This window comes from Empidonax traillii, unplaced genomic scaffold (assembly GCF_003031625.1).
Source record: "Empidonax traillii isolate 1590-97213 ecotype Southwest subspecies unplaced genomic scaffold, ASM303162v1 scaffold8:size5222938, whole genome shotgun sequence".
In the NCBI taxonomy this organism is placed as follows: Eukaryota; Metazoa; Chordata; class Aves; order Passeriformes; family Tyrannidae; genus Empidonax; species Empidonax traillii.
Window position 1 is genome coordinate 1364997 of NW_020955201.1, and position 144179 is coordinate 1509175.

Genomic DNA, 144179 nt, shown 5'->3' on the forward strand with positions numbered 1-144179 from the left:
TCCTCTCTTCTGCCTGAACTTATTTTTTTGGTGTTTTTTTTTAGAGGACCATCTGTTCTGCATATCAAATCATAAGAGAAAAATGTTTTCAGTTTTAGAATTCTAAATCACTTTATCTCCCTCTTCTGTTTTCTTAGTATTCTTATTTGTTCTAATTTTAAAGACATATTTTATATTAAAAGTCAGAGAGTTTGTTGGAAAGAGGAGTTATGCGGCCAGCTAGGGAGACTAGATACACTTTAACATTTGAGGATACACCTTTGGACCTGAGTCCTTTGATGCTCAGTCAGCTTTGATTTACTGCAGCCATTGCAGAGGCAGTGTGATGGAAGGGGTTTGCAAAACCGCACATAGAGGTCTCCTGAGGCCCACCATCTCCAGTCCTGGTGGAAGGCAGGGACATGTGGGTAGCCACAGGAGAAGACAACTAAGAAGCAGCAACTGATTGCATAAGGTTTTACTGGGGCTAAATGTTCAGATCAGGCTGTACAGATATGAATCCACAATCTTTTTACGATGGCTCAACTTCTGTCAATGTAGACCCTGGCCTGGATTTTCAGAGTCATTTAATGACAAGTGGCATAAGAGAAAAATCAAATAACTCAGACCTGCCCTGGTCGTGGCTACCACTGCCTGGAAGGGAGGAAGGGGAGAAAAGAAAAACAGGATTAGGCTGTGTAGAAGGGAAAGGACAGCATCAAACAGCCTAAATTATCTTTTTATTATAATAATACTACTAATAAAAGTAATAATTATTATTATTGATAATGACTATTATAACACATGCAGTATTGGAGCATTAAAGAGTAGATTGTCAGATGGCCTATCCCAAGCCTCAGGAAGATGTGCTGTGCTTCACACCAAGATCTCCAGCCCTGAGGAATGGCAGAGTAATTGCAAGGTCACACCTCTCTCATTTTCCAGCAAAGGAGTGATTTTTCTTTCCAAAGAGATGATCAAGACTGATTCAGACTGCCTGGTATTTTCAGTGATACTGGGAAGCTGGACTTTGTAGAAACTAACAATTTTACTCATTAACAGACTGAAAGTATTTTTCTCTACAGTTCCTGGCATGCATTCAGATACATTACCATACACTCATATACTTAAATAGTACAATTTACTCAGAGTGGACTTTCAGATGACAGCAGCTAGACTCACTTAACAGATGCAAGTCCAGATCCCCAGTTCACAATTACTGTCCTCAGAAAAAAAGTGAGACTAGCAAGGTCTCCTCTGTATATTTTTCCTTCTGGTACTTACCACAGTGACTCTTCTCGTGCATCACATACTGCATGCTTTTCAGGACAGGTAATGATCACTGCAGTCATCTGTCAGAGAAACTAATTGTGAAGTAATCATGCAAGCGCACGTCACTGTGACACACACAGGACCACACTACCACTTTTGCATCGCAAAAAATTGATCAGCCATGCCTAGCACAGGCAGGCTCCCTGGGCGCTGCATGCAGAAGGGTGCCACTGGCAGTGCCACTCCCAAACTGTGGCACAGGTAAAGGAAATAGGATATGACTGTAACACAATTTTTTGCCTAATCCCAACTGTTGGGTATTGATAGCTTCTGCTTTTTTTATTTTATGTGAAGGATCAGGCTGGTCCAAGAATAGCAAAGTCACATACAACTTGGAAAATCATCTTTCCCTATCCCAGTTCTATGTGGAACACTGCTTAAAAAGCATAAAGATGGATGAACTGCCAGTGAACTGATCTGAAGTTCCCTTTTAATACCACTGAGAGGATATTCCTCCTGTAAACTCTTTTCTGACAAAATTCTTTTTCTAAAATTGCATAGCTTCAGCTGACAATGTACTTTACTTTACATAAAATGTATCTTGCTACAGCATAACAAAAGGGAGAAAAAAAATTCCCTTTTTTCTTACAAACATTTTTTCTCTCTAAGCAAAAGAGAAATACAGCACAACTGTTGCAATTCAAGGTCATAAGTGTGTGAAATAAAATGAGCTTCTCAACAGCCATCCGACATAACACTTTTTGAAAAGAGTAACACCAGAGGGTTGAGATGCTTAAAATTCCTTCTTAGATGTAGTAAAGCAAAGACAATCCAGTGGCAAAGATACATCTAATCTTGAGTCCTGACAAAACTTCCTTTGTAGCTCAGTTCTTCTTGTCACATGTTGCCCCCTTATGGAAAATAGGTGACCAGAAAATAAAATGATTCTTGAAAAAGATATATTGCTTATAAAATTTTTTAGTTGTAAAATACATGCTTCTTATTTCCAAAATATGCAGATGAAAAAAGGATTACTGCAAGGAGCAGGAAGTGGAGGCCAGTGGTGGCTATTCCAGAGTGACTTCAGTAATTTGTATGCTGTTACAGGAACCTATAACAGAGCCTGAGGACAGTCACAGTGGGGCAAGGGTGTTGGAAGACAGAAGCAGAGCCCAAAATACTCCTACCCTACCTGAAGAACAAGAAAAAACCTCTTAGATAAGAATATGTAGTTAAACATGCATAGAGTGGTGACAGTGATGGGTCATGACAGTAATTCAGGAATGAGTCTATAGGTTTCCCTGGATCATAAATAAGCTGAACAGCATAGTGCTATTGGGCAATACACATATATTTTATGGGAATACATAAACAAAAGTAGACTTAAGGAAAATACTTTTTTGGATTTAGTACTAAATGGTCTCTATTTCTTATATTGTTGTATAGATGTCAGGAAAAAACCAAACCAAACAAACCTACAAAAAGAGCATAGCAGTTGGGAAACATCCAGAAAATGAAGTTTCTTTTCAGAGGTGTGGAAAATATAAGATATGAGAAAAAAGATTATAAATTGGATTTATGCATAGAAAATATTGCACAGAGACACAATGATGTAAATAATTATCTGCAAAATGGAAAGAAAGAGATCTTTCTGCATGTCACTTGTGAGGAACATCACAGCTTATAACATAGCATGGAACATTTACCTTCGGCACAAGTAAAAGATTCTGGAGCCACAGGTTGCTTTTCAGAGAGCTTATAGAATTCAAAATTTGATTGGAAAAGAGAACTTCACTGAGCAAAATGATGGTGAAATCTGCACACCAGCCTTCAAGACTGTGGTCCTACAAGTAGATCCAAAATGTTGCCACAGAAACCATATAAGATGCTGGTTAAGACTGTAATAAATTTATATTTATATCTAATAAATTTACATTTAAATTATATCTATAAATTTAATATTTATAGAAGGAATTCCAAGACAACTTCTTACTATTTACAAAAATGACCAAAAAGGAGGCACAGCAATGTAAATCCATATCAGAATGAACTTATTAAAGGACAAGGAAAATGACAGAAAAACTGAGAAGCACAAGTTACCTAGGATGTTACCAAAATTTAGAGTTAGCTTTCAACATAGAGAACATTGAAACCCAGATGAGAAGAACATATTTTCCCTTTTGTTTCCTCTTTGTATACAGTGTGTTGTTTTCACAACTGGGAAGGATGCAGTAAGAAGGAAAGGGAAAGAGCACATATTCTTTGTCCTGCAGAAAAGGTTCAGAGTATCAATCGGAATCCAGCTTCAGGCAGTGTCATCAACCCAGGATAAGCATCTCTCTTCCAGTGGTCCTGCAGCTGCAGCATATTCTGAATGGACTGTGTGAGACAGGGCTGCACCAGACATCTCTGGATGTTCCCATTACTCACTGGAAAATAACTGTTTGTCCTGGTTGGGCTCAGCAATTTCTTTTTTCCTTCATCTGTACTTTGCAAAGTCAGTTCTAGAGCTCTAGAAGATCAGTAGACACTGCACCTTATGGAGCAGGTCTCCTGTGGTAATTTTATAGGTGAAGGGACAGATCCTCACAATGACAAGCAACTATTGAGCCTCAGCTGGCCTGAGCTCCCTGCTAGGTGCATGGCCAGTGTTTCTCAAGGGTAGGCTAATGCTACTCGGGCTGAGAAAAAAATAGTAAACTTCAAACAGACTTTCAGAAGTCTAGGTTCAGACAGCAGGACTCTGCTTGCAGACCTATAACCCATGATCTGGAGGAAAGAAGTGAATGTTCTTCATGTCCTCAGAGCATTGGGGAAGTCTGCAAGGTAGTGGTTGGCTCTGAGCTGTGCTTGGTTCGGATGGCAACACAGATCATAGGGTGAAAGTGCAAAGCCATTGGTATATTCTTGGAGATGAATGGGCTGAGAGCCACTCACTTTACAGTTTCAGCACTCCTCCTCCTTTCTGTATGGAAGTCACAGCAACCAGCTCCCAGGTTGCAAAGGATTTGCTTTCTCCTGAAGAAGCTTTTGGTTGCTAAGCAGTAACTATGTGGGCATCAGACCTCCACAAAATCTTGGGGATCTGCCTCACCAAAATGTCATGGTGAAGCTCAAACATCCCACTGAGATGTGATTACATGCAAAATTTCCATTATATAGTGCTAATTTTACTGCAGCAGCTTAAAATAATTTTTTGAAGGATTTACAAAGGAGAGCCTGGGCAGATGGATTCAGCATGGTGATCAATGATCAACATCTTTATTAATGAATTGGATGATGAGGCAGAGTGTACCTTTAGTAAGTTTGTCAATGACACACAACTGAGAGGAGTGACCAATACAGTAGAGGTAAGGCTGCTGGCCAGAGGGTCCTTGACAGTCTGGAGAAATGGAGTGAAAGAAACATCATCAAGTGCAACAAGGGAATTACAAAGTCCTGCCCTTGGGGAGGAACAGTAGGCACAGCCAACCCAGCGGAGGAACCTGAGAGCTGCTATGACCTGCTGGTGGGTGAGATGTTGCTTGATTTTACAGAATTTGAATAAAGATGCAGAAGCTTTTGCATAGCATCCATTTCAAGAACAAAGCACAAGTTACTGCAGGGAAGGCTTTTCAGTCTTCTCCCCTCCCAACCAGGACAAAGTTTTCTAAGTCTAGCATCTGCTAGTCTATCTGTCCTGAAGACCTGCCTGGCAGTTTCCCACAGACAGAGGCCATGCTGAAATCCCTAGCCATGCTGGAACCTCCTGCTGGTGCCTTTGCACCCAAACAGCCCTTGTCCTCTTCTAATCATAGCCCTCTAAACCTTTCCCTGACACTTCCCTAAAACAGCAACCCAGCTATTGCAGCACCAAACACTGTGGGTGGGAGACAGGAAGCATCAGTTAACACTCTTTTACATTGAGGATGACAGAGCATTAATATGTGTTGCTCAGCGAGTTGATGGAGTATCCACCCTCGGAAATCTTCAGAAGCCAGCTGGACATTATGCTGTGCAGCCAGCTATAGGTGGCCCTGCTTGTCAGGGAGGTTGGACAAGATGACCTACAAAGGCCCCTTACAATCTCAAACATTCCATGATTCTGTGATGCAGGAGCTGGCGCTTTTAGACTGGTAGATCTTTGGGATTCAAGAGGAAATAGAACTGTATTCCAAAGCAGAATATGTAATGAAAGATACAGACCCATCTTGTTCAAGTTACTGAATTACTCAGAATTATGTAGCTTAGGAACATTATCCTGTCTTCTACTGCTTTCCCTGAAAGTTCAACACAGCATATTAAAAAAAAAAAAAAAAAAGAAAAAAAAAGTTCTTGTTCTTTCCTCATTCTCAGTTACAATAACTAATGTGCTGGCATAAAACTGCCCAAATACTCATCAGTTGCACCAGGATCATTAAAGGAGTGCAATCAGAGGAAACTGTTTTAAGAATTTGTCAGTCCTTCTTGTGAAGTCATACTTGCATGATGTACTCCCACACTTGCATACTTTGACTGTAGACTAAAGTAGGAGAAAGTGAGAGTACTTCTCACACTTCTGCAGTCAGTGAATGAGACACTTGCAGAAACAGAGCTGTCACTACAGGATGCAGAAGAAATGTGAGAGAAAATCTGACACTTGCTATGGTTGTTAGTTTGCTTACTTGTAGGTGTTATATCTACTGGTTGTAGGTAAGATCATGGAATTATAGAATCATTAAGGTTGGAAAATACCTTTAAATTCAAACATCAGCCCAGCACCACCGTGTTCACCAATAACCATTGTTCCAAGTGCCACATCCAAACTCTTTTTGAATACTTTCAGGGATGATGGTTCCACCACTTCCCTGGACAGCCTTTTCCAATGATTTACAATGCCTTCTAAGAAGTTTTTTCCCTAATATTCAATCTAAACCTCCCCTGGTGCAACTTGAGGCCATTTCATCTCATCCTGTCACTTGTTACCTGGGAGAAGAGAACAACCACCACTTGTCTACAACATCCTTTCAGATAGTTACAGAGAGAGATAAGATTCCTTTTGAGCCTCCTTTTCTCCAGACTAAATACCCACAGCTCACTCACCACTCCTCACAGGACTTGTGCTCCAGACCCTTCACCAGCTCCATTGCCCTTTTCCAGGCTCACTCCAGCATGTCAATGTTCTTCCTTGTCTTGAAGGGCCCAAAACTGAACCCAGAATTCACAGTGTGACCAGTGCCAAGTACAGAAAGACGGTCAGCGTCCTTGTCCTGCTGGACACACTATTTGTGATCCAGGCCAGGAAGCCAGTGGCCTCCTTGGCTACCTGGGCACACTGCTGGTGATGTCCAAACAATAGCCCCAGGTCCTTTTATCCTAACATCTTTCCATCCACTCTGCCCCCATCCTGTAGCACTGCATGGGATTGTTGTGACCCAAGGGCAGGACATGGCACTTCACCTTATTAAACTTCATACCATTGGCTTCAGCCCATGGATCCAGCCTGTCCAGGTACCCCTGCAGGGCCTTCCTGCCCTCTAGCAAATCAACACTCCCACCCAATTTGATGTCACCTTCAAAGTGACTGAGGGTGCACTCAATCCCCTAGTTCACATCATTGCTGAAGATACTAAACAAGACCAGCCCTATACTGAGCCCTGGGGAACACCACTGGTGACCAGCCATCATCTGAATGTAATTCCATTTACCATCAATCTCTGGCCTGTCCATCCAGCCAGTTATTTACCCAGTGAACAGAGTACCTGTCCAAGGCATGAGCAGCTGGTTTCCCCAGGAGAATACTGTGGGACAGTGTCAAAAGCTTTACTGAAGTCCAGGAAGACAACATCCACAACCTTTCCCTAATCTACTAGGTAGGTTATTCTGTAATAGAATGAGATCACATTGGTCAAGTAGAACCTGACTTTCAACAATCCACTGATTGAATGAATGGCATTCCACGGCAGAAGGGTTGGAAAGAGATGATCTTTAAGGTCACTTTCAACTCAAACCACTTCATGATTCTATGTTTCTATGATCCTATGATTATCTGTAGATGTGCTGTTGGGACTTCATCGCTGCCTACCTGGAAAATCAGCAGCAGGTAATAACCAGTGGGTTGCACCAGGCTGGGAAGCTTTTTGGTGATGTGGCCCAAGGAGACAACATACTTCCCTATGGGTTGGATTCAGTCAGCATACTGAGCCCTCTGCTCTTCTCAGATGGGTGTCACCAATGACAAGTACGCTTCTTTTTTTTTTTAATGATTGAAGTGGTCATGATACCCTGCCCTAGACAACCCTTCCAACCTGGATGAACCTTCCTCCACATTCTCATTTCCCTGGTCCTTGTGTTCCAGAACCTCATACTTATTGCATAAGGGCATCTGGGGAGGTGAGGTATACCAAGAAAGACTTGCCTGCCTCTCCAAGCAGGAAACTGTTTTAATCCCCCTCCATGTCTAATGTCCCCTCCTACTGCCTGGTGGTGAGAGGGCAGGGGTTCGTTTGCTTCTTGTACTGTGGATGGCAGGTATGTTTGTCTAAGAGGTAGTAGATACAGGTCTACCACTCAATCTCCTCCTCAGAGTCCCCAGTACTTCTCAGGCTTTCTCCTTCCTCCCTCAGCTCTATTACCAGGCTGAGCAGAGAGTTCTCATGATCACATCTCACAAAAATGTTTTCTCTGCTGCCTTCTGAGAACAGTGCCAGGTTCTGGCACTCCCTGTACCCTGAGACCTGGACAGCTCCATGATTCTGTGGGAGCTCCATCTGGGTCACCACATCCTTTTTGGTGCACAAAGAGAGTGAGACTTTTGGCTGAGTGGAAACCATGCAGGATGACCACCAGCTGAGCCAACTGTTTGACCTGGCAGTGCCTCAGCACCCACTCTGAGCACCCTTCCTTTTGAACTGCTGCACACACTGCAGTGGCATGCTCTTGGTTACTTGTGCTTCCTGGGAGTGGCTTTTGTATGTGTGGGGGACCGCTATCACTCTTAGTGTTGCCAACACTGAGTCAGAGCTGCCTCTGAGTCAGGGCTCCACTGCTTTGCACTCGGGGCAGAGAGGACTGACACACCTTCTTCTGCTCTGGTTTTGAGGCCTTGCTAGTTAAGAAAGCTCCTCTTGCTTCTGTGGCACAATCCTTGACTTCAGAGCACATCTGTCCGTGCAATTCACCTTGGAGTCTTCCAAGACGTTACTTTAGAACAAGGACACCGCAAGCAGAGTATAAGCACTTTAAAAGCAAAATTCAAGCATTTACAGGCAAATACATGAAAGGTAGGCAGGACTGAATAAGCTATTGGTTGACTTACCACACCAGTGAGCCAACCAAACAGGACTTGACTCTTTGCTAGCCTAGCAGGCACAATTCAGGGGAGATGATTTACTCTGTATTATGGTGCCATAGCAGAGCTGGCCTGGATTCATGATAAAAGCACTTTCCCCACCTGGGAGAGAACAGGGAAGCTCAGAGAACGGATTACAAACTGCTCATTGCACAGCAAGTCAAGAATTTCCTTATGAAGTCTCCTTTTTTTTTAATTAAAAAAAAAAGCCTATTTGTCAAAACAGTAGTGTGCAAATTTCTGTGAGACATAAAAACAATAATTGCACTATTTCAGAATTACAGCAAGAGACATATGGATCTGAAATTGTCGTAATTCAAGTACACATCGCACTTAGCTACCGTTTTCAGCTGAGGTTAGGAGCTGTTTCACGTGCCAGCACATTTTGTAATCTTTCTGCTGCCTGATTTAGAACTTACCATTCTGTCATTCCTGGTTTTCTGTTTCCGTTAGTGTAGAATCAAGGGGCTGAGAGGGGTGAGAAGGGCTAAGCAGGTGCAGCTGTACGCCAGCATCATGATCCTTTTCAATGGTTCCTTTGGTGGCAGTCCCGAGGAAGCTGCCCCTGCTGGCAGTGTCTGCCTTTCTTCTCACTGTTAACATTATTTCTGCAGTTCTATTCTCTTTTGTCTATAAACCAGACTGGAAGCCTCAGCTGAGGCAGACAGTGAACCAATGATGGCTGTTTCATAGTTCTCAGCTGGAGGGCAGTATCCAAGGAACTTGACTATGTCAAGTTGCAGTGTGGGAACTGTAGCTCTGGATGAATTTCAGTACCAAAAGTCTGACAAAATGTTTGTTTTTCCAATGCATGTGTATATGATCCATTGGGTTCATATACAGTCTAACTGACTGTACATTAAAAACAGGAGTTCGTTCACAGAATAACAGAATCACTTAGGTTGGAAAAGACCTCCAAGATCATCAACTCCAATCTTTGACTGATCACCACCTTGTCAACTAGAACATGGCACTAAGTGTCACATACAGATGTTAATGTGCTGTTACACATCTGTTAAATAAAACTCTGGTCCTAACATTCACCGTATCTCTCTTTCCTATGTACTCCTTTGTGCAGTAAAACTCAGCATTCACATCTTCCTTGAGTAATATCAGTAATATCTACAAGCTTTTGCCATATGATCACATCCTGCTGTTTACACATAGGTGGTGCCAGTCATGGGCTTGTTGCATTTCGTATTCTCTTGAGCATTTCAGCCTTTAGTCCATTACTTCATAGTCTTTAATGTTCTCCATAACCACTGCACTACAGGAAATAGAGCTGCCTTGCATTTACCAAATGGAATATGAAGAGAGCATGTGTACCACCTTAAAACACAGACACTGATCTGTAAAAGGCAGATATCAATTTTAAGCTTTGAAAACTAAAGCTAGCCTACTTAATTCAAGAACAAAATTATACTAGTTTCACTGTTTCATTGTTGTGAAGATCTTAAATTATTTCTAGTCTTGTTTGAAACACAACAGTATAAAAATTATAACAAAGACAGAGCTCTGTGTGACTTGGGATTTCTTATAACATTTTGCTGTTAGCAGAGATCCTGCTTTTTAAAAAATGAAGCATACACTACAAAGCAGTTGGAAAGATAGCATTCAGTACCAGAATATCAAATGCCTCCTTACATTGGGCCACAACCCCGTAATACCTGGATGGAGTAAATGGTGAAGAGGATTTTGAAGTGGTTTGGGGTTTCTTCCAGGTAAATTGAGTGTCACTTAACGCTGGGAAGGAGAGTGATAGAGCTGCTGGGTGTGCACCTGGTGTCCAGCCAAGGTCAACCCCCCCCATCACATTTGTCCTGTTAACTGAAGCAGAAGATAAACTTTGGGCACGATTTGGTTTTTGGGCACAAAAGGTTTCTGCAGCAGAAATACTGTTTTGGTGGATATTAATTGCTTTTCTCCTTTTGTTCCAGGGTCCAGAGGTGTGGAAGAATACCTGGAAGAAAAGCTGATGGCATTTTTTTCACCATGGATTTACAGGTGTCCTAGAAAGCTCACACTTTGAGGAACTATCTGATTTATTGTTCTGTAATTGCCCAAATGAATGGCATGTGATCAGCATGCTCAGCCTATTCATACTCCACTGAAGTTGCTGAACGTGTGCAAAAATAACTGCAGTACCATGCAGCAAGACTGAGCCTTCTGCATTGCAATCACAGAATGCAGCACCAGTTTCTGGTGGAGAAGCACATTAAAGCAATATATGCATGGCCCTGAGTTTGAAAATGGCAGTTTTTAACTTGGGGCTCAGTAACAAAATATGATTTTTTTTTTTTAATCCCCTAAAAAATGACCCAGTTTGACTTACAAAATCTGCTCTTAAAATGTAGGCAGTAATGTTCTTTCTGTACTTGGGCAGGCTATTAGCATGTGTTCCTGTGTTGCTCTGGCTACAAACTGCAGAAAGCTCTTTATTTATCTCAACACACATTCTTTTCTTTGAAAGAAAAGCCCTCACTTGATACATTAAATAGAGACACAGATTACTTCTTAAGCACTAGCAGTCATTTAATAGTTATTTACACTGCTAGTTGAACATCTCACTCAAAATACTTTTATTGATATTTATTTCAGAAAAAAATCCTTCATGGAAGGGAATGATCCTAGTAGCCAGTTTGGGACACCAACACCAGTGGATTCTGTTGGAANTTTTCTTTTCTTTTCTTTTCTTTTCTTTTCTTTTCTTTTCTTTTCTTTTCTTTTCTTTTCTTTTCTTTTCTTTTCTTTTCTTTTCTTTTCTTTTCTTTTCTTTTCTTTTTTTCTTTTTTGAAGACAGCAGGGACCAGACAAACACATATCTAACACATAGTAAAGAATATGTAAAATAATTTTACTTCAGGATGTAATTCTCTTCATGGTGAATATGAAAATAAGAGTTGTGGGAATACATATGCACTGTGCCTTCTGAGCAGGGCTCATGAAAGAACAGGAAGCAGGTTTTTACAACCTCAGAAGGCTTGGCTGTGAGGTGATGTTCAGACAAAGGTCTCCTTTTGCCAGCCCCCATATTAAAAGTCACACTGGCTTCTTGCTTATTCAGCAGAAGCCAGTTGTCTCCTGTACCCATTGTGGCCAGGGTCCAGGTCCCTATCCCTCACTCATTAGTGGCGTGGTAACAGTCTGGCAGGGTGAAATTCAGCTAACCACTGCATTAACAGTGCTATAAGTGACTTACTTCTCTGCTTGCAGCACTGCTTCTTCAAGGTTGAGAAGAGCATGAATTAGAAATACAATGTGTGTAATACAAGTCCTGAAAAAAGTAAGAACTTCTGCTGATGGCATGCTTGCTACCAACACCAAGCTGTGTGGTGCATTTGACACTCATGAGGAAGAGCATGCAAATCAGAAGGGACTTCAAAAAGCTTCAGAACCTAGTGTGTGGGAACCTCATGAAGCTCAACAAGGTTCAGGGCAAGGTTCTGCACCTGGGTTGGGGCAATTCCAAGCACAGGTACAGGCTGAGTGGAGAATGGATTAAGAACAGCCCTGAAGAGAAGGACTTGGGGCTGTTGGTGGACAAGAAGCTCAACAAGGTCTGATGATGTGTTTCCAAAAGACCAGCTGCATCCTGGATTGCCTCAAAAAACCTTGGGCAGCAGGTCAAGGGAGGGGACTCTGTCCCCGAGGTCTCATGAGACTGCAGCTGGAGTAATGCATCCAGTTCTGGGGCCCCTTCTTATGAAGGACATAGACTTGTCAGAACAAGTCCAGAGGAGGGTCACAGAGATGATCAGAGAGCTGGAGCGCGTCGCCTCTGAGGAAAAGCTGAGGAAGTTGAGATTGTCCAGCCTGGAGAAGAGAAGGCTCTGAGGAGATCTTAACACTTTGCAGTACCTAAAGGGGGCCTGCAAGAGAACTAAAGAGGGACTTTTCACAAGGACATGTAGTGATAGGACAAGGGGAATGACTTCAGATGGAAAGAGGGCAAGTTTAGATTAGATATTAGGAAAAATACTTTACTGTGAGGGTGAAGCACTGGAACAGGTTGCACAGAGATGTTGTGGACGCCTCATCTCTGGAAGTGTTCCAAGCCAAGCTGGATGGGGCCTTGAGCAATGTGGTTTTGTGAAAGGTGTCCCCGCCCATGGCAGGGGGATTGGAATGAGATGATCCTTAAGGTCCAAGGTAGGCATTTGTTTCATTTCCTTCCAGACTGTCCTCCTGGAGGAACTGTGCTGACCACACTGCAGAGTGGTCTCTGGTCAGCGATGCTACTTTGCATTGTGGCATAAAATTGGACAAGCTCAACACGAAAAACATGAAAAAATGTTTCACTGAACTAGTGAAGTACCTACTAGTTCCAGCATGTTGCTGGAAGCAGAAGAGTTGCTATCACTTTCTTAGTGATTCTGTGACTGTCTGAGCATACTGGAATTCCCTGTAGCTAGTAAATCTATCAGCAAAATGGCAGCAATGCAATTGTGATTACACCACAGAATGTGATTTTTCAAAATCAAAATTAAACCTCAACATGCCAAGGGCTCTACTTGTTAGTCTGAAATTAGGATAATTTGAAAGATCCTAATTACTTTCACATTACTCTTAAATCCATCTTTAAATACCTACTCAAGCCCCTGAAATGCTAACAGAAATACTATTTCACATGTATACCACAGACAATATAACAGCACTGTTGATTTAGCAAAAAATTACTGGTACTGTGCCTTATTGAGTCTCTATCTTCTAACAGACATGGTGATAACATGCACACAGTTTTCAACAATGGTGGTGTTGGGGGTGGTTAATGTACCTGTTTCTAAAATAAGGTGTCACTTGGCTGTTTTCAGTACAAATGGTACTAAAAGAACAGCTAGATCAAGAGCAGAGTTCTTCCTGCATGCACACACATCACATATGCTGCAATTTGCAGCTGCATTACCAAATTCCCCTGCCTGATGTTGTACGGAAGCATTAAACTTGCTCTTGAGCAGAGTGATCTAAGCAAGGTTTGTAGATCAATGCCACTGATACTAGCAATATTTCAGTTCAGCACTATTTTTACAGTAGAAATTAATGCTTCCCTTTTTACAGTCAAGCCTATATTCTCATTTGAGTGCATGGGGGTTTACAAACCTAATCTAAAAGCTGCTGAAGTGAGAGGAAATTATTCCTTTCAAGGCAATGTGTTTCAGATCCATCTGATTATCTATTAACAATACTTACATTGTTAGGCATAAGCCTTTTTACTTTCAGAATGAAATAAACACCAGATTACTGGTGAACTCTTACAGAGCTTTGTGTAACTTTTAAAATGTTGCTCCAAGCATGGAATGATGACTAGACTGTGTACATGTACCACACAACCATGAAGTCTTAGTTCCTATCAGCCAAGTTAAGTGACATCCTTTGCTGGTTTTGAGGTATTTCTAAATGCTAAACTAATCAAGCACAACAAAAACACAGTGATTGGGAGTTTTTTGTCTTTTTTTTTTCTATTATATAGTTAAAAGCTACAATGGTCAGAAAAAAAATGGATGCAGCAAACCTCAAAATCTCAGTTCATCTGAATGCAAAGTTATATGGACCGCACCATACATTCAAGTGTCTGAAGAGAGTCGCTTTCTGGAAAGTGAGTTCCTGAATGTCATGCCCATCAGGCAAGTAAAAGATGTCCCTCTAAGCTTTCCAGAGGCAAGAGAGTTTGCACTATTTACTGTAAGTCCAAGAAGCTCAGCTGCCACTTTCAGGGTCTGCTTTCTTCACTAATATGAAATTTCTCCTTATACCGAATCTTAACTTGTATGTGGTTTCTGTTTGGTGTGCATTTTGTTCCATCTCTCTGAACAGGGTATTCTTTCTAGGCATTTCTTCATCTGGCATAGTTTAATGCAGACCAGATTTAGACATTCAAATTAGTACTGTTTAAGCTCTTTGAGTGACATTTCCAATTAAAAATAACTTATTTCTTTTTCACAAAAACAGTAACACAGTTTCTGATACTGCCCAATCTAAAACTGAACCTTATATAAAATTGGAAAGAAAACAGAGTCAGGCCATTTTTTGAAATTTAACCAAATATTAGTAAGAATAAGGTGTCTCCAATAAAAACATTTTGTCAAGCTCAAATGTTGGGGTAGTACCTGAGTAGCAATGTGTGGCAATGGACAAAGCTTTCATTTTTTGTTTTAAATCTACTAATTACTAATACACAGTTGCCTTTGACAAAGCATTTTCTTTTTGCCTTCAATGAAAAAAAATCCAAATGATTTAATGTAATTTTGTTCTCCTTTTATCATTGTCTCTCCCCCTCTCAGTATATCATGCTGGTATCTGTGAAGTAATTCTTCTTTTGAGATAGCATTGACGAGGATGAGGAGTACACAGGTAAAAATCATCCCAGTAGTGGAATATTTCAGGCTTATTTCCAAGTACCATGTTAAGCTCTGGAGGTAGCCAAACCTTCAGTGAGCTCACTGCCTGCAGAAACCTGAGGAACACACCCTGCTGACACCACTGATCTGTCTCTTAGTTTATCACCATCTGCTCTGTGTGAGTTTCCAGCCTACCTTCTGTTGCCTCCTCCTCCTCAGCCTTCCTAGTAATGCTACACCAAACACCCTTTCTGTATTTCTTTCTCAATTAATCCTGAACCTTTTCTCACCATCCTCCACACCTCTACAAAACCCTCACTTGAGCCAGCAGGGCACAATCCTGCTTTTTCACTCCCCACTCTCCCGGGCAGGGACTCAGAACTGGCACCCTTTAATTGAAATGCCAGCAAGAGCTCTGGCTTAAAATAAATGACAACAGGATCTTCTTCGTGTTGACTTAAACAGGGTCAGGCTTGCCTGAGCCTGCTATGACAGTGTGGACTGTGGCTCCCCTGGGACACCAATCATACAGCAGGCTGGAACAGCAAGCATATGCCTTGATGGTGTTAAATCATACATAAACCAGCAGCAGCAGGCACCTTCTCTGACAATAAAAACCAGAAGCTTCATTGTAACTCATTTAGCTTCTCTTTTCAGACTCAAACTCTCTCTATTAGACTCCTGAAATCTGTTTTACTTCAGGGAGTTCAGCTGAGCTCAGAAATGCGTCTGGCAGCACAGCCCCTTGAGGCAGAGATCTCCAAAGAAGGCACAGCACAAGAAGCATTGCCTGCCTGTTTAAGATTAATTTACCCTCAACACTCACTGGAGTTCAGCACCCCTGGCATTCGTGCCTTCAGCCCTTGGGACAGGCGGAAAGACAGCCATACTACTGATGTGTGAAGTGCTTGGAAAAATGCTTTGAAAAAGCCAACAGTCAAAATCAGCATCCTATTCCTTTGCTAATATCAACCAATTTTAGCCTGCCTGTTTTGATGGCCCTGAAACGCTGCACGTCACTGTCATGATGCTGGTGCTAGTGCAGGCAACAAGAGAGCAGGGCAGATGTAGGAAAATATACACAACCCTGAAATTAGGAGCATCATTTTTGTAAGACCAGAGGTAAAAAGCAGTGATGGAAAAATGGTGATCCACAAGGTCCTGAGCAGAAACATTCCTTTCACCATTAAAACCACTTAACCAACAAACTGAGGATGAAAAACATAAGGGAAGACTTTTATCACTACTATCAAGTTTCCTTACACATGTGTTTCATGAGTAGCTATTCACAGGAACAGATATTTACTGACACAGTCAGGTAGATGTTAGTCTGCTGTGAGCACCTTAGGTGGGTGTGCTATACTCAAACTTTACACAGCTGATACAAAAACTAGTTTGGGACGCACTCTTTTTGCAAACATGCAGGTTTTTAAGTCTCCAAGTTTTCTTAATTGATGCATTTAAAGAGTTGGCAGACACTAACACAAGATACATTAACCTGCAGAATGTTTCAGTTGTTGAAATTTTTACACATTTTCTAAGTCAGTCGTCTTGGATTCAGGCTCTGACTGCTATGGCAAACGATGAAATGATGACTTTCACATATTGCAGTGAGAAATGCATTTATTTCATACACAGGTTCATAATTAACTTTAAAAAGACAGCTAGCACTATCATACCTAACAAAACTTCTTTATCCCCTTAGAAGTATTGCTGTGTGTATCACTGAGTGCATTGCATCTCCATCTGAAGAAGTTGATTTTCTTTCCAGGCTCCAGGTGATTACGTGTCTGAGCACTAGCTACAATTACTGATGATGTGAGGAAGAGCCGTGCACATAGCGTTCATCAGTGAAGACTAGACATCCCTTCCTGGCACCCCTCTTCTCCTCTCTATCCCCTGATACTATAATTGTCAATTTTACGGAAAGTGTGAAGAAGGATATCAGCATTGCTTCACGAACTCGGGCAGCTCCATTCCTGTGCACAGGGTAAGCACTCCTGCCTTCTCCAGGGCAAAGGCTGGGTGAGCAGCATCAGTGAATTTGTGCCTCATGGCAAACAGCACTAGTCCTTTCTCTGCATTGAAGAACAACAGTCTCCCACTACTGTAATCCAACAGGATGCCAATCTTGGCCAGGTGTTCTGTCACATGGACATCACTCATCACACCAGTGTGAAGAAATCTGTAAAGAAAGCTGTGGGAAAATGGAAACCAGAACACAGTGAGCCTCCTCATGATAATTTACCAGAAATAACCTGCGGCTTAATTCCAATCTATTAACAGGTGGCTGCATACATCAGCTTACCACATGGCAACAGCATTTTGCTCAGTATGTAGGCAAAGCAAATGTGGCATCACTTCAAAGCCCTGCCTGGCATGCTGATGAGCCTTTTCACTTGGCATCTCTGGACTCTCAGAATAAAAGCATATTGGATGTTTCATTTAGCTAGTTGTGTTCATACATCTATATGATTTCACACTGAAAAAAGCACACTTGTTTAGATCAAGATCACCTTTACACCATTAGCAGGGTGACACCTTACAAACCTCCAAGCAGCCTGATATTGGCGTGCTACCACACACTCTTCCAGCACACTGCAGTCCTGCCACAGTGGCAGGTGAGTGTCTATCACGGTGAAGGAAAAGGTAGGAGAAAGCATTCTCTGTTGAGGCTTGACATCTCTTGCAAAAGGAAGTAGATTATAAAAAGACTGCACTTATGGAAATACACTTGCTGGGGTTTAGTGAAGCAGTTCAGGATATGAACCTGGAATGACAAAGCAGGAGCAAACTAATTCTTTAAGTTTTATTCACTGGCTAAGTGAATAAAGGGTGATAAACCCTCTGTTTGAGATTAATTTCATTTTTTAAGGTATTTTTCCATGGAGGTGTTTTTAAGGTATTTGTCAAGGAGGTCTGAAGACCTTTGGTAGTTGTTCTTTTCTTATTATTCAAATTTTCATAAAGAAAGCAGAAGAATCTTTTCTGCTTTTATGATTCTTGAAGCTGTCTGGCTTTATTTTCATGAATGACAAGTAGCTTCCCAAGCAGCTAGACTGACTTTTCTTCACCTGGTTTGTGTAGGACAGCACCGCATGCACCAGGAGGTATCACTCAGCCCCAGGACACTGCTCTGTGTTATTGTCTCATAGCAAATCCCAATCCTGTAGCTTCTGCAGGCAGAGACAATAATTTCCCAGTAATGATATCCTTGAGCAGGCAGCAGTTCACCCAGGACTGAAGGAAACCTGTTTGTGAAAGAAGCATGCAGTAAAGTAAGTGTGGTGGTAGACAAACCATATTGTGATATTTCTTTAAGTCACATGATGAAGCATCACCTAAAATTACTAATGAATTGCACTCTGTTGTTCCAACTGCAGGGTTTTAACAAAGATTTAAACGTTGTCACTGAGAGCCTTTTCATCTTTGCACTGAGATGGTCTCACCTAAAAGATGTCAAATTTTGAAGGCTTATTCAAACTAGAAAGCGTAGTTGTTTGAGTAGTCATAGTGATAAATATCTTGTGTACATTCAGTTGTAACAGTAAAAAAGGTGCTTAAACCACTAAATCCTCATCACCTTTAAGAAGCTATATCACTATGTCACAATTGTTACAAGTGGACCTGTGTTTATGATAGGATTGATGTCAATATGTCAAAAAATCCCCCAGGTTCACAAAGTATATAGCCAGCTTAGTACAACCATGCTAAACATATCCCAAGAGCACTTCCTAGTTCTCTGAAGCCACAAATACTTTGGAAAACATTACCAATAATGCCCTCAGGAGAGGAGCAAAGTACGGAAGATGGATTGCTTCTATCCACAATATATTAAAAAATAAGCCCACAAATCTGACCTTTTCAAGGCAGCAAAAAATTGCTTTGAGACTGAAATGCTCTGACAGATTAAGCAGTGACCATGGGCTGAAGCAAATCGAGCAGTCCCAGAGATACCACTGCCTTTGACTTCCTGGCCATTCTAGAGTGTAGCACTGAACTTTTCCTAGCACCTACGTCAATGCTACCACTGTCTTTATTGAGATGTTGCAATGCTTGAAAGGGGGGGAAGGGTAAATCGCACAAAGTCCAGGGGCTGCATGACAATGATTCAGTTCTTCTTCACAAATGGTATCATGCGAAAGCTGTCCATAAGCAAAAATACAAGTGAAGGATCTATCCTAAACCCCCTTGAGTAGTTATGCTCATCATGCTTCTACTCACCCAGTGAGTTTAGTTTTCTCAGGAAGGTGGATCACCGTTGCATTGGAGGAGATTTTCAAAGCTGGATGGGCTGTGTCACTCAGCAGGCGAAATCGAGTTCCTGGTACAATTGATGACAAGGAAAGACCAAAATCTGAGAACCTAGCTACTTTAACATGAGACAAATCATAAAATGTCAAGAAACAATAACTACTATCTTAGCTGGACACAGTTGTGTCTACTGGCAGGTAGGAGTGACAGAAAATTGGGTACAAATGCAAGGGGGTTTCCAAGCTGTGCCAAACTGGGACATAGTCTAATATTCAGAAATGCAGGTGGGTGATAAAGAGGTCTTCAATATTTAAAAAGGCTGAATAATTTTCAATAATTTGTTTTTTGAAAACAGCAAATTTGAATTTTGAGGCTGATTTGGAAGAACCATACATTATTTATCTGGGAATCTTAGAGTTTAAATCATCCATTACATTTTAAGACGCTTGCTTTGCATACTTCCTCACCATTGAAACTCAAAGTCCATCAGGCTTTTATTTGAATGTGTTCTGCCAGATTCATGACAATGAGGTTGCCTGAAAAACATTTAATCACTCCATATCTGACAGAATTCAGTGTTTTTGTTTCTGAGGTCACAGCAGTTTTACATTGAGATAAATATACAAACTTCAAGCAAAGTAGTCCTGATTATGCTAATTTTAAGCAGAAAAAAAAAAGATATAAATTTGAGTTATTGAGATAAAAATTTCAATAACTTGTTTACTCCCCAATTGGGAACTTCAGATATGATTTTCAAAGAAAAATGTTTGGCTGCTTTGGCCCTCCATCCCATTGTTTTGACATCAAGAAATTATGATCTACCTTTAGTTGAGATGAGAGCTGCTTCACTTTGTTCACTTGTTCCGAACGGGTTGACAGCCCTCAAATAGAAGAAATAGTTCACATTGGGCTCCAGGGATACTTTCAGTTCAGGTTTCTTTATGCCAGCAAAAGATCTGCAAATTTTAAACACACATGGAAATTTATGCACTTACCCAAACTAGGAAAGACTAATTTAAGAAAACAGCTAAGCTGCCTAACATTATTACTGACTACTGAAACATTAAGCACCACACAGAAATTCCAAATCAGAAAGGTGACTACTGTTTTTGCAAACAACTGGGTTATGTAGGAGCTTCACTGTGGAACTTGAGGGATTGTCCTCACTTTGTCTGACAAATTTTCAGGCCCTTGTTACTGTACTACCTTTTCACTCAGTGCGATAAATTGGATTAATGATCACTTTGTTTGGCATTATAATCACCACATAAATTTCAAGCAGCACAGAGGCAAATCCTCATCTGCCTCTTGTGAAAAGTCTGCTTTACAAAACGAAGAAGTTTCTGAAGAAAAAACCCACCCTTTAAATAATTCAGTTGCATGACAGTGAATGCACATGTGTTTTTACTGTTTGGACACATGCTGCAAGTCCAAAAGAATGGCTACCCTTATCTGAGGCCACAGAGAAATCACATACTTCGTTATAGAATTATCATAAAATATTGATTCACTTTCTTATTATGAACTCCTTGCTCACAAATCCTTCAACAGCTAAGTCTGAGCCCTGTCTCCCTCATGCTGCTGTGCATTCAACAGGGCAGTTTTACAGGAGGCAGCAGCAGAGGAGCTGCCTTCATACAGTGCCCGGCTTTGACTAAGTCTCCCCATTGTGGTGCTTCAAAAGCTCCAGACCTCATATCCTAAACCACTGGTGTCTTTTTGCTGGAAAGCGAAGGTCAGCACCTACTCAATCTGCTTCACAGGTGCTTTGAAGTACCAGTGAAAAGATTTTAGATGGCTAGAAAGATGCCAATTTTATTTTCTGTTTTGCCAGAAATATGAAAGATTGGCTTAACAAATTCTCATGCACTGGATCTTGATTTTCCTTGTATTTGCCTCATATGGTAACATCAAAGACAAACAGGATATATGTACTGCATTGTATGCCTGCAGGTAAAGACCGTTTATAAAGTAGCTAATTTCCTCCAAAAATGCTTTCAGGAATTTTCAAGGCAAGTATTTAAATTCACAAACAGGAGACCTGCCTTTGGAGAGTGTGCAAGGCCCTTTCCCTTCCAAGTTAGCTTTTAGAGTGGAACCCACGATGCTCTGCCCCCCGCAGACAATGCCTCTGTCAGAAGCTGGACTAAACAAATTACCTTTCTCAGCACAAATTTACGTGACCCCGGAGGAGATAAGGCAGGCGAGTCAGCAGTCGGACCCCCAGACTGCTGCTATTCATTTCGAATGACTGTTTTTCCCCCTATATCCCACCAGAGGGCAGTACAAACTGAAGTATGATCAATGATCATCCATAGTGATTTTTCATATGTCTGCCTCTGTTGCATTTATCACGTCAAGGTAACATCTCTCGGCTCTTAACACACCAAATTCCTGCTAACACCACAGAGATCTCTTTCTAGGAGGATCCCATCTTGGGAAAAGTCTGATGCATCATCCTTATTGGTCTATAATATGTATTTTACACTAACAATTCAATCACTAAAAGTGATTGAAAGCATCTAGAAAAGCACTGGGTGTTCCTGTGATCTGTTCTTTCAAATTAAAAGAATTACAGGGTGTTCAGGGCTCCTGTGTAATCAGCACAGGACTATGCTACCTTTGGGGACAGCATTACATTAACGCTGGAACAGATGCAGTAGAGAGAAGTGGTAGAAATTGCATGCTTTGCTTCACCCTCATGACTCTCTGAAGCCCCGACCACAGGAGCACTTCAGCAAGGCACTGGGAGTCCAGCAGACTGGTCAGTTCTTACTAGAAGGTTTAGGGAAGAGATGTAATCTGATAAATTGCCTGATAAGAAACCTGAGCTCTTTAGACTTGAGAGAAGAAAAAGACTCATCTGAGTATAGAAAACAAGAGGAAAAGGGAAGATAAGATGAACAACAAGATGGGAACTGAGAAGAGACGCAAATACAAAATAAGTGAGAGAAAAGAAAAAGAGGATAGACACAGAAGTAGGGGAAAAGAAGTAGGCACCTAGGCTTTGAAGTTTGCTCACGCTTCCTAGGCAAGATTCACCCAATCCTTAAAAGGACCATAGTGACATCTTGGATGTAAATCTGAGAGGCAGACCACTAGAAAGGAGTTTTTGAGCAAATACTTACAAGTGAGATGAATTAATAACGCACTAAGTTATTCCTCAAAAGCTGTTTGTGGCAACATGTAATGGCCAGTCTTCGCAACGAAGAACCGGGGAAGGTCTTTACACCTTCCAGCCTGCGCATTGGATTTTTTAGGTGAGACACAGTGTGCGCGGAACTGAGCCCACCCTTTAATCCTGAGGTTCATCTGCCGGGGCCAAGCACGCTTGGACGGTGGCAGCGAGGTCCTCAGGACGTAGATGGATTGCCTTACAGGGCTAGCGAGCTCCATCTGCTCGGGGAGTGGCCCCGACCGGGAATCGAACCCGGGTCTCTGCAGTGACAGTGCAGTGTCATTTCCCCTAGACCACCGGGGGCTCCGTGGCAACATGTAGTACAGCACAGTAATGCCCTGTATATGGCTCCTTCTTCTGTCTTCTAAAAAAATGACATACAAGTCAGTATCCTTCCAAAGAAATTAGATCTTTTTCACTACTTGCTATTTATCTGAGGGTTAACTAACAAAACACAAAATTCTAAATTCAACTAGACAGTTACATTCTGGTGTAATGAATAGACATGGGGTATTCATATTCTGGAACTGGATCCCAGAGACTGGGTATTTAGAGAACATTTTGGATCCAGCCACTTGCAGAATAGGGTCAGCCATCAAAGTTCAGACTAGGGTCTCTTACAAACATGAAATTATTCAAAGAGGAATTTGGATGCATGTTTACATCAGAGACCAATAGAATGCCTATTTTCTGTTGTAATAATCAGTGAGACAGACAAATTATGACTTTAAGTAGATCTGGTCTGTAAACCGGTGATCAGACTTTCGCATAGCGTTCTCTGCTTGGTAATCTATTTCAGCCAGCTTTAAGCTGCCTAAGAATTAGAGCCCATCAATTTTTGCTATGATTAAGGCTTAAAAATAGTCCTGTTCCTGCCAACTAATGAAAGAGAATATGCTGACAAAAAGGAATTTCATTTGCTACATTCTGAGCCGGGTCCAAGCTCAAAACAAGTTGTGTGCAAAGAAGAAACAGGTCTTGCTATCTATTGCCTTGTTAGAGGGTAGGGTGAAGTGGGAGAGTGAATACTGAGGACTGTAGTTTCTCATCCTTCAGGTTAACCCTGAAAAAGCGAGGATGAGAAGAAGGTATGATTAGTGGTTAGCTTACAGCATCCAGGTTATGTGTAGGAGAAAGTGAAGGAAAATGCATCCTGACAGTGTTGGTGGAAGCCTGTTTAATTTCTGAATTCTTGTAACAAGCACTGCAGCTAGATCTTACTCAAGCTCACCTTAAGTACTGAACTGTAATTTTGAAAGAAAAAGAAATCCACCTACAACATTTCTAATGTCAGCTATTTTCTACTTTATCTACACCTGCCCACTTTGTAGATGATTAGAAATGCAATGATTCAATCAAACCATGAGGCATCCTGGCCTTTAGATTATATGTTATCTTATTTGCACTGTCCTCTCAATTTCTTGGTATCATGACACAAAAAATAGCGCAGAGAAATTTAAGAAACATTGGAAGTCAAATATTTTAAATACCTCCTCTCAATCCCTCTCATTACAAGAGGAATCTTTAAGTCTGAAAATACTATCTCCAAATTTCAGGTATGTGCTATTCAGAGGAGAACAAAAATTGCATATTTCTTCACCTTTAAATTGTCAAGGAATATTTTAGTAGCAGTTGTCTGTTAAATCTGCGATTTCACTGATTTTAAGGAAATCTGATGCTGTGTTTTGATGCACATTTCTCTCATCAGCATCCTCATTTATTGAAAGGAAACAACATCTAGGGGATTTTTTTTGCATGAACACAGCAAACGATATCCCTTGCAGTGATTCACAACACCCTCTGTGCTATAATTGTCATTTCCACCACCAAGATCCCACTGAAACAATACCTCCAGAGCTGTGCTGGTACCACTGATGTGAAATCAGAGCTGAAAGTACGCAAGCTTCTCAAGATACATGTAGAAGCAAAAAAAAACTGTGCACCATGAGTGGAAAAAAAGCTCTTGAAGGTAAAAATGATGAGCTGAGTTGGCTCCCAGCTCTGCCACATGCTTCCTCTTGTCTCCTCTGTTCCAGGACCACCTGCAACAGTACTTGCTGCTACCTGTGATGGCAGAACCAGAAGAAAGAAAGATTCTGTATTTCCCATACCCTGTTTTCTGAGCTAGCAGGACAATCATGGGGGCAATGCAAGAGGAGAGAGGCTTGCTCGTCTTGTTCCGACATTAGACCTGCTCCATGAGAAGCCTGAAATTTTCAGCTGCTAGAAATGCCGGTCTTGCATTGTTGGAGAGGAAGACAGGCACGGCACTTCCACTTCTACAAGCCCACCACATACTGCACTAATTCCTGCCTCCTTGAGTCTTACAGATTTCTCATGATGTGATACAAGCTTTCCATCTGAACAGCCCACACACCTAATCCCTGGACTATATTTCTCACAGCTTTCCATCTTCCACCCACAACTCCATTGACTTCTCAATACAAAGAGGATGAACGATAAGAAAATAGCAGAGCTGTGGAAACTGAAAGAAAGATTTCAAAGCCTCACTCATAAAGATTCTGAAAAAAGATTCGACCTGGGAAGGAGTTTTAAAACCACAGCATCAGGCCATTGTTGCCAAAGACTTAAGATGATTCTATATGAAAGCATGGCCCTCAGGTGGGAAGCTAGCAAGGAGAGAGAATGGAGAAGGGAAAACATAGATTTGGGTGAGGTTTTGGTTTTTTGGTGTGGGAGGGTTGTTTGGTTGGTTTGGTTTGCTTTGGGTTTTTGTTTTTGTTGGTTAGTGTTTGTGTGTGTGTGTTTCGGGGGGGGGGGGGTGTACTTTTTTTTTTACAATATTTGAAAGGAAACTTTAGTGAGGTTTCCTTTCCAGATGTGCATCAAATTCTCTCCCTGGGGAGCTGGGACTGCTCCAAGGACCTCTTTTGAGATGTTCAAAAGCCTCCTGGACAACTGGCTCTGGGTGGCCCTGCTTAGTTAGGGATGTTGCTCCAGGTGATCTCCAAAGGTCCCTTTCAACCTCAAGCATCCTGTGATTCTGTGACATACAGAAGGTTACAGGGAGCCAGCTCAGATCAGGGACTCCACACGTGTCTCCAGCTGTTCAGTGGGGACATTTTTTCCTGCCTACTCCCTTGGCAGTGTCCTTTACCTTGGGTGAGCTCCCAGAAAGATACCTGTGAAAGCAGCACTGTGAGATGGGGCTATGCTGCTTTCTTCAGGACCTTTCTTGGGTGTTCTTCCTTGACCTCTGCTTTCAAGCTCTGCTTCCAGCAGCAGCTGTATGAACCTTCCAGAGCTGCTGAGAAATGTGTTTGAACTTCCACCCAGGGACTAGGAAATTGCTTAGCTACAGGGTTGTCTCAAGCAAAAAAGCCACAGGCTGTCTGTGAAAGGGCACCACATTTGTCTAATCCCCAAAATGAACATTACTCAGGAAACCTGTGAAGGACTATCTCCAAGATTTCAAGGAAAGAAGACAAGAAACGGCAGCATTTAAGGCCAAAATTCTGGATGTGCATAGAGACTGAATTATTTCACCTGATATTGGCCTCTAGCCAAGCTGATTGACTTCTAGACCTTAATTTCACATTGGGGCCCTTGGATAGGAGCGTTGTGTGCTCCATCCACCAGTGTGCTCTATCCACCAGTAAGCTCTTTTTCCCTCAGCTTTATACAAAATCTTAAACAGAAATCTTTAAAAAAATTTCTCCATCACTGACACAAGCTGTGACATTACAGAAAATTTCCAGGTTATTCTCAGGGGATTCATTTTGGAAAAGGAGAGAGGAATATTTTTCAGGAAAAATAAGTGGCAAAACATTAGCTTTGACATGCAAAAAGAGGTCAGAGGCCTTATGCAAACAGAGAATTTTAAACTACAGCAATTCTGAGAAAATTTGTGATTTTGTCCTGTGGGAAGTTTTCACACTTGTCACAGTAAAAGGCCAGCTTCTGCCCACAGGGAGGCCAAAAAGTCAAATGTGACTCAGTATAATTATAACCATGTTAGATTTTGCATAAGGTGACTTAAGAAATGAATGGGTCAGTCCTGGAAGCTTTTTGCCACAGTTATCAGCACACAAACTGCTTGGTGTTATCAACACCTTTCTCATGGATTACAGGAATGAGCACACACCCTGATTCTTTGAGAAAAAGAGTCAGTTTCAGTTAACAGCACAGAAACTTGAGGGCAAAAATACAGCAGAGTTTTTGAGAGCTGTTACATTTTCTTACTCCCTGTTCTCTTCAACATCTCCATAAGTGGCTTGGACACAGGACTGGAAGAGACACTAAGCAAGTTTTCAGATGACACAAAACTGGGAGGAGCTGTTGACTCCCTCAAATGCAGGGAGGCCCTGCAGAGAGACCTCGACAAATCAGGGGACTGGGCAATCACCAACCCTACGAAGTTCAACCAGCAAAAGTACTGGATTCTGTACACATAATGGGGCAACCCTGGATATACAGAGAGAATGGAGAATGAGATGTTGGAAAGCAGTGCCATGGAAAGGGACCTGGGGTTCTTGGTCAATAGCAAGTTGAATCTGAGTCAGCAGTGCCCTGGCAGCCAGGGGGCCAACCGTGTCCTGGGGGCATCAGGCAAAGCATCGCCAGCCGGTTGAGGGAGGGGATTGTCCTGCTCTGCTCTGCACTGAGGCAGCTTCACCTTGAATATTGTGTGCAGTTTTGGGCACCACAATGTAAGAAAGATATTAAGCCATCGAAGAGTGTCCAAAGGAGGCCAACAAAGATGGTGCAGGGCCTTGAGGGAAAACTGTGTGAGCAGCAGCTGAGGTCACTTGATGTGTTCAGCCTGGAGAAGAGGAGACTGAGGGGAGAACTCATGGTAGTCTACAACTTCCTCATGAGGGGAACAGGAGGGGCAGGCACTGATCTCTTCTCTGTGGTGACCAGTGACAGAAACCAAGGGAATGATCTAAAGTTTTGTCAGGAGAGGTTTAGGTTAGACATTAGAAAAAGATTCTTCACCCAGAGAGTGACCGGGCACTGGAACAGGCTCCCCAGGGCAGTGGTCACAGCACCACGCCTCACAGAGTTCAAGAAGTGTTTGGATGATACTGTCAGGCGCATGTTGTGACTCTTAGGGATGGTTCTGTGCAGAATCTGGAGTTGGACTTGATGATCCTTGTGGGTCCCTTCCAACTCAGCATGTTCTGTGATTCTGTGATCCCTGACCAACAGCAACTTTAGCAGGCTGACAGGGGCCTGATGGTCCCATGAAATATGTACGAAACAAAGCAGGTCACAGCTGTCCTCTGAGAGGCAGGAGAGCTGGACAAGACTTCTTCTTGGTTGCATTAATACAGCACACTGGTACTGCATGAAAAGAAGTCGTCCACTCACAGAGAAATTTTATTTCAGTTTTCAGCCTACTTTTGTAAGGAGCAAAGCATTACAATTTCACTGTTGTACTGGTCTACTACAAACCTGTAAACCCTTCAGTCCAGTTAAGTAATTTTGACTGCAGGGAGAGGGGCTCTTCCCTCTCTGCCACAGCTCCATAATGGCCACGTGAACTAGCCCCTAGGTGAAGACCTTATCAGGCTCCTCAGGAAGTGAAGACAAGAAGTGAAGTGAAGAGCCTCACTGAACTGAAGCTCTTCCACAGGGTCCTGTAGTCAGTCACCCCTCTCCACTCCCCAAAATTTCTCAGACCTTTGCAGCTGTAATCTCCTGGAATATTGTCACTGTTTTTAAAAAGCAAACTAACAAAAAACCCCAGGCCCCAGGGACATACAGACCACAACATATTTCCCTGCCCACAGCAGCAGGATTGGAACTTCATGATCTTTAAGGTCCCTTCCGCGACCCAGGTTATCCTAGGATTCTATGATTCTAAGATAATTTTCTCTGCATTTCAACAGTGTGCTGTTTCATGGCTCAGTGGTGCCTAAATTCCTCCTCGCCCTCTCCTCTATGCAGCACAGGCTTAGTATAGGGGAAACCAGAGAGGGTTTGGCATAAACAGACACCGCCTCAAATTTCAAAGCTACTCTCAGACCCCTGTGGCACGCCTGCACAGCCTGGCAGCACTGAGCTCATCTGTGCTTTGAGGGGGCATCTGCATGCACATCCAGACACCACAGATGGGTCACCAGCATTACTGGGACACCCTTGCTAAGCCCGGAGCTGACTCCACAAAGCAGATAGCAAACTGGTCCAGGTACCCCATCACATGACTCTCCATGGAGCTGAGCTGCCCTCCCTTGCCCTGCCCCGGGGCCACGGCAGCTGCGGGTCAGCGATTGCTTCCCCGGCCAACATAGCCCTGAAACTTCTGGTTGATTGCAGACAGCACAACATCTCCAGGGTTTTGGCTCCAAATGAAAAGGATTGTCCGGTTAAGCGGAATAAAAGGGAAGTACTTTTGTGTCTCAGCCTAATCTCATGGACTAGTGTCTGTCCCTTAAATTCCTCAGCACACAGAAGCAGATTTCTTCCTCGCGTGGCTGAAGGCAGAATAATCTCTTGCGTAACGAACCACGGCCTGGGGGACGGTCATTAGCGGCTGCCTAATCTGACCAAGGGGCTTTTATGACCGCGGCACTGACCTGAGACCTTCTCCTTCCGGCGAGTGCTGTCGGCAGTACTCCAGGATGAAGGACTCCGCTGACACAGAGCCGGCACGCCAGCGGACAGTGGCCGTGTTCCAACACACTGTGCAGTCCTCGGCCTTGATGGTGGGGACAGCGGGTGCTGGGGGACACAAGGACACGTTAGCTTTACTCCGAAGACGGTCCCAGCAGCTGGAGGGGAATGTTTCAAGGGAAAGCAAGAGTCACCTCCTTGAAAATCCGTGGGATAGTTACTTTCCCCCCCTCCAGAAGTGATCTTTCGCTTTTGCTTCAATAGCAAAGGGGCACATTACAGGTAAAAAATAAAAACATGCTGGGAAGGTAACTGTGAAGATCTGTGCATTTCTACACATCGTTAGAATGGCAGTGTAAATTTTTATGCCTTTCCTCAAGAATATTTTCCTCATTTCTGCCAATCTTCAAGAAGCAGAACACAGAGGTAGCACTGCCTACGGCTCCCCCTGCATCACCTCAATCCTGTCCTCAGCAGTGACTGCATGAATTGCATCAGAAAAAAAATGTGGTGCTGCAGGGAGATGCTGACTTTCTGTTTAATTATGTCCTGGTTATTTTTGCAACGCTAAAATTTGGTTCTGTAATGTCTCCTTTTAAGAGACTCAGTTTAAGAACTACAGGGCCAACTGCAAGACAGAAAATGGAATGTAAAATAATGCACTAGATGCAAGTAATCAAAAGCTATTGTGTGAAACTGCACATTCACCATTGTAAGTTGAGAATGGATCAGTTGTATTTTCTTGCTTTCTCCCTTTCTGGGAAATAGCAACTTAAAACACCTTATGGCCTGTTGTGAAACTCACATAAATTGTCTTAATACCAATTCTAAAAGAAAGGTTACTATTTAAAAAAAAAAAAACAAAACAAACCCAAACAACATAAAAAATCATTTAACTTCTGAAGACAGAAAGTTGCAAATAGGAGGCTTAAGTCAAAAGGCGAGATGAGACGATTTTATGACAAGATAATCTAATAGAACTGCAACAAACATTCTACATGCATTCTGTCTTTTAAGAAAAATAATTCGTTGTTAGTAGAAAAGGAAAGAAAACCATCCAGAAATATGTAACAATTTCCTGGATAGTGAAAATCTGGCGGGTAGTAGTTCAGATTAAGATTTACTTGATGTTTTACTACAGGAACATCTAACGTAGGTATTCCCCAGAACAATGAATTTGTGGGATAGAGTCTCATCTGCTAATACCTCTTTGTAGCTCCCTTAGCAATAATTCCTTTACTCTCCTCACATATATTTGATTATTATCTGTTTCTAAATGCATCTGTTCCTAAAGAACAAAAAATTATTAACTGAATCCCCTAACACCTGCATTCAGCAACTCACACACATACCTACATCTGTGTATGTGTAAGCAGCTTATTACAAGACATGAAGCTTTTTTTTTAATTTTAATTTGAAAATATCCACCTAAAGAATAACTGGAATGAACATACCAGAAAAAGCTGTTACTGTGCTTCTGAGATTTTTTTCTAACAAATTAACTGCAGCTGGAGTACATATCTAATTTAATCATAATCTTTCAGAATTTATTTAAGTGTTTTTATAACAGGCAAAGAGCCAAATAGGGTGAGAATCACATGAGTTTTGAGCAACAGCATAAGGTGGGTTCACTTCTATGTCCTTAGGATTGCAAAGAGCCTTCATGAGGAGAGAAGTTGTAGGGAAGGGGTTGGAGGGTTGACAGATTCTCCCTGCCTTTAGCATCATTCCCTCACAGAAAATACTCCTTGGAAACAGCATGTTTCTCTGTGTGGGGAAAGACAAGCTGTGAGGAGCACAAGTCAGGAGGTGCTGGGGGAGTGCCTCAGCAACTCCCCCTGCATTGTCCACAACTTCCCAAGCCCACTGTCGCCTCCACGGGTACAATACCAACAGAGAAACTTTGTGAGGATTCCCAACACCTGGATGAGTCACAGCTTCTTCAAGCATTGGTGTGTGTTTTCACATACCTGCATATACCAGCAAATTATTTTCTTCTATGTGCTAAGTTTTAACCTGAACTACTAAAAATAAACTCTAAATTCTTGCTTCTGAGTTCATTGGGCTACTTGAAGAATTGAAATATTTTTTCTTTATATCAAAACAGCTGGACTCCTTTTGAAGAACTCTTTTCTATTACTGGTGCTTATCTTTCTGGATTTGGTGTTGAGGAGATGCAGCAATTTTGTACCAGTTAGTGCTCCGCAGTGCCCCACAGGTCCATCTGGTTTCACTCCAGAAGTAGTTCAACTCAGCTTTGAGAAAAACTGTTTAACAAGACCATATTTATTTAATTTATTTGTTTTCTTAAAGAAGTCGGCCAAAGGAAGTAATTAGAGACTCACGGAAATTAACTTCTTTTTAGAAGGCTTCCATTTTGAGGAAAAGTGTGGTGATCTTGATGCCAAAAGACAAAGTGATTTCTTAAGAATAATAGCGTTAGAGGGGTGGAAACCTTTTTTTTTAAATTATAATTTATTAGCTAATAATAACAACTCATCATTATTTAGGCAGAAAGTCTGCACCATGTTCACAATTGCATTTTTGAGGCCATAAAATATGAATTTCCACTTTGAATTATCCAAAAATTAATCTCTCTTAAAATACAAATCCCAAATTAAGTAATTAAGAGAATTATCAACACATTTGAAGTCTATTAAATTAGGCAAAAGGTTTGAAGCTGTCGGTGCTGTCAAATGATTTCAACAATACTCTCAGAATTTTTTCGTTATAAAATTTTTAAATATCCTTCCCTGTATTCTTGCCTGCAGGAATAGAATAATTGCTTTTATCCTGTAGCACTGAAAAAATTGTCTGGCAGGAGGGCCTCAGACACAAGGACGCTTCACCTTGTGTGTAATTTAAGAAGCAATAGTTTTGTCAATACAAATTATTAAAGAAATTAATACTCAGAAAAGTGAATCAGTCAGATGAAGCTCATAAGAAATGCTCATCTAATTACTCATCTTAATTTATATACTGCTTAAACAACAGCAGAGCCTCTCAGCCACACCTGAGATTTGTGTCCCACTGAGCAAGACACAGCATGTAAACTTGGTAAAGCAGGCCTTCCTTTAAAAAATTAATAACTTAATGCAATGTAGGTGTATTCAGGAGGATGGCAGAGAGGTAAAACACACAGCTGTCTTCTCCGCTGTGTGCAGGAAAAGAAGCAGCAGCAGGGAGCAGGCAGGTGGCTTTCCCAGAGCTTCCCTGGGGCACTGCAACACACTCGGAAGAGAAATACATAATGTGCTGCCCCAGTGCCCCAGCCATTTGGCCTGAAACTGGAAATGTCTTCAAAACTGAATGCCTTCAACTTTCCTCTCAGGAGCAATTACGCCTCTATCTCCTAGCAAATGGGGAAATGACTCTGAGCTGTGTGCTATCTGCCAGATGGGCTGAATGAAGCAGTTTCTTCTGTTTCAATAACACTTTGGACTAGAATTTGTTTTTGAACCTGAGGCTTGTAATAATCAAATGCCAAAATGAATACATACCTGTTTTAAAAATGGCTTTTTCACTGGGTAAGCTACAGCCTGTGCCATTCACAGCCATGACCCACACACTGTAGCAGTGATCTGGCTCCAGGTCCTCCAAAATGCAATGGCTCTCTTTCACCGTCACTCTGTACTCTTCCACTAGGGCTAAGAGAAACATACACAAGCTTGGAACATCACACTTGTGTTGCACTGTTAGGGCTTACAGTTCAGTCTCTCGACTAACATATTAAAAAATTCAATTTAAAAAATTCAGAAAACATTAGTAGCCCAGATTGTCATATCTTACACCGACTCGGTTCTGACAGAAAGTTTTTGATGTGCCCTTGAACTGAATGTACACAAATGCCATTGATGCAAGGGGAGATTATGGCCCCCAGTCCTACTGAGGACTAGACTGCAAGCTCGGGATGCACAATCAGCAGTTACCAACACGGGCTCTCTAACATTATATATATAATATAACAGGCTCTATAACATAATAATTTCTCATAATAAACTGTATAGGACTTAGCTATAAATTACCTAAAAAGCCCTTAGCATCCTTTAGCCTGCACACACATGCACACATGGATTTGTGCAGAGCCTGGTTGCTAAAGGTGACTTTATGATCAGTCTGAGCTTTTTAATGAATGAACATTTCAATTCCTTTTATTCAATTTCACGTTTAACATATGACATTTTTTTTTAAACCTCCATCTACATGTGGAAATACTGATTACCTTTTCCTGCTGCTTTTCTAGTGGATACATATTTCAGAAGCACTTGCAGCACTCTAAAGCTTAATGAAGGCTGTCCTTTTGGGAGATCTATCTGCAGTCCCCATGAGTACCCAGGAGCAGCATGGACACATCCTCTCTGGAGGTCAAGCCACTTAGTAAAAGGGCAACTCAGCAGGTGAAAACAACTGTCCTTCATTTTACAGACTATGACATTTATCTTGCATTTTGGAGGACAAAGGGGAGGAGAAGAAACATCATTGCCCATCCTCAGTCCTATATGTGATGTCTTCACAGCCACTTTTCTTTCTGTGTCCTTGTCACTCCCCTGCAACTCGTATCCCCCTCTGTTTACCCCCTCTGTTTAGGGCAGAAGGAACTCCTGCAATTGAGAAGGCGAGATGTTACACACCCCCTGCATCTTTGGTGGTTTGCAGCTCCTCCATACAATAGACCTGGAAGAAGTCGATGGCATCCCCGTCATTCACAGACCAGTAGACAGCAATGGAGGTGCTGGTGGCTGAGTTTGGCTCCTGGGGTACCACAGTTGGTGCCTGTGGGACTGAGAGGAAAGTCTTCCATTGTTATATGTGCTCCTGCATTTTCAGGCACATTACCTACAGGTTTGTGAGGCAACCCAGTTGCTTATTTTCATTCAGATTGCTTATTTCCCCAAAGCAAGTACAGCAGGAAAGACAAAATACTGGCACAGTTTTAGAGCATCAGGTCCTCCTAAATTAGGAGCAGAAAAAGGTGTCTGCTCAGCACTGAAAGCTGTCCATTTCCCTCATAATCTGGACAAAACAAGATCTAGTCCTAGTACTGGGACCACCCAAACCCAGTATAAAGTGTGTGCCCACACCCTCATCCAGAGACAGATGTATGAACTGATCCCAGCAATGTGGGCACGGGAAAGGACCTGTCACACCAGGAAGGGATTTCTCCAGTGTGTTGATTCTACAGATATTGACAGCAGCAGGAATGTGCTTTAGGCAGAGGAAGGCTCTAACAGCACTGGGGAGCAGAAGGCTCCCTGAAGCCTTGGATCTGAGGTGGACTCCCACAGCACATGCACAACTCATAACTCCTTCCTGGCATGGTCATTTTTCCACAGATCCAAGGGACTGAGAATCCTTGGTGTGCAGGTGAACCTGAACTCTGCCAAAGTACCTGAACCCCACAGTACAACCAGTATCATTCCTCACAAAGAATGCTTCGAAGACTTTCAAGGCTCCCCAGATTTAACATAAACTTTGTTTCCTGATTGACACAGATCCACCCCAGATGAGATATTGTTCTCCTCTGTGATTATGTCTTAAAAGAGAGAGAGGGGAAAGAAAGAGGCAAAAAGCCCCAAAAGATGTTAATTGTTAAAATGATTGCAGGGAACGAAAATACATGGTTCTATTTCTTCACCCAGTAAATTTCCATACTGCATGAATTCTCTTAAAATCTCAGCAGAAAGCTTTTGCTTTCTTTCCAGTTATCTCCACAGTAATGATGATGATCCCCTGTGGCATGAACAAGGCAAATGCAGATGCTGGCTGTTTTCTTATGACTTACACAGAGAGCTACCAGTACAGTAGGATTACATCTGCTGCCCATTGAAAAAAAAAATAAATTATCCTTTTCATTGCTAAAAACAATCCTCATTTTGTCTTTTGACTGTAACTAGAGTTGGCAATTAAAAAATCTAATATCTTTAGGAAAATACTTCCTTTCAATGGACATAGTAGGGAAACCATTTTTCTTCCCCATGAAGTTGCCTAGAAACTACTATTTATGGTCACAGTTGCAAGATTTATTATTATGCCAAATCTGAACAGAAGCCAGTTTATTGAATGAAAGTTCTGAGGGGAAAAAAAAAAGGAAAAAGAGTGATAAATCAAAAGCAACACTGAAAAATATTTGATTTCTAATTTCCTTTTGCATAATATTAAACAATTTGAAAGGAGGTAATTTCAAAGCAAGAAGTTAAACTGTTCTCCTCAGAAACAGAACATTTATGGGTTGTCAAAGTACTGGTCCCTTTTTAAGTGTATTTTATTTAATAAAATGAGATATTTGCAACATGAGTTTGAATAAATGATATTTTTCAACAGAAAAGCGGGAAATGTTCTCATCAGTTCACTTTTCATTGAAGTGCTGTGGTGTAAGGAAGTTTTCCTTCTCACTACCTAACCCCCACTGCCCCTGGAAGAGAAATAATAATCCAAAATATTTTCCAATGTAATGAGAAAAACACTCCCTTGGTTTTGTGGACTTGAAAAACGAGAACAGTTACATTCCTCTGTGACTCTATTGGAAGACTTTTACAATCAGTAAAGGGCCTTGCCTTACCAGATGGCTTTGGAAATAAAAATTTTTAAATTTTTAATTTTTTAAATTTTTAATTGTTTTAAATTTAATTTTCAAATAATAATTTTTAAATTATTCTGCCACTCTTCTCGTGGCAGAACCTGAGTTCCAATATGCTCGACAGGATGCTGCTACAGTTTTTTTATGCTAATGCACTTGTGAATGGGGATAGCTCACATGAAAAGAGGAAGAATTTGAGGGAAAACAGCTTTACATTAGTGAATATGGAAAAATCAGGTTCTATGAAATTGTTCAGTAAACCACCACAAAGGTCTGACAAAGGTCTTCAATATGTGACAAATGAGGTATTCAAACTATTCAATTCCAAATCAAGTTTCTTGTAAGCATATAACTCCATTGTCCTTCAAGAAGAGAGTAACTTTGAAAAACAAACAATCAAATGAAGATAAAACACCCAAATTTTTTTGTCTTCTGCTAGTCAAAGTAAAAATCACAATAGCAATTTAAGTACTTGGTCGTGGAAGTGAAGAATAAAAACCAGCTGCCCAGTAAATATAAAGGATGAGGAACTTCAAAGATCTCTTGCTAATGGACAGTCGTTCATTTGCACTTTGTCAAAGTAAACTGGTCTGGAGTCAGCAAACACAATAGCTAATGCAAACCAACCCAAAAAGCACATTTCAGCAGTTTAGGGAAATACATGTTGGAGTGGCTTGTGGGAAAAAGAAACATAGCATGACAAAATGGATCTGTCCTCCTGTACGACCTTGCTAGTAGGTAGCAGCCTAGGAGGAATGAATGGTTGCACCCATGGGATTTCAGGAGGAAGTTTAGGAACTAGCCAAGACGCATAGGCCATTTTCACCAGCAAGTTGACAGAGTGGGTTACAAAAAAGGTCTTTTTATCTCACTTCCAAAAAAATGACATTGAGATAACAATGCATTCACTAGTGCCTGTCCAACTTCACCTGAGAAGCTTCCAATGCCATAGGCAAATTCATATAAATCTGATGAGGATTTTAAGGTCTCGGACATATTCAAGTTCCTCTAGGTCTAAGTAGTGGTGTGAAGAAGAGAGACAGTCTTTCCATAGGAACACTTCTAAGTGCACTCAACACTTTTTAGACACCGGAGTGTCTGCAAAAGGTGGCATTTCTCCAATGTCCCATTAGTCACCTGAAAATTCACCCAGGAATCAAAGCACCTTAGGGAATTTGATACTCTAGTTTCAGTGCTCAGGAACCAAACATATGAGAAAGAGGCTTCACTTCCAAAGCCAGGGAGTGACTATGATGGCAGTGGTGCATATGGATGGTAAATGGGAGGCCACAAAACACGACAGTGAGATGCAAGGCTCTAAACCAATGTTCTCTTGAAAAAAGAAATTGAGTGAGTTCCATTATGAAGAAAATTAATTCACAAATTGGCACTGACAAGATCTTCACTGACAGCTGTCCAGATCTAGATAATATACACTTATATGTGCAGGCAGAGCAGAAAGCCTGAAAGCAGAAAGGCTTTTTACAGGACATGAAATACCACGCGCAGTTTTCACTACTACCCTGACAAACCATGGCTGTTTCCAGCTATAGTTAACCACTTTCTCTTCACATCCCTTGGGGATTTCAGGTGCCTCCATTCCTTTGGCACAAGTTCAGAGACCTCAGCCATCAACCAGCCCCATACTCTCTTCCCCATACCAGGCATACTGGGGCTGCCACCCTTAGAGGAAGAGAGCTCAGGAGAACCATTAGGTTGCTTCTTCTGTCCCTGCCTGCAAGGAAAACCAACTTCTTTAGCCCTGGGAGATTTACAGATCAAGACTTTCAGATAGTCTGAGGTACAGATGTCTGAAATGATGCAAGAATTCCCCAATTTAGCACTTCTGTCTCTGTTGCTCATCCTACTGTCCCTACTACAAGCCAAACACTTGTGCACAATTAAACTTCATTTTACATTCCACTCTGATTGCTAATTACATGGTTTTCAACTTTATACTTCTCAATAAGATTCTGTTTTTAGATTCCTAAAATGTCCAAAGCATTGCCAAACTGTTAGCTTTTGTAAAAATTATATTTAGAGATTCTTACCAGCCACGTGTTGTGAGGACTGCTGGTTGCTTTGTCCTGGACTGTCTGCAAAGTGCTCAAATAGTGAAAAAGCACTGGGCACCTTCTCTAAAGGGAGGGTGGTATCCATTGCAGAAAGTAACCTATTAGGAAGAAAACACATCTAAATAATTTGGGTTACTGCATAGTTTTGCAAAGGCCAGACGCAAAGACTATATGACATATCTTCTGTAAATATTTCCCATGAACTTGAGGATGACGTGCATGGAGAATCTGTTTCCCTGCTTTTGAATTTTAGACCACACTGCAATTTTAGATAAGGAGCACAGTGAGAGACCACATGGTCTGTGTACACTTAACCCATAAGAACATGAAGATCTGAAGTTCACAGAAAGAGTCCCAAGAGCACGGGGGTTTGGGTTGCTAATGCAGTGCCTTTAAATGTTACCTTGGAGCTAACTTCAGCAGCTGACTCCAAAGATGTAACATAAAGCAGCTGCTTGTGGCAAGCCAAAAAGACATGACAGGGAAGATAGATTCCACTTAACTAGCCTGTATTTGCTGAGTTCATTATAGAAAAAAACACCAACATATTTTTAATTCTGTGACAGAAGCAGCTTCAAGAAAATGATTTCTTTTTAATTCAATTGAATTTTATCTTTCTCCCCTTCATTTTTTTCTAATCACTGAAGTAGTAGTTAATTATGCATAATTTTAACAAAGCACAATAAATATAAAATATACTTTCTTTAGAAAAGCATGCATTGTTAAATAGACTTGTTCTTAACCTTTTTTAGGTAGTCAGGTACTATCAAAATATAGTAATAGCCAGTCCATGCACAAAACAGAATTTTAAAGTTTATTGTGTAAGTAAACAAGTGGAGAGAAAACTAGGAAAATTGTTTTGTCTCATTTTACCTGCAATAAAGTAAATGCAGATAAGTGGCCAAAAAGTTTGACTTGCAAGAAGTGAGTCCAAATTTACAGTCCTAGTTCTGAAGATGATTGGAAACCCTGAAGGGGTGTTTGGCACATTGTTTTGAAACCACTCTCCTGTGGTTGTAATTTGACTGGACAGTGAAAACCTCGTGTCACTGTTATATTCCAGTCTGTGTCAGCACACATACCACTGCGATGGCAGAGGAAGTCCTGACAAGGGTATGTTTGATGTGCACTGCACAATGCCCAGGTCCCTTGGGAAAATCGGCAGGGGGGTGGGCAATGCAGTTTTGGGGACTTGCTTAGGAGAAGCCTGCAAGCCAACCACTCTGAATCTTTTTAGTTCACCCTGGAAAATTTATTTGGGGAATATGGGCTTACAGTTGAACACTTCTCTCATAAAGGATGGGACTCACCCAAATGACTCCCTTGAGAAAACCCCACATGGCAGAGAAATGTTTGTGATTATATGCATTTACTGGTATGTGCAGGTGGACCATGATGCAGCCGTGATGAGGCACCAGTCCTCTGACACACCCAGAATCAGGCACTGGTAGTGAAGAGGCATGGGAAAACATCAGCCCATAGTCCCCTGATAATGTTTTGAAATTTACTTAATCTCATTTTTTTTCTGGAATTATGTTCAGAAACATAGTCCAACAACACGTAAGTGATGCTTTGTATTATAACCTTTCAGAGACTAAGTGACACAAACCAGACTAGTGAAAAAAATGAATATACCAGTGATGTCTAACAGGCGGAAGCAGGGTTAAAATGGTTTTTAGTATATGTGTGTATAATAATAACTACGAGGAACATCTGTTTAGAAATGTCTGGGTAGAGATTTAAAATTGAGCTGATGTTTTAGCATGCTATTTGTATAACTGCTGTCTTACAGAACATGTGCAAAATACTTCAAAATCAGTCAGTTACAGCAACAAGGATAAAACCTCTTGTCTTAATTTCATTATTTGCAAGGTTTATAAAAGTACCTCTGAATATTAGAAGTGTGCTTTCAAAGCTTGAAAATACTAAATGAAGCATCCAGCATGCTAGGCCTAGTACTCACTACAGTGCGCTTAACCCATACTTCATGTACCTTTTATTCAACTCTTTAGATGACTAGAAGAAGAAAAAAAAAAGTATTAATAGTTTTCAAAACCCCCAAAATGTTGAAAAACTGATCATCTAACAGTCTTTCTACTTTCCTTGGACATAAAATACACATGGTTTTACTGACTTGATGCTGTTTGGAATGCTGTGCATTCACACTAGCAGAGGATTTATTTCCTTAGGAATATTTCGTTTCAAAGCTCTGACTCAGCAGGGTATTAGAGTATAAATCTGGTTTTAAGTTCCTGAGGGGTCAGTATTCAAAATCTAGGTTTAAAGACTGAAACATATTCAAGTACTCTCTTAAACCAAGACTTTTAGAGAAAAAAATCACTTGCACAGTAAGAATAGTTAAATTCTAATACTGGCTAAAATCTGCCTCATAACTTCTTATTACTAGAAGCTGGGTGAGATTTTTACTTTTGGAGTGAGAGTTTGGCCCATGCTCCATGAATCTTCAGCTAATGCTTCCTAGTATGTGGACAAAAAAGTTCTTCTCTTTTATCATTAACAGAAAGGAGAAGGGAATCCAATGATTTTCACACCCCAGAAAATAATTACAGATCACAAAACTTTTTTTTTTGCCAAAGCATTGATCCTGTACCTCACAAAGTTCAGGAAAATAATCCATTTTTTTTTGTCCATCCCAAAATAGCCAATCTACCACAATATTCACTTGATTACAAGACATAGTGTAGCTTGGAGTAGGGAAGAAAGCCAAATATTGTTCCATCATTTCTATAATTGATAGGGCATATATGGGCTGGGTACTTGCATTTGGAAAGCTGGTTTATTTTGCATCAACGATCAGTCTTTAGAGAGTAATTTGACCTTTTTATTTCTGGCATCCCAGGATAGTTTCTCTGCAACTTCTAAACTACATGTTCATTCTGTAACAGGAGATTATTATCCCAGAAAATCCATCCACTTCAAGACTGTTAATAGTTGTAGAGTATTTTTGCTTGTGTAAAGATATATATACTTGTGTAGAGAAGAAAGTAGTATGGCTCACTTATGGACAAGTCTTGCAGCACAAGAACAGTACTGGAGCACCCAGGACCTGCAAACACCCTCTGAATAAAGTTTAAGATTAATGACTGTAGACTGTATGAGCTAGGTAGGTCCAGTCCCGCAGATTCACTGGAGATGTCTTTCATATCCAGAAAGGACCATCAAATGCACGTCCCTAAGCCGACCCCACTGTTGTGGTTTCACCCCAGCCAGCATCCAACTACCACAAAGCTTCTCACTGCCTTTCAGCAGTAAATATTTATCACAGCCCCAGCAATTTAAGCGCGTAAATACTGTTTGTGTCTGTTTATTGTAAAATCCAAAAGCAACAAAAAAAAAAAAAAAAAAAAGCACCCTACAACCCAGAAACAATTCTACTTCAGACACTTTTCTTGTTTCAGAAATCACTTTGTTGTTTTTATCATACAAAATATGTATTTTATTTTTATACAGTAAAATACCTAAATCCTCTAATATTTCTCATTCCTCAGTGAACAATTAATTCTAGATAAATTATCCAACTGTCTTTTTACCTCCTCCTTATAAAACAAATGAGAACCATTTTAATAGCATATCACATTTTCATCCTATGCATCATCTCTGCATTTCTCTCTGAGAATTCCCACAACAAATGCAAATGATCCAGCAGTTTCAGAGAGGAATAGCTGAGCTAGCAGGATTATGCTAATTTAAAAAAAAAAAAAAAAAGTAAATAACTCATTGCCAGCCTAGATACAGAACTCCTTCCCTAACTAGCATTGTAAAAACTACAGCATGAAAGCCATTTTTACTTACATTTAGGAAAACAAATCCATCCACTTCATCTGCTTCTTTAACTGTTGTCTCCAAAGTTTCCTTTGCTGAATCAACAGTTTGCTGGAAATTAACCATCTGCTCATACAGGTACTCCATTTTCATCTTCTTCACTTCCTCGAAGTTCTCTGATTTCTCATCATACTGTGCTACCACTTTCTTAAGCATCTCTTCATTCTGCTTTTCCAGTAAGTCTGCACTTTTCTTACAATTTTCCTGCAAAATAAAAACAGATGTAAATTGTTCTGCAGAATAAAATTACAACATTAAACAAATACACAGAAATTCTGAATGACCCACATATGAGTCATCCACCAGATTCATTCTGGCATACTGACAATAAGATAATTTTATTTCTGCAAGCAAACTCCTCTGTGAGAAATATCACTAGAGAAACGCATTAAAAACAATGGCAAGTTTTTTTTTACTGTTCAAAATTAAACTTAGATATTTAAGCACTGAGACAGGACATCTGACTACAAAATAGCTAAAAATTCATACTTACAACTGAAATTAATACAGTTCTCAAGGCTTAAGAGCTTGGGTAATCAGAACTTAAGACATTGGGCAACTAATTTATATGCTTCACACAAGATTCTAAATAGAGACACATTATGAGCTTTTCATAGGCTTAAGCAAAATTAAGGGAACTTTTTCTTTCAGTGCTTGACAGTTACATATTTCACTTTGCACTGATGTGCAAGAAAAAGCAGTCTTTTTCTTCCACTAAAGTTAACACCTTCAAGTGGAAGAAGCCAATTTGAGGACTGGAGAAACAGCCCATTTTGGTGAAAGCAATGATGTTATAAAATAGGGCAAACATATCTTAGAAGTACAAGGAGAGAAAGTGTGGTAAAACACTGGACTTACCTCAACTGAGTTAAATCGCAATTCAATATCACTCACAAACTCCTCGATCTTTATTGACTTTTCTTCCAGTGCTATCAGCAATTCACTTAATTGATCCTGAAATTTAAAATCTAAACTTAAGCAGGTTATTTTACAAAGCTTTTGCACAGAACTTATTTTAGGTGAATATTTTCCTTTAGCCCTGAGTCACCATTGCAACAATTGATAAATAAGTTCAAGTATCACTTTGGCTACAAAGATAAGCACCAAAAAAGCAACTGGAACAGTCACAGAACCGTTTCCAAACCAAAAAAAGGGAGCTCAGTTAGACAAGATGCTGAATGTCTATACCAGTTTTTGAAAATTATGAATTTCAATGCAACTTTGCTGGCAGTGAAGGTACTTAGACTCTCATGAGGGTCCTTGAGACATTACAGGAACAAGTGCATTAAAAGGGATATAAGAAAGGTAATGATGAGGGTAATAAATTATGCACTATCATGGTTTTTTTTTTAAATTAGAATTTGAAAGATATTTCTCATAAACAAGAATATATCAAAATCACTGGTTGAATTAGATGTGGAAACAAAAGCAGTTCAAGTGACAACAGGCATCAGAGACAACTCAGAACTTTTTCTTAGTCCTTCTTGACCTTTTATGAAAGAAAGCTGTCCATCTGCTCAGGTGCAATTCATAATTTGTAAAAATGCTTACTTTTAATTCAATGGCATAAATCTAAAAAAAAAAATGTTAGTTTTCTTTTGTCACAGCTTCGTATTATGGCACAATGTTACAGCTAAATCTATAGAAAACAAGCTTTTCATTAATTTTAAATGTCACATTGGACAGTAAAATTGAAAGCTCACTTTATAAATATTTAGGGCTAATCACCAAAATTTGGAGACTAACTTCTGTTTGTCAAGATAACCTATAAAATCTGACAGACGCCATCTATAGCTCATTTCATTTACTGCGAAGCTATGATTTTATGGTTTTCATGCAACAAAAAATTCAGGCAAAAAACATGTTGCTAATTTAATGTTTTCTCAGTAATTATAAAGAGGTAACAAGAAACATAAAAATGCAGTTTCTTAGTAACCTAAGCCCTAAGGGTTAGAAATCACGTGAAGCTAATGCTGTGCTGTGGCCAGATTTAATATTGGCTTCGTATCCATGCTCCACAGCCAGGGAGTGATATTGTGGGATGTTTATTTGCAGCTTGCAACTGACTCGTTGTCATGCAGGTACATTTGAGGAATGGCTGGGGTCTGTGACTTTATTACTTACTAGTGTCTAATTGTCACTGCTAAGTCAAGTGTGAGCGGCCGTACATAAAAAGCAGCTCAGATATCATACCATGCTCAGATATCTGCATACCATGGAGACAGTTTTTATTTCATAGATACTCCAACTTAGCTTCTGGACTGCTCTCTGAAGCCTCTCCCCCTAGCTACACAAGAGGACTGGAGAAATTAACTTCCTTAGCTCTTAACTCTTAACCAAATTAATTCTTACCTTCATCTTGGCTGAAGCATCATCTAGTGTTGTGACTTCATGGTCTTTATGCTCTCCAAAAAGCTTGTCAATAGCAGATATTGGGCATTTGCAGTGGTAACAATATGTGTCTACTTGTGCTTTCTTCATTTCTCTGTGGGGGCTCTCAACCTGAGGAATGTTTGTTGTCGATTTTTCAGGATACATCACCACAAAACCTGAATCTTCAAGCTCAACAGGTGTTCCTTGTTCTGGCTCATTAATAAATTCGTAACTATCAACAACATGCTCAAAAGAGTCCCTGTCTTCAAATAATAGCTCCTCATGTGTAAACTGAGACGATATTTCGTCTTGCAAAAGTTCTTCTTGCGTAATCACATCATAGTCCATTGACTCAGAGAGATCTTCATAAATATCAGGGTGCTGCTCCTCTCTTTGAAAATCTGGTTTCTCTGTTTGCTGAATGGTAGGGACACAGGAAAGACGTTCCTGAGTATACTGATCACCTACACTATCATCAACAAATGGAATGTATTTTTCCATTTGAGCAACAGCTGCTGTATTGTGCTGTTCTTCCTCCTTTTCTTCCTGCTTATTACCAGCTTCCTGATATGCAGCTCCCTGATTATCCACTAGTTGACTATATGCTTGTTGACTTGAATGCTCTGGCAACTCCTCAGTTGTTTCTAGAGATAAATTTACTTCTTCTCTTTGTTCTGTGGTATCAGTTCTTGCACCCGAAAGGATTGTTCTGCTTCCAAAAGGAATGGCATGCATTGGTTTACAAATTGTTGCCTGAATGTCACTGTCAACCTGGATTTTGTCTCTCTCCACAACACCCCTTTCTGGAAGAACCTCAGTTTTGACATACTGAACATCACCATATCCCTCCTTCTGCTTGTTCTCTGAATTCCAAGTCAAAATTCCTCCACTAAAGGATTTATCCTCTGATGTCTGATCTTTTTGAGGCCCTATGGCCTTATTCGGAATTTCATCTTTAAGAATATATTTTTCAAAATATATTCCAGTTCCATCATCTGTGTCTGAATTCCTACTAGGGAAAGACGCATTAGAATTACCACTTTCCTCATCAGAGGGAGCCTCATCCTTTGTCTTTTCTCCTACTGCTTCTGCATAGAGGTCCTTGTATAAAAATGATAGAGCAGGTGGCTCCTCTAGAAGCTCTGGATTAATTGCAGCAACTGTGGTAGGGAACAAGAGAGATCGTTCTAGCACTCCTTCGTCTGAGTCAAAGAGTGGGGTCCCTGGTGACTTCCTTTCATCTTCTACATTTGTAATGCTTTTACTGCTAGAATCAACTGATTTCTGCAGAGGTAAAGGTTTTGAAACATCTGCATAGGACTGCATTTTGCTTTCTCCTTTCATGGTACCATAAAAGACTTCATCCAGATCCTCAAGTAAGGAAAACTCTTCCAAAGTATCTCCCTCAGTGCTTTCTTTAAAAGATTTGGCTTTTTCAATAGGTTCGTTGGGATCTTCTGTCACAGGAGACAATGAAATTGGTCTTTCAAAATGTGGCTTAATTGGGGATTTGTCGTCAATCAATGTATATTTTTCAAAATAATCCATATCAGCAGTACCATTATTAGGATCCAGCACTGCATAATTATTGTTCTCTGGCAAAAAGGGATTTTCTTGTTGTGTTTCTCCAGTTTCCTCAACATTATCTTTTTTGACCAATTCTGGTATATCATGGCTTGCAGTCTTTCCACACACTGAGCCTTCTGAAATTTCTGTGGTTCTTCCAGAAGCTGGGGTTCTGTGGCCATCCTCAGCTAATTTTCTTTTAAATGAAGGATTTGTTTCCAAGTATTCTAATTTATCTGGCATGTGTTTACTTTCTTCTTGATCAACAGAAGAAATATGTGTAGGAGCATGAATATTGAGTATTTCATAACCTTCTGAAATTATATTAAATAGATCTTTTTGTTCAGTAGTCTCTGGAGCACATTGACTGTCTTCTACAGCACTCACATGTTCCATTTCTTTCTCTTTTCCTCTCAGGTAATGTTCAGGCACTTCAGACACTTTGCCTACCTCCAGATGTTGCATTACTTCCATTTTTGCAGGTTTTACAGTACTAGTTTCATACTCCACAGTGTTATCTGGACTTTGATTATCTCCTACCCAAGGTGGTAAATCATACCTTTGTGTTCCAGGACCAGTGTCTGAGCTCTTCCTGTGAGCAAATTCATTTGACACTGATTCAGAAACTCTAAATGTATGCCCCCTTTTCTCTACAGTCCCATCAACTGTAAGTTCTGTGCAACTTCCAGCTGGGAATTCACTTGGAGAAAACTGAATTCCTTGCCTGTCTACATCTGCAGCCCTTATTGGACTAATTGAGCAAGCTTTCACCTCTTCTACCAGCCAGCTAGCTAGCCCAACAGATGAAATATCTAGGTTCTGCTTTTCATCAGAACTAGAGCCAGCAGACTTAATCTCTGCTGAAGAAAGACTGTCCTGTCCACAAGAATAATGCTGATTTTTGTGTGTCACAGTTTCAAAAAGATCTGATGAAATAGCTTCCAAATGCTCCAAGGTTGTGTGCTTCTGTTCTTCAAAACATAGTTGCATTTCACGTTTCCGCTCTCCTTCAGTATAAACACCTGAAACTATGTTAGATTGCTTTCTAAGCATGCCTGCTACATCAAAAACAGGTGATGGAATATTTTGTTTCTTTTCATCATCAGTAAAAGCCACAGATACTGACCTTACAGGTTCTGACTTTCCAGGTAACATATGAAAAGGTACAAATGACTCTGACTCTGCTTGCTGGTCTGCTACAGCAGTCACCTCTGACTCTGTGGTCATTGACCTTGGCACTGTCTGCACATCAGGTTGCATTTCTTGCTCATCTTGCTCAGTAGTGAATTTAGGGGAACTTCTTAGCTGCTCTGGTGACAAATATTTTCTGTTGAGCAAACAAGATTCTGGCTTGTCTTGATCTTGTGTGTGCACTGGAGATAGACTCTCTAATTGCACTGTCTTTGAGCTTGCTGTTTCAGCCAAACTGAGCTGAATTTTTTGCAATTGTTTTTCATCATGGGGTGGAATTGCATGTTTACATTCTGATTGTACAGGCTGGGTAATAAGTGGCTGCATGCTTTGCTTCTCTTGTTCAGCAAGGGACCATGTGGGAACCAAATATTCAGAGTCTGGTTTTGAATAAGGTAGAATTTCTTGCTGACATGTTTCATCAGCTGAATAAAATGAGACTGAAGGTCCAGAATCCAAATTTGAAGGTACAGTCAGGTAATCCTGACTTTCTAAAGTTTCTACTTTATCTGTAGAATATGATAAATTTGATTGTTCAGATTCTAATTGTGTAGCTGTGTGAAAGTAATGTGGAGTCAGTTCTCTCTCTGCTTCAGGTAAAATTTCATGTTCAGCCTCTGACTTTGCAGCCACAGGCAACTGTAGAAGACTTTTTAAATTCTCTGCTTCTTTTCTTGGAAAAAAGGACCTTAACTCAGATTGGGCAGTTTCTGAGTGCTCTGCTTTACAGCAGGAGTAAGATAAATCTAAACGTTTGGGTGACAGGTCTCCAGTTACAGGTGAGGACTTGTGGCTTCCTTCTCGGTTTGTTTCAGAAACAGCATGTGAAGCACCCAAAGGTACAGACACTCTTTTTTCAGTAAGAGATGAGTATGGTTGAATTTTTTCTCTCTCTGCTTCCTCAGTGGAAAATGGTAAATCTTGTTGTTCAGTTTCCAGCTGAGCAGTTAGAGATGAAGTAGCCCCAGTGCCTCGCTTCTCAGAATGTCCTGCCCTTAGCAGGGCCATTTCACGCTTTTCTGCTTTGTCAGTACAACTTAATGAATCTGACAGTTTGAGCTCTGGTTGTGAAGTTCCTTGCTCCCCCATCCTGACAAAGGTATATGATACAGCAGGTGTTTCTGGTTGATCTGTTTCAACATCAGAGTACTGCAAATTAATATGTGGAAGTTCAGGTTGGGCCCCATCTCTCTGCTTTATTTCACTCCCAAATGGTATCTCTGGATGCTCCAGCTGGGCAGTCTGTGGTTGCTCTGACTCACTGTAGGAATACCATGAATCTGGTGGCTTCATTCCACGAGTCTCTGCTTTGTCAAGAGAGCATGGCAAATCTTGATGTTTTGATTTCAGTTGTTCTGGTTGCAACTGCTCTGATTCTCTGGTGTAATGTGAAAAATCAGAAGGCATGAACCCTGCTTGTGAAGAGTCCTGTGTTTCTGTTTTATCAGAGGAATAGAAGTCTGGAAATTCCCTTTCCAGTGGGGACGTATTTGGTTGCTCTTCTGGGCCATGAGGACTTGAAAACATTGGTTGTTCCAATTTTAGTTGTACTGTTTCCTCTGGATGTAATGTATAGCTTTGCCTCTCCTGCTTGACCTCCAGCTGTGCACTTTGTTTTTCTTCACTAACAGACAAGGGCAAATCTGTGTGCAGTACTTTGCCCATGGCATCCGAGACATCTGAATGTTCAGACACTGATAAGCCAGCCTGAGATGTTTTTACAAAAGAATACAACAAACTCTGTTCTTTCAACTCTGGCTGTGTTGTTTCATGAGGTTCTGCTGTGCCAACAGAGAAGGACAAATCTGCATATTCTGATTTTGCTTGGGAATTTTTCAGTCCTTCTTTTTTCTTCGTAGAGCACTGAAACTCAAGGTGTTCTACCTGCATTCCTGCATCTTCCAATTGCTCTTCTTTACTTAGAGATGATGAAAAATCACCTATTTGTTCCTGCTCTGGTTGAATCTTCTCTTGCTGTACTGTGCCAGTGGAATGTAATAAATCTGGATACTTCGAATCTTCTTCAGCAATTTGAGTTTGCTGTGTTCCACCAATTGAACATGATAAATTCATTATTTCTCCCTCTGGCAGTATGATTTCATGGTCTTCTAATCTGCCAGCAGATAAATCTGAGTGGTTTGATTTTGTATTTAAAGTTTCTTGTTCTGCCTCACTAACAGAATAAGATAACTCTGAATGTCTCAATTCTGTCTGTGCTTTCTTGTCTTGTGCAGCTTTTTTGTAAGAATGCAAGAAGTGTGGCTTCTCCTCTTGAGCAGTTCGTCTTTGCTCTGTTTTGCCAGGCCAAGATGATAGAACTGGTTTTCCTGACACCAATTGTGTAGTTTCTTGAGGTTTTGCTTTAGCAAAGGAATACAATAAATCAGGATTATTTGGCTCTGGTTTTGCCATTTCTCTTTGCTGCTCTTTTCCATCATGAGATGATGAATCCAGAGTTCCCTGTTTCTCTTTGGCAGCTTGTGGATGCTCTGCTCTGCTGGTGGACTGTCCCTCATTGGGGCATTCCACAGCTGTGTGTTCCACCCCTTCTTGTCCCACTGCAGCAGCTGGGGGTGCCAAGTCTGCGTGGCCCAGCTGCGCAGGTGGAAGTTGCTCCGTTTTGTCATGACTGTACAACACACCTGGCTCTTCCAGCCCCAGCTGGATTGTTTCTCGCACTTCATCAACGGAACACGGTAGAGTAGAGTGTTCGGGTTTCGGCTGTGCTGTTTGCACCTCCCCTACTTTGAAAACAGAGTAAAGCAAGTCAGGCTGCCCCTGCCCTGGTTCTGCCATTTTTGCTTCTGCTGAACCTGCAGAAGGGGACAAATGTGAAATTGCCACTTCTGGCTGAACCGTTTTGTGTTCTGCTTTTCCAAAGCGGTAAGTTTGCTCAATTTCTTGTCGTCCTTTTCGTTGCACCTCTGTGTTATCCAGAGGAGATATCACATCAGTGTGCTCTGTCTCTGGTGGCATTATTTCATCATCTGGCCTATCAATGGAAAGTGATAAATCTGGTTGTTCCAAGCCCTCCTGGCCATGTTTGAAATGCTCCATTTTACCAGGAGAATGAGATAACTTTTCTTGTTCTAACTGCTGCTTTGTTGCTTGCTGTTGTTCTTCTCTGCCAACAGAAAGTTTTCTCTGTTTCTGATCCAATGGTGCTTCTTCTTGCTGTTTTGTCTCATCAGTGGAATGTGACAAATCAGGACTCTTCACTTCCCACGGTGCAATTTCTGGATGTTTCCACTCTATTTGTGCAGTTGCTGGGAAAGCTCTTTTTTTGGCCACTTTAGGCAATTCTTGATGTTTAGAATCAAACTTCTGAGTTGTTCGTTCTTTGCCTGAATATTTTGAATCCAATTGTGAAGTTTCTTGCTGATTTCTTTGGATATCAGAACACAGCAGATTTGGGTACTGAGATTCTACTTCCATACTTGCATCTTGTGCTGCTTTGCCCAGGGTTCCTGGTGAATGCATATGTTCTGATTGTTGCTGTATTTCTCCCATGGAATATGAGAGCTCTGAATGTCCTGGGTCTTGCTCTACAGTGCTGCCTGGTTTCGGCTCACCACTGTCATCTGAAAAATCTGGACGTTCAGTTTCTTGTTGCTTTGAATGAAGTGGTAAGGTTGGATTTTTCAATTTTTGTTCTTGTTCAGTTTCATAAAAGGAATATGACAAATCTAGGCATTCTGAACTCATTTCCATTTCCAGTGGAGCTTCTTTTCCACTGGAAGGTGGCAAAAACATTTGCTCCAACTCTGGATGTACTATTTCTTGTTGCTCTGCTTTTCCAGTAAAACAGGAAAGAAATGGTTGTTCTGATTTTTGTTGCATTGTTTCCTCCTGTGTTTCTATACTTACATAAGATGTTTTTTCTGGATATGCTGGCTCTGTTTGCATTTCTTTTTGCATTTGTTTACTGAAAGAATATGGCAAAGATGGATGCACTAAGCCTGGTTGAGCCATTTCTTGCTGTGCCAAATTAATTTGGTCTACGACCTGTGTCATCTCTTTACCCAAGCTTTCTGACAAATCTGAATACTCTGTTTCCATTGGCACAGGTTTTTGTTCATCCGTTTCCTGTTGCTTCAGCTCTCTTTGTACTGTATCTTCTTCTTCCATTCTGCCAGTGGAACGTGATACACCTGGCTTTGACACATTCAGTGGTGGTGTTTCTTGTTGAGTGCTAGCAGTGGAAAAGGAGGGAAAAGACTGTTCCTGCTCCATTTGTGTCATTTCCCAGGGCTTTGCTTTGTCAGTCAAATGTGACCCCAGAGAGCCGGACTCTACTCCTTTTTGCATTACTTCTCCAGTGATAAATGAGAAATCCCTGTTTTCCAAAACTAGTTCTACATTTTCATGTTGTTCTGCTTCACTAATGAAACACGTTGGCTCTGGACCTTCTAAGTTTCTTTTTACAGCTTCCTGTGCTGTTTCTCCCTGGGAATAAGAGGAATCTGTTTGCTCCAGCTTTGTTTGTAATACTTGATGCTGTTCTGTTTTGCCAGGAGAGTACATTGTCTCTGTCTGTTCTGCCCTCAGTTGTGAGGTTTTATGTTGCTGTTCTTTGCCAGTAGTATATGACCAAATTGGATGCTCTGGCTGAAATTGAGTAGTTTCTCCTTGCACTCCCTTGTCACTGGAATCCAGCTTACCTCCATGTTGTGAATCCTGCTGCACAGGCTGTGGCTGTTCTCCTTTGTCACTAAAATATGCGTCAAGAGAATTTTCTGGATCTGCTTGCAACAATTCTTTCTGCTTTGTTTTATTCATGGGACATGCTAAATCTGAAAGTGCTGTTTCCAGATACTCAGTTTGCTCTTTCTCAGCTCTTCCAGTGGAATCAATTTTGTCTGCATGTACCAACTGGAGTCCTGTAGTGTTTTCTTTCTCCACTTCCTTCCTCAAACATGATAAATCTGAAGGTAACAGTGCAAGCTCTTCTTTTTCTTCATGTTCTCTCTCTTTGGGGAAATAAGATTCTGGCTGTTGCAGTTCAAAATTATCAGATGTTTGTTTTTCTGTTTCTTGCCTGGAAATTAAAAATTCCTGATGTTCCATTTCCAGCTGTATACTTTCTGATTCCTCCACTACTTTCTCAGTAGCAGCGGAGTCTGGATGACCCATGTCAAGCTGTGCACTCTCCAATTTCTCCATTTTTTCCCTGGACAAAGAAGAGTCTGGATGATTCCCCTCCAGCTGTGCACTCTCTGATTCCTCCATTTCTTCTATGAAATATGATAAATCTGGACACTCTGTCTCCAGCTGTGCACTTGCTGGTTTCTCAATTTCTTCCCTGGAAAAAGAAAAGTCTGGATGCTCCATGTCCAGCTGTGCACTCTCTGATTTTTTTATTTCTTCCTTGGAAAAAAAATCTTGATGTTCTCTCTCCAGTTGTGAACTCTTTGATTTCTTTGTTTCTTTTGTGGAAAAAAGCAGTTCTGGATATTCTGTCTCCAGTACCGCACTCTCTGATTCCTCTGTTTCTTCCCTGGAATATGAGAAATCTGGATGATCTGTCTCCAGCTGTGCACTTGCTGGTTCCTCCATTTCTTCCCTGGAAAAAGAAAAGTCTGGATGCTCCATCTCCAGCTGTGCACCCTCCAACTCCTCTATTTCTTCCTTGGAAGAAGAGAAGTCCAGATGCTCTGTCTCCATCTGTGTTGTCTCTGATTCCCCAATTTCTTTGCTGGAATATGAGAAGTCTAGGTGTTCCATCTCCATTTGTGCACTTTCTGCTTGTTTGGTTTTTTCAATGGAAAAATCAGACTGATCCAAATCTACTGCTTTATCTATAGCTGAAGTTTTCTGAGTTTCTTCTGTTCCTGTATCAATAGGATATGAAATGCCAAAATATTTAGAATCTATATTTTGTAGAATTGGTGGATTTATTGCTTGCTCATCTGTTTCCTGAAGGTAGGAGGAAAAGCCTTGTTCTGACTTTGTTTGGTTCTCCAGATGAATATTTTGAGTTTCTGAGAGAGGGGTCTCTTGACCCTCTTTTGTTTCAGCAGAATGTGTTAGACCTGAAGTCTCAGATTCTGACAGTGCAGTTGTTGATAAGGGACACTTGGTCTCTTGCTTCTCCATTTCACCTCCAGAATGTGGTAAAAGCACATTTTCAGACTCAGATTGTGCAGTTTCTGACGGCTGAGGAATAGTATCTTCCTGTCTTGTTTCAGTTAGAGCAGAATATTTGGATTTAGCTGATGGAGCACTAGCCAAGTAAGACTTCTGCGCTTCCCTCTCAGGGTGTTCTGACACGGATGCCATAGGCAAAATATGCTGAGTATTTCTATATGCAGAATTGGGCTGAAATTCCTGCTTTTTTGCTTCATCCAGATGACCTGATGGTGTCAGCACAAACTGGTCTGTATTTTCAGCTGAAGGAATCTGCATCTGCTTCTCATCAGACTCTAACAATGTGGAGGTTGTTGGCTCTGTTACTGATGTTTTGGCCACAGGTGAATGACTTAGCTGCTTCCTGGCTTCTTTAGGAGGGCAGGACTCCAGGGAATGACCTGATACCTGATTTGGAGTCTCCAGAAGAGGTTGTCTGTCTTTTCTTTCCTCATGTTGAATATTTTCAGATGAAACATTGTTTTTCTTAGTAAGCTGTTTTTCAAGTGTTGGTGAAGAAAAGCTTTGATTTGTGTGTTCTGTGAGTTGTTCTCTTTGCTTCCTTCTTCTCTCTGATGGTGTTTGAAGAATTCTACTTCTTGCTCCCTGAAAAGATTTTGGACGTGTTGCTTCTAAGTGTGAACTGAACTTCTGCAATCTTTCTTTTACTGACATTTCAAGGAACTGTTCAGAGTCTCCTGAAACTGAGCTACTTCTCCGTATTCTGGTTTTCTCTGATGTTTCAGGGGGTGGACCAGTCCCTCCAAAAATTGAGTTAAACAGCTGGATTCTAGCTTGTACTGGTCCTCCAAGGATTGGACCAACTTTTCTCAGTCTGCTCTCCCTAAATATTGATCTTATTGGAGCACGTTTTACTGGCTCTTCTGTGATGTTCTCTTGATCCTCTTTGTTATCCAACATTTCTTCATCCGTGTCTTGTGCTTCCACCTGCTCAATGTTCAACACAGAGGCCTGCACATCTCCTAGAACAGTTCTTGGTTCTTGCCTCTGCATTACAGATGAGTCACGTTTTTTATTGCTCTGACCTCCCTTCAGGCTTGTAGCCACTGGCACCTTATTTGAAGATTTTCGTGTCCTTTTCCGAACAATCTTACCTTCATCCATAATAAAGATAACTTTTCCTGGAGGAGAACCTACTGGTGAACTTTCCATACTGTAAAGATCAGAAGTTGTACTAGTTTCTGAGGTCCAGGGAGTAGAACATCTGCTCGAGCTTGTTTCCCAGGTTATTCCACTATCTTCACTTTGACATGTTACCATAGAAAAGGAGGGGTTAGTCATGATGTACTGAAGCTTGGGTTTCACATCTTCGCTTTGGATAAGATCTTTTAAACTACATTAAAAAAAGAACACAATGGAAAAAAAAAATAAAAGCTGTAAAAACTCACAAGAAATTAAATTATTGCTGTATTGTAAAACCTGATTTTTTTCATTACAGCAAAAATACTTTTCAAAGTTGTAAAACTATTGCACAAGCATAAATTTTGAAGTACAAGCATAAAAAAGGTCCAATTTCATCTGACAAATATATTTTAGATGAATTTGTGTAAAACTGCATGTTGCAGGGTTAGTTCAGTGAAGGGGAGGTGTTTAAATGCTTTTGACAAAGCAAGAAAAACAGTCTTTGATCTGACCTTGTTTTGCCAGTGTGAGATTGAGCTGATTCTGGGGCTGGTCTCCAGAAAGTATTTATTTCACAGTATAAATTAAACCTTGTATTAAATGCTTAGGAGATACTGTCAGTGTTTTAATAGCTCCACACTTGCTTTGCGCAAGCGTGAATGATTACACAATGCTCAAAGGAGTAGGCAGTCTATCCACTGGTTTGATTCTGTCTTTTCATATGTTTCATCTCCTAAGCACTCTCAGTATTTAACAAAGTAATTTAGAATACATTCAACAATAAAAAATTACTGTACTCTCCCCAGATGAAATAGTAACATTTCATAAAGCTAGCTTTAAACCTTATGATGTATAATCAATACACTATCTTATGCTGCAATCAAATTTTTCAGTTAAAAGAAAAAGCTGGAGAAATGTTTTTCAAGGAAGCTTTAGAAAGGAAATTGGTCTTCAAAATAAGAGTGTAAAGACTAGCAAAAGCAATCAGAAGACATAATGTAGCAGGGGAGGGGGAGTATTTTTAGTTACAACATATACTCCCCAAAAAACCATAGAAAATGTAAGCAAAACACTCAACCCCAAATTTTCTGGAGTAGACAGTAGTTCATTTATGGACATCACATTTGTAGCCGACAGAAAAAAAAAGACAAAGCATCTGCTGGACAAGGCATAGTCTTTAGTAGAGCAGAAGTGGTGAAGTCTCTGTTGTTCCAATGGAAGAACGCACACCTATGCCCATAAAACACCCAGCTTCCACTGAACAGAGGGAAGGCTCACTTTCCAGTTGATTAGGATAAAGTAATCAAGCTACAGTGCTACCTAGCTAACTCAAGCTACCTAGCTCCTGACCATGGGGTCAGAGAAGGAGAACTGACATGTGGCTGTGACTCAGCACCACACAGGTACCAGAGATTCCTGCAGGCTACAGAGACAAAGAGACACACCCAGAGAGCAATCGACTTTGCTCCAGAGGGTGCTGAGTACTAGGTAGAAGGCAAAGGTCTTTGAAGGAGGAGAAGAAGAAATCCTGTGGAGAACCATAACTGCTCCATCAAACAAACTCTCTGAACTGTAAGGTTTTTGTAAAGGTCACTCAGCAAAACTGCTCAGTGCCTAATGGAAACAGAAAGGTAATCCTGCTATTAGCAATGCTAACCTTACCTTTCATAAATTTGCTTTCCAGAGCATGAAACAAGAAGGACTACCCTGGGCTGGCCCATGCTCAGGTCTGTGCAAACTGAGGCACAGACTGTCTCTTCTCTGATTTCCTTGGTGCAAACTGAAGACTGAAGACTTAGAGTGGTCTGACCAGCCAGAGGTGGGACAACACAATACCAAACTCTGGTCATGAGGCTGGCCTGGAAACAGTGACTAGCAGGACACGTTAGACTGAAGCCTACAGTTCAAAGCAAGTCTGACAGTGCAATATTAAATACTCACATTATAACCAATCCCCACCCCTCCTCCCCCAAGCCCAGCCCTTGAACAGATAAAAACCCAGGACGTGGAGCCGATTCTCTGCCTTGATGTAGTACTCTCTATCAAGGCTAGCTCCATAAGCAAAAACTCACAGGTTGGAGGAAGAGGCGCAGCAAACACATCTATACTTATTTTTCTGCTAGCTTTTCCTTTGCCATTTCCATGGCTTGGCATTAAATTGACTGGGGGATAGCAAAATAAAATAAATTTAAAAAAAAATAAAAATGAATAGCAATAGTACTAAGAAAGCTTAAAAAGATGACAAATCTTTTTTTTCCCCAGATATTTCGACATCTAAATCACACTCATATTTTTAAACTTATTTTTCTGCAGTACCTGGTACTATTAAATAAAACTTCATGCAGAACAGAGTAGGACACCCACTTTAGCTGATATTAGTGAATACAAATGGGTTGCCCTGGACCTGCCTATGCAAAAAGCTTGAATTATTCACATCATTATCTCATTTTCATGGTCACAAACCGGTCACAGTTCATATTTCTCTACAGTGTGATGAGACAGTGCTTTATACTTTAAAGATCAGAATGAAAGATACATAACTCATGCGTTTCCTCAACACATTCCAAATGCTGAACAATTCGTATGTTGCACAGTATTAGTTAAAAGACCCTTCTCTCTAGTAAGAGGAAGTGTTTGCAGTTGCAAAAAGATGTTTGCAATGTTTCAGCTCCACAGATGCAGATATGAAGCCACTGATATCCAGGGACAAAAGCCAGCGCTGTCTTTTCCCATGTACATATTTGACACCCAATCCTGTTGACACATATGTTATCAGTTTGTTATTTCACTGCTAGGACATCAACTTAAACTTTTTACAAGTCTTGGAGACAATGACAACCAGTTTTGTGCTTCCTGCCAAAATAGCTCAAAATCAGATTTATCTTACGTCCTCCCTCTTTTTCTCACATTCTGTGTCCACTGAGATTTCAGGTTTCTAGTCCAGCCTCTCAGTCTTGGGACATGTTCCCTCATGTACCATTCCAGGGAAGACTTTTCACCTCCCCAGATGCTGAGCAGTTGTGTTTAGACACATGCTGAGTGGGGTGCGCACATCCTTGCACACCACAACTATCGCAAAGAGATGTAGCCAGCCCACAATCTTTCTAAAATCCTCCATAGCCTCTCTTTATCATCTTCACATCAGACCTTGCTATTACTGGTATCATCAAAACTGGTTGCTGTTTGCTGCATAGCACCTCATAAGCTGAAAACAATGAAGATAAAATGACCAAGATGTCAGCTTAGGGCTGCACTGACAAGATATCTCGTTCTCTGAAGTCTCCTACTTAAGGAACAATGCAGGGGTCATGGAAACTTGTAGTGGCCAGTTTGCCTTCCCAGGAGAAAGGAACTACTTATTTTGCTGTGCTTTTGTTTTTATTCTGAATATTCCTGTAGTATCAGTCTTCACCATGCTGTCCTTTTTCCCCTACAGAAACCAGTATGCTCAGCAAGGTCTCTGCCTATTGCTCTGAGGGTTATAGCTCATCCATCCCCTTCTTCTAGGGCTAGGAGAATTAGGAGCTATAAAAAAGTCACCATTTAAAACCTAGTCTTTAACTTGATAACCTATTGTTGATTTCCTTCAGTGTAAATGATGCCTCTTCTGGCAACAGAGTAGCTCATGCATTGTCCAAATTCAGATAAATAATTATCCTAAAAAAAAAAAAAAGACAGCTGCTTGTCCAGCTACAAAGCTGATTTTTATTATGAGTAGCAGGGAGACAGGAGCTGAGCCTGTCTCACATATTTTGTTCCATCCCCAACACTTAGAATGTCTGGGAAGGGACACAACTTTCTGCAGTGCTGATCACTTTTCCAGACACCAGGTCGTGGCATGTCCTAGGGCATTACCAGTTGCAGGATCAGATGGTGCTTGAGAAACTGCAGCACCTCTGTGTCCCAAAGGTCTGCCCTGCTCCTGCAGTTTGAATTCTCCACCATACGTGCTGTGGAGGCAGCACAGGAATCAAACGCTTGAGTCTGGATGGGAGGCTTCTTTCACACCGTAATTTAATCACTCTGTTGAGACTCAGTGGGGAACTTCTTGAAGTCCAAGTGTTATTTTAGATCCCAACCTTTATTAAGATTAATATTATCCAAAACACTGAAGAGAAAGAAAACATGGAGTGCCCAGTTGGAGGAGCCAGCAGGGGCACAGGGTGTGTGGTGGGGTCACTGGCTGTACCCTTCTCACCTGCTATGCCCCCACCTCAGCATTTTGCCCCATTTGGATCCTCGCAGTAACCTCTTGCTCAAGCCTCTGCCCCGACATTCTTGACATGGCCTGCACAGCTCTGCTTCCCAGCACCCTCACCTTCCCTGCCCACGTGCCTGCTGCATGTGGCAGAAAAGCAGCCCTGCTGGCCCCTTCCACCCAGGGCCAAGGCAGGCACTGCCTCATCAAGGAAACTAAAATCTCACACCCTTTCCCCACATCTTTCTCTGCTTTGAACAGGGTATGGTAAACCTTTTCTTGGGAAGACAAATCCCTAGCACCCCCCTTCCCACCCCTTCTTTCCCACATCCCATTTACAGTCATTCCACTCGTTTGCTCTCCTAGATGCTGCAGCAATCCCCATGTGGCAGGCAGGCAAACCCCTTCTCCATTGTGCCTTCTCTTCTACCCATTTTCACCAATCATTCCAAACTAAACCTAGCTCTAAAGCTTACACACCTCTGATCTTGTGGAAGGACTGCTTCACTTAAAACAAAACAAACAAAAAACCCAGAACCAACAAAAAAACAACCAACCAACCACCAACAAAATAAACAAAACAAAACAAAGAAAGAAATAAAAAACAATTCCAGAACTCTGGGATTTCTCTCCATCTACTGGTTATAGGTCACCACTAAATGAGCAGATAAAATGAACCCCATACCTATTCCAGGCAAATGAGCTATTTGGAAACACTAAATTGGCTGTAGAGCCATTTTTATGTAAACCCTGTGCACAGATTCATCCAGAGACCAGAGGCCTTCACACTGCAAAAGGAAATCAGCTGGGAATAGTCTGAGAGACAGAACTGTGCCAGAACAGCTCACCCACCGTGTAGTTGTTAGAGACACAGACACTCCAACAGGTATGTAAACCAGTTAAACAGTAAACAATTTTCATAGACTTAAATCTCACCATTACCAACACAAAAATGAAAACCTATTAACTTCATACTCATGCTTGCCTTAAAGCAATACACACTTTCAAAATATTTTCCCTGTTAAGATGATTAACTAGATACACAGAGATAGAAACAGAAGTCATCTGCCAGGATTCATCTATCTCAGATAATAAAATAACCAAAGGCAAGAAAATATTGCAAGAACCCTGTGCAGATCAGTGAGTTGTTTATGCTGACAAGGATATGAAGCCCTTATCCCATCTTTTTAGTAGGTTGTGATGCTGCATGTTACTCTCATAACTTGTATAAAAATCTGTGCCAGGAAACCAAATTATTTAAACATTACATTAAAAAGGATAATAAAGATGTGAAACCCAAACTCTTCCGCCTTTTATGTGCATGCATCATAATTTTGGGACAAGTCATAAGTTCTGCTGCAGCTTCTGGGATTTTATTTGCTGCAGCTGCTGCACAGTGTGGAAGTGCAGCTGTTTAGTCAGGGCTCAGGGGCTGGTGTCCCAGAGGAACACCAGGGCTCTTCTGCTTCTTTCACATGGGTGCTTCCTGACCTTGTGCCAGCCATCTTGCTGCATGACTCATATAAAATGGGTATAAGGCTATTTAACAAGTTGGAAAGGTGGAAATAGGACCAGTAGGGACTTTCCTGCTGACTGCGACATTGCACAACAGGTGCTCTTCAGATGCACACAGAGGAGGAAGGCAGAAACAAGAGAGAGCTTGGTGTTGTCAAAAATAAACTGATGACAGCAGAGCCCAGAATGGTCTGTCTTCAGCCAAGTTTGCATATTAGTTACACCTCCTCTAAGCTATGTCTTCATAGCGCATGCACACAAAAAAAGCCGTTCTGCAATGGGGGCTTGAAAACCTGTTTGTCAACAAATAATTAGTGTTCAGCCTAAGTATGTCATAGGGGCTCGACCTGGCTGTTCTTGCCAGGAACTCTCCCAGGCACTGAGCACAAGAGGAGGCCTGAAGCTCAACAGCCCTGCTGATATTTGTGACAACACCCAAGCATATAAAAAGTCCGTTTGATTTAACTTCTCTAAGCTATTGCTGAGCAGTTGGTGCAGTTACCACATCTGTGCCTCAAAATTTTACATCTTCTTGAACTTAGTTAAACTAATCAAATAGATTGAAATATGTTCAATTACCACATAGCAAAGCTGCTAAAATCTGCTCTGGTAGAGTCTGAACTTTCTTATTAGTAAGACACTTAAGGATAGAGATAAACTCAGCTGATTTAAACAACAGAGCTAAAGGGAATGTTTGCTGAAATTTAAATAAGTGGTGAGACTCACTGCTCAAGTTTGCGTTGCAGAGGCTTCCAGACAGAAGCAAGAGTCAGCTAAGAGAAGCTGCTAACAGGCACTTGTGGAGAAGTCAACCTCCAAGCTACAAGTAGTAAATATCTGCAAGGCTCCCTCCCTTTTTAGCTGTTCCTACTTATGTTTTACAATTACAGTTTTATTATTAGCCATTTCATTGCAGATTGCATTAAAAATTATCTAGACTGTTGTTTTACCTGTCTGCAGTGACTAGCTCTGCTCCATTAACTTTGTCTGATTTTCTTGTAGAGTTACAGACAAGTGCAAGCAGTGTTTATTGGCACATAACCCCTCTGCCAGTATGGGACTGAAAAGTGAACTCCACCCTTGGCAATAAAGCAGCATTACACTGCTGTCACTGGGTGTCCCTCCACTGTGGAAAACTAGCTCTCTGTTCCCCATTCAAGGAGGTTTTCCTACAGTCCTGGACTACATTTCCCCATTTGGTTTTTCATTGCTGCAGCGCTTCAGTTGGGTTAGGCTGTACAGAGTTCCCCACCCCACTTCTGCCATCTTTTTGCTCCCAGTGACCATCACCAATATCAGAAAGTATTTTGAACTGTGATACACACAGAGTGGTGGAAAACGCAGGACGGTTTCACAGCACTGAGGAACTATATGACACCCATTTCTTAAAATATGGGTTCTTTCTACAGTACCTACTCAAAACTGATGGACTCTGCCTGAGAGAAGGAAGAACAAGGGGACTCTCAAGCCTCACGGTCTCTTTATGAAACCAACTGTGATGGCACAGCCAAAGGAGTCTGTCTGCATGGGTCGGGTTGCAGACACCTACACATCCTGCACAGGAACATTGGGCAGGGCACTGGGCCACTGCCTTGCTCGTTATTTTCTGGATGGTAGGACAGCAATATCAGGACAACAAACTGTATCAGTACAAGAGTTATTAACAAAACAGAAGTATTTTAAAAAAGAAAAAAGTCAAAGTTGTAGAATATTTCCTATTCCACCACAAAAATGAGCCACGCACACACAAATCATGACCAGCAATGGCAAGCATGTACAAATTTTTCCTTTTTTAGGAAACATGAGACTGAAGAGGGAGGGAGAAGTGGGAAGGAAGAAAGGACCATAAAAAGGAACAAATTGTAATGCACCATTATAATCTTTGAGCATTTTCTCCCTGACAAGCATATCTGCAGAGCATTTAAGATCTGTATGTGACAAAGAGCCAGCCAAAGAGGGAGGAGTGAAAGGAGATGCCACTTGAGCTGGCACATCAGAGAATCTTTAAATAGAAAAGCTTTCAGGGAACTCGGGGTAGGCGCTTACTGCACAAAACTTAATTGAGCCATACTCATTTGAAAAAAAAGAAATATTACAGCCTCCTACCTCCCCCCTTTTTTTTTTTTTAAATCTGCAGCAATTGGGTAAGGGAAGGGGGAAAACCACTGAAGACAGTGTAAGACCCCAATCCTGTCATCCTCCGGGGCTGGTGCTTCTGGGGTGGAGCTGCCAGCTCTCCCTGAGGCTGTGAATCTCTAGGGAGACAGTACCTGTTAGTCAGTTCCTCTGCTTCTTCTGGGTCCACAGTCTCCTCCTCCTCCTCCTCTTCTTCTTCTTCTTCCTCCTCCTCCTCTTCTTCCTCTTCTTCTCCATCTCCTATGAAGGACGAGGTCTCAGATGCCCTATCACACTCGGTGCCACGGGAGCCCTCCATTTCCTTCCCAGCTCAGGCCTTCTCCAGTGATTTTTACCCCCAACCCTGTCCTCCCCAGGGTTGCCTGAAGCAACTGTCATCCCCAGTGGCACTCACTTGTCCTGACTCAGGGCAGTCCTTAAATAGAAGGCAGTCAAGTTACAGCACAGAGTGGCTGCTGTTCCTACCCTGGGCTGTAGCACCAACCGGGTGCCAGGACACGTGTCCAAACCAAATGGCCACCCCTCCAGCAGCTCACCCCCCTTGCCCTCCCACCGCTGCCAGAGCTGTTTCTACAGCAGACAGGGCAGCCAGGCAGCAGGAGGGAAGCAGGGGCTGGGGCCCCAGCAGACCTTCCAAAGCCACCTCTAGCAAATTTGAGGTGGACAGCACATTTGAGGCAAATGGAGAGTTCTCCTGTGGCCTCAGTAAAAGGTGCATTTAGCAAGTTCCACCCTTGAGCACACACAGAATGCCTCAAATTTGACCTAGAAAGGTCCAATACAATAACTAGTGGATAAGCCTCAGACAAACGCATTTAGTAATTAGTATCGTACTGTAAGAGGCATCAGACACACTGTGGTATTTAACCATAAAAAAGGGAATGTATTTAAAACCCAAATTTGTTGCTGTTTTTCATCACAGGACATTTAAAATTTCCTCTTTGAGTGGACTTGGACCAATTTTAACTTAAACCAAAGACTAACTTTGCTACCATGCAGAATTTAGATTAAACCATGATTACCCTTTATTATTCTGCATTTTACACAAAATGCAGTGCTTTTCACAGACAAAATGGAAATATTTCCAATATGTACCAGCCAAATTAATTAATGACAAATTAAACAAAAACATTTTCAGAAGAGGAGGAAAAGCACCTCTGATTCTAAATAACAAACTTCCAAGGTAATTCAGGTATAAACCACTGTATACACAGCATAACCCTAACATCCCCATTATTTTTATTGTTCTTCAAATAAATAGGTGGTTATAAATCAGTCAGCAAACTCTTACTTATAAGTATAGAGACACCCAACCAGGTATTTCTGAGGACAAACTATCTCTGTGAAGGTAAATTAAAATCCCCCTGACATTTCAAAACAGTACATACAGGCAAAATCCTTCTGCTCTCTTGACCTACCCATCGATATACACAATTTACAAGGTGAGAATGTAATTTTTTGGAAAAGTGTATTTGAAAGTAATATTAAGCTAAATTAAACTCTACATTTTATCATGAGCAGAGACAGTGTACACAGCACAATGAAATTTAAGGTAGAGTACTTCACATTCTTTACACATGGAAGGCAACAGCATCACAAATTTTCTAGAAATGCTTATATATTAAGCATACATATATTGCACAAGTTTTGATTCAGTGGTCAGCACAGTTAAGAGAAAGGTGAGTACCCTTTTACCAGAACCCCTTCAAATTATTTCCAGACCTAGTGCTCTCTCTTCTGTACTTCTCACAAGTTAATTTCATCTGTAAATTGACAAAAAATAGCATATTTTTTCATGCTCTTCCTACAAGCATCATACTCTGTAAAATCAATGAGGGAAAGATTTGTATCAAAACACACAAGGATTACAGAGAACAAGACAAACATAAATAAACTACAAAATACAAGACAACCCAGTGCAAGTAGAGACCAATATATCAAGAGTGACATTCACTGATAGACTTAAATTTAACACCAAATATACTGTGAATTCAGTCCAGTGATCCAAGTATAAGTAAAGCACTGGTTCCAAAGAAGCATTCACAATTGCTAACTTCAGGTTTTCTACAAATCATCTTACATCCTTTTATCATGGCTGCCTGTTTCTCCCAAATTATCATGTCACCCTGTAATGTGAGTCTTAAAATTGATTTATATTGATTTATTTTTTTAAATAACCCCTTATACTGTCAGAATACCTTAAGATACTGAGAGTACACATACATTCACATTTTAAGAAAGGTGAGAACAAGAGCTAGAAGAGAAACTTGAAGTTTCACAGTTCACAGCCTATGCCAGTTCTGCATTTCTGTCACCAAAATGGAAGCTCTTGTTAACGTCTGGTCCTCCCATGCACCTCTAAGCCTGCTCATTAAACGCACTCCTAGAGGACTAAAGAGAGTTCCTAAATTCCCACAGAAGACACTAGTGGTTTCTGATACATAAGGTGAGAAAAGACAAGCAAACCCAATGCCAAAATGAGTAGGCAAGAGCAGTCCTAAAATAACAAAGAGCTGAACTAAATCATTTTTACTTTGAGGCAGTAACAAACCTCAAAGACAGCATCTTGCACACACATTGAAACCTTGGTCAGCCATGAAAAACACCTTTTACCAAAGATCTCTCAGAAACAACTATTCCTGCTAGGGTGTATGCCAAGAGGTAAGTGGGTGAAGGTTTTTATTTTGAAGATGAGAAGGGAAAACTTCACATTAACGCAAAAAATTATGATAGCCATTAGCCAGTTTCTTCCTCTGGATACTAGCCCAGAGTAGATGAAAATCTGGGTCATTAAACTTCTGAACAACTTCAGACTAAGCAGAACTGAATCAAAGTTAAAGTTCAGTTCCTACTCACTCCCCTCAAACCATTTATTTTGTGATATTATATCTGAAGTTTTCAGACAAGAGTTGCAGCCCACCATTTAACAAATATGCTATAAACAGGCTTGTCTTTAAACAACTGGGGAAACCGACCATCTAGAATTTATACTTCTGATTACAGATGCAGTTTATCAGAAGTACATCAACTTCAGAAAAAGACACAAAAGGATTCTTTTGAAAGACCCAGACCATTGTGGCTACAGACCTTGACTTATAAATTTTTACAGAGTTGCATGTAGGTATTACAATTTTTTTAACTAACTTTTTAAAAACAGGGAGAAGTGGTTTCAAACATAGAGCATTAATAATTAATAATGCAAACTTACAATTTTGTACCTGACATCCAGCTCACTTAAAATACATTTTTGCCAAGTTTGAACATGTATGTTCTTCTACTTATCCTAAGTTAAGAGAGTTTTAAATTTTCTAGACAAAGGTACAGCCAACACCTTTTTTAAAAAAGAAGCAGCCCTCTCCTTTCCCCCAAATCCACCTAGGGCTTGTAGAGCATCTTTGATTCCAGACATCAGCCTGTCCTAAAATCTTGTGTTTCAATTTTACACAAAGCAGATCAGAGTGAAGGTTTCACTGAGATCCAAGTCCACTGTCTTTTAGAGGAAGGGTTGTCAGGGGGAACATACACATGGAGGGAAAATTGTTCAGTGGACTGATAGAGTCAGATTAAAAGTGAAAGGCTGTTCAAATTACAGAAAGAAGTGTTTTAAAAAGCAAGCCAAATCGTATATAGACTAGACCATGATGAAGTGTGTAGAAGTAATCATACATCAGGCAAATAGTTTACAGTTCCTACAACTCTGAAATAAACTAGAACTTTAAAATTTGCACAAGAAGTGATAATGCTTGTTATTTTACAGTTATAAGGATTTTTGCACTATTGTTAGGGAATGCAATTAATCAAACTTTTACCTCTTCACAGATGCACTGCAAAATAGCCATTATAGATGTTTACGATTTGCAACATGGGCCCTACCTTATTAGGCATTTCCTATTCTACTTAATTATGGGAAATATTTTAAATGTGCAGTAGAAAATAACAGAAAGTGGAAAAATACCCTGTACCTTCCATATATAAATTTTTATTTCACTGGACAGCATATAAAATATTAACTTAAAAAAATGGAAGTATGAATTTGACATCAGTGGTAAGTACAGTGTTAACAACTAATTGGTCTTCAATAGCAAATATAAGAGAGGCAGAAATTGTGCTAGAGGAGGTCTAAGAGAGGGTGTGCAATTTTTTTGGAAGAGCTCAAATTGTCAATATTACTTATTTAAATTCAATTTACAGTGACTGACCAATTTACAAATATTTACACAAAATCAAAAGAGAAGCCCAGCGTATTGTAGCACTGGTAGGGTTGTGAGGTGTTTTGATTTGGTCTTTTTTTTTTTTTTTTTTTTATCCCAGCAGGCATCACTACTACTTCAAATATGTAAAAGGAAGTACAAAATTTTTTCTCACTTACTCTTGTATGAATATGAAACATTTATGTATATTGAATTGAGCTTTTTTATTTCAACTTCTTTGTAGTAGAAATGTTGCTTGAAACTTCCAGTTTAGATTACAGTTCTTAATATCCAAGACACTACCAACCATAATCTAGCTTCATTTTCATAAACAGTCACTTCTTATTCCAAGTGAAATAAAACTGGAAAGTGCCAAGTTGAACCAAAGTGCTTACTAAAATTAAGCAGACGTAAAGCATAGGCTCTCTGTTCATCAAGAAGTGGGTACTGTGCACAGTGCCTTAAGGATGTAGTCAGATTCGCACACTGATTAACTTTGAATGTCTGTGTTTCATCGTTAAATCTGTCTGAATTAATGGCTACACAGATTACGCAAACAACAAGTCAATATATCCCCATACTTTCCCTGAAATAGATTTATTCTTGTTGTTTGCTGTGAGTTTCTTCTAGAAGCCAGCAACACAAGCATTTTCAGAAAACATATCTTGAATGAGCATCTGTATTACAAATGTCGGTAATAAAATATGCCACATCCTTATAACAAACATTTCCTTAACAAAAGTTTATAGAGAAAAACAGGTTGTAAAGAACCATTGGGTAGATGCCTTCTGATTTTGATACTGTTCTTTGTTTCAGCAGGATCCAAAAAAAAAAAAAAAAAAAAAAAAAAAAAAAAAAAAAAAAAAAAAAAAAAAAAAAAAAAAAAAAAAAAAAAAAAAAAAAAAAAAAAAAAAGTGAAAGAAGTTGGTTATCTTTTCATTTCGTCTGCTCTTAAAGGTAATATACATTTCAGGTCTTTCTTATCTCGTAATACCCGCCAAGCCTGGGGAAAAAAAAGCACAAGTTTTTTAAAAAATACTAAATAATCTTTGCTGTTAAAACTTAAATACCATTATAAGCAATAAGCATCACAGATCCAAAAAAACAAGGTTGAAATTTTTCCCTTCTTGAAAAGACAGTTTGTGGATTGTTTTTTCTTGGTTGGCTGTTTTTTGGTGTTTTTTCAGGGAAGCAAAATCTAAAAGATGCATAAAACACAATGAACTAATGAGGAAGGCAGAGACTTTCAAGAAGTGAGTGGATTTGTGGGACAAAAAGATGTTAGCAATATTTAAGTATTACACGGATATTCTTGCTGCAAAATAATTGTCTCAAATACACATATCAAAGTTCCTGATAAACAGTATTATCTGTTGTCATTTCCTGGATGTAGTTGTGTCTTTAAAATAGGTTATTTCAACTTTCTTCTGTATTCTAGTGTGAATTCCAAGAAATCTATCAAGCCATGAGCCTGCAAAGAACTGTAGCAGTCCTCCTGTCTTTACATAGAATTCCTTTAAACCCCGAAGTGTAGTGAAAACCAGAGAAGGAATAATCTCTCAAGGACAATATAGATTCCTTAAGCTTTTTAAAAAATAGTGCAAGATATTAAAAAGTACTTGCACTTTTAGAACAACAGTGATTCTTATGGTACCTAATAAAGAGGAGATTTTTTCAGGGCTTATTACTCTAGTATGTGGCTTCCCAACAGCTACAAACAAATAGCTCCTTTTACATTTTTCAGAAAACCACACAGGTTTGAACAAATTTTGTTCACTGAAAACTTGAAAAGAGAAGTTTCACTCTGATTCCACAGAACAGTGACAGAGCCCAAACTACTTTGTAAACATGACTTATAGCAGATTCACAAAATCAACTCTTTTATGTACAAATATGTGAACCAGTATTTTTTATGCTAACATGGTTAAATAGAAGAAAACTAATGGACATTTCTGAACAGATTTACAAAGAAAAGGTTATCGTTTTCTGACTAAGGTAATCTCTTATAATATTTGTTCTACTACAAGTATCTGGCATTGAATTACTTTTTGCTGGGGAAGTATTCAATGTATTTAAGGACTTAATAACTGAAGTAAACAGGAGTCTCCAAGGACAGCATAATAGGGGAATCTTAACTGGTTAAAGCTGGAAGTCAGTTCTGTGCACTAGTTCCTAGTCATAACTAAATTTTCAATAGTGAGAGATCTCAGAAAACTGGTATTTCTGAGATCTCAGAATTGTGATTCCAAATTCAATGCCTATGACTCAATTCTATGATAGGAGACAGGAACAAAAACTGGTAGCAAAGATTTTCAGAAAAAGGATGTTTAGCCAAAGTCTAAATTTATTCTTACTTCGAAATATCTTTTCCTCCCCTGCCTGGGACAGTGAAAGCTCCAGTTCAAAATACTCATGTTCTAAAAAATTATGAGTGTGGTCTCCCTAAAGAAAAGTATCAATTTCATTAAATTGTCAAAAATAGGAAAAACCCTATCATTTGGGGGTGATATTTATTAAAAATGGGATACTAAGAAGTATAAAACATTGTCTATTACCAGTCAAGTTCATGTAGGAATAAATAATTAATGAAGACAAAGTTGTAATCCTAAAGCTATTAACCACTAATCATTAGAATTTTATACACACAAGACAATCTAAGACAAAGGGTTTATTATTTCAAGTACCCATTTCACCTGAAGCATGATGCTTAATGGCAGACATTATTACTCTTACAAAATAATTTCCCAATTTTTTTTTTTTAAATTCACATTTCTATTATTTATATAGTGCAAAGCATAAACTATCAGAAACAGGCAGGTTTAATGACTAGAATTTGTATATTAAACTGAAAAACAAAGTGACTGGAAAAGTTAAATGAGGTGTACTTTTTACCTGTGTAAATTCACCTCTGATCATATCGAACTTCTGTTTCTCATGTACAGCTCTAGCAGTATTTGTCCCATCAAAAGGCTCTGCAAGATCAAACATAAACATTGATAAAAATACCTAGACTTAGGCTGTCTCCCCTAAGCAAGTAATCAGACAAAAACCAGTAGGGTCAACATATCCTTGCTTTCCAAGAGTGTTTTGAATAGCCAATGCCACTTTGGTTCTCAAGCTTTCTTTCTACATAACATTTATCAAAACAAAACACAAAAACAAACAAACAGAGAAGCGAAAAAAAGTCCCAAACCCTGGATGCTCTCAATGTCCCAAATGGAGTGCACCCTCAGAGAGTTTGCAGAGATGACAAAGCTGAGTGATGCAGTTGACACAACAGAGGGACAGGATGCCATTCAGAGGGACCTGGACAAACCTGAGAAGCGGGGCCATGAGGACCTCAGCAAGTTCAACAAGTGCAACTGCAAGATGCTGCACCTGGGTCAGGGCAATCCCAGACATGAGTACAGACTGGGAGAAGAAGTGATCGAGAGCAGCCCTGCTAAGAAGGACTTTGGGGATTGTTGTGGTTGAGAGGCTGGACATGAACTGGCAACATGCGCTTGCAGCCCCAAAAGCCAGCTGTGTCCTGAACTGCATCAAAAGCAGTGGGGCCAGCAGGTTAAGGGAGGGGATTCTGTGATTCTGCCCCTCTGCTCTGCCCTCATGAGACCCCAGCTGAAGAACTGCATTCAGCTCTGGGATCCTCAGCACACCAAAGACATGGAGTGTTGGAGCAGGTCCAGAGGAGGGACAGAAAAATGACTGGAGGACTGGAGCACCTCTCCTATGAGGAAAGGCTCAGGGAGTTAGGGCTGTTCAACCTGGAGAAGAGTTAACACCTTATAACACCTTGCAAGGAGGCCTTATAACACCAACAAGAGAACTGGACAGGGTGTGTAGTGATAGAACAAGTGGGAATGACTTCAAACTGAAAAAGGCCAACCTTAGATTAGATATTGGGAAGAAATTCTTTACTATGAAGGTGATGAGACACTGGCACAGGTTGCCCATGGATGGTGTAGCTACCCCACCCCTGGAAGTGTTCAAGGTCTGGTTGAATGTGGCTCTGAGCAACCCAGCCTAGACCAAAATATCCTCGCCCATGGTAGGGGGTTAGAAAAAGATGACCTTCAAACCTAAACCGTTCTATGACTGTATGAATGCTCTAATGATATGTAATCCATAATGAAGTCAGGTTACTATTATCTGTTGAAGCATACTATGATTGTTCTGAATTTATGCACCAATAATTACTTGTTACTGCTCAACAGTCTAACATATCAGAATATAACATATCAGAATATTACATTCATATCAGGATATTACTTCGAAACTACTACACATGAGCCTTCTGGAACTATTCACTTTAGGTTCATCTCATTCAACAGCCTCTCAGTGAAATACTGAGAATATAGCAAAATATTTACTATGACTTTTTATATAAGACATATCAACTGCTGTAAAAATATATTTTATCACTTCATACCTAATCTGCAGAATCTGTTCATAAGTTAATTTGGGGCTTTTACCTTCTAACTGGCCAAAAATCTATGTGATGTTTTTATCCCCTTTTTCCTAGTAATTTTCCTTTTGTAATAGTTTGGAACTTTTTTTTAATTGCAAGATTAAAAAAGTACTCCTTGTTACTAATAGGGTTGCCAACATTAAAGCAACAGATACTAAAAAAATGATGATGCAGAGACTACACATCACATTGTGCTACAAAACTTATTTTATAGTCTTTTCTGTCTTAATAGAAAACTGCTTAAGTAACATTGTATATTTCACACTGGCAAAATATATGACAGACCTTAAGGGCCACAGAACCACACAAGTACTTGCTAGATCAGGCAGCTTTTTTGTTTAGTTGATTATGAATTCCTTTTTTTTTTAGGCAGGGACACATAGTAAAATAAAGCATTAACTATATGCCAGAAGGCTTATGCCATTATGGAGACTGGAATTTCAAATTTGGAACATGTTCCATGGCATTAGGTTTTTATTTCTGCTAGCTATTTAAATTCAGAAAGCATTTTTTTCATGCAATAAATGTTGTATATTTGGCAGTTTTCTAAAAGGCTTCTCTTCAAACTACCTGGTGTTCAGTGGACATTCACAGGCAGATTTATTTTATTTTAGGATGCATCATACCTTTAGGTTCAAACAAGAACCCGCAATGAAATAAAAAAGTACATAATCCTCTAATATCAGTAACACAATCTCACAGTGATCTAGTGCCATCAAGAATTCCATGTTCCTTACTAAATGAAGCAGTACAGAATTTCTTTTGTGTCTTAAACATGATGGTAACTGCATTTTTAATGCTGTGACCTTTATATACTTTATATTGAAACAAGATGTTGCTTTAACAAGAGCAGAACTGTACAATCTTCTGAAACCATCAGTGGGAAAAAAGCAGACTTTCCTTTCTTCTTCCTGCATATTTACTGATTGTCAAAAGACAAACTCATTCCCTGGAGCACAGCAAGAATAGTTTCGCAACCAGCTATGCTTTACACCACTAAATTTGCTAACCATTAAGACAGAGAGAGTTCACTGTAAGTTATTCTGTTCACACAGAGACATGAGAATATTAAAAGAATAAAGTAACACAGCTTTAACACTGATGCTTGAGGGAAAGGCTAAAGTGGATCACCTTTCCAAATGAAAATACAGGAAATCACACAACTTCAAAACTGCTGCCAATCAAGCCCTGAGGAATTCTTTTTTGAATTATTTTTAACATGTAGATCTGAAAGATTTGAAAGCATGTATCAGGTGCAGCTTTGATGGCTTCCAATTCAACTTCCCTAAATGACTATCCATTTAATTATCTCACAAAACTGTCACGTTTCTAACTTTTCCAAACTGTATCTTTTTCAATATGAGTGTATAATATTACCTGATATAGACAAGATTTAAACTGAAACTAGAATAGTTGCTAGCAATTTAGAATTTCTGAGATGGAATGTTCAAAATATTATCTAAAAGCAGCGTTCTCTGTATCTCTGTATCCCCATAATGATAAAAGTCTGACAGATTTTAAACTGTCTGCAGAGAGTGTCTCTACTGTATTGGTTTCTCTATCAGTAGAAATACATGTGAGAATTAGCCTTAAGGTCAATAACAATTAAAAAAACCCATAATTTTTCCTGAGCAAGTCTAAATACAGTGCTACATGCAGAACTATGGAAACTTGCAGACATGGACTTGTGTAATCTATAAACAAATATATTTTAGATATCTTAAAAATATATGCCATAATAACCATTACTGAAATTTTAGTCCACTAACTGGAAAATTTGACAAGATTTGGAAACCAGAATATGTTGATATGTTTAGCTAGCTTTTGAAATCTTCTCAAGGTACACATACTTTTTGAAAGTAGTTCAGCTTAACAGGTGTTATAAACATAAAGCTTACTTTGAGTTGAAATAGGAAATTTTATTTTTCCCTTCTGATTTAGAAGTAAAACTTTGCTATCTGAGGATAAACCTCACTAAGCCTTGAACTACATTGTAACAGGAAGGAATCAGATATGCCACCTATAGATAATTCTGCTTTTTTTTCATAGTTCAAATGGAAAATGCATTCTTAAGGAAAAGTTGCATGCAATCAAGACCGTTAAATGCAAAATCTAGAGTGGTGTTTTTGTATGCTGATATTCTATTTTCCAAACTGACAGAAAGATAACCTAACTATTCAACCACTTTGTAATGGCATAAAAAATTTGAGAGCTTGAAATACACAGTCCCCTGCAACACAGTGGATCAACATCATGGGACAGCAGTAGACACAGCTGCCCAGCATTCCCACCTCCCACATTCAGACCAGAGCCTTGGCAATGCCTCACTATCACTGCTATCCTGAATTATTTCAGCTGTGCAGATACTCTAATTCTCATATTTGTCAACTCTGAGACTACAAAGTTGAGTGGGCAATCATATTTCAGTGTGGGGTTTTTCTCCAATGACTGTTAGTTGGTTTTTCCCAAAAAGTCAAACAAAGAACAGGAATTCCATCATGGGGGATTCACACTGACATTCATACGATTACAGCCAAGTGGGTGAGCTCTAGGCAACAGAATAACCCCTTTCACCAGCAGGTAATTATTCTCTGCAGAGAGTAGCACAAATGCAGGAAATTACAAACAAACACACATGGGTGCATGCCTACCCTCAGCGATCTTGAGGAATGCCTGTCCAGCCACAGGACTTCTGCCTTATTCCCCTCCTCCCCCAGCAAAATTTTCCCAGTGTCTAACAACTCCTTCCGTAGCATTTGGCTCCTGTTTAATTTCTATTCCTCTTTTATCCTCAAACTTTAGCCCTTGATATCCTGATCTTAACAGCCTCCATTAACAGCCCCTCCGGGGCCCAGGCCACCTCTCCCTATATGGTAACTGTTTCCAGTTACAGAGCACCTCTCAGTCCCTTCCCTGCTTTTCTTTTCATTCTCCTAACATCTCAATCCTTCTCTTGGTCTATCAGCTCCTCTTTCCCTAGCGCAACCTTCATCTCCTATGTACACTTAACTACTCGTCTTCTCCATGTACACTCCCCACAGCAGTTGTAAGGCATCACAAGCACATGGATCAGGTTACTTGGACAGTGCTGCTGCCCATGTCTGCCATGAGACCTGGCTGAGACCTGCAACTCCATCAAGTAGCCTGGCTGTACCCTCCTGTTCTGTACAAAGTCTACATACACAAGCTGGCCAAAACGAGTATCCACAAGATCAACATACACATCACTGATAGGACTTGCAATGCCAGAGCATTTCTAGAACAAAGAATATTCCTCGAGAGTAATCTGAATATGTGCTGGGTGTGTTTTTTCAAAAGTTCAAACTTGGCAAAGCGGATGACTATTTTTGTGGAACAGAAAAACACACGGCTGGCATAAAGGCCGTTCCTTATCAAAGTCCTAATCCCTGTTCCAAAAGTAACAGGGCAATGAGTGCTCTTGAAGAAAAGGTCAGGAGTACTATTTTTAAACACTACAGAACTTAAAACTTCCTTCTCAAATGTTTTTGACAGGACTGTTTCCAAACTATTTACATTGGTTAAACTTCATTTTCTACATAACGCACAAACATAATATATTTCTCAAAACACAACCAGGGTAAAGTCTAATTGATAGATTTATGTATTTAATGTCTAACAGTTAAAAACTATAACGCAGCTTCACATTTTACCTTCTACACAAATAAATTTGTTTCTCCATTCAATACCATCAGGTCTTGGAATAGCTTTGGCTTCACGAACTGAAATCATTTGATGGCTCCAACTAGAAAAAAAGAAAACAATTTGCAAACATTTTTAACTTAATTCCAAATTGACAGTATCAGTTTACATTTTAAAAAATTGCTAAACTGCTATGTCACAATCCTGGTTAATGCTGTACTTTATAATATTGAAAAATTTACTTTAACAGTCTAATCTTCACAATTCAGTATATAAGAATATGAAACCGTGTAGGAAACAAGAAAATTTTTCCACAAACAGAAGTTTAATTACAAAAGCGTCTCCAAAATAGAGCATCATGGGTATTCATGAGTAACATATATTCAGAACAGAATAACTTTTTCAACCAACAATGTCAAACTGAATATTGACATCTACATTTATTTCTAAGTTCAAAAGAAATTATAAACTCAAAACTTTTAGAATTTGCTATGGGGAGAAAAGAAAGGCAAGGAGTAAGTGCAGATGAAGTCACATACTGCATTCCATAAAAATATACTCAAAAGTATCAAGATACTTGTATAAAAGTATCAAGAGACAGCTTGCTTACAGGCTAGCATTCCTGGTGCAAGGAACCTATCATTAAAAAGCACCAACACTTTGTCTATGCTGAATTTTAGATCTACAAGTGCAACAATTCCCTACCATTACCTGTGCATAACTTTATGGTAACAAAACAATAGGAAATTATCATACTGAAACAGGAACAGCAGGCAACCTACAGGGCAATATTTATCATGTGCCAACATCTTTATGATGCTTGGCACAACAACATGCCAAACCTAATGGAAGCCAAAACAACCAGTTTCAGTTTCATGTTCTTATCGACCCAGCCAGTTTTCAGCTGCTCTTAACTAAACAGAGCAGCTCATGCCCAGTGCCATCATGAGGCACATGCAGGGCAACTAGGGGATTGGGTTTGTGAAAGGCAGTTCCTGCTCAACCAACCAGATCTCTTGCTATGACAGGGTGACCTACTTAGCGGAGGAGGGAAGGGCTGTGGTAGCTGTCTATCTAGACTTTAGTAAAGCCTTTCACATTGTTTCCCACAGCGTTCCGGAGAAACCAGCTGCTCATGGCTTGGATAGGTGCACTGTTCACTGGGTTAAAAAGGATGGTTAAAAAAAAAGCTGGATGGATGGGCTCAGAGAGGGGTTACCTCCAGCTGGCAGCCAGTCACAAGGTGGTGTTCCCCAGGACTCAGTACTGGGGCATGATCTGGATGAGGGGATCGAGTGTACCTTTACACAGTTCACAGGCAACACCAAGTTGGGAAGGAATGTTGATTTGCTGAAGGGTAAGAAGGCTCTGCAGAGGGATCTGGACAAGCTGGATAGACCAACAATGGGCCAAGGCATACAGTATAAAGCAAAGTGCCCTTAGGTCACAATAACCCCAGGCAGCACCACAGACTGGGAGGAGTGACTGGAAAGCTGCCCAGATTAAAAAGGACCTGGGAGTGCTGGTTGACAGCGGCTGAACACAGCCAGCAGTGTGCCCAGGTGGCTAAGAAAGTCAATGGCATCGTGGCTTGTATCAGAAATAGTGTGACCAGAAGAACCAGGGCAGTGATTGTCCCTCTGTACTCAGCACTAGCGAGGTTGCAGCTTAAGTTCTGTGATCAGTTTTGAGCTCCTCATTACAAGAAAGACATTGAGGTGCTGAGGTGTGTGCAAACAAGGGCAATGGAGCTGGTGAAGGGTTTAGACAACACATTCTGTAAAAAGCAGCTGATGGAAATGTTTGGGGTTTTTTTTTATTCTGGAGAAAAGAAGGCTTGGGGGACCTCATTGCTGTCCACAACTACCTGGAAGAAGGTTGCAGTTGGCTGGGAGTTGGTCTCTCCTGCCACGTCTCAAGGAAAAGAGGAAATGGCCTTAAACAGCATGGGAAGCAGGGGAGGGAGGCATTAAATTAGGTATTAGAAAAAATAAATTTCACTGAAAGAGTGGTCAGACATTGGAATGTGTTGTCCAGGGAAGCGGTGGAGTCACTGTCTCTGGAAGTATTCAAGAGGTATCTCGATGAGGCACTTGGAAGTACAGTTTAAGAGTGTTTATGGTGATGCCAGGTTGGTAGTTGGACTGATCTTGAAGGTCTCTTCCAACCTTGAAGATTCTGTAAAGCAGGGAACTACTCTATCAACAAAATGCCTGGATCACCAACAATGTATCACCATATATCCTGACTAAATTGGCCTAAGAAGTAGGTGGTTAATGAGCTGCCAATTGTACTGGTGTTATGTACACCTGACGTGATCTCCTGACTGAATCATTTGACATAATGCAAAGACAGAGGAGCTGGGCTGGGTACATCAACTAGTTGTAGTAAATCTGTAAATATCAAATGGAAATTAAAATATCATCTATAATTCATCAGTTTCATCATTTGGAAGAAATCCTTGTTCCCTAGGCCACAGACCAGCTGCTGTAACTCCATTAAGTCACTGCTGCTAAGACAGCTAAAAATCTATGACTGTAATTCCACAAATTGTCTTGGATACAGCTCATAATTAAAACCACTTATGAAAGTCAGTTGTTTGAATAACTGTACATACACAGAAAATGTGCATTATTCTTTTATTTAAAAATATGAATAGGGCTTATTTCCAAAAAGCGCAGGATGTAGCACATGAAGTAGGTTTAGGATACCTCAGTGCATATATTTAGACTTCTCCTGATACATTCTTTAGAAAATTAGTATAGATGATGATGATTCCTAGCACTCAATGCAAACTAAACCTTTTATTCTAACCCATCACCCTTCCTCTCCTTAATTCACATAGTAGGCTACTTCTGCAAGAATTACAGATATTGTGAAGGATCAAATACTTTCCTATCATGTCTTTTAATAAATGACCATCAACAGAGACTTAATTCATATGAACTGTTCAAAAAAGAAAAACATGAACATATATAAAAAAGGAAAACAAACAAAATCCAAACAAAACCAAAAACCAAACAAACAAAACCCCCCAAACCAAACAAAACAAAAACAAAGCCAAAACCAAACAAAAACCATCCAAACAAAAAGAAACAACAACATTAATAAACAAATAAATTAAAAACCAAAAACACCTCAAGTTTTAACAGGAGCCTGAGGACACTGGTTGTGAGCAGAAGATGACTGTTCAACTCATCTGCTTTTTCTAAAAGCTAAAAAAAAAAGTCATGAACCAAAGTATTTGATCTGCATTTAGTTTAAGCAGGCAGTACTGTTTCACTTGAAACAGTAATTCTTCTCTTGAATTCTCTTTTTTCTAGGTTATACTCAATTCCTCAGAAAAAATAAATCCATTTATGAAACACTGGTTAAGCAAAAACACAACAAAAAAGTGACATTTCTAACTATTTAAACTTGAAAATAACTGTTTTATCTGATAGTCTCACTAAACCTGTCTTGGTACCAAAATCATACTGAATTAGAAGTTAATTACCAACAGCAAATTATTTGTGTATCAGTTTTAACCATTACGGCTTGCATACAAGAACTTCACTGATACCAACACAAAGCAAACATTCTCCACATACAGTTTTCCAATCCATAACTTAACAATGGCTCTTTAAACAGCTATTTCAATTATCAGTTATTTCTGTTGTCACTGCCTTCATTAGATACAGGATCTTCACCAGGAAGACAAGTATTTGAAAGAAAGATTAGGCAATTCCAGGTGTGTGTATAATACAAATAAAATAAAATAGAAAGCTTATCTTTTCCAGAGCAAACTTACAAATCAAAGCCACTTGTATAAACACACAAATTGCAAGCATATATAATTCAATGATATTAAAAATGATCCCTTTATTACTTGACCAATTCCACTGTGAAAAGCATTGCCAGCACCTGCTCACTGTAATTTTATATTTTGTCATTAAAATGTAATCAATCTTTTTTCACATCAAATACAACTTAATGAATGATCTTAAACAACTGCTACATAACTTGCAACAATAAATTTAAGAGAAGTACTCATAAAGGACAATCTCTAGGTTCCCTGGCAGCATATTCAGGGAAACAAGGCCTTGCTTCAAGGTCTCACTTTGGAAAGAGACAGCCAAGTGAAAACCTGCTGCCTTCACTCATAGCTTCAGAAATGAAATCAGACACCTGCTTTGAAGGGACTGGTAAACATGGACTAGTTTACAAATACTTTCTTTGGACAACATCTAAATGCATTTTTCACTCATCACATTCACTGCATAATCAGCAGACCTTTGACAATTTTAAATACTTAAAATGGAGTCATAAGCATGCTTTTATCCAGTTTCATCATAAGAAACATTATGCAGACTTGAGCTCTTATGGCAAGATAATTATACAACCACAAAGGCAAAACAAGCTCTGCCATATGTAGTGTGTTAGTCCAATGTATGTATCAATTTCCAAATCAAATTTCTTCAGGGATAGGGATGAAGGAGTGTAAAAGTTACTTCTTATGGACACATTGAAAGCCCCAAAGGAGAACTGTGGAAAGGGCATGGTATAAATATATGGCAATAAGCAGTTTTCTGAAACATCTTTCAGTCTAAATAAATCAAACAGGTGAAAAGGATAAGGGAAAAAAAGACAGCACAAGGAGATGAACTTATTCATGGCTGCACACCATGCAAGGTGCCTTTGTTTCTTCCTTTGCCATACTCTTTGGGCCCATCCTGCCTTTAAATATTATGCACTACCTAAAGTAAAATAAACCACAGATTTTAAATGAAATATCTGATGGCCTTTGCTAGAATGAAGGACAAGTTTAAAACAATACATCCCCATCTTCTCCTACACTCCTGACCAATACATTTAAAATAAATGAGTTGTTAAGTATTCTAGGCAGGTCGCTTCAATGACTCATTCTGTTCAAAATTAGGATCTTCTCACGTGATCTGATCATTCTCGATTGCATCCTATTCATTAAGCAAAACAGTTCCTGTGTATCAAACCTGATAGTGCATTTTACTCCTAAAAAAGACAGAAACCTACAACAACCACTTTTATGAAAATTGAAATAGCAGTCTCTTTATTAATCTTTTCATCAAGCACATTACAGTCCAATAGTGAAAGTTCACTGGCTAGGTCATTGAAATATAGCCCAGTTTAACAGTTGCAGTATCTGATATATATCTCAACATTTCAGTGCATAAAAACATTAATAAATGTTTCACGGGGAAAGCAAACCCTTTAGAAATTACTAACTACACCAATGAAAATACTCAACACATTCTAGAGTAAGATACGAGTTCTTCCATGAAAGGCAGAACTAAGAGAGCACTGTGTTGTGTGTATTTACAAGCTGAATGAGTCAGCAGTGCCCTGGCAGCCAGGGGGGCCAACCGTGTCCTGGGGGGCATCAGGTAAAGCATTGCCAGCCGGTCGAGGGAGAGGTTGTCCTGCTCTGCTCTGCACTGGGGTGGCCTCACCTTGAATATTGTGTGCAGTTTTGGGCACCACAATATAGGAAAGATACTAAGCCATCAGAGAGTGTCCAAAAGAGGGCCATGAGGATGGTGAAGGGTCTGGAGGGGAAGTCCTATGAAGAGTGGCTCTGGTCACTTGGTCTGTTCAGTCTGGAGAAGACTTAAGGGAGACCCATCAGGGTCTTCAGCATCCTCACAGGGGGCAGCAGATGGGCAGGTACTGATCTCCTGCCTCTCACAACCACTGACAGGACTTGAGGTAATGGCACGAAGCTGAGTCAGTAGAGGTTTAGTTTAGATATGAGGAAACTCAGCATATTCTGTGATTCTACCTATTTAACTCTCCTCATTCTGACTAGTACTGTTGTTTCCATCAGCAACTTCAAAGCAAAGATAACACATTTGTGCCTAGAGAGACACTGTTCTTTGGTTCTCAATGGCCTGCTCTCTCACACAAAAAAAACTTTAAAGACATGATCATGTTGCTCCATATGGGCACTAACTCGTCTTCTCCAGGCAATTACCATGTTTTAAGAAACTATACGGAAATTTACTACCTTCAAGACACGAACCCTATTCCTTTCAAACATGATTTATAGTTGTTAGGGATACACAGATGGTCAATTAAACAGTACACCTGACTAAGTTTTATTTCTGTAGCAGAAAGAGTTAAAAAAAAATAGGCTGCTGCATTAGGTGTATCATTTCCTCAAATGATTTCTCAGTTATGTAGCATTTTCAACACAGAAATTCTAATGGCTATTTTTTACAGAGTTTTTTTGGTGGGTTTTTTGTTTGTTTGTTTGTTTGAACAGAATATCATGAATGAAATGTTTAAATACTTAATAGATACTGGACGCTGGAAAAAACAGCCACATCATCGTTTTTTCAGTTGTTTTTTAAAAACATTTTCTTCCTTTAACATCAGCAACTATCCTATCTTCAATGTTACTTTTTCAAGGCTTGTTTTAACCAGAATTTAACTTGTGTGATTAAATTTAGGTAACATTTTTTCCTGATTTATGAAAATCACAAAGAAATTATATTTAGGGATTACCATCACTTCAAGTACTGATATTGCAGAAGTCCTCATATATCTTAACATATATCTGTCTAACAGCAGACAAAAACAAAGTCTTTCTGGACCAATCACCAACAAGGTAGAAATCTGGTCCTGACTATGTTTACAAGCACTCAAACCAGAAAAGTCAAATTAGGCATTTTTCCTGCATTTAGACAAGATCATCTCTACTACGTTGCCCAGGCAAACCAGAAAATTCTTCCTTATTGGAAAATATATTTACTTTCATATATGAGAAGATTAACAGCTTGTTGTTCAGATAAGTAGTAGAGGATTCATCTAGTGCTCAACATAAATCAGGAACCTGAAGTAACCCTTCAGCAGTGTCTTCTCATTTACCTCATTACCAAACATCACCTTGCCAGCTGAAAAGACAGGTACTCAGGAGAAACAATATATTATAGTATAACAAACCCTAGCAATTTGTAAAGGACAAAGCTCTCTAGCGTTCAGCAGCTATTTTACAGGACAGAATGCCTGGCTAAGTAGAAGATGTCAGATACTTTATCAGCATTCCTGTTGTCATTTAGCCTTTTCACCCCTCTCCTCTCTGTCAATTACCATTCCTTCATTACAGCAATTCTTTCTCTTCAAGCATTAGAAAGCATTGCTATATTGAATCGAAGGAATCAAAGTTTTGCGTGTTCCAAACCACAAAGACGAGCTTATTACTTACTCAAATTCTGTGGCATAATATTTGAAGAAGCCTATTAGCAAATCTCCAAGGCTTGATCCATTTTTTGAGATGTAAGGAGGGATGGTACATGGAGCTTGATGAACAAGATGCAACTGCATAGTAGGATCAAAACATTCCTGTCAAAAAAAAAAATCAGAATGTATATATATACACACACACAGAAAGCCTTAAAAAAGATGCATTTATTTTTCCCAGTAAGAAAGCTGCCTACCATTTGCTTATTAGAAGTTCAAGGACATTTGCAAGACAACAAGTATTTCTCTTCTGCTTCTCTCTTGAATACTAGTTACTCTCTCCGAACTCAGGTAGAATCATCTTGCACAGGAGTGTGTGACCACCCCTTGACTTCTGTTTACTTAAGAACTTTAACATGGGAGGATCTTTGAACTACACTGAGCTGGCTGCAGCTGAACTGAGATAAGGTAAAACTAATGCACCCATTACCAATTTCGAATACCTGTGGTACAGAAACAATCCCAAAGGAAGGCCTGACTTTTCTCCCACAGCATAGAGTTCAAATTATATGAATCCCACTGGCAATAAAATGAATCTGCATCCTCCCACATACTAAGTTCAAAGACTGCAGTCCTCTAGCCAAGCTATCTGAAGGAATAAAAAAAACCCCAACAGTGAAGTTATACAAAACACCTGAATACACAGAATGCAGCATTTTAGCTGAAGTATGATTTTTTTTCAGAGGGAAGGGCGTGGCCGTGATGGGGGTAAGAAAAGGTCAGATTTGCTGTGAAAAGAAATCACTATTGCCAGCTTAAAAATAAATCTATACAAGGCTAAATTAGGATGGTTTTAGATCTGCTCTACTGTTTCAGTGTCCACTGCATCCTTTAAGTTCTCATGATAAACTGGAGTATATGGAGGAAAACACATCTTCCCTTATTAGAGAAACAATTTTTATAACCTAGTAATATCAGGTTTTAACACCACTTTACAACAATGTTGTGTATTTCACTGAAAATTAACCCAAGATACAAAAGAGAAAGCTTTACATTCAAATAAAGGAACACATTGATGTAAATTTAGAGACCTATTCACTCATTACTATACCTCCCCTCTCCTCCCTTTCATTCGTTATTTTAAACAGTAGTATCAGGCATGACTCAAACTTTATAGTACTAGAACAGCACTAGAAGCACTACACACTGTAATGCTATTTCCATGTCCACAGCTGGCAGCTTTTCCTCTGAGAAAAGCACAGTTAGTGATCAAAACCAGTAGGACTGAAAAGTCTAGGACTTCTGTCCTCTTCTGCCAATTCTAGCAAAACTTGCTGGAACCTCGTGCAGTATCTTCTAGTAATGAAAAAATTTCAAGTGATGATCTCACATGATATAACTTTACATAGTTAGCAGAGCTCAGAATTTAACAGCTTATAATTCATCATAAGACACCAAAACAATGGAGACAGAAAGACATACAAGGCAGATAAGCAGCGCACAAAGATGTACAAAGGGAACAGCCATTCCTATGCCATACAGTGTAAACAGTTTTAACCCTAAAGTTAATCAGAAAGGCAGTAGAGTGAAAATTACTCCTTGCCCCTTCCTACAGAAAGCTGTAAGAAGAGTCACAACAGTTGAATTCAGAATTGGCAGTATACCAACTCAAAAAGAACATACGAGGGAGGAGGTGAAAGGAAGAACAAGGGATGCTGATCTCCAAACAATATAAAACAGAAATGCAATGAAACAACTACAACAGATGTCTACTAAAACCTGTAAGTAAATGTTTGGAGGCAGCAGACATCTTTGAAAATGAGAACAAGATTAATTTTTTAGAGATTTGAATATTTAAATGCCTGAGAACTTCTAAATTGCAGGAAAATTCTGCCAGCACAGTGAGGCTGGCATCCTGAGCAGCTAAAAAGTTGGCAATAAGATTTCAGACAAATCAAAGTTTTCCACACTCAAAAAGGCATTTGCCTTCAAAAAAACACATGTGCATTATACTATATAAGTACCCTTGTAAAAACGCAGGTTACAGTATATAGCAGCTAATCATTAAAAAACCCAACCACCTAATGCTATAAATAATTCCCATTTCCACTTGGTTTAGTGGTAATATCTCTATGAAAATTTTTCTTAAAAAAGCAATTAAGTATTGCAAAAGAGAAGGTATGACTGAAAGTACTTTTCTGGAAGAAAACAAGATCTTTTAACACTAACTAAAGCAAAGTATTAATCACATCCTTGTGATACTGTTAGTAAAATTATTTTTTAAGCACTGTCAGTTGCTGATCACCACATATAAAGGCAAAAAACAGTATTTCATCTTTCTGAAATACAGAATTTTTTTAATGGAAGAAGTAGCTATTACCACATTAGAAAGTTTTACATGTAAAACCAAATTAGTTATTACTTAAAAGTCAGTATATGGAAGATGTAATGAAAACTTCTGTCAAGATACACCAACACTCAATATATCAATAACCCACAATGTAATTTGTTTAATATAATTTCTTAACAAAGCAATAACTCAGTGTCCAGTGAACAAGAAGTCAGACCAGCCACAGGATACAAAGACCCATTTTTCTGCCTTGCCACAGACAACCCATGAAAAACCGCCTCAACTCCCCTCCATTTACTTGGAGTAAAACAGGGATAACAGTATGTTCATTCCTGTTAGAGGGATTCAGGGAATAACTAGATAAACATAACAAGGCAGATTCTGCACATAAAGGATGTTGGTTAAAAAAACAGATTTACAAAGCATCATTCAAATTAGCTTACTTTCAAGTAGGTAATCCCTGTAAGTTTTCCCTTCTTAACTTGCACTAAAAGGCAAAAGATCCAACTTTTATTAAAATTACTCCCTAATTTAGACAAATTCAACTGTCTTTGCCTCAAGCCACCTTAAGAGTTGGAAAGGAATTTCAGGATCTGATGGAGTAACTATAAATGAGCTATCCATTATCTCAAGGTACTTTAGAAAAAGGGAATCCAAAGTCCTTTTCCTTGTTTTGCTAGATCTCTAATCTTTCCCTTGGTTGGCTCATTTCTCAAGAAACACCAGTATTCAGCAACATGTTTCATGTTTAAGCTACATATTTACAAGTACACTCATTCCACCTTACACACTGGAAAGGAAGACAAGCATACATCAAAAAAAACCCTATATTTGAGTATCTTAATGCATAGCAAGTTTAACTCTGAATGTACAAGATTCTTTGTTCAAAAAAGTTTACCGTTGTAGCATCAGCATAGCATCTTGCCATTTTTTATATTCACACACATAAAATACCCTTCACCAGTCTTACAAATTAATATTTAGCTCATGTTTTTACTTTTTAAAAGTGCAACTCAACATGTCAAGCAAATTGTGTCTGTCCAAGGACTGACTTCTGCATTGAGCACCATCCCACCTTCTGCTCCACCGTTTTAAGACATGACATGAAGATGAGGCAGCAGATACAAAAATGTACTTGTGCAAAGTCCACAAAATTCACTATGCAGAGCACTCATGGAGACCCACTACCTTCTTGACTTAAGGTAATACACTTGAGGCTGCTTGAACACTGGAAGCTCAGGCACAGGTTTCCTTCAGACTGCCAGTGGCAGCAATGAGCACCAGCTGCAATGGCCTGAGCCATTACAGGCTCTCTAGAGCTCATCTATAAAGTCCTGACTTGGAGGCAAGTTCTACATAGACTTCAGAAGTGATCAGCACATTTTGTGGGCTACTGTCATCTACCTTATCTGGACAGTGGGGGCAGGAAGCCCCAGAATACAACCCTACATCTGATGTGGTCCAATACCCACTTTAAACTAGAGGTTGCAAAACATGTCAGCTTGGTGCCAGCTGGAGACTCACCCACGGCAACAGCATGTACCAGTGGGCAAACCTGATAGCCTTCCAGGACTTCTCACCTCTTCACATCTGCAGTAGGGACATAATAAGATACAGAATTTGCCTTTTGTCTCCTCCTCAATGAAAGCATGTCTCTCTCATGTGGTACCAACAATTTAAAACAGAGCACAAAAGTATTTTCAGGCTGTAGATTCAATTTTGAAAATCTGTAGGCAGAAGTATATAGGGGAGATGTAGCATTTATGTGTAGCATTAGCATGGAGACAGAGCTTTGACCAGCTACAACCACAAGAAAAACATACAGTTTCTTTCGATACTGACATTTGCCTATGCTTTGAAATTATTACTGCAAGGTACAAGACCAAATTTGTGTTGCTGTATTTTTCATATTAAATTTCTTTGAAATATCAGTATTCAGAAATTTTAACTTTCAATTTTTAAACACTTAACTATAATTATATTCCTAATGGAAACAGTAGACCAAAAATACATTTGCAAATCTGGGTTTATAGTAAACAAGTATAAAATATTCTTTTAATTCTGTTAGCAATCCTAAAATACTTAGTCCATTCTCCAAAGGTAAGATAACTGACAAAAACAAAAAAAACAAAACAAAACAAAAAAAATCGACATCAGAACTGGGTAAAAATTCAATTCTTCCAGTTGTGTTCTCAAAACACAGGTACCTGCAGGTGATTTACCATTTTGACATAACACAAGATAAAACCTTGAATTTAGTACAAATTTTTCAGATTTTTCAGGTTTTGGTACTGTACACTTTTGCTTTAATAAGGCGTTAATGTTTGCATAGTACTCTGAAGGCCTTTACACAGTTCAAACACTACAAATATAAATTTAATTTGTAAATGTAAACAATAATTTTGCATTGTAATTATAGAGGAATAAAAATTTACAAATTCTTAACAGTTTTATTTAAATAACATGCTACACAAAACTTAGAACACTACAGCATATGATCTTTAGGAAAACATAATTAACAAATTTAGCAACTCAAACCCTACTAGATAAAGCTCAGTGTACAAGAAATGAAAGACAACTTCAAATGCTTTTCAGCCCTCCCAGTGAAGAAATTAGAAGGTATATAGTGCCATAAAAAAAACAGAGGAAAAGATAAAGACCACAAAATGTAGCACAGGTATGCCTAAGTAGATTCACAATACAGAAATAAAACTGCAGGGTATTATCACTCAATGCTATCTTCTGCATCTTGATTACCCTAATTACCCAAAATGGCTGACACCACAGTATTTTCTCCCTGATGTACAGCATCAGTAAATATTCCCATTTCAGCATTATAGGAAATATATGCAAAAGATAGAATGGCTTTCTGACACTACCTCAGCACAACTGTCAGCAAAGATTACAGAAACGTACAGGGACAGGGACACCAAACTATGTGAACTATGAATTAAAAAAACAAAATTAAAAAGTGACACATGAGAGGAAAAGTAAGGAGGAAGGAACCGAGGAATTTCTGTAAATAAGTTATAGCATAGAACTATTCATCAGTAGAGCTGAGAAATATTTAGGAGGGTAGATCTTAGTTCTAGATCATCTTCCTTAGACTAAATCTCATTAATAGCAGTCCTAATTCTGGAGGGATCAAAGCATGCTAATTCACAGAGTTCACTGGAAGTGAACTGGATACAATAGTGAAGTCCCAAAAAGGTGTTTTCTTGAAGTCAAATTTTGTGATGTCACAAAAGTTTACATAGTAGACGTTTATCACTCACTCTGCACATAAAAATATCAGGCAACTCAACAGCTGTGGGAGGGTATGGAATTCTGAAACACCACAGTTGGCTGAAAAAACACTACTTAACATATTAAAAATAGGAATCAGAAAGTTACAACTGACATAGGGATATTTTCTGGCCAGCATAAAGGGAATTAGGCCAGCAGTTTTCATTAGCACTTGTTTCTAACTGTATATGATATTCATACAGTTTATTCATACATATTCTCATACATAACAGAATTTTCCCTACAGAAATTGTCAAAGGCAGCAAATAACCTCTTTCACACTTATGTTTAACAGATCAATGACCAGATTTACAGACTGTGCTCAACTTAATCCATTAGAAATAGTTAAGAATTGATACATTCAGATAAGCAGGATCATACACATATTAGTAAAACCATAAGAAACACTTACTGGGTAATTTTTCTGGAGGGATGGAAGGATGGGTTCAGGTAGGGCTATAAAAAAGAAAAGTTTAAAGTTGCTGTGATTCATGTAATTCATAGGAAGCATTATCATATCAACTACACCACAGGGTTAGGTTGAAATTTTGTCTTAAAAACATCTATCAAGAACTTCACTTTCAGGCATTTTTTAAAATAGAAGTTATTCAGCAGACATTTCTATTAGTGTATTTCCCACTATATAATACTATAAGAAGTTTATTCAGCTAAAGGAGGCTGTTATTAAGATATTACTATATGTAGAAGGCATCAAAAATTCTACAGTAGCTGGGTACAAATTCATTTCTCAAATTTATATTAATTTATATTAATTCATGGCTATAAGAAAATCACCTAGATTCCTAAAGAAAAAAATTAGAGTCACCCTTTTTTTCCCCTCCTACTTTTAATACGATTCCATCACAGCATAAGTCTACAGATACTGCAAAAGTATGCGTTTTTCAGCTGCAAAATAATACATACTGAACATCCAAAAAGTCACCTAAAGGAAAAATGTCCAACACACTTACTAGGCATTGCTAGCAAAATCTCCACAAAATACATAAATACAGTCTAATATTGTTAGATGGCCTACTAAATGGCAAACGTTATAATGATCATGCAGTCATTAACAATACAAACCTAAAATGAATTAAACGTTTGTCATTTTCACGAAAATCATGGATTGGGAGAGCATCTCTTGTACAACATAAAAAATAAAGAGAAAACTTATCACCCAGGTTAGATGACAGACAAAAATCCAAAGCACTGACACGCCACTCACGCCTTAGAGCAGCTACCAAATTGCTAGAGCACTCCTCAGACTAAAGCTTTAACATGATCTCTTTAGCATGTTTTTTTAAAACAACTGGTCTATATCATTCATTAGGGAGAATAATAATTAAATTCAGTACACAGGACTTGGGACTTAGTTCACACTTCAACAGGGTCTCACAGGTGATGAGATGTTACAGGGACTAAGAATCAGAACAGCAGAATTCTTAGAATATGCTTGGAGTATCTTCAGAGTATAATATACTACCTACCAGGTCTGCTAAGACAATGATCACAGCTTCTTTAATTATATTTTTATTTTATTTGCAGGTTTTTAGAAATATGCAAGAGCTCATAGTTCTGCAATATCTTGGATAATTTCCAGTTCTCTGCTCCACTAAAACAAAACACAACAAAATCTAACCAATACAAGCAATCAGGATATTGTATCTGGGCCTGCATGCTTTACTAAGAGGACAGACTTTAGGGGAAAAGTTACCACTTATCACTAACATATGAGTTCCCTTTTCTTACTGTATAAGTTAGTTAGACCTGTTACCTGGCAGAAAGTTCATGTACAAGATACTGAGGTATCTATAAAATAAACTGAAGCCACACTAAACTTGTGTATGAGGACATCCACAGGAGTATAAGAATATGGAAATTAATTAAGTAATACGGGACAGAAATTTGCCTAGTGAAGACAGGGTCACCATTTATTGCAAATGAAAGCCTTTGGTTTGTTCCCTCTCCAGTAACATGAACAAAAACACTATTAGAAGTTCGAGGATACAGGCTGCTTTCAAGAGAATTGCATGCATGTAGCAGGAAAAAAAGACCCTTTAAAATCTCCATGAGTAAAACACCAGAACCTAAACAGATGGTGCTAGATACATGTACAGACCCACATCTCAGGCAGGGGTTTTTTGCAGAAAAGGCTGATGAAGCACAGGTAAAAGGCTCCTCTTCGTAGACTTCTGATCCTCCCCAGACAGCTGACTGATCACAGTTTTGCATGAAAAGGATTATCTGAGCCTTTTTTCTCCTTCTCTAGAAGAGTTATGCCAGCCTCCACGCATGATTATAGCTATTGTCCTCATGCATTTTTGTTAACGACTGCTTGAGTTTATTTTATAGTTACATAGTGTTCTGCAGCTACATTTATTTAATTTTTTTTAAACCTTTTAAAGCTGGTAACCATGTTTCCAGAGAAGAGGTCCACTTGTTAAAGACAAATGCAGTACTAAGGAAATAGAGTAAATGCACTTTACTTTCAAATCTTTCTGTGTGGAAGATGATTACTATTTGATTTTATTAAACAGGAAAACTACAAAAATATGAACTTAAAAGAGGGAGTTCCGACATGAAAAAAAATACTTACTCTGTAAATAATGCAAAACCATCAGCACAAGACTGTAGCTGCTTAAAGTACCACGACTGGCATCATTTATCTCATGAAAACTTGCCCACTTCTTAATAACCAGTACTAATGGACGAACTCGATTCTCAACTGCAAGTAAAATAACTACATCTCAAAAAAAAGTACATTTAACTACACAGCAATTAATCAACATTTGTTCCTACTTGATCAACATATTTCTTATATACTAAGGTTACCTTTGCAAGCATTTTATAGAATTTACTTAGTTATTCTACAACTGCTAACCATCCTATAAAAATCAGAACCAAATAGTTGCATTTAAAAACAATCTTTTGAGTAATAAGATCCACAGAAACATGATAAATGGGCATGTCAGGAAATCTGCACGCAAGACAAAACTGGATACATCAGTCAATACAGTAGTGTCAGATTTGACTTCAAAGCTGTCTCCAGTTCCTTGTACTAATTTTCCCTGAATTAACTTGCTGTCAGGACAGACCCCAAGTTATTTTTTATTGAAGGCAGGGAAAAGAATTCTTGTTGGAAGACACAGATTTCATTCTTAAGTTTACCTCAGGATCCATGAAGGCAGTAACCCATGAATACAAATATAAATTTTAATTTTGCCTTGTCCTCGGTAGCTTTTCATGTAGATAAGATGTTAGATAAAATATCTCTTTAAATCAAGACATATGTATTTCATGGGGAATGACATAAATACAGTAAATATTCCAGGTATGATCTTCTGAATTTGTGGGGAATTTGATATCTTCTAATTAAGGTAGTATATCTGTTGTAGGGACGTATCACTCACCACAAAGTTCTAGGGATCCAGCAGCCTACTTAATTTATTATTTGCAGATACATGGAAGCATATCATCAACTCAGTCAAGTGCCTTACAATGGCCTTGAATACTTACATGTTCTGGAGTATCTTTTATAATCTGACATCATTATGCAAGGTTTTGTACTATGTACATCAGGACTTGAGGACAAAAGACATCCTAAAGCCACACCAGTCAGTTCAGCACCTAGGCCCATGTAAGTGCTACTCTTCTTTTCAGAATCAACATCCTAGGTCTGGAAGACCTCTTGGAAACAGCAAAACTCCTTAGCACCAGTGACCTTATTCCCAACATTGTTCATTCGTGATTGAAATAAAAAAATGTAACTATTAGCACACTACTGTGAGATGCAAAGAATTACTTTACAAACACCTTATGAACATGCATTAACAGGAAGAGGATTTTTCCATGAGAGAAAAATGCAAATAAGCTCCAATTCCAAACATGATTCTTTAGTGTGTGTGTCACAGTATAAGAGATTTCTTTTCAGCTGACCTCATTCTGAGATATGGTTTTCTGTCTGCTAATGTCTGTAATTAGTATATAACTAAGTAAGTGTGCAATATGGCCAGTAAACTTTCTCTGATACTCTGTACTAGGTACCTCCTCAAGACAATGCTCAGTAATGTCATTTGCTCAAAGCTAAAAAGTCTAGCTTCCACCAATTGAAAAATACCTAGCAACAATTGCTGACTTGATCGCAGACACATCTCCTTTGGCAAACCACTGGTGACACAAGAGCACAGACTTCAGTTTCTAGCTCTGCCTAATCTACTTAAATTTTCTGTGGACATTCTGCTTCACCCATCTCTCCCCATCATCTCTGATGTTTTCTACAGCACCCATGCACCTTCAGAGAAAGGCTAACTTTAAAAAAGTCAGAAGAACACCCACAGAAATATTTCAGAGTCTTGGCTTTTTCATTATGTTCATTAACTAATCCTCTTTTTACCTGAGCACCTATTTCATTCTAATGGAACAGAGAGACCAAAACCTCTTCCACATTAGAGGTAATTTTATCTTTTTTTTTCTACAATGCAGGGTAAAGCCCTTCAACCACACACTTATGTGATCAGGATAACACTTCTAACGCTATCCACTCTTGCTGATATGACTTATAAAAGTATGCAAAAGAGACGGTTTGGTATAAGTTTCCATTTAGTTTTGTTTGCCTTATGTCACCTGAGAGTTTTCTGGTCCAAGGAGGACAAGACAGATAAGCTGTATGCTTGATACAGTTTGTCTATTTAGGAAGGTCCAGCACATCAAGTCTCCCTTAGCTATTAACTCACTCCTTGACCTCAAGAAAATAACAGTTTTTATCCTTCATTACAAGGCATGAAGTTAGTTTTGTTGACTTTACAAAAGTGGGCACCAAGGTGGAATACTAGGACTCCTCCTCAGCTCTTTTCACATCTGGACTCATCTGCCTTGCAGTGATTTCCTGAGAGAAATAAGGGAGATCTGTGGCAGAAGGTAGGAACAAATATATCCAGATTAGACTTGGTGAACTGATCCCTCACCCATAGGCATGAATGACAATTATTTCCCAATCTTTTTAAGCTTGGAAGGGATCCTTCTCCAGTCATACATCCTCCTGTACACATGAAAGTGTCACAGTTAACCAACTGATCCAGGACAAGTTGCAGACTCTCCTAGTAACATAAATATAGAACACAAACTACTCTGACTAAAATATTACTAAAAATTAACTAGTAAAGGTAGCTTCTATTGACACACTCGTACCCTAAATAGAAAGGAATTCCTTTATGCAAGAACTGAAGAATGTGGTAAAGGAACAAACACAAATGCTCTGGAAGAAATAGCCTGAGGTACACTCTTTATGTACTTATCTGCCAAATGACATTATGATGCTGAGTAAAAAAAACTTTGAAATAGCACTGAGAATGCTGTTCATATTACCTCATATTACCAGTTTTGATTTGGGCTTAGTATAAACACTGAAGCAGTATTTTGAATTTTCCAAGAAAAGACTCTAACAGCATACAGACACAACTAGCTATCAGCCACACAGCCTGTCAGTGGCTGTAAGGAAATAAAAGAAACTGGAGATTACATTACTAGATAGCCATTAGTATAATGACCTTGTTATTCCCAGAATACTTGAAGCAGCCATAGTAGTAGATACATGGACCTTAATATGAAGAATCTTTGTTATCTTCTGAATATTGTAATATTAAATTACAAACATACCTAGCTGATATATTTTCTCATATATTTAGAACAAGCAACAAGAACTTATCTTAGAGTTAACTAATGCATTTAAATAGGTAATGATATATATAGTAAGATATTAAACTGAATTTGAATAGTATACCAATGCCAAAATAAAAATTCAAAAAGAAAAATTTATAGAAATAAGAAAATACAATAAAAACTTACTGAATGCATAGGTTCTCAGAAGGAATGTATTTCTTATCCCTACAACATTGTTTACATTCAAGTCGAACTCCACATAGCTATTGGGAAGAAGAAAAAAACATCAAGCATCATGGTATTCAGTTTCTGCACGTTTATTACCTACTTAGTGACAGATATATCCTAGAAACCTTCAACAGAGCTTTAAATGCTGTCTTTTCTACAGTTTTGTTTATAGTACCTGAATTGCTTACAGACTGGAATTCCATTGTTATAAAAATATAATTGTTGTTTTACACAAAGAATACATGTAGATCCACATTAAGACTCTTCCTCCCAACTAGATTTGAACTACATGACATAATATGAATTAAGAAGAGGTTGAAAGGTAAGAGTCTAATGATGGTGAGAGATAATCAGCACTTTGAAATAAAAACCAGTTATAGTTAACATTGCACGTTTTGCAATAAAAAACTTTTGATAACTTCAATTCTCTTAAGAGAAAATAAGAACAAGGTAAACAAGCACTAACAAGCTTTACTTACAGCACATCCCATCCCCAAGTTTGAATTTCATACTGCATAAGGAGCTTAACTACTCACAAGACTCAAGAAAAACATTAAACTCAAGGTCAATAAGCCATAGCAACACTAATTTGCAACACCAAGAGCCTACTACTGTTGACAAAGAAGTAGCTATCTGCTATGTACAGCTTTTATATATCTATGTATCAGTCACTACTTGTTTGCCCAAATATTCATTCAGCTTTTCTTACATGAGGGGAACATGGACATGAAATTCACTAAACTGGGTAAAACACATTACTTTGATGCTGACAAGGGTTTTTTTCACCTTTAACTACATGAAAACATTATTTGCATAAAAAATACTAATTTTAAACATGAATTAACATCAAGCATGACTTTTTACATGTTTTAAGAATATAGTACATATCAGTATAGGAAATAAACAAGCTTGAACTACCACTTGACAGTTGCAAATTTAAGCATAAATACCAGTAAGAATATTAATTGCATGTGCAAATACAATAAAAAAATTATGTCAGGTGGCATGTGTAATTCCAGTTATTACAAGTTGACAAGATTACTATTTACCAGATGCCGACAGAAGCAAGTTCTATGGCAGTTATTTTGTACTTTACTATGCACATTTAATAGCTGCTGAAGTTATGGCAATTGAAAAAGGTTTCATTATTGGGCTCAAGTTCTAGTAAAAGCACTAAAGGACAGGAAAAGAGTCAAGTGCACATCAAATATAGCAGAAGGGAAAGTTTTTGTATCCTCTATATCTTTCTTATTCACTAAATCAAAGTAAGTGGCAAACTTAAAATAATTTTCAGGTATATGTGGAGCACTGGTAACACATCAGAATGTGCATCTCCAGATACAGAAATACAACCCACCAAATTTCACCATCCTTTCCCAGCAGCTGGGCATCAAGAAAACCGGTTTTCAGAGGGAGCTTGTTATGTTTAGTTTCCAGTTTTGGTAAAAAAAAAGACTAGTGCCCTGGGTACAGAATATCCAATGCATTTCTCAAGATCTCTGTGAAAAAATGAATGACTATGGGTGTACGTGTATGTATGAGTCTACAAAAAACAGAAGTCGATAAGTGATTGGAAAGAGACAGATATTTAAATAAAATGACAACACATGGATGGAGAAGACAGGTTATATAAGAGAAAGGTAACTGTAAAGACAGAAATTAAACAAAACCAAACACCAAACAAAACAAAAATAAAAAACCAAAATCAAAAACAAAACAAAAAACCAAAAACATAACCAAAACAAAACCAAAACAAAAACACAAAAACACAAAACCAAAACCACAAAAACACAAACAAAAACAAAACAAAAAAACAAAACAAAAACCACCCAACTCAAAGTCATGCCATTTCCTGCTGCTCCCCTCTTTCAAAAAAGCAACACAGGAAACCAGATGGCAAACAGCATTGGTTTTTACTCTGCAAAAATATAACGTGCAGCTTCCATCATAAGAAGATTATATTTTGCTTTAGTAGGAAATAAAGAGTTCTTTAAATCATGTCTGTAAGGCATATAATTATCATTACTTACTATTTTTTGAAAGTGACTGCAGTATGGATTATAAATGCCTTCAATCTTCTCATACAATCACTTCCATACTTAAGGTTCCTTTTTAAAGTTTATTTTCTGATTTTAAAGTGGAAAAAAATTCTTGCTATAATCCCATAACTTATTCAGCATTTACCAAAAGATTTTACCATTTCATGTATTATGGAAAGACTAGCATTGCTGTATGTAGCTAAGCCACAGAACCCATATTTTAGCTTGATAAGTATAACACTTTCAGAAAGCATGGGAGAAATAACCTTCTGTACTGTTAGGGAAGAAAGTTACTAGAAAAAAAATATTCAAATTTTTATAAGGTAGACAACTATACAAGAGTAAATATGGGACTAGGTGTAAATGAAGAAAAATAGTATAAAGTGAGAATCCCTACAAGTGTTATATAATCTCAGATGAAAGAAAAGCTTAAATGGACAATATAGATTAGTTCAAACTGTAAACACGACCAGATTTAGTTTTACCATGGCAAGGTTTCTGCTCTGATAAAGGCATATGGTGATTAAAAAAAGCGATACACTTTTAGAAGGAGACACCAGAGAAGTGGGCTCATTTGTTTTCACGAGACAGATACACGGTTGCAAAATTTTAGATGCATATAGACAGGGTAAGACAGTTAGATACAAGACAGTTGTTCCGATTTACAAAACCAGTGAAACTATGTTACTATATGAAGCTGATACACATCAATCTTACAAAGCTAAGCCAATAAACACAGAAGATTTAAACATTACTCAGACTGTTAACACATTTCAGTGCTTTGCATGACTTTTTTCTCTATCAGATACTTCTATCACACATAATAAAAAATGCATCATTCTCTGTCCTAGTACATCCCTCTCATGTCTTTATAATGAAGATACAATGAATACTACAACATGTAACATATCCACTTCTGTCTAATTACTTCCCACTTCTAAATAAAGCCATAAAATTACTACCTAATAGTGTGAATACAACATGCAATACTATAATGGTAAACACAGAATATCTCTCTAAAATGAATAAGAACTTTTTAATCAAGAAAACATCACAATAAACTGAAGTTCATTTTAGCATTGTTTGTACAGTGTAAATAGTGTGAATTAGTCCTTAAATAGCTTAGTAGTTATGTTTGCACAAGAAGCAAAATTATCTTTCACAGCAGTTTTCTTCCCACCACTGTTTTTCTGTCATAAACCATCTGTCAACTGGAGTCCACTATGTACAAATAACTCACAGAAATACGTGATGTACTGCTTCTAATTCACATCACAGAAACCAAAAAGCATTTCAACCACAAGAGGTGTTTCAGATAATCAAGGAAGTAAGCTGATTGCCACTGCATGCTAGCTGAACGAATCTGCAATACAACTAAGGCACCAGGCATGACAGTGGGATTACTTCTAAGGACAGTACAAATATGGAGTACTTTCCCATACCAAAGTCTAAAAAATTGTTTTGAACAGAATACTTGCCTGACTTTATCCCTGAATTTCACTATTGGCACTTTTGCTCTGATCAGCTGAGGTCGCTCGATGTAGCTTGCTGAAAGGGAGAAAAATATGCAATTAAGTTTCGTGTAGATGCTGATCTTAATAAAAGATGCTGATCTTAATAAAGTATTCCAAAGTGGAGTCATATTGACTGATTTATCATAAATAGTAACTTATTAAATTTAGCAAATATATTCTCAGAAGGGTTGTGCTGAACTAAGTAACCCTTAGCAACTGCAGCAAAAATATAGGAGAGTGGGTGAAAAGAAAACCACTCTAAACATTAGAGAAGGAAGCAGAACATTAGAGTAGAAGATTTTGCTGTGGGAAATATATTCCAAAAATTTGAACATAAGGAATACAGTTCTACAATGCTTTCATGGAACAGCACTTGCAATAGAAATCTTGAATAGTTATAATAAATGTTCAGAAATAATGTAGTAAGAACATATATCCAACCAGGATGGGTAGACACTTAAGCTCAACACTAGAGTGTAGAAACACTATACCCAGCAACTGATCAGCTGCATTCTTTTTAATTGTGCCTAGTTTGCTTACAGTTGGAATTATGTATTTTAATGATCAAAAAATTAATATAACTGTCTTTACTATTCATTTACTACTATTTACCCACAGACTTAAAACTTACTTTGAAAACTGTTCATTTCAACAATAAGCTACATACCAAGAATGCTGTCCTGTAGAACAGGACAACACTTTCTATCAAAGATGGCATAAGCTGTAACTGCCTTTTTCTTTAATAGTGATAGGACATCGAATGAAAAATGCACCCAAGAAAGTAATGGAGAAGAAAGAAAAGTAGAGCCTGTAGGTTACATGATACAAATTTTGGCAAAAGGAACAATTTTAGTAATTTCTTCTGTTGCAAAGTCTAGGACTACTTGAATTTGTCCATATCTAACATCATACATTTTCCCATTGGTTCTACAAATTAACCTAAAATTAGTATAAATAAGTATGACATAGCTAGAAGTAACACAGCTTAAACGTAACCCTGAATAAAATCTGATATTTTTCCCTCCCAAAAAAGGTGAAATGGTATTTCTGTTAGTTTGGAAAGCCACCTTGATTAACCAGCATCATCTCCACTGCTTTTGGATGACAAATTCAGATTTGGTAAAATACTGCTGAGCAATACTCAAGAAAAACAAGTATCACTTCTTTTTCTTGAGATTTCTGAAACTGTTTTATGGATACATATGTTCAAGACACACTTGACCTGAGGAAATCCTTTGTCTAGATTTTAATGCATTGTACATGCCTAAGTAACATACAGACTGGCATTCAGAGTAAAACATAATCTTAGTAACTTATTAATGTTAAAGGAAGAATCTTTAAGAACTTCAGTTCACGTTCACTAAATGTAAAATTCAGTAGAATTCACACAAGCATCCCCTCTTTCCAGCTTTGCCTTCAGACACATCCAAGCATCCCTCCTCCAGCATCCCAGAACATTCTTAAAGTGACATTCTAAAGCACGCAGAGCTCTCTGCCTCCTTCCCTTTCACTACCAAACTTAGGACAAAGATTCCCAATGCATTTGCACAGGGGACACAAGGGTGCATATCTGTCTGCATGCCATAGCAATTCAACTTTCTTTACTACGACCCTTTCCAAGTGCTCTTCAGAGGTTAACTGAACTCATTTTTAGTGCAATCCACTCCCAAACACACTCCTGTCTCAAATGCCCCACAACATTTGATGGATGCTTGTGCCAAATTAGTTGGCTAAGAAGAAAAGATACATCCCAAAGCGTACTCCCAATCTATTTCAAGGAGGAAGTCAGAAGGCAGTAACTTCCTGCTGGTATCCTCTTTCTTGGCTCAGAACAATGACACTGTTAGCAGAGTCTGTATTGTATCTTAGATTGTTACACATAAAAGGGAAGAAACAGTTACAAATACAGAATGTGGAATTCTGAAATACATACAGGTTGAATAAGTACCTAAGCAAACTCTCTAGGTGACCGTGAAAGCTTTGACCAGAGAGGCTACACCAAAATACATGTAAAGAAATCTACATGGCTGCTCCGCAGTTTTGGGTATGTCTGTGAAAAAGTCATGAACACCACTTCAGCTTAGCAAAAAAAAAATACATGGCTTCAAAGAAGCCTAAGCATTGATTCATAAATAACTTATTCATGCACAACTTCAGATTAAACAGCTAAATTCTCTCTTTTCTTTTACAGAATAGAAGATTAGGAATTAGACAAAACATTAAGCCCAAACACAGTATATACCAAAAAGATCTTTGACATCCTGGACATGTAGTCTGGCCTCATTCACTGAGTTATACTACTGAAGGAGAAACTGGGCAACACAAAAGTCTGATCATATTCATGATGAATCTAGGAAGGTACAACCCAGCACAGGATGAATTAACTGCTGATTTTTTGGAATTCACTCACCCAACTGCATAGTCTTTCAAAGTTATTCGAGTTCAAATTCCCCTGCTTATCTCAGCTGTTGCACATTTCCTACTAGACAACCATTAGGCAGATTCAACTCTGATTACCCAGTCTCAACACCACTAGCCCTCTTTGTAAATCCAAGAGAAAAAGAGCTCATCGTTATTTATGCAGATAGTAAACACCAGTCAACCCAATACCGCCAAGTTGTTTTTCAAATGAATCCTGCACAGATGAATCTGAAGAGAGTACTCAGTCGGAGATTTACTCTCAGTGGTTTGGATTATAATCTCTTCAGTTATCACTCCAAATAAATGTTTCATATCTCTAAAGACACTGACTTGAGCGTACATTTCTGGGAATGTTAGCCAATACTGTAAAAAAATGTATGTGCAGGTATCTGAACAAATAAATCAAGAATTTACATGCACTTAGCTAATCTTAGAAATGGATGACCTATCTACTATCCCCACGTCTCTGCCTTAGGAGAAACACAATACATAACAAGTCCCACAAAAAGAGTGAATAAACACCAAAAGCTTTTTCCTACTTTTCTCTGTGATTAGACTATTCAAAAACAGAACACATTTTCATTTCACTTGTTATTCTAGATGCAGAATGACAACACAGAAAAGCCTCTCCTCTAAGAGACTCTGCTCTGATGGGCTAAAATGCCTTGCTCAAACTTGTTACCTTTTGCAAGCCTGAAACTGAAATAAGATGGAGCTTATCCAAATTTTGAATCCACTTCCCAAACCTCCTAGAAGAAAATACTAATCTAACAACCCCATTTAACTGTATATAAAGGATAAGAGATAGGCCTTAAAGTTGATGGTGGTTTAAAGATGTTGATTTACCTAATACAAATGGTGAAAGAGGCTAATCTAATCAGCACTTTTTCATTTGGCAATCATGGAATTAAAGGGAATTAAGCAAAGAATCACATCTCTAGCTGCCCTTATTTTCGTATATACAGGAACATCGCACAACAAAGAGGAAGATGCTATGAGAGGCACAGGTAAAGAAAACTGAAATGATCTGGAAAAAGGTTAAAAATGCTCTTGAACTTTACCTATGTCCCAAATCTCCTCCTTATTTGTTTTTGTCCTTTAACTCTTTCATAAAACCAGAACAAGAACTTAAAATTAAGTAACATCTTATCTCTCTTCCTCTTGTTGCTTCTCTTACATCTTGGCACATAATTTGTTAGCTTTGATGTTTGGACCAAACTATGTTTATTTCCGTTCTCTTGTGTGAAGCACTGGAGAGTCTTGCATTCCAGGGAAACCCAGATTAAGTTTTGGACTCCTTATGCAAATGTCAATATACAACAGCAATAAGCATTAAATATCAGATGCCTATTCTGCAAAGGATCTATCAAATATCTCTTCCAAATGATCTGTTAAAATCTGCATGTGCTCACTTGGCAATGAAGAAATTTTGAGGACTGCACTTAAATTTATGGTTTGTTCCTTTTAGCACTGCAGTATTGTTCAGAACATCAGTACAAGTCGGCATCAAAGAATGTACCACAAGTTTGAGAAGCAGAGTGATAAAGTCAGTAAATGTCTGGATCTTTTACAATTCAAAGGATGATACAAAAGCCTCTCTAAAGTAGGAGGCTTTCACAGATAAATTAAGAACTACCCGTGTGAATTTTTCATCTGAAGGGAGTCTAAATAACAGCTTAGAAAAACAACGAATTGATCTGTTCTATCTGTATGTGCTGGTACTATCAACACTTAGTGATTGCTTCATTAGGCACCTAAGGTAATTTTTTCACACCTATCAAGGCCTCCTTGACCCCTCAGAAAATCAATTCCATACAATCTACTGTGAGTAACATCTTATTTTACAAATTCTTAAAGAGCCTTTTTCCAGGAAAGCACTGCAATCTAAAAGAGGAGTAAGGGTTAGCTAACAGAGGTTTCCCAAACATAAATCTACTCCCTTCTCATTGTGTTCCACAATTAAAAAGTCATTTGAGATATTTCCTATTACTGAAGTTCATAGTTTTCAAGAAAACCATTATGTTTTCCTAAGCACCATCGCCAGCACCAAGTAACATCACTAAATACTCATAGCTTTGCTTCAAACAGTACTGTGATTAGAAGCTAGACAACATGCAATCACATACAATAGTTGCAATTGTGCATCAATACTTCTTCCAGAATTACCAATAATCTTACCACCTCACTGTAGCCAGGAACTTACAAAGTTTAGTACTGAAGAGTTTTTGGACTAAGCTGAGTATACGTCTTGCTTCAGTCTTCTGATTCACCTGAAATATGATATTAAAATTAAAAAAAAGGTTGGTATCTCTCATCTAAGTGTTCCAAGTAAGCATGTTTTGCTTTTAAAATGAGATTAATTCTCTGAATAAGATATGAACATTTACATCAACAGCCTAGATGTAAATTTACAAGACATTCTACAGCCTAGATATACATTTACCATGGCAAATGCCAGACAGAACAATCTATATTTATTATTCAAAATAATTACCAGACATTCAAAATTCATAAACTAGGTGAAAATCTAGCCCCACTTATACAAAAATGTGCTCTCCTTCTGTTTAAATGATGCTTCAATTCTTTCAAGATTATGGTCTATTTAGATTTCTTTTCTGTTACATCCTTTCTCTCAAGCAAAATTCCGCTCATAACATTTTCTATCACTAAAAATATTTAAGATACTTTAGCCTATCAAATTCCTTCTTACACCTCTTCATTAAAATAGGTAGCTATGAATCTAAATAATGGTATAAAAAAAATAACTTACTAAAAGTTGTTTCTGCATCTAGAATAAGTTAGAGTTCTCTAAACAATTTTCTTTTTTCTTCCTCATTCTACACAGTTATTTCTATTTTGCTGTATTTTTTTTCACTCACAAATTGAAGGCAAAGCTAATTTTTTAAAGTTTTGTTAGGCTTATAGGGTTGAATTTACATCTGCAACATTACTGGGCCCACAGTTCATAGCTATTATGAATGTATAAATATATTAGTAAATCAGAAGGATTTGACCATCTGTTTATCACTTCAGAATCCAGCCTTTTAACAGCACACATATAAAGCCAGACTTTGTTTTACCTCTATAGTTTTAAATAACTTACTGGTTCTTCTTGAACCACCAGGCACAAATCAGCATCACTGCTACGAGTGCCAAATCCATTCAGAGAGGACCCAACCAAATAAAGTCTGCTCTCTATAATAGAAGAATAACAGAAAATAACCGTGATGTGACATATAACAGTTCGAGAGGAAGGAAAAACCATGAACTTGAAGAACATTCGAGCTAGTATTAAATAATCAAATTCAAAACTTACGCGGAAAAATTAGCTGAATTTCTCTCTGGAGTTCTGTTCTGCAGAGCTCTTTCCTGTCCAAATCAGAGGCCTGTTGCCGACATGCCTGAAACAACTCCAAAACCTGTTGACTTAACTGGACACACACATCCAAAAAGTAAAGATACAGAGAAGTGAACATTCTTTCCCATCAGAGATGCAATTACATGAAACAAACACTGAAGGTATTTTTTTTTTTTAATGCAAAAACCAGCATCATTTCACATTACCTTCTCTATTGTCTAGAGTTTTACAGCACTTGAATTTCATATTACCACCCTCAAAGAAACTTCTGCGAAGTTCTTAAATTACAATTCATTCAATTTGTTACAAAACATCTACCAATGGAAAAGAATTTTTGCGTCATCAGTATTAGCAGCCTCTCAAGAAATTAGAAGTGAAAACTGGAGACTCCTTCAGCTGACTTTAATGTCAACAGTTTGCCTACCAGTAATAGGGTGAAAAATTATTAAAAAACCCAATTTAAATTAGTTTTCTTTTTTTATCCCACACAAACTATCAAAGAAGTAGTCAGATCTTTGCTGCAAGGAGATATTAACTGTTTTCCTTTCACAATACTGTTACATGCTATATTAAGCAGGCATGTTTATACTAAAAAAAAAAAAAAAAGCCTCTCTTATGTGGATGTAAATAAAGTATCAAGACTGATTAGCGACATAGGTTTTTTGTATTTATTTAAAACAAGAAGCAGTTTGAAGCTACATTGTCCATCTAAAGAAGGCATTCTCTTTTATTATTACAGAAAAGCTACAACCATAACTTTTACGTCCTCTTTAAAAGAGGTAGAGGACATCTTTACAGGCCCAAAACTGTATTTATTCAGAATGCATGTCTCTCATATTACCACGGGGTTTGTCTTTTTTTAAATCAGGATTCTCCATCCCCTCATATCATGTGAGAAATGGACCATTCCTCCAATTTTTACTTCCTGGAGCAGACATATAAGTTTCCTGACATTAGTATGGAAACCAAACAACACAAGCAAACAACACCCTAACTCTCCCTACCCCCCAAAAAAATGTTCCAAACCCAAGCCCATATAAGAGGTTACACAGAGCTATAGCAGCAGCCACATTTATTGATATTTCTTCTAAAGACAGCTCAGCAATAAGAGACCCTGTAACACTGTTAAAAACTCTTGCACAAATTTTTGCGGTCTCCCACAGCACCTCTGGATTCTGCCTACTAAGAAGGCAGAAGTAAGCATAAGCACAGAAAGTTACTACCTCATCTTTGGCCAGAGGGAGCCTGGCTTCTGTAGGGTCTAGAAACAAAGTATCTTGCAGCGGAGGGACACATCTAGCTAAAGCTGGTGAGCCACGTGCAAGGAACGGTGGTGACTGAATTGAAATTGGTCCTGGGAAGGAGTGTCTACGTTCTTCTGCTAAAGGCACTGGTTGGTTAACTACAGTTGTGTCAGAATTCTGTGAATTAATCCGCTGCCGTTTGACATTATATGAAACACTTTGTTCATTTTGTCTCCTAGAGGGAGGCGGGGAGGGGGGGGAGAGAGAGAGAGAGAGAGAGAAAGAGAGAGAGAGAGAGAGAGAGAGAGTGTGTAAATCCACTAGTTCGCAAATTCCAACGTATGATTAAAAGACAGTTTCTACAAAGTTGAAATACCAACATTTAATGACGTACCTACTTCACTAAAAGCAAGTATTCTACAGAACAGGCAGCACAGGCATGCCCATCTTGGATATTAAGTGAAACAAACCTGCAATGGGAAAAGAGACCACCCAATTGCAGAAGTGCAGTTACCCTAGAACTGAACTGATTAAGCTTTAAGGCAAGTGTCTGCACTAACCAACTTAAACCCAAATGGCAGGTTTGGTTAAGTTGGCTGCAAATCTCCCAATATGGCACAGCCTTGCATAAAACAGACTGTTCCAGAGGAAAAGATGTATGCAGTATGAAACCAGAAACTTCCTTAGTTCATAGGATAGTAACATACTCAGCTATAACTTAATAACATATTGTACTTCTTTTTCATCTGTTAGATCTGAAAGAGAAATAGCATACAGGAAATAGTTCTTAAGACAGGTAACATAAACTTTCTTCCCTCTCAGCTGATTCACAGAATTATTACAAACACATATCAACTACTACACCTGAATCCTTATATATGTTTGAATTTAACATTTTGTATTTGAAAAATAAAGCATCACATAATTAAGAAAATCAGGAAAAACACGTAATGTGTCATGAAAAACATGACAATTCTCATAAAACCTTTAGGGTGCACTCTTCAACAGGAAAAGAACATTTGCTGACACACATCTGCTTAAAGTCAACTACACACAGATTACAATTTTTTGTAGCATTAAAAAAACCACTTAAATCACAGTTCTGTAAGGCTACAGCTACTGGAAGAGAAAACCTAGGTAGAGGAAGTCACTTATGAGTACCAAGACTCTCAAAAACATGAATGCTTCACATGACCTGTTTCATAAAAAAAAGTATTCAGTATTGCAATTTCTCCCATAACTAAAGTTGCCTAAGTAATTGATACTAGATGAGTTTCACCATGGGTATATTAAAACCACTGTTAGTCATACACATACAAAGAACTTACTTTCTTCCTTGAAATGATGTGAGGGCACCTGATATAGACACTGGACTGACATTTCCATAAGTCATTGGTTGCAGTGTAGCCGTTGAAGTAACAGTTGGAGTAGCTGCAAGGTTCCCACTCAAAAGAGCTCTAGAAAGACTACAGTCCATAACTATTATTCATAAGATGTTTTTTATCAGTTGGTAGTTCTTGTTAAATGAATACTAAACTCTACAAGTCCTGTCCTTTTATCTCTTAGAAGCAACAAGTCTTTCTTTTCTGTTCAAAATGAAAACATATTTCAGTATATGATATGTATTTCATTAAAAACCAAAAAATTATCATTCTTGACAGCACATTTGTACAAAGGAGTTAGCAAAGAAATTAACCTAAGACACTGTTAAATTCAAAAGCCTAAAGAACACTACAGCATCTATAAATACAGACCCAAGAATAGATGTTTCTTCCCCTTCGCATCTCCTCCCTGTTCATCCCAACAAACAAATACAATTGAAGCCCTTTAAAACTGAACTGTGGATTAAGTCAGTGCAACAGCATTTCATGCACTATGCATAGTGTTAAGACTTGCACGTCACCAACAGAAATTATACAGCTCTATTTTACTGGTGACATCTTCCTAATTTTGAAGTTCAATGCAGTTTAATGTTCAAAACCATCCTCCATAAACAGAAATACTTCTCTCAACCCCAAACTTGCCTATCAAATCTTACTGTACTTACACTGCAGTGCGAAAATTCAACGGAGGAACAACAGTTTGCTGGTGAGAAAGAAGAGTAGGAGGTATATTTATGGGAAGTATATTGGACAAATTACTCTGTTGCTGATGCTTTGAAGGGAAGGGTGGATGACCCAAGTTGGAAAAATTTGGGAACATGCTCCTTTCTACTTGAAGCGAACATGTATCCTCTCACCTACATTAGAGAAAAAAAAAAAAGGCATTAAAATTAGGCAAAAAGAAATACTAGTTACCATTTATACTCTCGGTTTAAAAATTCATGTAATCTAGAATACACTTCCAGGAATTGCTTCAGAGAATTGTAATTGCAGGCTAGCTTTTATTGCTTATCAAGACAAGAAACTAAATAAAAATACTGTACACTGTAAAGTTTCACAATTACTACTTACTTTATTTATGTTTAAAAGTGGATTTTTATTTGCTCCCCTCCATTTTAAATTTAATTTTTGAAAAATAACATGTCACAAAGCATAAAAGTGTTCATCTCAAGGAAAAACAATGTATTACAGTGGAATATGTTTCATAATCAAACATTCCACAATAAGATTCACAGTATATGGGAAGCTACATCTTAAGAACATGAAGATGCAGCTGATCACAATCTATATTTTTTTCATGACACTACATAACAAAGCAGCCAAATTATGACAGGAATTGCAAATAATCTACTCATGCTTTAAGAATATCATACACATAGTAATACTTTACTGAATGGCCTTTGTGATAGAAAATATAGGTTCACTCCCTTTTAAACTTAGAACTGATTCTGCCAAAACTGGCCATGTTCAACCTCCTGGGACAGCTTTGACTGTCACTGCAGGCAGCATTAGCACAGAGCATAGGAAAATGAGTAACAAGGAGTTTATGTGGTTAGGCTTGACTTTGTTCCTTACTTCCTGTGATGACAACCCACACCAGTGAAAACCCAGTAGTACATACATGGGCATTGCTGCAATAGCTCCAAGAAAAAAAGTATCAGGATTAATGCTCTCATAGTTCTTCCTCTTTCCCCCCTCCCTCGCCTTTGGAGGGGTGGGTGAGGGAAAGCATTATGTACTAATGTAAGTTATTATTTGGATGTTCACTTTCAATTCTGCTGAACGAACCAACTAAACTTCATGAGAACAAAGTCACTTGACATTTACATTTAATCTGAGTGATTATTTATGTGCCGTCTAAACTTTTCCATTTCTAGGAGACAAAACAAACGCCTCGTCTCTCTGAGCAGACCAGGCACTCTCCACAGCTCACACAGGATACATAAGCAGTTTATGGATACAATTAGCCAGTAATTGGACCGTTCGTAAGAATCCAAAAAGGCGCAGAAGAAACACCATTTGGCCTTTGAAGCAGTAAATACCAGGAAGAGAAGCAGTGGAGTTACCTTCCCCACACCAGAACAGCGCAGCAACACCGCTGCCTCACAGCAGCGACAGCGACAATTACCGTGCCTTCCAGCAGAGGTTACACTGGCAGGAACTACCATGTTCTCCAGAAAGAGCTTCATAAGTTTGTCCCAGCGGGCACCGTTTCCAAAGCAGCGCGTTCTCGCAGAGCCACCAAGTGCCCACGCAGGAAACCCGGCCTACGGATCCCCCACAGTCCCCGGTGCCACCGCCACCCCTGCCGCCCGGGACCGACCCTCGGCACCGCTCCCTGTCACATCCACGCGGGATCCCCACGGGATACTCACGCCAAGTCCGGGCGGAGGCACGCAGGGTGGGCCTGCGATCAGCACTGAGCGGGTCCAGCAGTGGAGACCAGCTCCTGCGGCTGAGCGTCGCCCTGTCCCCCGGATGGAGGGACGCCACAGGAAGCGCCCGGGATGTGGCGGAAGGGCCGAGGAGCGGCAGGAAGGGATGGGAAGTGAAGTGAAGAGAAGTGAAGGGAAGGGCAGAGAAAGGAAGAGCAGGGCAGGGCAGGGCCGGGCCTCTTCCGGCGGCTCCCGCGGCACTTCCCCACGGCTGCCGGGCACGCGCCCCCTAGAGGCCCGGCCGGGCGGAGCGGGGGGCGCATGTGAGGGCTGTGCGGGCTGTGCGGGCTGTGCGGGCTGTGCGGGCTGTGCGGGCTGTGCGGGCTGTGCGGGCTGTGCGGGCGGGGACACCGCGGGCCATCTCCGCCTTCAGGAGGAGAGGCGGGCGGGGTAGCGGGGACGGGTAGGCACGGCCGAGGCTGAGAGAGGAGTGGCCGTGGCTGAGTTGCTTTCTACAGTAGCTGACCGACTGTAATTGAGCTGTTGTTCAGGAGCGTGTCAAAAGTATAGTCTCTGGCTGAACCAGTTAAGATTATAGGTGTGCTGGGATAAACCCGAGATCACGGACGGGCTGAAATGCCTGCACCCAGAAGAGTGAAAAGTTCGGAAGACAGAAGCAGAATCACAGAATCATCAAGGCTGGAATAGACTTTAAAGTTCATTCAGCACAGCCACCCACCAGCGCTGTCTCCATAACCACTAAGCATCAGAACCAATCATCTCTTGAACATCTCCATGGATAGTGTCTCCATGACTTCCTTGGGCAATGTATGGGTCCTTGGCTCAGTGCCTGACCACCCTAACAGTGAAAAAAATTTTCTAATACCTCCTCTGAATCTCCTCTGCCTCAGTTTAAGGCCATTTCCTCTTCTCACTGCAGGCAGAGACTTGCCCCCCACCTCACCACAAGCTCCTTTCCTGTGGTTGCAGAGAGTGAGAGGGTCCCCCCTGAACCTCCTCTTCTTGAGACTGAGCTCTCTCAGCCATTACCCATTAGATATGTTGTCCAGACCTTTCACAAGCCTTATTGCCCTTCTCTGGATATGCTCCAGCACCATAAAGTCCTTTTTAACATGATTCCTTCTTGAGAAGGACAATTACTGGAAGTGGGATCTTGCTATGAGCAAATGGACTGGGAAGGGAAGTTTTGGGGCGCAAAAGGACTTAATAACCTCGGCTGTGGCATGGGACCTTTGCTTAAGGGTCACCCCATGGCTATGGTTATCATTACATTTATGAGAGACAAATGCTAGGGTTGTATATGGAATAAGGCTGCAAGACAAAGTTCAGCCACAAAGAAACTTCCCTGTGAATTTTTTATTTTGGCCATTTTGACTATTTATTAGCCAAAGCACATGGCAGGAGTTAAGGGTAGGTTTAGAGTTCAGAGAGAGACAAAATCTGTAGGTCTAGGTGACACGGCACTGCAGACAAGGGAGAGTTTGGACTGCAGAAGGTGTGCTCTGGGCAATTTTAGACTTAGAAGAGAGACAGTTCCTGGGGCTCTAGTTGTAGTGGATCTGCAGAGGGACTGCCTAGGGATAGTTCTGCAGAAGAATTACTCTCAAAGACTTGAGTCAGGGCCATGTTTTAGGTTTGCCTGGGGCTAAGGCCTTGGGCACTTTTAGGGCAAGGAAAGGACAGTTCCTAAGGGTTTAGCTGAAGTGGGGCTGCTGAGAGAAGATCTGGGCTGCAGAAGGAATTCTTTGGGAGCCTTTTTATCTGAGCCACATTTCAGTCTGTCTGGTGTTAAAGGTCTTCTAGCACTAAGGTTCAAAGAGAGACTAAGCCTAGAGATCTAGGTGAAGCAGGGCTGCAGGCAGGTTGCCGAGGGAAGGTTTGGGCTGTCAAATCAGTTCTGTCCTGGATCTTTTTCATCCATGCCACAGTTTGGGTTTTCCATGTTTAAGGTCTACCTTAAAGGATACCTGGTTAAAATTAGAAGAGAGACAAAGCTGAAGGGTTCTGTTGGGGGGGGGGGGGGTTGCAAAAGGCCTTCTGTGGGCAGATTTGGGCATCCTATAGAACTCCCCTTAGAGCTTTGCTGTCTTAGGTGTGATTTGGAGTCTTTGGCTAAGCTCAGCCCACAGTTAGCATAGGGGTAATGGATATGGTTTATATAGGATACAACTTCCTGGTGTCAGTTGGGATTGGGAGTGATAAGAATTTGAACTGGGACACATTAGGATGAAAGAAGAGTTGTCCCCTGTGGAGTTCAAGAGTTTAAGTTAAGTTTAAGATAGCTTAAACAGAGAACAAGTAGAAAAATAGATATTTAGTTTCCTGAGAATCCTACCAGTGCCCTGATAAGCAGAACTTGGATTTTGGTCTGCGTGCTGGTTTTGTCTGGTGTAGAGTTAATTTTCTTCATGGTGGCTTGTACGGGGCTATGTTTTGGATTTGTGCTGAAAGCAGTGTTGGTAATATAAAGATGTATTTGTTATTGCTGAGCAACACTTACAGCAGAGTCAAGACCTTTTCTGCTTTCTGTACTGCCATGCTGGTGAGGAGGCTGGGGAGGTTGGGAGAAGACACAGCTGGGACAAGTGACCCGAACTGACCAAAGAGATATTCCATGCCATATGACACTGTACTCAGTACATAAAGTTGGGGGAAGAAGGAAGAAGCCAGGGGCATTTGGAATTATGGTGTTTGCCTTCCTGAATAACTGTTACTCATGATGGAGCCCTGCTCTCCTGGAGATGGCTGAATACCTGCCTGCCACTGGGAAGCAGAGAATTAATTCCTTGTTTTTGCTTTGCTTGCATGCACAGCTTTTGCTTTCCCTATTAAACTATCTATATCTCAACCCATATGTTTTCTAGATTTTACCCTTCTGATTCTTTCCCAGATCCTGCTGGTGGGGAAGTGAGCAAGTGGTTGTGTGGTGCTTAGTTGCCAGCTGGGGTTAAACCATGACAATCTGGAAGTCAGCTCTCTTTCTGTGCTATTTGTTTAGAACCAAAGGAATAATATCTACTCAAGGCAGAAACTTCATGTCTTAACTGTTAAAAATCAGTGGTACCACTCCTTATAGCTGGAGTTCCCCATACAGCCCATTCAACCAGTGTTCTCCAGACCATCTGACCACTCTTGTCACCATAATCTATCCATTAAGCAATACCATGTCTCTCTTCTAGGATTCTCACATTTTCCATGGGGCCTACAATAAATATAACCCAGAACAGTCAATAAAACTCGTAGCAGGCAGTGTTTATACCAGTGTGTTAAGCATCAACATTTTTTTATACAGCAAAATGGAAAAAAAAAAAAAAAGAAAAAAGGAAAAAGAAGATTTAGGAATCCTTTACCCAATTAAGGTAACTTGTGTTGCTATGTTTTTTCCTGGTCTCCTTCTTCCCTGCTCCTTGGCACAAGGCACCCTTGTATTTTGTGTTTGCATCAATTTAGATTACCAAATCACTTTTTTTTTTCCCCTGGCTGAAATTGCTCACTTTTAAGGATTTTTCTCCCAATGTCTTAACTGCATTGACTTGTCAACATAGCTACACATTTCAGTGAGGCACTTGAAATAACCTGACATTTTACAAATTGCCAACAGTCTTCTGAGACAAATCTCTGTGCTTTGATGTGCTGAGAGCTGCTCTATTTTGCAGTATCTGCTGTCTCACTTCCTGACCCTGACTGTGATCTCAGCCAGTTTACAGATCCTCTTCTGTCAGAAAAGACATACAAAGCCTTATTTCTGCATTTAGTCAGGAATCAGGCTGCTGGACAAGAGACACTCAACTGAACAACTGTACAACAAGGAATTTGAGAATTTGCACCAGTGATTCCAACAGATTCCCCCAAACAGAATAGCTTTAGGACTGGTGTAAAACTCCAGCCCTGGGAGCTGCTGGCTCACAGGATTGGCTAAGAGCTTTACTTTAACATATAGATATTGGGTTCTTTAATACCTCAAAATAACATCAAGAGAATAAGATACTGACTTGTTTCCAAGGAATTACCTTATTAATTTAGAGGAGTAAATAAGGGGGCTTGGCCAAAGTTCAAAAGGACACCACACAAGCTAGACAAAATGTTCCACCACAGTACTGATGCAGCATATACTATTAATCCAACAACACTGAAGTCAAGGTCCAGGAAGCCAATAACACTTAAATCAAGATCCAATCCCTCCACCCCCAAACCACCTGAAGCATCAAGAAAGGAGCAGAGAAAGAGGAACAGAGGGATCGAGAAAAGAGAAGGAAAAAGAGGGAGAGACAGATTTTAGAGCTACCACAGAAGGCTTGTAGAAGACCAGCTCTCACAAGACCAAGTGGCAGTGCCACAATAGAGCCGGACACATGCCCTTGTTTTATTTGCTCTGGTCTCTATGGCCAACCCCTCCAGCCACTCTGGTGTTCCAGGTCAGAGTGAGAAACAGTGTTCTCACTGTCCCCGCCAGTCTGAGGCTGGGTTGGGCTCCAGGAGGTGTGGTGTGTTCTAGTTTTCCTGGGCTGCTTGACCAGCAGCTATGCTGGGGCTGTCCCACATGGGATCCAGGGGCTGCCATGAGGGATACGATGCCACCCCACCTCTGTTAAGTTCTACCCATCCCTTCCCCCTACACACACACACACACACCCCCCCCACAAGTGGATTCTGACCCAATAATAACTCACCTGGTGTCTAACTGGTCCTGTGTTTCTGCCTTAAAAGAGGCTTGCTTTAAAATAAATATTTGTTGTGTAAGAGGAGCTTGTAAGACTAATTTGTTGGAAAAACAAAAAAATAACCTGAATGATCAATGAAGGAAATTTATGATCTATAATAGAATCAGACTCTGAATTCAACCTCCATAAACTATATTTTGTTCTGAGAGAGAGGAAAGAGAGTGTTTTCCAGAAGTGATTGACAAAGAGGTCTCTGATCAACCATTTACAATCTCTCTCATAGAATGGAAACAATTATGCAACATTAAATTCCCTATTTGGTGCTTTTTGCAATTTTCTGAAACTTTTGGAGCTGAAGTGCTCCAGCTGTAGTCACTATCTGAAGGTAAACAGTGCTGGAAAGTTTGGTCAAAGCAGCTCAATGTTCAAGGAGCAAAAATGAAGAATAAAACCCAATTCCTCTATGGAAATCTTTATCTATATTAAGAAAAAAGTCTGCAATACTCTTTTCTTTGCCTCTTGGCACCAGAGAAAGACTATGGGAAATGAGAGTTGTATGGTTAGAACATACTTTAACCATAACAAACAGCCTTATTAAAGAACACTTGATAATACTGCACTCATTAAGAGTGATAAAAAACTGGAGCTTGTCTACTCGTCCTTTCCCTCCACTTGAGACTTGAAATTATTTAATTTGAAACACTTTTTCAGTTTCAATGTCAGCTGTAACATGCTATCATTTTTGATGTTACTAGTTTCCATGACCAGTTCTGAAATAAGGAAACATGTCAATACAGTGCTTAATTTTAAGTATCCTTTTTTTTATATATTGTACTGAGACCAAACACAGCCCATATTTTAAAATAATAAATGTAACTCCAGAGAAATAGATGGCACATAAAAGAGATTAATACAGTGCAGGATCCACTGTGAAGACTGAAGCTTTTTAATTATGATACCCATATGAAATGCTTTGCAGTTTGTTTATAAGTCAGGATATTCTGGGACTGAAGCCAAACCAGAGACTTAGGTCTAAAATAAATTTTATGTACCAGGCTGCCGTGGGTATTCAAGCGAGCGGGAAAGAACAACACATCTATAAGATGCAGATTCAAATCTGTTTTATTATCAGAAGGCTATTCAATATATAATCTTTTGAGTCCTGGACACGCGACCAGGAGCACAGCATGCTATTATGATTGGTCAGCACACACTGTCCATGCGCCTCAGATAGTCCAATGATTGGTAGTCTTAAAGCACACATTCCTGGGAAAAGTTTCTGTTATCACCGTTTCTCACACATTGCTTTCTGCTGACCTCTGCATTCCTGCAGCTGCAGACTTGTTCTTGTTTGACTAACGGTCAGCTCCTGGCCTTCTCAGAACCCAGCACAATCCTTTAAAACTGCCAAGACCCCAGCACCAGGCAAAAAAGTAGCTTTTCCCAGGAAAACAATACAAGATTTTAATAATCATACAAAGAACATAAATTAGATATACATTAAGAAACAGTGTTAAAAAGGCACAAAGGCATTAAAAACAGGATTCAAAAGTGTAGCAAGTAAATACTGAATGAAAAATTAATAATTAATTACAGAACTGCTGTATTTTTCCCCCATTGTGCAGCATCCTGGTTCTGATGTTCAACCTTCAGCCAGATTCAGTGATGTTCATGTATGCCTTTATTTTCTTTCTTCTGTGCTTTTGAGTTAGAGATCAGCTGATATATTTATTACATACAATATGGTAATTTTTACATGCATGTATGTAATACACAGTACTACATATATATATATGTAATAAAGTATTTATTAAATGTAATTAGTGTCATAAACATTGAAATGAAAATATTAAATAATTGCAAACCTATATCTATGAATTCCAACTTAAAATTGTAAAATACAGATTTAATGTATCTATTATAATGATTTATGCAAAATATGTATTTATGGTTATCTTTATTTGGGATGTCTACATATGAATGATCCCTTTGTCTTTTCCAGATGAGTAGTTTCTGGTGCACCATTTAGATTACTGTAGAAAATATACTATGTGCATTTGATGAGAATTAAATTGTTGTGATAAATTGTTAATACTCTGCAGTAGTTAGATTAATGATTATATTTGCTAATAATTTTATTAATTCAGTGCTTAGGTTTTGTAAACTTTGTAATTAAAGTCCTTTCAATACAATATTTTTAAAGGTTTTTGAAGGTTACGGCTGATATGTCCATTTCTGAGGGTTAGTATTTAAGCAGGAATTTTATTATTGTTACAACAGATCTAGTAGATATTCTGCTGTTGCCCAGTGGCCGAGAAAAATTGTTGTAGGATTAATGTATCTGGATGCAATTCCTACTCATTAACTTTGTGCATACAGTAACATCCCCAAACTGGGGGACAGACAGATACAAACCTTTTTCTCTCTTAAATTAGGCATTTAGTAAAAACAGTATTACCTCTATTTTATACTTGATTTAAAATTGATAATTTTAAGTATGCAATTAGGATTTATGAGTTCGCAACCCGCATATTGAGATTTGACCTTAAAATTCGTGAGGTCCTACTGTGAGTTAATAAACAAAACATAACTTCCTACCTGCATTCTGTTTTCCTGGCATTTCTTATGTGCACTGCCAAAGGTTGAGTAGGGTGCAAGAGCTGTCTGTTGGTGGTCAGCATAAATTCTGCTGTATTATATTTCTTTACTGTCTCCTTCAGGTTTTTATCTCCATCCCACAGTGGGTCATCTGGTCCAACCTCGCTGCTCAAGCAGGATCATCCTAAAGCACATGGCACAGGAATGTGTCTGAACAGTTCTTGAGTATCTCCGGTGAGGGAGACTCCACAACCTCTCTAGGCAATATGTTCTTGTGCATGGTCACCCACAGAGTAAAGTTATTCCTTGTTATTCAGGTGGAGCTTCCTGTGCATCAGTTTCTGCCCCTTGCCTCTTATCCTATTGCTTGGCACCACCAAGGAGAGCCTGGATCCATCAATGGTCTTGACATCCACCCATCAGATACTATTAGACATGGATGAATGAAGAATATTTTCCTGCACCATAAAAGCTTTGAAATAAAATGTACTAGTGTCCAAGAGGTTTTGCTCCAGAAAGCAGAACTTTTTTATTAACAAGTTTAAAGGTTACCTTAAACTTTTCAGTGTGTATAAATGTGTTTTCTTCAGGACTTTTCTATGAAGCCTTACAATAGGAATAATTAAAGACATTGTTTTACTAACCATTTAATTAAAGCAGCCTTTAAACAGTTGGTACTATGTACCTGTACCTGGGTCTCTCAAGTTGCTAGCATTTATGTTACTAGTAAGCTATAAAAGTGACACTAATTTTAAAACGCAGTTAGCCAAGAGATGGATGCATATTGGCGTGCCCATACACACTTGCTGAAGTAAACTACAGAAGCCCAATCAAAAGTTAAAGGGTCAAAATTAGAACAGTTCTATCTAATGTGGAAGTAATCCACAGTTTTGCTTGGTTATATTCACAATGAGCATTTTTCCAGGTGCACTTGCTGTATGTTCTTACATGAGTTGTAATTCAAATAAAAATTTTTTTTCCGCTTTACATTTGCAGATGTGCTCCTTCTCATCTCCTTAATATGGTGGTTTTCAGGCCAGATAGTTCTTCAGTTAGTGTCACAGAGAAAATGAAATAGAGCTCCAAAGGAGAACTGCCAGCACCTTATCCATGAAGAGGCTGCCACATATCCATAATACATTGCACCAGCTTGAGACAAGTTCAGTCTTTGTTGTGCACTATGTATTAGTACAGTTTCTTCTGAATAATTTATAACGTTGTTTTCAAATTGGGTTAGTGTTAGGAGTCCTAGAAATGTCAGTTTTCAAAATAATCCTTCTATTGGTGAAAGTATTCAGTGTGAAATACTATATTAAAGGTATAGTAAAGCTGAGATTTAAAATCATTAAAGGCAGGAAATGCAGAGTTAAGTTTGCCATGGAAGCCTTACCTCTCCACTTTTAGATAGGCCGTATCCTATGGTTTTAATTACTTCTCCTGTATCCTACTCTATATAGGTGTCCTTCTTTTATTATGTAAATTCTAATTATATAGAGTGCTATTTATAATATATATCTTATGGCTACTCAGCAAACATCAGATATCAGATGTTAGTTGTAGCTCACTGCGTCTTGCACTCCTATTAAGGTGACTGTATGATGTGTGACTAGAAAATAATATTATGACTAACTTATTGGCCAAGGTATTAAAATACACTTTTTCTAAGTTATGGTCATCACATTGTGAAGTATGATCACATGAACAGTAAAATCTGAGAAAACACAGGCAATCTACAGGAGGTAACCTGAAAATGGTACTTCATGGAAGTTTAACCAGTATAATGGTACACTTCTTTAGCAAGGCGTGAAAATAAAGCATTTGTGCTTTGCAAATGTATCTTATGCATAAAGGCTACAAATGTGAAAGCAGGTATCTGTAGTGGGGTGACCCTGGCTGGATGCCAAAAACCCACCAAAGTCACTTTATCACTCCCCTTCTTATCCAGACAAGGGAGAGAATGTTTAACAAAGGTTCACTGGCACTGTTACACTACTCATCTGCTGCCAGCAGCAACTTCTTAGCATCACTTCCACCTCTGTCCCAGTTTAAATGAGAAAAGGGTCTTTTGCTGAGGATGGGTTAGGAGAAAAGACCCAAACTTCTCTTTCTAGGCAATTATAAATCCGAAATTAAAAGGCTCCGACTGAAGGAAAACAAATTATGGAAAAGGGAAAAAATAACAGCCCTTTATTAAAAGGTATGTGTGTATTAACAGGAACATGGAAAAAAACCAAGTAAAACAACCAAGCAATACTCCTATACCCACCAATAATCCCCTTCAAGAACAAAACCGATAAGCCGGCAAAAGGAAAATTAAATAGTTCAATTTTTTGCACCCTTTGGTGCAGTTCCAGCCACAGTCAGGAGGGGGCTCCGTCGGGTCACTGGAGATGCAAAACTTGTAATGTCCTGTACCATTCACCAGGTGGCGCTGTTGGGTCACTGGAGGAGCAGAACTTGTAATGTCCAGTGCCCGTCACCAGGCAGCGCTGTGGGATCCCCAGTCACTGCCACATGGGATGGGGCAAAACAATACCCTCCCAGTATGTCAGAGGGAAAGAAAAAAAAAACAAACCAAAAACCAAAAAGAACAACTCAGTTCCCCTTCCCTTCCCACACTGGGAAAGGAGAGAGAGAATGGGGGGAAGGGGGAAGGAAAAAACCAGCAATAAAACAGAAGTTTTTCCCAATGGAAGAAAACTCACAAACTTCAGCTGGTTAGGGTTCGCTGTAAGCAGGGCCTGCAGCCAGCAAAATCTGAGCAGAGAGCAGCAGCAAAACTCCCCTCCGACAGGAAAGAAAAGAACCAGGCAGTGTGTACAACTCGCAGCAGGCTCTGCTCAGGGCAGAGAGCTGAGCTGACACGCAGCCCCACCTCCCAACCTCCCTCCAGTCACACAGTAGCCCCCACCCCCAACTCCTCCCCCTTCGTTCTCTAGGAGACTAATCTCTCGGCCATTAGTGGACCCGGCCAATTCTTTTGTTCACCTGATGGCTCATACACAGAGCACACACGCAGGGGAAAGGGAAAGAAAAATTCCTCGCTAAAATCAGAACTATGACAAGCCCTCATTTAAAATGCTGAATTTTCTGGTGTTTCAGCATAATTTTTAATAGGGGAACAGGGCAGAGGGGGCCTGCATGGCTGTCTATATGAGGAGAGGCCAGAGTTGCCCTGTGCAGGTCAAAGCCAGATCCACCCAGGGAAGAGCTGAGCCAGCCAGTGAAGCTGGTGTATGAGGAAGTGTTTAGGAAATGGCACAAGTCTGTCCTGTCTCAGGAAGTGTGTGTGGTGTTGGGGCCTGCAGTGCTAGGGTAGGTTAGGGTAAGTTTATTCAGCTGTAGAACCACAAGAACTGGAATGGTTTGACAGAGAAGAAACTGCACTGAATCACCTCAGGGTGTGTGTCAAAAGTTTTACATTCTCTTCTATGACAACTACAATAATATACATTCAGTGGTTAATTAATATGCTGGTTCTGAAAATCAGATTTGGCCTTCCAGCTCTCTTTTTTTTTTTTTTCATTTAATTTCTCAAAGTGAGATCTGTCCTCTTCATGGTGCTCCCTGTAAGGCAAAGACATAAATTTACACAGAAATGCTTCCTAAGATCTACATGGTTCCTATGAAGTAAGTGAATCTGCTGTCAGAATTTAAAGAGCTAACTGCTATAGCATGGAGGGTAAGAATAGGAGGGGATCTTCCCTGTGGCGTTTCTCAGGGTGCTGCAGCCTCAGTTAACTTTCAGACAAGATTTCTGAATTACTTAATTTGTAATGGAGTGTCTACATTTACATGACTAGATATAGTCTCAAGCAGCACCCAGTGAGATATATAGCTGAAAGGTAAATACTTAGGAAAGTTGGTTCATCCTGGTGTTTTGCACTGATTTTGAGCATTTCCAGGATCATAGTAGACAAACAAGGGCCTGTATGCAAGCCCAGGAAAAGGCATGCTAATGCCTTTGGGGCTATCTGGCTGGTGACCAACCACCAGGATGTTCCTCAGCAATGCTCAGTTCTAGGACCAACCCTTTTCAGTACATTTATCAATGATTTGGATACAGGAGTGAATGTACCATGAGCAAGTTTGCTGATGACACCAAACTAGGAGATGTTGCTCACTCTCTTGAAGGACCAGAGCCTTGCAGAGGGATCTAGCTGACTTGGAGCATCAGGCTATCACTAATGGGATGAAATTCAACAGGTCCAAATATTGGATTCTGCACCAGGGCTATAGTAAAGCCAGGCACAAGTATAAATTTGGAATGGCTGTTGAGCAGCTCTGCAGGAGAGTATCTGGGCATGCTGGTCAACAGCAGCTCACTGTGAGTCTGCAGTGTCTTCTGGCACACCAGGAGGATAAACACCATTCTGTGATGCATCAAACACAGCACTGTCAACTGGTCAAGAGGAGGTTATTATCCCACTGTATACAGCATTGGTACAGTCTCACCTGAAGTGCTGAGTGCAGTTCTGGGTCCCACAATATAAGAAGGACGTGAAGGTCCTTGAATGCATCCAGAGGAGGGCAACAGAACTTATGAGGGGGTTGGAAGGCACATCCTGTGAGAAGCCACTAAGGACTTTGGGCTTGTCCAGTAAGCTGAGGGGTGACCTTATTGCTCTCTACAGTTTCCTGAGCAGGGGAAGTGGAGAGGGAGGTGCTTATGTCTTCTCCTTGTGTTCCAGTGATAGGACACATGCGAATGGTTTGAAGATGTGCCAGGGAGGTTAAGACTTGAGATTAGGAAACATTTCTTTACTGAGACAGTGGCCAAACACTGGAAAGGGCTTCCTAGAGAGGTGGTTGCTGCCCTAAGCCTTTTGGTGTTTAGGAGGTATTTGCATAATGCCCTTAATTACCTTCTTAAACTTTTGGTCATCTCTGAAGTGGTCAGGTAGCTGGACTGGCAGATTATTGTTGTAGGTTCCTTCCAACTGAAAGGAATCTAACCATTCCATTCCATTCCATTCCATTCCATTCCATTCCATTCCACTCTATTCTATCTACTCTTCTCTAAATGTACAACACTTTGAGTGCAGTCTTTGAACAGCAGTGCCCTGTCCCGTCCTGCCAGGATGCCATGGCCCAAGGAAAGGGAGGTTGAATGGGGACACTGCTAAAGGCTATGTTAGCTGAACCACTCAGCCCATGGACTATGCATCTGACCAACAGAAGTTGAGACAGAGTAGCTGAAAGGTTAGGAAGAGGTATTTGTCCTGATGAGGAAAGAAAAAATAGAGGAAATAGATTTCTCTTTGGGCTCTTAGAAAGCAATATGAGGGTGGCACTGTCCTGGCTGCTGGTTGGGCAAGATAATGGGCAATGACATAGGGCTATTGCAGAGCTTTTTAAGGTCTTTAGATGTGGAAGATCAAGATAGTAGAAGTACAATGAAAATACAAAGGGAATAATAAAACGCAGGAGAAAATGGGAACAGAGAGGGAGGAGAAAGAGAAGATACTAGTCTGACTTTTGTATTTTACTAACTTGTGAGAAGAAAAAGCTCAATCCCTTTACATGAATCTTAGACATATGAAAAAGTATGCTAAACTATGCTAACAGAATTCAAATATAAAGCCAAGTGTTTAAGGCTGGGGCATGACAGGGATGAGATTGTTAGTGTAATCTTAATTCAGTTGTTTTGTGTGTGTGCACTATGCTCACTTAATATATCCTTTAGTCTGTTGAAACAGAAATCCTGTTAACAACCCTAACAGCTAGTATTCTCAAAATCTTGAGTTTCCCTGAAGATGGAATTTTTTTCTACTTAGAAAAAAGTTCTTTCCTCAGAGGGTGATGAAGCACAGAAACAGGTTGTCCAGAGAAGTGGAGAATGCCCCATCCCTAGGAGTGTTCCAGACTGGGTTGGATGGGGCCTTGAGCAACATGATCTAGTGAATAGCATCCCTGCCCATGTCAGGAGGATTGCAACCAGATGATCTTTGAGGTCCCTTCCAACTCAAACCATTCTATGATTCTATAGAAAGCACTTATGCAAATTTCAAGTTCATCTCTCATCTAGAGTTATGTAAATATTGTAGCAAGGACATAAGTATTGTTTCATTGGACAGAATTCAGCTGCTATAAATTGAAATAAATTATCCTCTCTTCATTTCATTTAACTTCATTTCCCTTACTCTTCCACATCTAAAGCTACCTTAGTAGAAGCCTTTTGTTCCTTTTGAGTGAAAACTAAGTTTCCACTAGGAAATGCATTTGTTCAAGTAATGCAATACATGAGGCTTCTTGCTTCTTCAAGGTAGATTTTCTTTCACTGCAGATCATCTTCAAAGATCCATCCTATTTGTTGAATGAGGTAGGGATTCTGTGCAAAAAATATCTGCAGTCATGTAATTATCAAAATGAAAGGAAATTACAATGTTTGTGCAACCTCAGTTGTGGAATTTCTGACCCTTGATAGCCTAATGTTACAACCTTTTAGTGCACTCTGAATGTCCTTAAAGGATCTGAATGATAAAAGATAAATCCTACCCTGTGCCATCCTATGGTCCCACATAGGCCACCAGCAGAATGGAGTAACTTCACTCTTCAGAACACCTAGCACCTTGTCAGGCTTGAGAGATGGGCCCATGCAAACCTGATAAAATTCAACAAGGCCAAGTGTAAGGTCCTGCACGTGGATCAGGACAATCCCAAGCACAAATTCAGGCTGGGTGAAGAATGGATCAAGAGCTGCCCTAAGGAGAAGAACTTGAGGGTGTTGGTGGATGAGAAGACATGACTTGACAATGTGCAGTTGCAGCCCACAAAATCAATGACATTCTAGACACTCATCAAAAGAAGAGTGTCCAGAAGCAGCTCAGGTTGAGGGAGGTGCTTCTGCCCCTCTAGTCTGCTTTCAGGAGACCCCACCTGAAGTCTAGTTCTGGACCAAACTGCCAGAAGAATGGAAGAAGATTAAAAGGAATCGGGGGGGGGGGGGGGGGGGGGGAAGGAGATAATCAGTGTGTTTGTGGCCAAATTTAAGTTTTCTGCATCACAGCATGTAGATGTTGGTTTTTCTTAAAGGTTGGTCAAAAATCTTTGCACATGAAGAAAAAACTTTGTGTATGCTAGGACTTCATTCTCAACAGCATCTGGAGTTCAAGCACATGAAAAGTCTGTGAAAATAGTCAGAAATTCTAGTTTTTCTTCATGGAGAGATTTACAGAAAGCACAATTTTCTCCAAATACTACTTTTTCAAAATCTCAGAAAAACTTACCTCTAAAAAGGAAAACTCAGGCAGAAAATTAAGTAATTTTTTCAAATATTCACAGGCTCTATTATTAAAAAGTCTATTATTAAAAAACAAGTAAGAGGAACTGCTAAAACCAGAAAGTAATTATTCTAAGGCAATCTCACATTCACTAGTGAATTAGTATTTCATATACTACAAGTGTTCAGACCCTGAGAAATAAAAATATTAAATTATTATTTCAAAGATAGAAAAACAGATACAGAATTCATGGGTGATGTTTGGAATTTGTCAGTTCTGTTAGAAAGCAGCTTGGTCTGGTTTGAGAAGAGTGAACAAAAAGAAGAATAGCATATGATTGCTATGACTTATTCTTTCTGAAAACACAGACCATATTTTCTGTTATGTAAATATGACTGAAAAAAACACTTTTATCAGTATGCAGTTTCTCAGATGCGATCCACAAAGGACACACTAGAAAAGAAATTTGCACTGTGTGCAAATACAGTTTTGCCAAGAAAGGGTACTGTTCGGGAGGTTTCAGGTCCACAGTGCCATGATTGCTGCATTTCAAAACTCATATGTAAAAAATACACTAATTTTTTTAAAAATATTTTTATAATCTTCAGCTGAGGCTGCAAAAACATCTGCAAAGACTTTGGGAAACAAAGCTAAGTGATGTATCTAGATAAACTTGGCAAAATAAAACAGAAATGACAAGCTGACATAATCTGTCTAATGGCATAAACTCTGTTTCTGTATGGTCAGAAAAAGCACTGAAGAAATAACAGCTACTGATAAACTCAAGTAAGAAATGAAAGCATTACTCAGGGATCAGTATCTTAAAAAAATTCCAGTAGGGGTGTAGTGCCACAGAGCTGTTTAGGAGATGTGCGATATATTTCTGGTGGCAAGACAATGAAATGTTGGAAGTGGGTGCATTCACTGGCAAAAGGATAGACTTAGAAATATTGGACCATAAGGCATCTCAGGGAATTATGTCATATGGTTGCTTTCAGAATCAAATCTAGTCTTAGTTTGAGAGTACCACATTCACTTGAATATAAGGCAACACTTACGTTTTGTCATCTATTCTAGGAGAAAAAATAGTGGTTGTAATATTGCTCCAGAACCTCTCCAGGCTCAGCTGATATGGCAGTGAAGATTCTTCTAAAGTGATGAAAATGCAGACAAGAACTTGGGCTCAGGGAAGAGGATGACATTTACTCTCTTCTTTTTTTTTTCTCTGCTTCACTTATAAATTAAACACAGATCTTGCATGAGGAAATGATGGAGAACTGATCCCACTCACTGAAAGAATCATGTGTGTGGGGAGGGAAATAAGTGGTTAGGCAGAGAAAGGAGGGCAAGGAGAAGATATAAAAGAGTAGGAGGAGGGAAGAAACACTAAATAGCAGTAATGGATGAGAAGTGAGGCAAGTGTGAGGTCCTGGCTCCCTTATCTTCAAAGGGAAAAACACCCCTGATTTCCTTAGGGTTTTTGGAATTTACACTCATCTGGTATTGAACAAACAGCAGCTGATGTAAGACAGCAGCAGTAGCACCCCAGCCCAGAGCCCTGGAGGAAGTAGTGCCTTCAGGCTGTGAGCTGCCAGAGCAAAGAAGTCTTTGTCCTTACAGTTGCCTCTGCCTTCTCCCACATAGAGCCAGTGATGACTGCCATCCATGATGGCTTCTTTTGCACACAGTCTTTTTTTAGGAAGGTTACTCTTGAAGCTATGAGCTTCTTGAAGAGCAACAACCTTTGGAGTACTAGAAAAAATATTTATAGCGAGTTTATACTTGTTAATTTTGCCCTTTAACAGCTCTTTTTTGCTCCCTTACTTGTAATAACCTCACTCAAAATATTTACAGAGCATCATATTATGTTATATTGGATTTTAGTCTGATAAAACAACCAGGCAATTTTTTAGATTTTTACTCTCATGTAATGACTCAGAGGTTCCCTAAACATCCTTAAGAGTTTCTTTCTGGGTTTTGTGCAGCTAGAAGTCCTTTGTTTTGAGTGCATTGACTAGAGCCGAACAAACAATTGCAGTTCAAATCTTTTCAGTGTCTAATCTAGCAAAATGGGATTCCCCTGTCTTTTCCATGAGAATGGTACCTCCTCACCAATGTGCAATCAAGTGGTAGAGAACTGTTTTTTCATGGAGAAAACAGGTACCATTGAAGGTTAGGCAAAATGCAGACCTTATTGGTGTTTCTTGACTTTTCAGCTCTGTAATTCTGCTCCTCCAGGACTTTGAGCAGGCCGGTGGCCATGTTGATACACAGGAGGCTTGAGATTCAGACAGCATAGCCATCTGTGGTTTTTTTTCCCATCTACAGGTATCCCACTGGGAGTTTCAATGCGTAACTCCTTTCAGAAGTATCAATAACTGCTGCCAAGCTTACAGGTGTTGCCCCAGCTGGTTGGCCATTATGGGCAGGGGTGTCAAAACTGAGTTTGGTAGCTTAATACCTCAGTAACTCAATCCGTCTTGACATTTCCCAGATTAACATATGATACAAAAACATGGTGATCTACGTCAATTAAGGCAGATACAAAGAACATGCAGATACAAAGAAAGCAAGCCTGGTGATTAAATCATAGATCTCAACAGGGAAACAATACACAATCATCTCATCTTGAGGACTGAAGTAATATAACATAGAGAATTTAACAGTGATGAGAAGAGGTTCAACTCTAAATTAGTTGGTTTGGGATTTCTCTCTGCTTGGCAGTAAGCTTGGCAAGCATAAACAGAGGCTTTTTTCACAAGATAACTAATGTTAACTCAACCAAATCAACCTGGGAACAGATCAAAATTGTAAAAGGTTGTAATCGAGACAAAGTTTAAAGCTTGGAGAAAGCTGTCAGATCCAGAGAAACTGCAACAGTAAATACGGAAGTAAACAATTAGATAGACCTACTACACTTAACTGTAATAATAAGTAAGTACTGTTTAAAAGAAAAATTAGGAAGAAAAAAAAGATGAATAATGAGATTTAATTGGAGTGATCCTTTCTTTGTCCCTATAGCTCTGTTTCCCTGCTCAGGATCTTATCTGTCCCCCTATTCATACTAAAGTATTACTTATAGAAGGGCACGAAATATATAGGGCATTTATTTCACAAGTCAGTAAAGACATTCCTGGTATTCCACATGTTTTTTTGCCTCTGACTCTGTTCACACCTCTGATTATCAAGTGAACACTCAATTCTTTAGCCCAGGGTTCAATGTGAGTTTGGTTTCCTTTATATTTTTTTTTCTTTTATCTTCATTCTTGGGAGTTTCTGCTTTTGCACACATACTGTAGGAAAGCATACTTCATGCAAGCCAAATATGTGAACAAGTTGAAAGGCAGAGACAGATGGAACCATCTTTGCGATATATAAACAAAATGCTGTGAATATAATGAAATACTAAAGCATTTGCATTACTGTGTGAGCTTGAGCTGAAAGAACAAAACTGATGCAACAGTTACTCATAAGTGGATTTAAAGCCTTAGTTTCTTTGCTGTTGACCTGCTGTTACTGCATGCAGAATATAATTTGGGACTTTTAGAAGCTAATGAATAAAAATTCCTAGCTACTTGACATCAATGAATACATCTAAGTGCTATGTATTGTTTATGCTTGATTAGTCTGCATTAATTTTTATCATAGTAATTTTCACTCTAATCATATGGAAGAAAGAACTGTTGTGAATCTTTGTCTTCCTCCCCTGCCCCAACACAGGGACTGCACTAGTTTTACCAACAGAAGCCTGTACACGCAGTTTGATTTTCAGAGGAAAATACCTAAAGCTTTATATGTTTCAGAGCTAACATGTGAAACCCAACCAGGAAATGACAATGGCAGTCCAGAAAAATAATGCAACCTCATAACTATGCAGGTAGACTCTAAGAATTGCCCACAATAGACTTAGACTCTTGCCACTCAGAGTAAAGTTTTTTTTAGCTCAGTGGCTTTACTTTAGCTTACGAGGTACTGTGTGAGAAATGAGAAATGGGAAACTGAGGAAGCTGTTCTTTTCTGCAGTGAGGCAGTATATCTCACTGCTACTGCCATTGTAACAAGTCATGCTGTGTTTCCTATGCTCGTTCTTGATTAGAGGTTTCCCTTAACATCTAATTTGTCCTTCTTGTTCTTCCCATAGCTGGTTACTTTTATAGGTCAGAATGTTGAAACAAGAGTCTGCAAAACATCTGCATGTGTAAATTAAAATAACTTTTGGAAATGTTTGTCCTGACTCCAGGGAGATCAGATTGTTAGCACTTTCTCTTTCATTTCAGCCTCTTTCTGGGATACACTTGGTCCCAGTAGAGGTCTTATGACAGGACAAACAACTCTCTGTTAAAGCAATAGCTGTGAACATCCTATGACTGGTTTTGTCATGCTTTACAATGCCAAAACATACCCTGGTAAAACTTGGGTGTTCTGTTGGGATTGGCACCTAGTATTGTATTGGTATCTCCCTCTTATGCTCATTGTAGTTTAATATGCCTCTGGTGGCTACATCATTTAAACAGGAAAATACCACAAAAATACTGAAATTCACCCTAGCAAGGAGCAAAGAGCATGTTCCTTGTGGGCTATGCCGCAGACATTACCTTGGAGCAGTTAGACCTAACGTTTATAAATTCAAGGAATCTCGGAGAATTACTGGAAGTATTGGCAGAATCTAAGATGAAGTATATGTACATATATATATACATATAAGTAGCGTGTGGTGATGGATCTCGGGCTACTCTGATGGATGGGAAGCAGCAACACGTGCTGCTTGCATTGCACCGTTGAAGAACTGAGCTAGACGCTGTAGGTCCTACCAAGTTCACAGTGCTGGCCCTTCCTTTGCGCTACTACCAGCACGGACGTGCTGCAACCTACATTTTTTGCGGGCACAGTTTTAGAATGGCTGCCGCGCTTCTCTCCCGTTTATCCGGTAACGCCGTCGGGTGCGAAGCGTCCGCAGACCAGAGGGACGCGTGTTTGACGGGGCACTGGCCGCCTTCGGAGTGCAGCGCCGTGCCCCTCGCTCCCCGAGTGGGGGGGGGCGGGGAGCTGCCGCAGCCGCGCTCCGGAGGGAGTCCCGCGGCACGGGCCCTCCCCCGGCGCGGGTGTCCCCCTACACGGGCCGATGGCAGCGCCGTTGCCTTGGGGACGGCGCCGCAGGGCCCCGGGGCGGGCGGGGGCGGGGCACGGGCCGCCCCTCCCCCACCGCCCTGCCCTATTATAGCAGCGCTTCCGGCCGCGCCGACCGCTCTGACATCATCCTCCGCACCTCGGTGACGTCAGCGCCCGGAGCGGCCCGTGACGTCGGTGCGTAGGGGCGCGCGGTGACGTGTTCTATTTAAAGGCGGCCGGGCGGAGGATGGAGGCAGAGCGGGCAGGGGTTGCTGCTGGCAGGAGCGCGCTGGCCGCGTGCGCCGCGGGGCTGTAGGGCAGGGCGCGGCGCGGCTCGGCTCGGCTCGGCTCGGCTCTCTCCTACCTCCCCTTTCCTTTCCCCAGCAAGGAAGAGCAGGACAGAGGAGCGGGCTGCGCGAGGCGGCTGCGCCTGCCCACCGCGAGGGGACGGGCGGGCGGTGGCGGAGGTGTGAGGCGGAGGCGGGGGATGCAAGCGGGCAGAGGCAGCAGCTCGGTGGCGCCGGAGCAGCCGTGCACCGCCTGACGCGGCGTCGCTCCCTCCTTCCCTCCCTCCGTCCCACCGGCGGGGCTGAGCCCGCGGCCCCGCCGCAGAGCAGCGCGGGCTCGGCGAGGGCCGCCCCTCCCGCCGTCCGCCGTGACCGATCCACCGCGGCCCAGGACGATGCTCTCCCGCCCGCCGCAGAAGAAGGCGTGACGGCGAAGAGCAGGCCCGCCGTCGTGGGAAGGAGGAGCGGCGCCCTGCATCTCCGCAGCCGGGGGTGGGCGGGCGGGCGGGGGATTGGGAAGCGCGGCGCCGCGGCGCCCCGGTGCCCGCGGGCGACGCGCGGCCGCAGCTCGCCAGTAGCGGCCCCACGCCGGGAGTCAGATGCCAGCGCCGGTGTCACGGCTCGCTCTGCCTCCTCCGGAGAATGCATCTGTGTCCGCCGCGCTGCTGGCGGCGGTGCTAGGGGGAGCGGCGGCTCGGAGCTTCGCGTGCACCGCCTGCCCCATCCCGCTCCACCTCTAAGGCACACGGAGCCGTTGGCGGCCGCGCACGTCCCGGCCAGAAGCGCCGCAGCCCCCGCCAGCCCCTCGCGGAGAAGGCGAACGCCTCCCCGTCCGCCCGCAGGAGGGGACCTGTCCACCCCCGAAGCCTCCGCTGCCGCCCGCCCGGGGGCCGGAGCCGCTGCCTGCGGGCGCCCGGCGGGGCCGGCGGCCATGGGAGCCCGGCCCGCGGGGGGCGCTCCGTAGGGTGCGGGCGGCCCCACTCGGCCCCCGGCAGCTGCGGCGAGCCCAGCGCAGCATCCCCGCCGCCACGGGGCTGCGGAGCTGCCGGCGAGGCGAGGAGCGCCCTGGGGACGCGGCACCGCCGGTGCCAGGCGCAGCCGGCCGCCATGGGGTAAGGATGTCGCGGGGGCTGCCGCGCTGGTGCCGGGGCGGGGGTGGGGGCGGCTGCCCGCGGAGCGCTGGCGGCGCGGGCGGGCGCTGCTGGATGCGCACGGAGGGGTACGGTCTTGCTGGAGGGGTGCGCCAGCAGCAGGAACCCTGATGCAATCGGTGCTGTGCATCAGCCGGGTGAAGGGAGAGTGGTGCGATTCGTGAGGGGCTTACCGCGATCTGCAGAGGCTCGCCTCCGCCGTAGCCACATCGGATCGCTGGAAGAGCCGTCTCGGCTTCCAGTTCCCCACCCTGAGGACCTTTCTCGGGTCGTTAAGCGATGGTCAGTCCTGAAAACGAGTGCATTAAACTCGGCGTGCTAAGGTGAAATTCCAGAACAGCGAAGGCTCGCTTTAACTCTTCAGTAGTCTTTAGAGGATATCAAACAACATGTGAATTTCCCAATAAATTGAAGGAGGCTCTAAGTAAATAGGCTTCACAGCAGGTCCCCTAGTAAAATGGTGCATCCACTTAAGGTTTTAAGGAAATGAGAAGGAATCAAATCGATAAAATTAATCAGATGTCATCTAAATTAGTAGATAAAAAGTGAAAAAGATACCTGTGAAAACTTTCCACAGCCACATCCTTATGAATTTGTGTAATGAGATGAAAAAAATAATCCTTGCTACCGGGCTTGTCTGATAGTGGAATGGTAACTCATCCATATTCAAAATCAACAGAAACCTGGTATGATTTGGCAAACTGCAAGGTGGAGGCAGATTTTTAATGCACTAACAAGATGCTATTTTTATAGGACTTTATGACAATAGTTCAAAGTCTACAAAAGTTATAAATCATGTCCTTTGTATTTTGTTGACTTAGGAATTCAAATATGAAAATGACGTATTTCTATGGAAGTTATAGGTGTTTCTTCCCTCTAGCCATTTAGGACACTTGGATTCTTCAATTTATTAACTTCCTTGAATGTGTGGTGATAATGGCTGCATCCTTGTCTCTGCCCTAGTCACTTGGGTTCACACTACAAGATGTAGGAAGGAATGATTCCTATTTCTTCGGTATCTTTCCTTCTATTAAAAAAAAAAAAAAATCCAAACAGAATAAACCCAAACTTGCACCTACCTACATATCCAAGAAAGTGATGTGTTTCAAAAACTTGCTCAAAGGCTAAAAATAATATTGTAATATTTTGGGATATATTTTTAAATCTGTTAGGCATTCACAGGTCTATGTAGCTTTTAAAATTAAAACACTGGAAACCCTCTCATTAATGTAATATCAGTACTATGTTTGTAGATATTTCAGTTAAGTGTATCATATTACAAATCTAAGGAGCTGTTGAAGAGGAGTAAACATCCATTCTTGAGAGCTCCAGTGTTGCTGGTGTTTTAGTGTCATTGCTTCTTAACAAACAGTACAAATCCGTATCTGTAGAGAGTTTAAATAATCTCAAGTACTGCAGTTGTTGGTGTGATGATTTGAATAGTATCTTGGCACATTGAGGTCAAGAAGATGAAATTTGCTATCAAAGACTTTTGAGACTCTTTAGACAGCACACACTGGGGTATTGCAATATAGAATTCCTTTGCAAACCATTTTCCAACAAGGTGGACAAACCCAGAAATGGAAGCTGGTAAGCTTCCAGCTCTCTGTGAGTGAGCACACCCAAGACAGGGTCAGCACCTACTCTGGATCCGTGGTTAAGTATCAGACCTTTGCTACTGTTCAGAGCAGAGTCTCGATTCAGTAGCTATTTTGTATAAATTTCTCAGTGCAGTTGCCCATAGATTTCAGAGTATTTCTAGACCAGGGTGCACTGAACTCCTAATTCTGCAGTTGTAAAAACAGTCTTACAGTTCTCCACTAAGGTTTAAAAACTGAGTGTTCTAGAAGCAAGTTGCAAAATGGTTGGTAATTCCTGAACCAGTGCCACACAAGGGTCTGTGTATTATATTCAGTATTTAATGGGTACTGCTATGCTGTGTAAGCTTGTACAGTCATCTTGTAGTGGAGAGTTTACCTATTCCAATGGTCAGAATACAGAAAACTTGATGAAGGGAAGGGTAGTTGGCTTGCCAAACCAACAGTGGCTTTCTTAATCTCGTTTGCTGTGTTGAAGAATTCACTGTTCTGCCAATAGTTCAGACTGGCACATTGAATACCATCAGGCAAGGCAGGTAATCATGCACTGTGTATGTGGACCCCAATTGGTGAGTAACTGGGCACTGGGCCAGTGCTGCTATTAAGTATTTTTATGAGAAACTTGAAACTAGAGAAATAGTCTCCAGAGCAGTTCAGGAGGCATTCTCCTTGGTGCTGTTCCATCTATGTGTGTCTCTCATCTCACAGGTGAAGGTAAGTGAATCAAGCCTAGGGATTGTATAGGCCAGATGTCCACTCTTGCTCCTCTGCCTGCCAGTCCGTCTCACCTCTCCTAGTTCATCCTCCCTGTTGCATAAACACAAGTTCTTATTGATAGTCACTGTTGAGTGATGTAACCATTGTGGACACTCTTTTTTGGGTTGACCACATATATGTATTACCAGAATATAGCGTACTTTAGTAGGAAGACACAGTTGTAAATAAGAGGACCTCAGTATGTTCTCTCCTAGTTCATAACATGTCCTTCCTGTATTCTCAGTGTTGAGTGATGCAGAATTTATCAGTATAGCACAGTTTTCTTTGAACAAAGCTGTGATTACATTAACAATCCTCTAGAAACAGCTCTGAAGTAAATATACCCAGGATGTATACTGATAGCCTAGGCTGTTGTATATGTTTACCAGGCAGTGAATAGTGATTATTCTGAGTTGGAAGGGACCTATGAGGATCGTCAAGTCCAACTCTTATGTGAATGGCCAGTGTGGGGATTGAACCCACAACCTTGATGTTATTAACACCGTGCTCTAACCAACTGAGCTAAAGCTGGCACCCATTGCTGTGTTTTTCTGGCCCCTGGTACTGCTTGTACTTCAAGCTCTGGGCAGGGGAGGTAGAGATTTGTGTTTGTGGAACATGATATAGTCGTTTCTTAGGCTGGAATGAATACACTTCTTGCTAGACACAGTGAGGAAGCTGCACAGCTGTGAATTCTGGTGGGGATGAGAAGTTGGTGTCCTCTTAAACATAATCACCAGAGCTAATTTCTGATTTATTAGTGAGTAGTCTCTCCATAACTGTTTTTCTCTATGGCCTTCTGTCCTGTGGACAAACATCTAAATTTATGTTATTACCTTTTCCTTTCACTCATGCTGAATTATAAGGAATTACAAGGTAAAAGCTTCTGTAAGATATGCTCATCTCTGTCATGTCATGTTAATCAAGTGTCTTTATAAAGACTTCATCTTCAGTTTTGTTGGACTATATTTAGTATGTTATCTTCATAAATGTGGTTATGATATGTGTCAGTTGGAAATGGCAGAATTAGAATACTAGGGTTCTTAAGTTGGCTAGAAAATATCGTGGAAGATTAGTATTTTAGGGTATACTTATGAGTGTTGCAGTTGCCTAGAAATAAGTATTTTGATTTTTGGAAGTCAGTGGCTGTTTAATCCACTCCTAGCTGTTTTTGAAGTATGTGGAGTTAGTCAAATGCATTTCTTTAAAGCACTCAGGATCCAGGGTCCCATTTTGAAGAGAGGATACTATAGGAGTAGGGGAATTGATAAATTATGTGAATTCTAAACTGTAGGATGTCGTGACTCTTGCAAAAGCCACTTGAAGTTTTAAAATCTAGAAATATGTGAAAATTTATACTGTATGAACACATGAGATAGACAACTCCTGGTGGAGAAATTGGTTTTAGTTTGCTGCCTGTTAACTTGCTTTCATAGGTATTTCCAAACTACTGTCTGGCCCTGAAATGTTTTGCCCAGCTACAGTTTCCTTTCTGTAGCTGGGCAAAAGACATGAACACTACAAAGCTGTTGTAAGCCAGAAGCTTTATTGACCATTGAATTTGACCAGACTCAGGTTCTTTAACCAGTTTTTCTCCCACAAGACTTAATGGTAGCTTTCCCAAAACTTTATCTTAGCAACACTGCCATCAGCTGTGCTTCTCTGACACAGAAATATTGCAGACAGTAGAGCAGGTGTAGCTTCTTGGCAGTAGCTCAGCACTGCTGCAATTCCTGGCCATCTCGCTGTCTTGGGTAAAATGAGGTGCTTATTGTGTGAAAGCAATGGCAGCAAGGTAGTTTATGCTGTCTTCTGTATCAGTGTGAAAAGTGTAACAAATACTCAGATAACACCCACAAAAGTTGATTATCTGAGAAGAATTAGTAACATATAAATACCGTGACAGATAGACTGTATGTAAATCAGCTTGATATGGTTAATAAACTACTTTTTAGGCAACAATGTGTGGAGACCTCTACCATGCTTAAATTATCTTCTGTCACAGAGGTTTTATGACTGCAAAATAAGCATGAGAAATCTAAACTAGATCTTTAGACCTGGCAACATATAAACAAGTGTCCTTAGCACTATGAGGGATAACTTCTGTGCTGATTTAGTGAAGGTATTATGCCTTAAGGTTGGTCTGTTTCAGCACTTATGTACATTATTAAGATTATGTAGACCAACTCTTTGGGTAAAATCCTAGTTCTGCTGAAAATAAGCATTTAAGTCCCTCCAATTCATCATGTTGAGATGAATTTTTTTCTCAGTGTCTCAAGGTAAACATCAGATATAAGCTTTGTGCATGTGTTCTTGTGATTTCTCCATTCCAAACAGTGCTTGCCCTACCACAGTTATTATTATCTTTGCAAGGCTGGTAACCAGATGTCGAAGCAATACCTGAGGAAATATGTGGTCTTGAAGCCACAGAGATTGCAATAGCTTGAAATTCTGTAACAGGACTTCTAATCAGGAGAGAAAATGACACTAACTAGCATTACAGTGTTTCTGCTTGCTAGTCAATTAAAGTTTTAAGTAGAATTTATATATCACTTTTATGGGAACTGTTTTGCAAAACATTTATTCTTTGTGATTATCTCCTAAAACTGTAATTTGATTTAAAGCTCTTAGCTGATCACTCTTTAAATCACTGCTTTCTAAATCTGTGTCTATGCATTCGTGTACTACAAAGAAACGCATTATCTTGTGATGTAAAACTAATTTACTAGTAATGTTTCATTAGTCTAGATGCCTGGGACACAATTTTAGTTGAGGCTATGCTTTTCCAGAGTATTCCAGATCAGTGACCATCTGAACAATACAGATTAGAATTTAGTTCTTCTACTCTTTAGATAATTTGAAGCTATTGAGGCCTGTAGTGATTACCAGGAACCAATGTTCTATTCTAGTCCAGAAGTTAACATTTCTTGCATAAAGGTGCTTAGCAAGGAAATGAGTGTGGTATAGTGATACCTGAAGAAGCTGAGACCAAATCTGGAAGGGAACTCATATAATTATATGTGAAAGTGCCTGTGTTTTAAACAGTGTGCACTTTGTATCTGAGAGAGTCCTGCAGTTGAGGGAAATCTTAGGCTTCCCCTTGTGCCTTGGTTATAGTGTTACTAACAGGTAACTATAACAAGGAGCAAAGAGACAAGGTATTCTGTATTATTTGAAGTAAAAACAAAAATCAGAGTTCATATTTTTTCTTTTTAATTTTTAATTTTTTAATTTTTATTTTATTTTATTTTTTAAAAATACCATGTTATGTTGAAACGTGTTTAAAAGCCCTACTTAGGTGAAAGCTTTCTATTAAAAAAAATTGGAAAAGCATGTTTTCCGGTTCAGGGTTTTGTGCTGATCTCCCTGCGAGACTTTTTCAGATATATTCTGTCTTAAAGCTAATGTGCAATAGATGTGAAAGCACTGCATTATAAAAAATCTTCTTTTAGATCCAGTTTTGATGGTAGGCTTCTTTTCCCCATTCTCTTCCAAGTTTTTTGTATTTTCTAAGGCTTGGCCGTGTGAGATCCACCAAAAATTAGTGTTGTGTTCAGGACAGGGAGATTAGAGGGGAGAAGAGGCTAGAGGGAGCTGTGGTTTTATTCCACATGGGACTTGCACTATGCAGTGTTGGACACTGTTGTACCTACACAGAGTTGATATTGCTCCATTCTGCAAAGTAATGGAACTGTGTTTCCATACTGTATTGATTTTCTGGAATTGCATCACAGACACGCTTCTGGCAACATACTACATTCTGACATGATTCTTTGGTGGCAAATAGTGGTGAATGCCGGTCATTGTTAATAAATTAATCTAGGGAGGCAATGTTTAAACATGCAATAGATGCTGGATTGCCAGGTACAAGCATATATTGACATTTCCAGTAACTAGTCATGATTTTTAGCTACAGATATCAAGTGATCTGACTTAAGCAGTCTGTATCACTTGTTTTGTCTAATGGTTTTTACCTGAATAAAGAGGGAAGAACTTGAAAAACATAGTTCCTCTCGTGTTTTTCTTCTTCCTCCACCTACATGCAAATGATTCACAGGCACTGTTTTGTTGATCTGTGTGGCTGTACTCTTTGCCAGCGTCTTGATTGTTAAGTTTTCATGGAGCCACCAAACAGTGGGAACAACAGAAGACAGGGACTGCGTTTTCCACTTGTCTGTTGTGGCACCAATGTTTGTGCAGTGAGCCATTCCAATACTGTAACCTAGCTGACTGCAAATACAGGGTCATGCACAAGGGAAGTGCCATTAGAGGTGAGACAGACCTACCTTTTACTGCAGCAGTGTCTCATGGGAGTGTTCAAAAAGATGCTGGGTCAGAGCTATCCCTATTCAAGTTTGCACTCAGTTTTGAAGCTCAAGTTTGGAAAGGTTTTTTTGAGACTGTCCAGTAGATTGAGTCTCAGCTTATTGAGGACTAGCGTTTTTGCCCCTTTCTATAGTATTTAATAGTTTAAAAACCCCTCAAACAACAAACAAACACCTCCCCCCCCCCAAAAAAAAAAAAAAAAAAAAAAAAAAAAAAAAAAAAAAAGGAAAACAAAACAAAAGCCCAAACAGACAAAAACCCCCAACTCAAACCATTATGGGTAATATTGCCGGGGTTTAAAATTTGGGTTTCTAAAATGCTTTTAAATTACTTATTCTGTAAATAATATATTCTAATCTTGGATCCATGGTTAATCTTGAAGCTCTTCTTGTAAGAGGACATATGATAAGATATTCCTCGAGTTTTAAAAATTGAAGAATGAGTTTTAAATGGTCAACACTTTTCAGTGAAGTGTTCATGAAATAAAACATCTTTGAAATGTATTCTCACAATTCCTACTTCTTAGGCCTGTTCATTTACAAAAGAGTGCTAACCATGGCTTTTCTGTTCAAAATTCTAAAAGAACGTACTGTGTGATATTGGACAAAACAGTGTTTTCTCAAACACATGACTTACTGTGGAGTATGCAGCCATGTCAGGCTTCTTAAGTATGAAATATTTTTCATACCAACAAAAACAAGCATATGGAATAATATATGTTGTATAGCTCTGTTATCAAATGACTGCATGCAGTAAATTGAGGCCCTAAGCAACTGTTTCAGTGATTGACTTTGAAACTGGAACACCTGTGCTTTTGCACGAGTGATATTTTTCATTGTGTAACTAAAGGAGTTAACCTGCAGTTAGGAACATTTCAGCTTCTGAATATGGATTTCCAAGTGCTTTTTTTAACATCTGAGTATACATCCCTTCCATGTCAATATATGTTCTTCCCATAAAAGGAAATCCTTTGCTTTAGCAAGCCTATTGCCCAGGCATCTAGAGCTCTCTGCATAGGGAGGAACTGAGTTTCTACCAGGAAATGATTGACAGTGCCTGGGAAAAGTGCTCAAATCCTGTTGATTTGAGTCCAAGGTAGTCATGGTTCTTCAGAATCACTGCACAGCTCTGATGGCAGCATGTCTAGCGATGTATGATAGTAAAACTCTCAGGATCTTTGAGAAGTTTTCAGGAAAAAGACACAGGCACTGAAGCATATTGTTAAATAAAGATCTGTTTTGATTGAATTCTGTGAAACATGAGCACTGAATGCTAGATGATTCTGTGATTTACCTCACATCTGAATGCAATTGCTGTTTATGTCTCTTACAATGGATCCTCATGGGCCGCTCAAGATCTGAAGTAGTTTTTACTGATAATTATGTACTTGGTGACCTTAAATGTAACATAGATATTTTTAAAAAATCCTCCCCTTTTATCCACGTTAATTATAGTTTTTAAAATCAGATTGCAACAGAAGCTAGAATAGTTCTGTTACTGGAATGGATTGATGAAGTGTTGTAGGGGCCTTTAACATATTCCACTTTTCTTGTTGGCAGGATTTGAGAATTAGTATTAGTCTGGAGTGGAATTTTTAGACAAAGACAATCTGCTTCTTCCCTAATTGTTCTTACAAAGAACAATTTTACTTACCATGAAAATATATTGAAAGAGTCCTTCTCTTCTGCTCTAAAATCCTAGATTTAAAGAATACTGCTGCTCTTGAGTACTCAGAGATGGACATGGTACTTCTCAAATCCCTTGCACTAAGTTAGCCTTAACAGATAGGATTGAAGTCTAGATTTTGTAAAGGTTACCTTCTGTTCCACCATCTTGCTTGTCTTTTTGTCTTGGTACTTCTGCCACTGACTATTGTTTTTGTCAAACTTAAGACTAATACCAGGTATGGTATTAGTACTTTCTGCTCATGGCATTCTGCTTACGAGGTTATGGAATCATATATCATATTGTGTATTCTGTTTCTAAACACAGAATCTGTTAGTAGTGGGAAATGGCAGTTCCTGCTACATAGACTAGTATTTGATGCTTCAGTTAAGGCTCTTTTGGACATAAACGTGAGCACCGAAGTGTTCCAATTTGGCAAGAGTATGTCATGTTTAGCATAAGCTATGAAAGGTTTTTAAATACAGCTTTATTTAAAACTGACTTTGCAATACAAGCATTCTGGAAGTAACTAATGAACCTACTTCATTTTGGCCACTGTTCATTTCATGAATAGAGAAACACTAGGGCTTGGCTTCTTACATTTAATACCTATTCTGATATTTGTGCAATGGCGTGGCTGTTTCTTGGTTCACACAGAGGTTTTGAATGCACTGAACTCTGCTGGTTCATTCAAGTACGGTGTAAGGAAAATTCCTGTTCATAAAAAAAGGTCATGCTGAAATAACTGATTCTTAACAAGCACTGATTCCTGGTTTTTGATTAGATGCTTCCTGACTAGTAGCAGGCATTTATTGCTGAATGTTTTTATTGAGTTATTAAGTATAAGCCTCTAATGTAAGCAATTCAATTCCATGCAAAATAAGTAAGAAAATTCCAGATTTATCTATCACACAAGCATTCGAACCAACACTTCTGCACAAACTGTATAGTTTCCATTTTGTTGCTCAGTTTGTCAAAATGCTAAGCAGTTTCCTGAGACATGATTTTTTTATTTTCATCTGAGTAAAGGAGTGACACCTACCTCCTATATTGAGGTTAAAAATAAGTATGTGCCTTTCCTAAGTATAACTTAAAATCTGAAGTATTGTTTGCAGAGTGGTTGGTAATCTAGTTCCAGTACAATTACTGCATTGTACTTTGTCAGCCTCCACCAGCACAATCAAAGCAAGCGCATGAGCTGTCAGTGGAGATATGTTTCTTTATGTTATTTCAGTAGCAATACCCAAGGGTAGTACTGATACAGCCATGGAAAGTCATGTTCACAGAATCATGTAATCACAAAATAGGTCAGGTTGGAAGGCATCACAGTGGATCATCTGGTCCAACCTCCCTGCTAAAGCAGAGCCATCCTAGATTATATGGCACAGAATTGCATCCTAGTGGTCCTTGAATATCTCCAGAGAGGGAGACTCCAAAACTTGTCTGGACAATCACGTGCATGGTCACCCACACAGTAAAAAAGTTCTTCCTCATATTCAGGTGGAACTTCCTGTGCATCAGTTTCTGCCCATTACCTCTTGTCCTATTGCTCAGCACCACCAAGAAGAACCTGGATCCATCCTCTTGGCACCCTCCCTTCAGATACTTATTGACATTGATGAGGTCTCCTCTCAGTTGTTTCTTCTCAAGGCTAAACAGGCACAGCTTCCTCAGCGTCTCCTCTCAAGAGAGACGCTCTAGTTCCTCTCATCATCTTTGTAGTTCTCTGCTGGACCCAACCCAGGAGTTCCATGTCTCTCCTGCCCTGAGGAGCCCAGAACTGAACACAGCACTCCAGTTGAGGCCTCACCAGGGCTGAGTAGAGGGGCAGGATGAGCTCCCTCGGCCTGCTGGCAATGGTTTTCCTAACGAACCCCAGGATACCATTCACCTTCTTGGCTACAAAGCCTTGTTGCTGGCTCATGGATAGCTTGCTGTCCAATAGGACCCCCAGGTCCTTCTCCACAGAGCTGCTTTCCAACAGGTTGGTCCCCATCCTGTGCTGGTGCTTAGGGTTATTCTGTAGGTGCAAGACCCTGTACTTGCCCTTGTTGAGTTTCACACAGTTCTTTTCTGTCGATCTCTCCAATCTGTCGAGGTCCTTCTGAAGGGCTGCACAGCCCTCTGAGGTATCGGCCACTCCCAGCTTTGTGCCATCAGTGAACTTGCTGAAGAGGCATCTGCCCCTTCATTGAAATCATGGGTGAACAAGTTAAGCAATACTAGCCTAATACTGAACCTTGGGAAATACCACTAGTGACAAGCCTCCAGCTAGACCCTCTGCCGCTGATTTCAGCCCTCTAGGATCTACCATTTAGCCAGTTCTCAATCCACCTCACTGTCCACTTATCCAGCCCATACTTCCTGAGTTTGTCTATGAGGGTGTTGTGAGAGATAGTGTTGAAATCCTTGCTGAAGCTGAGGTAGACAATACCCACTGCTCTTTCCTTGTATAAGCTGCTTATCAGTGAAACACCCAAGTCTGGGTATGGCCATTCTTCTCTACCTGTTAGGGCTCTATGGCACAGCACTTGGCATAATTCCTTGGCTGACAGTTACTATGCAGACCTGTGTACCTGTTTCCCTTTCAGCCTCTGTAGTGGCCTGTGCAGGGCACTGTTTTCTTCATGCACAGTGTTCATACCAGTATATTTAAAAAAGGATTGTGCCCTTTATGATTGTTGTGAATCTCACTACAGTGGGAAGTTGCCTTATTGTACAAGGCATGTCATAGGGAAAAACAAGATTTTGAGTCATCCTAGGGTGCCTTCAGTGATCTGAGGAGCAAACTGGAAGCCTGTCAGCAGTGGTATTTGGGTGTCTCAGAGTGTTCGGTGTATGTGTGATGTGAACAGTCAGGGAAACAGATCTGTCACTCCCAGTTACAGGTCAATATAGGTTCAACCTCTACATCCAAAATTCAATAGAGTTTACTAGGCTGTAAGTTGTCACAAGGGAGGGACTTGCTGGTATGCTCAGAGTAATGTTCCTACAGTGCTCAGTGGGATGATTCAAATTGATTTGTTATTTATGAATATAAAATTATTCGTTTACCTTTCTAGGAGTCTAATTCAGTTCCTTGATACAAATTTAATAATCCAATTCTCATGTTTTGATGTGGACCAGTGATTTTTTTTTTTTTTTTTTTTTTAACTTAGCATGCAACTGTAGTGCTCTGGATGGTGTTGCAAATTGTTTGATGATGAGTTAATGGTGGTAGTGATGAAATGCATGTTTATTTGGCCCAGTTCGTTCTACTCACTCATTATGTAAGTTCTGATACTTCCACAGGTACTGGTACACTCTGAGGTGTCTGCAGTCAATGTGCGAGTTGTGCTAATCGTTTATTTCAGGGTGTTTATTTCTGCAGGTTAAGTGCAAAGGCTCTCAAAACTGACTGACACTTCTTAATGGTAAATAAGTGGTTTGTGGGTTTTAAGATGGAAATGAAAGGCATGACAACTGCCAAGCCTACTAAAATGAAAGGATTTTCACATGGAGAAGGCATGACAGAATTAGTAACTTGGAGATGCGGAAAAAGATAAAGTGGACTTGGTTAATGGGGCAAGGAGTGGTAAGCAGGTGTGATTGTTTCTGTAAGAAGCCCTACAGGGAAGCAAAATAGAGGTTTAAAGCAAATAAGGATCTGAATTAAAACTGCTAGGAAGCAAGGAGGAATTGCTAAAGATTGTGATACCATATAAGGAAACCTTATTTTACTACAGAAATATGTTTGAGACAAGTTCCAAATGTAACATAATAAACAAGGAAAATATGTATTCCTTGTTTTTGCTGTTGTGAGCAAATTGCTAAGAGATCTAGTGTTTAGAATAGAAAAATTATGACTAGTATTAGTTGAGTGTTGCCTTTCAAAGTCAAAGTTTTCTGCATGGGCTTCCTGAGCACTTAGTTGAGATTGGTGCATATAGAGTCGTTCATTTTTTCACCAAACAGACTGTTTTGTAGGATTACATACCTGTGAATCACAGAATTGTTAAGGTTGGAAAAGACCTCTAATATTATCAAGTCCATCCATCAACACAGAGCTACCACTATGTTTGCTATTAAAACATGACTTCAAGTGCCAACTTTGAAGGCACTGCTCTGTGTAGTGTTATGTAGCCATAGAACATATCCTATAAAACCATTGAACTTTATAGATAAATAGTCATGTATATGTATTAACTACTAACTGTATACGAAAAACTTGCCAAGTAACTTCAGGAACAACTCCCTAAACTTAAGTTGACCTTAACTTAAACCTGATTCAACACCAAAACATAACCGCAAAAGCAGATCTGTGAATGTAGGTGTAAAACTACATAAACCATTGGTGGTATGGGAGGGATTTTGATCTCGTTACTTATTTGTAACTTGCGCTTTTTTTTGTATCTCAATGCTTGTTTTGAGACATGAAAGTTGTTATTGGATGTGTGTAAGACAGAAAGCAAAATCTGAAGTTGTACTCATTACACAAGTACACAGAATGTGTTTGTTCAAGAATTTTTTACTTTTAATTTTAAGATGTCAGTCACTGTCCAGAAAAAGATTTTATTTCAAAACAGTTTCCATACAATGAAAACCAGTGTTATGCAATACTTTCCTCTCGAACTACCATACAGTTTTTATCAAACTTGATAGCATATTTAAGAATGTGGAAAATTCTATGGTTTTCTGTTGCTTTGTACTGTGTTTGCCGAAGTTCTTGACTTGGACTCCTTAAACAACATTGACCATGCATGGATGCTGTAGTTTTGACAAGGGCTGCTCTTTTAATCACTCTTCTAATTTCTTTTCAGGGATCTCTACTCAAGCTGCCTAGATTAAAAAAAGCTTGCTACAGCTTTAGAAACAAGCTGGGGGAGAGTATTTTTTAAGAGTACCAGGACACTGGGGGAAAGCTGTAGGCTTAGTATGCTAATACTTTGAAAAAGCAAAAAGGTTTTTGTCCTATCCTAAATCTGAGGATAATCAGCAAATGCCTGAGAAATCATATGCAGTGTTCATGTTGTCTGATCTGGAGAAAAATCACCCAGCTATTGTAGAGGCTCAGAATTTAGTGTGTGCTAAATTACCACTTGCAAAAACACATATAGGATGCCTACTGCAGGAGTTTGCAGTCCTCAGGACTGCTGGAGAGTGTGTGTTAAAAATCCAGTCTGCTATGTGGAAGGGTCTGCTGTGCCCCTGGCTGTAATGGGCTGAGGACAGCACAGGTTTTGTCCAGTCTCCACCGTAAATTGGGAACTTGGAGTGTGGTTGTACTCACGTTCTGAGCACAGGACTGTTGTCCTGTTTTGGGATGTGGGGGCATCATCTTCCTCTGAAACTCTTAGACTGAAATATGATGGCTGAAATCTTGCTCTATTTGCAACAAGAAAATGATCTTCAAGATACAAGATACATCTTGTTGGACTTACCTTGAAAACTGTCCTATGTTTGGACTCCAGATGCTTCAAAGCCAGTAAGTCTGCATAATGCACTGGAGTTTCAAGTTCTATATTGAGGAAATAGAAATTGCTGAAATGAATGACATAAATGTTCATTCTCATGGACTTTACACTACTCAGTAGAACTTGCGAACTATCAAAGCTGAGCTTAGTAGGAACGCCTCACTGGACATGCTTATTCATCCGCTTTGTGTCCTACTGGTTGGGGAAAATAATTCTGATGGGAGATTTAAAACTTCCATATGGTCGTCACTTCCAGATGGCCCATGGTGGTTCCTTTTTTTTTTTTTTTAAACTCAGTTCCTCCGTGGGCCACAGTCCACTCACCTGATACCATGTCTGCTGCCTGCTCCTGCTTGGGCAACTCTTTGCTCCAGCTCCTGCTTAGGTAGCATTGCCCATGTCTCTTTTTTAATTCATCTCCAGTCCTGGGCTGTTCTTGTGTCCACCCTGATCTCATCCCCCATGGTGCAGCAAATTCTGTACCAAAACATGGTCAATTTAGCCCAGTGTGTGGGGGGAAATTTTAATTTTTTTAGCATCATTAACACACCATAAGAGGAGGAAAGCAGGACATCAACTAATGTTGTAAAAGTTCCTACCTTCTTTTCAGTGACCTTATTGTTTTTACTAAGACAACACAATCTCAGCCTTGAAAATTTGTAGGTTTTAGGGCACTGAATATAACTTTGGAGTGATGGTAAGCAATAGAGTGGGAAAAGAGATAAACAAAAAGAGATCATCACCACTAGTGTTGGCATGATCTGAAAGAACCAGAACACATCAAAGAATAGATACTTTTTTAAAAAAAGAGCAAATATTGGATATGGATTAGCAAGAAAAGTTCTTTCTAACTTTCTGTACTAACCTAAATTTCTTTCATGAAGTTTTAGTTAGTGTAATGTACCATTCCTATATCGAGTAGTGTGCATTCTTTTGTGAAGGCTGCATTAAGATGTCAAAATGGAATGAGTGGTTGAAAACTGTTCATTCAACTTTTAAGACATGGGATTATCTCCTAAGCATAACTTGGGACTGACTGCATATCAATGAATGAATTTCTGTATTGATGATGAAAAAAACTGGTATGACTCTGCCTGCTAATGATACTTCTCATGCTTCTTTAGTTCTTACATTGCTACTCAAGTCCAGGAGGACTTAGCACTTATTTCTTGTTAGTCTATGTTTGACCACTGTAATGTTGCAGTCTAAGCCAATTAAGAGCAGCAGGATATTAATGTTTTTGCCACGCCTGAGTGGACATTTTTAATAGTCAAAATTGTGTTACTATGGCATTCTTGTTAGTTTGTTTTCTTTTTGTTCAGAATCAGGATATTTCTGGAAAAAATGAATTACTATTTAATTAGTGAGTTCTTATTTCAGTACCTATTAGTATCTTTAATGAATACTAAACACTTTCTGGTTATGAAAGATCTTAGAATCATAGAATAGACTGGGTTGGAAAAGACCTCCAAGATCATCAAGTCCAACCCCTGATCCAACTCCAACTCCAATTACTATATCATGGCACTAAGATTGAGAAGAGAAAGATGAAAAAGGAAGAGAAGAGAGGGAAGAGTAAGAAACTGGTGGGGGTTTTTTTTCCAGAATTGCTATTTCTTATTTAAAGCTGTGCTTCCTTTTCAATTCTATATAGGCAAAAATAGGGGAATTTTTTTTATATATGGAAATATATATTGTATTTTTTTAGGGTATATATTAATTTTTTGACTACTTAGCAAGGCAAAGAGGAAACTATTCTCCTATTTAACCAATATTCCTATACTTAATAGTATTTCAACTGAATTGATGAAACTTCCAGACAGAGAGCATCATGTGCATATGTGGATAATGGAAGAACAAAACTTTTATATAAAGATATTTGGCTGAAGTTACAAATATTTTTGTATGTTTTATACAGTACCTTTTTTTTGTTTATGGATGTTTTAGGAAATTTAAAATCTAAATAGGTCTATTATATTGCTACAGAAAAGTACAGATGACTTAACTGTACAGCAGCTTGGAAGGACTTCAGTGATGCATCAGGGACATACATTATTTAGTGTTGGTATGAATACATGCACTTGTAAAGCTACAAAGAATGAAGGTTTCACAGCACATGTTCCTAGCCTTAATTAATGTTAGTTTTAGGGAAATTGTATTAAATCAGCCAATTCAGTTCCAGAATATGGCCTAAAATTGATTGGAATAATCAGAGTTTTGAAAGATTTTGGAGAACTCATACGTGTAATGCAATGTGCAGTGTAATGAAATGAAGTTACACGTGTATTAATGCCATTTAGTTTAAAGGGATAG

At 39.8% G+C, this 144179-nt stretch overlaps 3 protein-coding genes across 4 annotated transcripts in view; 1 reads left to right on the forward strand and 2 right to left on the reverse strand.

The window, feature by feature from the left end:
• Positions 1-16500: 16500 nt before the first annotated feature.
• CMYA5 (cardiomyopathy associated 5) lies at positions 16501-62059 on the reverse strand. The gene is made up of 13 exons (XM_027882490.1): positions 61784-62059; positions 43754-54011; positions 42260-42355; positions 41372-41605; positions 39552-39574; positions 37535-37656; positions 33538-33687; positions 32407-32553; positions 28870-29014; positions 19972-20105; positions 19120-19219; positions 17970-18146; positions 16501-17092 (listed from the first exon to the last, which is right to left on the reverse strand). Exons 1-13 carry the CDS (start codon positions 61945-61947, stop codon positions 16840-16842), a joined length of 12003 nt encoding a protein of 4000 aa, XP_027738291.1. The 5' UTR covers positions 61948-62059; the 3' UTR covers positions 16501-16839.
• Positions 62060-66636: 4577 nt separating this feature from the next.
• TENT2 (terminal nucleotidyltransferase 2) lies at positions 66637-107185 on the reverse strand. 2 transcript variants are annotated; one of them, XM_027882513.1, is made up of 16 exons: positions 107019-107185; positions 105309-105500; positions 104590-104727; positions 103241-103496; positions 101976-102090; positions 101763-101854; positions 100863-100929; positions 96203-96272; positions 92644-92720; positions 89396-89524; positions 87212-87255; positions 81190-81326; positions 73979-74070; positions 68732-68811; positions 66735-66842; positions 66637-66662 (listed from the first exon to the last, which is right to left on the reverse strand). In XM_027882513.1, the coding sequence occupies exons 2-15, from the start codon at positions 105461-105463 to the stop codon at positions 66768-66770; spliced, it is 1527 nt and encodes a 508-aa protein (XP_027738314.1). In that variant the 5' UTR covers positions 105464-105500; positions 107019-107185; the 3' UTR covers positions 66637-66662; positions 66735-66767. The 2 variants fall into 2 exon arrangements, with proteins under 2 accessions (XP_027738314.1, XP_027738305.1); XM_027882504.1 differs by having other exon boundaries at positions 92644-92723.
• A 20762-nt stretch (positions 107186-127947) lies between these two features.
• HOMER1 (homer scaffold protein 1) overlaps positions 127948-144179 on the forward strand; it is an 88946-nt gene continuing 72714 nt past the window's right edge. The window contains exon 1 of the mRNA XM_027882527.1: positions 127948-128029. Within this exon, the coding sequence (XP_027738328.1) occupies positions 128025-128029 (5 nt within the window). The 5' untranslated portion in view covers positions 127948-128024. The remainder of the gene's footprint in view (positions 128030-144179) is intronic.

Bases quoted from the DNA above. Each gene is read 5' to 3' on its own strand.
- CMYA5 (XM_027882490.1), bottom strand. From the start codon at position 61,947: ATGGAGGGCTCCCGTGGCACCGAGTGTGATAGGGCATCTGAGACCTCG. The intron at 19,220-19,971 runs GTAGATCATAAT...CAATTGTACCAG, and splicing joins AGCTCTCATCTCAACTAAAG to GAACTCGATTTCGCCTGCTG. The intron at 17,093-17,969 runs GTGAAGAAAAGT...ATTTTCCCACAG, and splicing joins TGCTGTCCTACACAAACCAG to CTTTCTTTACAGATTTCTTC.
- TENT2 (XM_027882504.1), bottom strand. From the start codon at position 105,463: ATGTTCCCAAATTTTTCCAACTTGGGTCATCCACCCTTCCCTTCAAAG. The intron at 104,728-105,308 runs GTAAGTACAGTA...TATGGACTGTAG, and splicing joins TTGAATTTTCGCACTGCAGT to TCTTTCTAGAGCTCTTTTGA. The intron at 103,497-104,589 runs GTAAGTTCTTTG...GCCTCCCTCTAG, and splicing joins ACATCATTTCAAGGAAGAAA to GAGACAAAATGAACAAAGTG.